This window comes from Lagopus muta, chromosome 7 (genome assembly GCF_023343835.1).
Source record: "Lagopus muta isolate bLagMut1 chromosome 7, bLagMut1 primary, whole genome shotgun sequence".
NCBI lineage: Eukaryota > Metazoa > Chordata > Aves > Galliformes > Phasianidae > Lagopus > Lagopus muta.
The window spans coordinates 5,944,990-6,089,168 of record NC_064439.1 but is presented as its reverse complement, the minus strand read 5'-3'; the positions used below and the strand labels follow the sequence as shown (position 1 = coordinate 6,089,168).

Genomic DNA, 144,179 nt, shown 5'->3' with positions numbered 1-144,179 from the left:
GAGCCAGTTTTTGACCAATCTTAATGTAAAAAAGACTTATGTGAGTTTAAGTGGAATTTCCTTATTTAAATTTATGCTCGTTGCCTCTTGCCCTTTCATTAGATATCAGTGAGTTGAATCTGGCTTCATCTTCTTTATATCCCAACAGGTATTTATACACATTTATACAAAGTCCCTGCTCTTCTCAAGACTGAGCAGTCCCAGCTCTTGCAGCCTATCCTCTCCAATTCCTTAATCACTTTTATAGCCCTTCAGTAGACTCACTCCAGTATGTTCTTTTCATACTGATGAGACCAGAAGTGGATCCAGCCCTGCAGATACGTCTCAGCAGTGCTGAGCAGAGGAGAAGGATCACCTCCTTCAACCTGCTGCTGTCACAGAAGGCTGTTGGCTTTCCTTGCTGCAATGGAGCATTGCTGACTTATGTTTGACTTAGAACCCCAGGCCATGATGCTTTCCAGCTGGTTGACTCCCAGCATGTAGTGGTGTATGAGTTTGTTCCTCTTCAGATGCAGGAGCTGAAATGTCTCTTTTTTAGAGTTCATGAGATTCCTACTGGTCATTTCTCTAGCCTGTTGATGTCTCTCTAAATACCAGCAGAGCCATCAGCCAATCCTCCCTGTTTCCCGTCATCTGCAACTTTGCTGATGGTCCACTCTGTCCTAACATTTGGGTAATTATTGAAGATGCTGAACAGTATTGTCTCCACTAGTGTCTGGCCTCCATTTTATGCTGCTGATCACAACTGCTTGGCTTTAGGTGCACAGCCAGGTCTCAGTCTACCTCACTATACACTTATCTAGCCTATACTTCATCAGTTTGTCAATATGGATATTATATGAGTCACCATCACAGGCCTTTATTAAAATGACAATAAACAACATCCACTGCTCTCTTCTCAGCCACCAAGCCAGTCACCTCATGATAAATGACTACTGGTTTGGTCAGACAGGATTTCCTCTTCACAGGTGCAAGCTACCTTTTCCCATTTCACATTTTCATCCTTCTTAGGGAAATGATTTGTGCCATCATCATCTTGAGGATCAAGGTGGACCCAAGTGGCCAATGGCTCCCCAGATCCTTCTCTCCTTCTTGGAGTCAGGAATGACATTTGTTTTCTTCCACTCCTCAGGAACCTCACTCAGTCACCAAGGATTTTTCAAAGATAATGGAGTAGGCTCTCAATGTCTTTGATCAGGTCCTTCAACACTCATGAGTGTGTTCTATGAAGTTTCATGGACTTCATTTTAAGTGTTCCCTAACCAGATCTTTCTGTATCGAGGATGGGTCTTGGTATCTCAATTCACACTTTCCTACTGGGTCCTGGGATTCCTGAAGATAAGACTTACCAGGTAAAAACCTATAAAGATCCTTCAGCACAACATCCAGCAAAGAACAAAAACATAGATTCTCTTCTTTTTTCCCTCATAAATAGTTAAAAAAGTGTGTAAACTGAGCTTAAACTAAGTAGCACATATAAGCCAATTTTAAGAAGACACTTATTCAGTTAGATCCTCTCTAGTGCTTGTGAGATTGCCAAATAAATTCTTTTCTTATTAGAATAGGAATCTCTTTGACTTATCAAGAATGTTTCAATGACACAGTCTAGTCTTCTGCATTTTCCTTCCATGCCTATAAATACTGTAGAGTCTCGTTTATAAATACTGTAAAGGCTTGCCTATAAATACTGTAATCTTACTTACGCAGAAGTCAGTTGGGGTCTTCAAATAGTTTCCCTTTATACATACCTCATGGTATTATTTGGGGTTCTTCTCAGCATGTGATAGCAAGCGAAGCAACCAGGAAGGCAAAGATGCAATCTGTATGTTGGATCTATTTCAGCAATTATTTTGGTGTGTGTTATATGTAAGAGATCATTTACATCTACACCATCTTCAGCTTTTCATTATTATTTTTTTTTAATATATAAATATATATATATATTTGAAGGGTGGGTGAGAGAGGAAAGAATTTGTTTGGGATCTTATCAAGAAATAAAGTAACACAAAATGCATCTTATGAAAGAGGCATACTGTGCCTTTTTTTTTGTCTTTTTTTCCACTGGCCTACTGCCTAAGGGAAACATTCACTGGCAAATCTAAAACTTGTTCAAAACCCTTTGGAGAAACAGACTATTATTAAATTATTTATTTTATCTTTGAAGTGCTTCCATTTCTACACTGTTAAGGATTTTTCTGTAAAAGCCAGGGTGCCTGAGAATATTTGGCCTGTAGTGATCTTTGAAACATAAGCCTCTTTTCTTTTTTTTCTTCCCTCTCTGTCTTTTCTTCTTCCCCAGTTTCTCAGTATGAATGATGATCTGTCTGATGTGGAGTGCCTGTACCCACTGGGGAAATTTTAGGAGATCTTTAGTAGCTGGAGACAACCAACGCCTGATTTGCTCTGTGTTTGCTTAATTTTTTTAAGAGAAACAAACCTGGCAGAATCAAAAGGGTGGGAGATGTATTCAAATGCTCTCAAGCGATTATTAAAATGTTAAGCAATTAACTGTTAAGATCATGCCTGTAGCAGCATCTTTTGAAATACCTGTGCTAGCAGCGCCTTCTGAAACCAGCACAGGAAAATAATCCATTTGCTAGGCTACCTGCCACTGAGGCGTACATCGGAGACCCTATTTAATGGGAGAGCTCCCACTGACTTGCACGGGCTTAGATGGAGCCTGAGGAGAACTCAGCTGTGGTTCCTCAACGTGATTCTTGCAGACTCAAAGAATGGAGAATCACGTTGCCATATGATGAGTGTAGGGCTTCATGCTGGGGTTACTTTGAGGGGACTGCAGCAGAGCTAATGGGGCTGAGCCCTCTGTGGGTGATGGGTATAGGGAGGGATGCTATGCTGGATGCTGGATACAGTTCTGCTGCCAACGGGAGGTGCATGGCTTGAATACACCAGGACCATCACTGGTTCTGCAGGGTTTCTTACCAGGCTGCAGAAAAAGAGGACACAATGTACAGGCTAGTGTGGGAGCCTGACAGAAAAATTTCTTTTATAGCAATATTATGGGATAAAGCTGTCCTCAGCACTGAGAAATTAGCACAGCGGTAATCACAGAACGGATTAGGTTGGAAGGGATCTCAAAGATCAGCCAGTTCCAGTCCCTCTGCCATGGGCTGGCTGCTCCCCACCAGCTCAGTCTGCCCAGGGCTCCATCCAGCCTGGCCTTGAGCATCTCCAGGGTTGGGGCACAGCTCTCTGGGCAGCAGTGCCAGTTCCTCACTACACTCTCAGTGAAAAATATCCCTCTGACATCTAATCTAAATCTCCCTTCTCTAAATTTAAAACCATTCCCCCTTGTCCTTTCACTATCTACCTGTGTAAAACGATTTCACTCCTGCTTATAAGCTCCCTTTATGCATTGGCAGGCCATAATGGGAGAGGTGGGACATCCCACAGCAAAGGGGTTGCTGAAGTGGTTGATGTTGCTCCCTGCAGTGTGTAACATACTTGCTAGTACCAGCCCATAATGCTCACTGGTCTTCACTGAGATGCGTTGTGGGGAATTTCTAGCTCCCAAGATTACTGGTAGTGAGATGCTTTCCCTTTTATCCAGCTTTCTGATTGAAGGGCACAGCTAAAATGCACTGAAAGCCTGTACATTTATATTGCTGAACTTCATTTCACAAGGGAGAGCTTCGGCGTTGTTCTGTTTTGTCTTGTGCAACCTCCTTCTTGCTGTCTTAACTGCATATGATGATTAGGTAAATGAGTCTCTTCTTTCCTGTAAGTAATGGGCGTTTTCTCTCTTCAGAGCAGACTGGGTTGCACTGGATCATCTCACGCTTTTTGCACTCAGCATATTGCCTGTCATTAGAAATCTGCTCATCTTCTCTTCATTTCTAAGGCCACTTAAGTGCACATGGCTGTAAATGCCTTCCAGGTGCTGTCTCTGCTCCCACAGCTCTACTTCTACAAAATATTCAGAAAGTAACGTGCTGGAAGCACAGCTCAGGATGGGTTGCCCTAAGTCCAAAGCCACGCTTTCAGGTCAGATCAGTCACCTCTGCAGATCTGAATTTGAGCAGTCACATATTTGCCTTCCTATGAACAGCCAGGATGGAAATTATCTTCGCAGTTATGGGAAGCCTAAATCCATGGTTTGGCAGAACAGTCTCTGATATGAGGTTAATCTGTGAATAGTTCTGAACAACTGTTGAACCCTCAGCAGACCAGTGCTGCATGTCCTGTGGTCTTAAATCCAGCACTTTGACCCCAAAGCCAGAAGGAGCCAATCATCCAACCAAGGCTTAAGGCTGCTATGGATTCTGTATTATCTGGGAGTTGGATTAGATGACCTTTAATGGTACCTTGCAACTCAAACGATTCTACAGTTCTATGATTATGATGAGAAAACATGAGTCTGCAGTGCCTGGTGTCCACATTTGTCATGTCATAATTTCAGTAAGGGGAAATAACAACTGTGGGACAGAAAAAGCAATATCAAAATGTTAATAATTAAGAGGTTTGTGTTACTGTGAGCAGCCAAGACAACAGGCCAGCCTGTGGTTTCTGAGAAAGCAGTGAGAATTGGCGAGGCCACATTTCAGCCCTTAAAAAGGATGAGTTTGGAAAAGTCCTGCTAAAATCAAAGAAATTGCATGTGCTTGCGGGTGTCCCCAAGGCAACTGCTTCTGATAGACTGAGAGGTTGACAGAGCAGGGTACAAGGAGAGCAAAGCCATTTTCCTCATGTACAACATAAAACCCAGAGCCAATAAACAGCATTATATTTATGTTCCCCAAATAACGATTTTTTTTTTCAGGTTTTTAGCATTTTCATCTGCTGCTTGCAGAGCCTTACACTTGAGCTCCCTCTTAGCAGATGGAAATGGAAAAGAAAAAAAAAAAAAAAAGACGGTATGTGCTGGCATATCCATATGGCATTCAAGTGAGAAATCACTTGGAACACAGGGCCCCGTGTGGGGTCACAGCCTCCATACGTTCTTTGATGGGTGCAAAGGGTCCAGAAACTTGTTGCTGCTGTAGCAGTGGGGGAAAGGGTTTGGTTCAGCATGGGCTGAAAATCACTGCTGGTGGAGGAGGAGAAGACATGAGCTATGAACAGCCCTCAAGGTATTTAGATCCCTACCTGCCCTTGAAATCTTGGGCACACTTGAGAATCTGGACCTGAGTGCTCTTGAATGATTTCCAGCCTCTTGCTGAAAAATGAAAATTACAACAGAGCTGATATATGCTGGCTTTAACATGTGTGATAAACCCGATCTGAGTGAGGCTCTCCAGCACAGAGAATCTGCAGAGGATGCTGCGTGCCATGTGAGGAGAGTTTGGGCGATGCAGGAGCCTCATGTGGGCTTTCTTTCTTATTAGAAGGACGTGTGAAGACTGCATGTGCTACAGCAAGAGAATGAGTGGATAAAAGACACCTTCACACATTGTTCTGAGCAGCTCGGCACTGTGTTCAAGTCTTCTGAGCAGCTACATGAATGCCAGACTGACTTTGAGCAGAGTCTTTTCTCTTGTTCCCCTCGTTATGTAAGCTTACTCTAGAATTGTCTGGTACATCCATCTTCTGATTTTCATTGACTCCAGCAGGTTTGGCATCAGTCCTGTGTATGTATAGATTTGTCTGTATAACTCTCCTAGCTGTTTACATATCTGTCTTATGTATTTATTTTCCCTAGTACCCACCACTGCAATGTCTAAGGCAGGAATCATCCTCCACAATGCCAATTTCTTTTGGCTTCTTTCCTGTACGTGTTTGGCTTTGCACTTTTCCTCTGAAATTGTGGCTGGGATTCTCAGTTATCCTGAGATGTTGCTCTAGTTCTACTCCAAGGCTCTGCAGCCAAGCTTCCATAGGAGTAAACACAATGCCAGGCTGAGCTTCTCTGGGTATCCTGCCCTACAGCAGAGTTTGGGGTTACAGTGCATCCTCTGATCAAATAACAGCAAAAATGAGTGGAATGTGATTTTTCCAGAAAATCAGAGAGGCTTCAGAGACTGCAGATGCTTTCCTACCTGGCCAGGCTTAGTATCAGTTGTTGCTTCTCTAATTAGGAGTTAAAATAGCTGTGAAGAATACATATTTTTTGAAAACAGAATAGAACAGAATTTACAGAAAGAAAACTGTATTCAAAACTTTGTTCAATATCAGAAACACAACCCTAACCTGCCAAGCATATAAACGGGTTGAGGGAAAAAATCCATTTGTTCACCTTCAGAGTGCTAAGGGGAGGTTGTGAAGTCCCAGGCTGTGGAGAGTCCAAGGCTCTTCAGGAGGCTCAGCCTCTCACCAGTAGGTTGCTATGATCCTTCCCAAGCTCCTGCACTGCCAAAACTCACCACCACCAATGCCCCAAACCCACTGATGCAATGGGAAGCCTGGGGCTGACCTCCGGCTCCAAGGAAGACTCTCAGGAATTCAGCACTGACCATTCAGCTCCAGAGCAGCTGACAGACATAGCTCCATGCCCCTCAGAACTCCCTCCCAAAAGTTGATGGTTTACATGCCATTATGTTAAAGACTAATCTTTGTTACGAGTGCTGACGCAGACTTTTCATTAGTAAGCACCTCTGAACTTGAGTGGCTCCAGGTCAAGTCAGTTGTTACTTCTAATTTTTCAAGAGGAAAGTGCTTCTTGAAATATTGCCCTTCTCTTTTTCTTTGCTTCTACCCTTTGTTCATGTCTAACCGGCCTTTAAAGAGCCTTATCAGAGGCGTGCACTTGTAAAGATGAGGTTTGTTGGGTTTTTTTGTGACAACGATGCAAAAGACAGCAAAATCCAAATGCAGCTAACGCTTGTTTGTGCATTGGAAGTCCAAAGAGCCAGTCATTATATATGGACAGATTTATACCAGACGTAAGTATTGCTTGGCATGGGTCCTTCTTTAATTGCATTATACAAACATAACAGAAAATTGACCCAAAGGGGGAAAACAATTTTATCCTTAGAACACTCTTCTGACTAAGTACAGAGCTTTTAATTAAATTCCCTATACAAAGTGACTGCCTGTCTCTCATGTTGAGCCTAATTGATATCAAAGCCATCCTTAAAATCGATATTTTTTCTGGAAAAAAGAGCAAATACCCTCTCCACCCCAACAGAATTCAATAAATAATTTGATAGTACTTGACTCCTAACTGTAATCTTTGTCTCATTTGAGCAGAATATAAAGTGAAAATTTGTCCCCACTGCCCCCCCAGCATTCCCACTGCATTGCAAATCAGTCACAGCAAAATGTCCGTATCCCAGACCTGCTGCTTCCATTTATTTGCATGAACCTTGCTGAGCAAGGAAGGAATTAAAAACCTTCAAGTGGCAACACATTTATGCCACTTTTGTTACCTATTTTATGTTTTTCACTTATTTATTATTACGGTTGCAATTGGATCCCATTAGAAGGCTCTGTTAGATCAAAGGCTTATTAGGGCGGGCGGTAGACAAACCCATGCTCTTTCAAGCCTACTAACAGAGAATTTGCAGTGCACCATACCCTGCTGCAAACCCATAAGCAGGCGCTTAACTCTGCTAGGAATAAAGGCATGTGGGACTCCAAAAGATGAGATCAGCTTTGATGAGGCAAACACACAAATCAAAGCAGCGGGCCTTGTTCGTTACCTTTGCTTTCTAAACAGCCTCTTTCATCTGTCCTTCTTTCCTATCAATCTGTCCCACCAGATCTGGAAAGAACGCTGGTCCCCTTCAACAGGAGTGGGTTAGAAAATGGATGGAGGAGAACAAAAATAAAAATTAAGGCAAGCATTCTTATTTCTCGGGCTTCTTTTCTACTTTTTTTTTTTTTTAAACCAGAGTAGTGCAGTGAAGTGGTGAGCTGAAAGTCTGGCTTTGGCTACTGCCCCACAAAAAAAATGATTGAAATGTAAGTCAAGGCAGAGTTAGTGTGTGCAGCCCTGTTGCATTGCCTACTCCTGATAAAAGCAGGAGAAATCTCAGCAGAGACCATTGCCGAGTGAGGGAGCACGTACTTGAAAGCTCAGCCCCGATTCTCTGTTTTCTGCTCTGTAATGTCTCTCTGTTGATACTGGCCCTTGGGGACTCTTGCTACAAGCACAATTTTCTTTCAAGAGCGTATGCTAATTGTGGCATTAGGGGTGTATTTATGATCCCTAGCTGGCTGTGGCAGGTAAGATGGAGAGGGAAGTGATACTGAGTCTGCAGACAGATCGTACTCATAAAGCATGATTTTGTGCTTCCCATGCTCTGCGACATCCTGAAGAGTGAGGGATTAGCATAAAGAGAAACCTGCCTCAGTGGAATAAAAATTCATCCACGATTTAGGCAGGTGCCAGCTCCTTGGACCTCACAGTGTGCTTGTGCGCTGGGATAATGACTTGAGAGATGGTTTTCATAGGCAGACAGCAAAGGCTGTCTGCTGTACTGGGCTTTGGGAAAGAGGGGAGACTGGGGGAAGGTTGAGGGGGTGAAATAATTTTGCTCTTTTGCTATCACGTCTGTGGTCTTTTATTACAAATATATGTATATATATCATTTGTTTTGCCCTGGAAATCATTTAGCTTCTTTTTAGAGTGGTCTTGTGCCCTCATACTACTCTGTGGTCTACCTCAGAAGCAAAACCCTGTGGCCAGAGGGATAGTAGCCAATCAGCCCTCCTTAATGGCTTTCAGGTGCATCAGGAGAGATTCAGGTCGGGCATTAGGAAAAAATTTTTCAGAAAGAGAGGTGATGTGTTGGCACATGCTGCCCAGAGATGTGATGGGGTCACCACCCCTGGAAGTGTTTCAGAACTGTGGAGATGTAGCACTGGTGAACGTGGTTACTGGGCATGGTGGGGATGTGTTGATGATTTCTAGATATTTTAATGGTCTTTTCCAACATTAATGATTCTGTGATTCTATGTCATGTCTCATTTGGGGTCTGCATCCCATGGACCTTTTAAAGATTGGTTGCTGGCTTTGCCAGACAGCTGGAGTCAGTACTTTTGTGCCCACTTAGTATGGCAGCCAACCCTAGAAAGCAAAACCAACACCAACATAATGCAAAGGTCCTTGTAGATGGTATGTATTCACACACCGTGCAATACAACTAAAATATCCAGCAGAGGTTGCCCGTACATCTGAATGCCATGGGAAAGGGAGAAAGGCTGGAATAAATATTGATGTGAAGGCTCAGAGTATGTCAGGTGTATGTGTCACTATTTTATATGCTCTGCTAAAGGTTCACATCCTGATTTTGCTCCCAGCCACACTGGTGGAAATCTGAAATAATGGGGCTGATGTAAGAATCTCACCACTCCAAACATGGTGCATATTTCTGTCCAGCAGGCCTAATACTTGAATGCTTTCAGGAAGATCTCTCTTCCTATTATTCCTGGATTTCTTAGGTGTCCTAGGAAAGATTGCCATAAAATTTCTGTCAGTGATCTGGGCCTTAAAATAACAATTTGCAGGCTATTGTTATTAGTAGACGTGGTATCTGAATTAGTAACTTAATTGTTATTACAACCAATAGATCTTGCCCTCCTTGGTCCTGTAAAATGCAGCCATGAGCTCAGTTTGGAGGCAACCCAAAAAAATTTTACGATATTTTCATTTAGAGAAGAATTAAAGTGACAATTCAAATTATCGAAATGTATATGGATATACAACGAATTTTGTTTTGTTAAATGTACAGCACAGAGGCCTCCAGCATAATTGGTTAATTTAACCATGGATAAGTTGCTTCGAGTTATGAGAAACATTTGCTTACTGGAAGAGTCTCTGTTGTCACAGCAGCACAGGTGGAAGGAAGAGTGCATCTTGGTCAGCCCTTAACATGAGCCCAAGAGATAAGTGTTTCCAGTGCTGCATGCCAGTGATGTAGGGAGATTTGTCTCCTGCCCAAGCTAATGACAGAGCCATGTCACCATATGTGTGGTTAGTTTCCAGCAGCTCTTCACTTCTTCGGCATGAAGGGAGGATGACAGATTGTGTATTAGACAAATTACACTTCTCTTGAAAGCAGCAGTCACGGTGATATCCAAGTGCCTTCTTCACTCTCTCTTCACTGAACAATTTCTGCACCATCATTCAAAGCTCTTTGCAATGAAGAGGTGGGTAGTAAACAACGATTATAGCGCAGCTCCTTTGCTCTCAGCCAGCGCAGCCCAAGGCAATGCCTGTATCAGTGAAGGCAGAAGGCTGCAGTCCATTCTGTGATTCTCAGGCCAGCTGGCATGGCACGATGGCCATGGACCAATCATTTTCTGAAAAGCAGGGTGGCCACATCCCAGCTGCCTGCTGAGAGCAGCCCCAGCCAAATACCTGCTAGGGAAGATGCTCACAGGGACAGTGACTGTGTAACCTTGTTGAGAGTTGAGCTTGTGTCCTCCTGACAGCAGTGACACTGGGGGTCTGCTTGGATAGCAGGAAGGAAAGCGGTCATTCCCTGTCTGCTGGGGGGACTCCTAGGAAAGCCTCCAGACAAGCCGATCCATCAGAATGATAGGCAGGAAGCAGGAACTGATGTCCTCAGGGGAAGCTGAGATGGTTGGATATCAGGCTGGATATTAAGAAAAATTTCTTCTCAGAAAGAGAGGTGATGCAGTGGCACAGGCTGCCCAGGGAGGTGGTGGCGTCACCACCTCTGGAGATGTTCAAGGAATGTGGAGATGTAGCACTGAGGGTCGTTGTCAGTGAGCATGGTGGGATGGGTTGACTGGACATTGGGATCTCAGTTTTTTTTCCATTCTTAATGATTCTGTGATTCTATAATCACTGGTGTGTCACAAATAACCCTCTTGAGCTATTCTCCTTTGAGGACAAACCTGCAGTTCCCATCAGCCACATATTGCCAGGCCTTCAGTGTAACACTCCTCTCGTGTTCGTTTGTTGCCTCGTATCATGCATCTTCCTGCATATTCTTTAGGCACCACCTCCATGACAGAACTGATTCTTGGATCACCTCTTCAGTTATCATTCCTGCCCTTCTCTTTGCCCCTTCCTCAAACTCCTGCTGCTACTCCATCTCCAAGATGTCACACAGAATCACACAGAATCACAGAATCACCCGGGTTGGAAGGGACCCCAAGGATCATGTAGTTCCAACCCCCCTGCCTAGCAGGGCCACCAAACATACACATTCAGATCAGGTTGCCCAGGACCCCGTCCAACCTGGCCTTAAACACGTCCAAGGACGGGGCATCCACAACCTCCCTGGGCAGCCCGTTCCAGGGCCTAACCACTCTCCTAGTAAAGAACTTCCCCCTAACATTCAACCTAAATCTTCCCTCCTTCAACTTAAAACCATTTCCCCTAGTTCTGCTGTTGTCAGCCCTTTTGAAGAGTTTACTCCCCTCCTGGGTGTAGGTTCCCTTCAGGTATTGATAGGCTGCAATGAGGTCACCCCGCAGCCTTCTCTTCTCCAGGCTGAACAAGCCCAACTCCCTCAGCCTGTCCTCATAGGGGAGGTGCTCCAGCCCCCTGATCATCTTAGTTGCCCTCCTCTGGACCCTTTCCAAAATCTCAATGTCACTGTGGATAGTGCATTGCCCTCTAATGGATGGATTTCAAACTGAGTTCCTCACCCGAGCCAAACTGTGGGCAGAGTCCTCTGACCCACGAATGAGACATGTTATCCATGTCTAAGCCACTTTCTATTCCCTGCTCCTCTTGAATCAAAATAATATTTATATATATATTAGTGCAGACACCGGTCTGAATGTTGCAGCTATTTTTAAGAATAGGCAGAGGGAATCTGTGCCATTATGAATCCTCATTCCTTCGTGTCCATGTATGCTTTAATTGGCTTCAGATGGGAAAGCATTAACAAAACTGATTTCTGTGATTCCGCAGATCTGGATTTCAGGGTTGTTTTTTCTTTATTCTATTTTAGCTTGCTTAATCCTGCTTAAAGTCTTAAGATTTATTTGTATGTTTACAAGATGCTGCTTTTCTCATTATATGTGCATTATAGTCACCATTAAAATAATACAAACAAAAGGAAAAATAGAATGGACTTCCAAGCAGCTAATAATTAATTACGGAGAACTTTTGAAAGGGTGGCTTAGCATCTTAAGCTATTCCTTCTGCTGCCAGATGCATGGACTTGTTTTATAAACTACAATCAATCTGCCACTGGGGAAAAAACTGCAAAATGAACTCAGTCATCTCTGCTCATTTTCAGTTTCAAAAACTGAAAGGCTTTGGAGTGTAAAGTATCCTCTTCTTTTAATGTCAGTAAATAAGTTGATCTGTTTATATGGTTTTCAATACAAGTAAACTGCTTGCCATTTAAACAAGCTCAATCAGCTGTGAAAATTGACATTTTTAACCATAAAATCAGACTTCATCCTACCATGATATTAAATATTAAGGAATCATTTAAAGGACAGTATACATTTCAGAGACCTGCCTGGAGAGATGAATACAAACACGCACAAAAGCCCAGCCCCTTGGCTTGGGCCCTGCTGCTCCATTAAAGCCACCTACCAAACTCATTCTGGCATGGTAAATCCATATTGCTTTGAGGAGGCACCCAACCTTCATGTTCAGCCCTTGGGTAGTAAAACCATGATCCTGCAACCTAAGTCCAGGAGGCATCTGCCTGCCCATGCAACAGGGCATGGGGTTTCCAGTTGGAAATGGGGCATTCCTGCTGTCATTTAGACTTCACGATGTCTGTGCACAGTCCTCTGAACCCTGCCTTTTTTTTTTTTTTCCTTCCTTTTCTTCCCCTCTTTCTATCCAATTTTAGGGTCAAAAAACTCGTGCTGCTTCTGAGCAGACTTACAGCTGGCACATCTCTTCACAGCTCAGCACCTCCAATGTTCTGCCTCTGCCAAAGGGGTCTCATTGTGTAAGGGGTTTCTTTCTGAATAGGGCACAGCAAAACAACAAAGCAGTGGGATTACTGGGCTGCTGAAGGCAGACAATGGGGAAACAAAGCTCAGAGCAGTTAAACATTTATTTTTCAGAGGGGCACGGATGCCTTTGCACAATCCCTCCTCAAGCGCTGTGAAGTTTCTCTAAAACAACCCAGTCCTGCAGCCAGATGCAAATCCAGTGCATCCAAAACCTTTCCATTTCGTCTTTAATTCAGAAAATGTGCACCTATTTAGTGCCACAAAGTTTAGAGGTATTGAGGTATAGGAGAATCTCACAACAGGCTTTGATGCTTCCCTGCTAGAGCACCTCTGGACATTTCAAACACGAAGTGATGCAGACAGTGAATCACAGAATCATAGAACCATAGATTGGCCTGGGTTGGAAGAGAACTTAAAGCTCATTGAGCTCCAATCCCCTGCCATGGGCTGGCTGCCACCCACCAAATCAGGCTGACCAGGGCCCCATCCAACCTGGACTTGGTTGTCTCCAGAGATGTGGATACTTTCAGTGCTGAGCAGCTGATGTGGAAATCCAAGTGAGTGCAGTTTGCAGTGATGTGATTCCATGCTGACCAAACACCTCTTCCCTTCACTGTCCCAGATTGACTTGCTTTTGGTTTCCTGAATTTTATCTCTATGCCTTCTCAAAGAGCCTGAGGCTCTTTTTCCTTGGGGCAAGGAAAAGGAATAGTCTGTTTACAGCTTTGGGAGTGATCCATATCCATGGTGGAGTGTGATTCAAAAGGAGGCATCATTTCTGGGAAGCTGGCAGTGCCTGAGTTTGCTTTCTGTCAGTGAGGTGGCTGTGACTGTGGTTGTTTCCCTTACAGAAATTTGCACACGAGTCCCCACGATGCTGAAAGTTGGCCTGACCATCACTCACTGATCAAAGAATCTTTAAGGTTGGAAAAGACCTTTAAGATCACAAAGTCAACCCATCATCAACCCATCGCCACCATGACCATGAAACCATGTCCCTCATTATCACATCTACCCTAATGTCTCACTTATCACAAGCATAGCCCCCCACATCAGGCCTTGGCTTCCTATTTGGCAAGCCGTGATGTTCTCCCTGCTCTGGGTGTAGGAGAAAGAGCACTAATGTGTCCCACAGGGCCATTTGTTATAGGGCTAGCTCTCGGTGCTCCCTTGTTCCACTACATAGCATGTGAGATGGGAGAAAGCCATTCCCATCATAAGCAAATAAATGTACTGAGTTAAATTTTTTTAATGGAGTCATAAATAAACAACTGTCACTGGGGAAGTCCCTAAAGACACTGTTTCTGCTATGTTTTTTATTTTTTTTAATGTTGCCAGCTTCCACAACTTCTACAGAGATGTTAGAGTAAATAGCCTGTGATCCTAAGGATCTTGTAATAGCCTTTAACAACACGAAGATTTTTATACTTTCATATCAGACGAGTTCCTAATAGACATTCTGTTCATGTCTCCTTATTTTATGTAGTGCAGAAAAAAAATAATCCCTGTCCACGGTATATCTTAAAATGTACATTTTTAGCAATTTCTGATTTAAGGAAGAAACAACTAGATGCCTTTGGGATAGAAAACAATCAGGGTTTCCTGGGATTTGGAGCATCCCATAACTTCTGTGCTATGCACGAGTGGGGAGGGAGGGAGAGAAATGTTTATTCTGTTTAATTTAACAAACAGAAATTTAAGCAAAACTTAATCACAGTGTGCAGGTAAATTTCCTGATATGCTATGAGAAGGTTCTTTCATCTTGCAGATTAAAGGCTACCTGGGGAAGTTGTTGCTCAGGAAGGTAAAGTAAGCATTAACAATCCTAGCTCGGTGTGGAATGGGCCATTTTCATTTTCAGAGTGGAGAAAATTTTCTCTCAAGAGAAGAGTTACAACAAGAAGCATTAGTACAGTGTGCTGTATGTTTACATCTTGCATTTGGGGCAGGGTGGATTACTCTTCATGCAGTGAGATCCAGTAGTGAAAGCTAAATCTCTCAAAATTCAATCCAGAAACAAGCATACACTCTTAATCATAAGGACTTTAAGCTCCTTGAACAACTTGCTTAAATTCCTCATCATCTGACATCTTTAAATCAAGTCCGGAAGTGTTAATAGAAAATATGCTCTAAATCAGCTCAGATTTAAGAGCCTGGTGCATGATACCCACTGTGAGGATCTCTAGCCTACCTTATATGGGAGGGAATACCAAATGAGCAGAACGACCCCTCTTGTCTTAGAGCTGCTGAAACCAATGAGCAGTACACCCCACACCATTCTTGACCATCGGCCTGTGGAGTACTTTTGATTAATTATGGTTTATTTATTTATTTATCAATCTCTCATTTCTTGTGTTTTCTTCAGATTCCATGCTTTCCAAAATCTACTTCCAAGGAGACAGAAAATATGAATTCTGCTCAAAGTACCTTTGGTGTTCTCTGCACTGTTGGTATTCCTCTGACCCAGTCACTATATATGATGGAAGGGAGAGAAATAAATCTTTGGAAATTGCGACCCTTCTGATGAACATTAGGATGATGTGAAGAATCCCCTGGACTCCACTGTCTCTACTACCTGGAAACTGGGAGTGTCAAGAAGTGCCCACTTCTTAGGATCACAGTTTCCTGCTATTGAGGAGATATACGGGCAACTCTACCCTTCCCCTAGCAACAGCTACCACCACTCCTCTCTGGAAATTGGCTTTCTCTTCTCCTTTCTGTGTATGTGAACCATCATCAGAACCTCAGTGTTTCATTTTATGCTGTAAATAGATAGCCTGCTATTTTCACGTCTGTGTTTAGCCTGTATACTTTTAAAACATCGCTTTTGTGGATCTCTGTTCGCTTTATTTCAGGCTATTATCAAATCAGTGCAAACTCACCATGGAGATGCACACAACACTTCACAATGAGGTAGGAACTATTCAGGCTCTAATTGCTTCTGTTTCTGCTGGAGTCCTATACAAAGACACAAAAGGAAAAAGAAAAAAGATGTGCTAAGATATGTTCTTTGTTCTGACTCTATACTGATAACCTTGGAGGTTATTAAAGCAGAGAGTAGAAGTTTAAAAAGATAAAGAGAGTCTGTAGCAAATTTGGAGAAGTGATTGCAACTCAGATGGAGGCCTGAGGAGCCTGGGCAGATCACCACATTCCTGGGGGAACTGTAAACTTAATTCAAGCTGATGCATCAATGTGTTTTGCCCAGTGCTGTATAGTGAAGCCAAATTGTGTGGAAGTACATTAGGCATCTCGCTTTACACAACATGCCCATAGCTTGGTGTTTATAAAACTATCAAACAAGAGCAAGCCTGGGCCAAAGGAATGGCAGTCAAGAAATCAGAACAATTTCTTGACAGGCAGATCTCTTATGCTAGAAAATGATTTCCAGTAGTGAGTTGCTTTTTTTTCGCTTGGGATATTTAAATCTTGATTTGAAAACAATAAAAACCAGCAGTAGAATATGGCCACCCAAAATATCATAGAATCACAGAATCTGCTGAGTTGGAAGGGACCCGATGAAGGCCATCTGGTCCAACTCTCCTGCAATGAACAGGGACGCTTACCACTCCTTAAGGTGCCCAGAGCCCCGGCCAGCCTGACCTTGGGTGTCTACAAGGATGGGGCATCCACTTCTCTGGGATGCTGTACATCTTCCATCTGTACTGCCATCAGAACCATAGGTGGAAAAATGGTTATGGATTTTACATCCCATTCTGAGGCCATTGCTTGCAGATGGCACTGGGTCTGATAGGCAAGGCTCTACCCAGCCACCGACTCCACTACAGGACAATGTTTTATGGCTGCTACCATAGGTAGAAGCATTTCTTGAACAAGGTGAACAAAGTTCTGATCTTCAACTAAGCCACAAGGATGTCACTGTGCCACCATCATTGCTTTAGATTATTCTGTGCCTGTCTTTGTTGACATCTGGAACTGTGACATCCAAGGGTAATTCAGTATCAGATATTTTAGGTAAATAACAGGGTAATAGGTTTTATTAGCTGCGTATAAAGTCTCTGTAGACAAATTTAATTCTTTTGTGCATAAAACTTCAAGAGGGATCTTGCTGGTTATAGTATCTTTGAAGCACAGAATAGCCTGAATACCAAACTCAAAAGGCAAGTACCAACTGGAAGCATATGGAATTAGAGCTGCTTCATTGCATGGAGATGTGAAGTGAGGCTGGGTTCAGACAAGGACCTTCTTGTTTATGCTGTTCTGTGTTATTTCTTTTTGAGCCAGCCAATCCATTGTAGTCAGGTCATGTGAGCGCCTGTTTATAACAGTAGTCAAAAGCAGAATTGAGAGACTTCAAACAGTAAACGAGGGCACCAGTATCTCTTGACCACTTCTAGAACAGTTATTTCTGAGGAATATGCGGATGGACCGTTGTAATGGGGTCCCATCTTACATTCCCAGTTCAAAGCAATTTTTGTTTATCTTACGCCAGGTCCTCGAAGTTACAGTCTGTAGATGATGGCAGCTGCAGTGGGTCTATAAAGTCACAGATCTTTTTAAAACAGAGGAGAGCCTTTGAAGAAGGCAGAAACAAAGAGGCTGAATATAGGTCGACTTCCTGATTTGTCTCCCTCCTGCTTATCAGGGCTCACACCCTGTCTCACTCCCTTTATGCTCTCTATGCTTCAAATGGCTGAATAGTTACAGTGAGTAAATCTGTCGTTATGGCTTTACTCAGCATTCATCCCAGCTTTCCTGTGGATACCACTTGTGGGATCCTAACACTGCAGACCCGAGACGACTTGCATAATTTGTGTTCATATGAACAGAAGCTTCTGAAATGTTACAGAATCAGAATGCATTTTGAAATGTTACAATCAAATAATCCCATCTGTAGTTGGGAGTTTGTAGCAGGCTGGCTTACAGTTGCCTTTTTGCAGCAATTACAGAACTTCCGTGGTAGGAAGCATTTTGGCTGAGCTACACCTCCTCTCAGCTTTCAGCATCCTTACAAGATGATATTTGTAAAGACAATGGAAAATTCTGCATTTTGCATTTTAATTATCTCCAGGAAGACTTAGTGACAGCATCTCCTACTGTCTTCAGAACTTCTCCAGTCTCCCATACTTCAAAATCCCTGTGAGCTTCCAAGCTGACAGGATAGGATTTTTATCTCTAGAATTTCCTTTACTTTTGGACAATTCAATTGCTTCATTAAATACAGTGAAGACTCAGAAAAAAAACCATCCTCCTCTTCCAATTCAAGCTTTGCTCATCCTGCTGATAATGAAATACGCTGTTGTCTGGTTCCTGCGATGAGTGGCATTTTTGACTGTAAGTGGGACACAGTGAAGCCTTCATCAGCGTGGCCAATTAAGATAAAAATTTCCTGCTGTGTATTTGGACTGTATTTTGAAAGTATAGGTAGCATTTTTTTTACAAAATAGGTTTCCGTGGATCTGGCTTTGAGATCTGAATATGGGTTAATAAGGGTTTCCTGAATGCTGGTCTCCTCCTCCTGACACTGGTGAGGGCTGCAAAGTATTTCTGAAAATCAGACCCATTGCTGAAATGTGCTGCCAGACAGAATTTGATAGCTATTGTAAAAGTTCATTAGACTGAAGCCAAAAAAATCCCTGTCTGGTTTGGTGCAAAGCTCCTGTTCCCCTGAGTGCCTTTGGCTACAAATTCTGCATATTCTAATTTTAAAGTACCATTCATTTTCTATTTGGTGATAAATGCTTTCCTGCATAAGAGCCTTTTGATTGCTCTGCTAATTAAAGTGGGTAGTTTCCTTTTATGCTAGGTGGCTGGGCTTCTGGGTAACTGCGGTGCGCAGGGAACAGAGAAGGTTATCTGGCAGCCTTTATTACCCTCCCTCTCATCACCAACAGGTACTTGTGCTGGAGCTCTGAGCATTCTCAGTAAGGAAACAAATTAGGGAAATGAGGAATTGTCAACCCATTCCCACTCTGCCCACTTCCTCAGTGCCACATCTCTGTGGCTCTGGAACACCTGCAGGGACGGTGACTCTACCTCCTCCCTGAGCAGCCTGTGCCGTTGCATCACCACTCCTTCAAGATTTTCCAAATATCCAACCTGAACCTCTCCCAGCATAACATAAAGCCATCACCTCTCATCCTATCAGTGTTACTTGGGAGCAGAGGCCAACCTTCACCTCACCACAGTCTCCACTCAGGCAGTTGTAGAGAGCCTGAGGTCTCCCCTGAGCCTCCTCTTCTCCAGACTGAACAGCCCACAGTACTGAACACAGCACGGAGCTGCAGCTTCACTAGTGCCCGTGCAGAGGGACAGTCACCTCCTGCTCCTGCTGGCTGCCCTGTCTCTGATACAAGTCAGGTTGCTGCTGGCCTTCTTGTCCCTCTTGACTAGTAAATGGCTTAAAAGCCATTTGATGGCTTAGCAGTCCTGGAGACAGAAGTAAGAATGCAACTTCCACATTGTTATTTTTCTTCCTTGAGTGCCTAGCATTTGTCAGCATTAATATTAGTAGTTTTGACATGCAAATCTGATAAGAAACTTACTCTCATTCTGAATGCTGCTTTAATTGCCAAACTATAACGTACCTTCACTTCTACCAAAAAAAGCCTCTCTCTTGATCTGAAATATTAAGGAAAATGTAAAGGAATACCCAGTACAGAAAGTAAGTAACCATGGCCAGCCAGGGCAAGCTCTTCAGAAGAAAGTCTCTGGGGATGGAGATGTAGCTACTGCACATTGTTCTTCTAGGACTTCTCCTCTCACAGATATCGGGGCAAACTCTCAAAGAAAGGCCTCAAAACATCTCAGATGGTTATCTGAAAAGGGCACTGCTGTAAGCAAACAGAACTACTACATGACCAAAACTTTCCAGTGAATGGGGCCTACAGAAGGCAGAACAAAAGGTCAAGGACAGTGCTTGAGTCTCTCTGCAAGGACATGGCTTACATCTTCAGGATGCTCTGCATGTGAAAGCATGCTCCTGCTGGTCTCTTACTGTATTCTGGTGTCCGTGTAGGGTGTTCATATGGCTCAGGAGCATTGTTATAAGGTAGCATTACCATCTCTATCCAATTTCACATTGTCCGGGTGGAGAGAGGCTTTGCTGATGGCATTCAAGAGGTTTTGGTGAGGGCAACAAGCTCACAGCAATCAGAAAAGGGTGCAGTTCTTAAAGGCCACATTCAGAGCCTGTGGCTAAAGGGGCCTTAGATTCAACAACAGCAAAACCTCATGGACTTGTCTTGCTTCACATGAAATTTGGAGATGTCTGGAGACTTGCAATGGAAATAAAAGCAAAAAGCTAAATATCACTCTCAGAACCTTGTTTCCCATCCTAGGTAGCAACAGAAAGCAGGAGCCTTGCAGGTAGTGAGGGAGAGCAACCATAGATGCAGTGTCTGTATAGGGTAACTTCTTTTGGTCAGACCCCTAAAGCTAAAGAGGCCATAAAGTGAAATTTTTATAACAGCACCATTTCAGGCTCCAGAGGAACAGCGAGAACCCAGACTGAAACTCTTTATGTCTTATATGCTCTTCCCAGGACTCTAGAAACCTGAACTGGGAACATTTAAATCTTCCTCCCCAATTGAAAAGATTCTTTGAGCCTGGACATCAGTGTGTGCTGATGCTCCATAACGACGTCTGCTTGGGATCATGTAGAAGAAGAAAAAAAGAAAAAATACTGCCCTGTTATTGGAGACATAGCTCCCTGCTTGATATGCAAGATGGGATCAGTCCTACACCCCATGCAACATACTTTAGAACTAATGCAGACTGCATGGTATGCTGCATTAGTTCTAAAGCCATACCACGTGCACTGCATTGACTTGCCCATAGTAATCAGGCTTTTCCTTTTATAGCCAGCAGATCACAGATTGTCTGTATTATTTCCCCAGAACTGTCTCTCCCGTTGGTTCTGAGGTAAAGCATCACCTAACCAAGAGTGGCTCAACCCTAAAGACTTTGATACTGTAGACATGGTGTATAGAGGGTTAAATACCAGGTTCTGAAATCTCCTGTAAAATGGAGAGGGAACGAGGGAAAAAGAAGAGAGTGTGAGTCTAGCAGTGTGAGTTTAACCCTTGGCCATCGTGGTCATGATGGCTGTAACAATTCATCATTACCAGACAGTCTTACATGGAAAATAAATATTGCTCACCTTCCACAGGCATGATGCTACTGCCCTGTGGAGGTGAATGAGCTATTTTAAAGCTTCACTTCAGGGTAACATGCTGCTAATAGGTAGCCAGCAGGTCCAGGAAAATAAATATTCTGCCCAATAACTCCAGAAAGCAGAATTTCTAGGATATTGTGGAATCATCGCAAATCCTCCTAATAATTGGTTGTAAGCTGGGCTGCATTTGTTCACTGTAACACTAATTTCAGAGCACCAGCAGAGCTGATGTGGATCTGGGGAGCTGTTTAACACATGGCTTCTGTCAAAAGCTGGGTGAGAAGAGCTGCCTGTTGGATACCGGACAAGCAGTCATGTAAGGACGTGTTGGGTGTTCAGGCAGCCTTCCAACTCAGCTCACTTCTGGATTGAGTTCCTGAGCCTGATCAACCGAAGGCGATGTTTAATATGGAAATATATAGATCAGGAAATGCTACAGTTTTAGTTAAGGCAGGTTTCTAATTATAGGAAGAGGAGTGGACAGAGGGCTTCTTTAAGTCTAGGACATCCAGACTGGGCATGAGAGATGAGGCCCAAACTCTGCCACCAAGATGTAAAGTAGAAGTAGTCGCGGGCTCTAGGGGCAGTGCTATTGTATGGATTAGAAGGAAGTTCACTTCTTTGATTACCTAATCTTATCACATGAGCGTTATTGTATATTTTAGGGAAAGCACAGTATCATTCCCTGTTACTTTTATAATATAGTCAATGTCTGCATCCCATTATGTTGATTCTGCATGACTGAATACTGAGGTCACCGGGGAAAGCTATTACAATCATCTGCAGCTCTGCTAAAGCCAGGAAAGTTGGACTTGCTTAAAATAGGTTCAAGATTTCTTAGTCTTGTAGTGACTGTAAAGATGTGGATCCCCATAGGACCTTGTTACTGAGATACTCAACAGAGACGATGTGAAGACTTTTGGTCTATTCCTCCCTCGTGAAGTCTCAGCCTGGTTCTTCACCTGCATACAGCTTAGCCCTTATAACATCTAGTTCTTTAAACTCATCTGTATGGGAGCTGCTGAGTCACAGCCTGAACCTCTGATTGATCATTTGGGGCGAGCCATGAGTCAGCCAGAGGAGCACAGGTGAAGGCAATTCACCTGTGCTGCCGGTGAGGCTCCACCCCTCCAGGACCTATTTAAGAGCTGGCTACCAGTGGGGAAGGATCTCTTCTGGAGATCTCTTCTTCTGGTGCTTTCTATAGGTGAGCCTAGCATACAGGTAAGCCTTCCATTTATTCTCTTTATTTTCTTAGTCTACTTTGCCTAACTCTCTTATTCTTTTGTGATTATAACATCTTAATATCCACTGATTATGTGTCTTAATATCCATTGATTATGCACTCATCTTATTGACAGTGAAACCCTTATGCCATAATGGCTTTTTGCCTTTTGTGTGTGAAGGTAAACTCATAGAAATACCTATAGCCATGTCTTCAAGATTAAGCAGAAAAAGTTCTCCTTGGCTTTGATGATAGCGGTTTGTGATTCATGTCATGCAGACCAAACAGGAGAGGCTAATTTTGGAAGAAATGGTGCTTTCTGTTCATGTCCCACTGGTCATTTCTCATAATGACAAGCACAAGTGAGTTGGGTGCCTTTCCTAGATGTGGATGCATTTCCTGTAGGATGCTTAGTGACTCCCTAGTCAGAAATCAGACAGACCCCTTGACTATTGCTAGGACTGTGAACAGGGAAATTTGCTGTACTAAGAATGTAATGGTAAAGAAATACAAATCAATATACATCTAATCTAAGTTAAACTGAGCTTTAGGGATTAATCAAATCTTAATTATAGTCCAAACCACACAGCTACAGTTATTTCTAAATTCACAGGCTGAGCATTCAAGAGGGTGCTGGAAACCAAATATCACCTTTTTGCATTTCTGTAATTAAGCATTACACATTCATAACCTTTTCAGATGTAAATTATTAATGCGTGTAGTTGTACTTTTAATTAGGACAAACTCTTAGGGACAGACTCTACAACTGTTATTTATCTTGTACCTTTTTCCACCAGGAGTTCTCTTAACTTCGGTGGGATGGTTCATCTGACAAGATGCTATTCATTTGTATTTATTTTTGGAAGAGTGCATCACATGTTAGGCCATGCATTCAATGAGGGAACAGAGAGGTCTGAAACAACTTGGAGCCTAAGATCAATGGACAAGAAGATGTAAAATAAAAGAGAAGAAATTATGGTACAGAAAAGAAAAAAAAAAATGGAGAAGCATAGTGGTAAAATTTATAGCTCACATCAGTCCTGTGTCCAGAATAGGTGACAAAGAATTTCTGAAGGTCGTAACTGAATTAGGTGACTGGACAGCGTGAAGGTACATGACAAGTTAGTGTTAGCAGTAGTATTATTTTGTGGGCTTAGCTGTGGATCAAGGTCTTACTTTGCTAGGCACCATATAAACCCAGCTCAAGGTGAGAGTCCTTGCACTGTTATCCTTCAGTTAAACCACTGGTGAATGTAAAACTATCCATATAAAAAGTGAAAAGAAATTTCAGTACATTTGTTAGTGCAGCACTAGCATAAGAGTTGCAATGGTAAGTGACAGGGGATCTAGGAATAATTCAAAGATTGACTTGAGGAGGTTTAAAAATCTTCTATTAATTAAAAAGCATTAATTAAGGCAAACCAAACTGAGCTATGTTGACATACATTGGCTCAATACAAGTCCTTTGTGAGGGCTAGTGAATGCTGATCCCTGCAGCCACTAATTACAGGTGCCGCATCCTCTCCCATCTGGAGAATCGGAGCTTCTGTCAGCAATGAAAAGAAGCTAGTAGCTCCCTGGTTGGAGTAATGCACAAGGAAAGATCTGTTAAAAAGGGGAATGCAGAAAGCTTGAGAAACAATGAAGAATCCTAGTCAAACACTGACCAGAAAAAATGTATATCTGAATCATTATTGCACTCTTCTCTCTCACCCTTCTGTCAAACAACCCAACGGAAGGTTAGGATGTGTTAGAAATAAGACGGAGTAAATTTCAGCATGGTATAAAACCAAGGCTCCTCTCTCATCTGGAATGCTATATGTCACTGCCAAGGGAATTAAAGGATGTTCAGATAAGGATGACAAGAATAATTTGAGACCTGAGGAAAAAAAAAGTCTTATACGGTGAGAGATTGAAAAGATAAGTGGTGTTTACAGTAGAAGGGAGCTAAATAAGAAGGGCTGTGATAAAAGCTCGTGCTGTCAGTGCTGTGGGAGGGGAATGGGGAAGAGGAATCCAGGAGATATGGGCAGTGGTGCCACTGAGCCTGTTTGGAAAGGAGTGAGAAAGGGAGTAAAGAGTAAAAGAAAGCACTATCGGAAGCAGTAAAAGGGTATTTAGTGGCCTTATTATTTTTTCAATAACTTCCAAATAAAGGCATGATATAAAAGAGAAGGTAAGAAATGAAAGGTTAATGAGAAATCATTGAATGGCTTGAGTCAGAAGGGACCTCTAAGATCATCTAGTTGCAGCTTCTCTGCCGTGGGTAACTGTGAGAAATACGATGAATTTGTGAAGTTCAGTTCAACTGAGTGTTGTAGATGCCTGACAAGATTGATAGAGGAATTGACCATTCTTGAAAGTTGGGTGACACACTACAAAGAAGTGCCCCAGAAGTGATAACTACCTGTATTCTTTTGTCACATAATGCATGGTGAGCTTCCCAGGAGGAGCTGGCCTCCAGCATGAGGCTCATGCTGCCTTTGGTGCCATCCTTGCTCTGGCCAGGAGCTCAGCATTTCCACTTCCCCACTTGATTCAAGAAAACACTTCAGCAAGAGGTTAAATTAAGTTTAGCTAAAAACATTTCATTCGGCTTCACTAAAGACAGTTATCCTATGTTGGATAAATACCCACTGGGTTTTAAGAGCATATTTATCTGAAGATTAAGTACAAGATGGAGCTGTTTATCCAATGGGGCAAGTGGATTAACAAGGTGAAAACTGAAGCATCTATCCTATTATACCACAGCTGATGATCTAATTTTGTTACTTTTCTGTCTGTATTTATTCCAAACCACCATTCACCTGCTTCTCCTGTCTAAGCAAAGCTGCTGACCTAAGTCTGCCCAGTTTAAGAAAGGGGAACCCTGTTAAAAACTGGTCAGTAGGGTCAATTATATAAAAAATTCCTTGGGGATGTGAGCTGGGGTCTCTCTCACCATTCCTTCTTTTTGCTCTGCCCCCAGAACCCTATCCTTCTCCCTGTATTACAGACTCTCCGCAGCCCTTAAATCTTTAGTCTTGCCCTCCTTCTGAAACTTCAATCTTAGGTATGTATCCATATGTCCAAAAACATTCCTTCAAAGTTCCACCTTTCCATTAGCCAGTAGAAGTGGTTCATGGTTGTGCAGTTGCCTGAAGAAAAGTGTCCAGTGCCATTTGAGATGGTCTAACATCTCCCACCTGCAGCTGAGGAGAATGAGTAGATTTTATGTTGTATCTATCAGCTCCATCCTGATGCTGAGGATGTCTTGGATATGGAGAAAAAGAAATGGGGATCTGGAAGCATTATGGATGCAAATTTAGACTTAAAAAGCAAAGGGGCTGCGTCAGTTCTTATCAACTTTCAGCTTACTTCTCTGAATTTCTTTGAAGATAACAGATTCTTCCAAGTCCCCACTTGATGTAACATCATTACACATACCATCAACAGCATGGCATCCCAAACTGGCCACAACAGTCTCACCTGAGCTGGTTTTGATTAGTTGCTTTAGTCACAAATCCAGCAAAAAAATCTCACCTCTGTGTATCACTGGGAAGGTAATCAACATCTCTAATCAGGAAAGAGCATTTTGTTGTTGTTGTTGTTGCTTTCATGGCAGACAACTGGTAGACTAGAATAAGGGTTAGTCCTGTGCATTAGTAAAATGCATCTAACCCTAAATTTGTTATTGAGTAGGGCTTTCATCAGAAGACATCCAGTGTTTCCCCATCAACCTAAGCTGCCCTCTCATTCTGCTTTTTGTGCAATGACATTGAAAATGATGAATTAGCTCAAGAAAACAAGAATGGGAAACAGATTCTAAGGCCAAGGAACTGTTCTGAGGAGGAATCATAGAATCATTAAGGTTGGAAAAGATTGCTAAAATCATCTATTCCAACTGTCCACTCCCACCAATATTGCCCACTAACCGCACCCCCTAAGTACCACAGCTCCACATTTCTTGAGCAACTAATGAATGACCATCAGCTCTGCTGATGGAGACCTCTTCCATGGGGCAGAAGATACAAAGGGTAGAAGGGAAAAAATAAAATATCCTAATGACCTAAAGTTGAGAAGCATTGTCGGTAACAAAGGGGCTCCAGATATCCATCAGGAAAGCCTGGATGATTTCACAGGCTGAAATTGTGTGGAAAGGGGATGGAACTGTAAAATCCTGGCTGTATGACTTTGCACGTTCCACTAATTCCTGCCATAATCAGAAATTCTACGGATTCACTGAGGATAAAAACTTGAATGTAGTGTTTAATCATGTCTGAGCTACCAACGTCATGTCACGTCATGTCAGACTAACGGGATGCTGACATGTATCAAGAGGCACATTGCTAGCAAAGATACAGCTGTGTTAATGCCATCGTACAGGCGGCTGATGAGCCTCTCCTGGAACAGCATGTACAATTCCCATTGCTGGTGTTCACAATTGATGAATTAAGATTGAAACAGGAAGGGCCACTGATCGGGGAAACGAACAAACTGCTCTACCAGAGGAGATTACAAATTCCACTCCTTCAGCCTGGGAAAGACAAGTGTATGTAATGACTGCTCATAAACATATCGGGGAGGTAAGCATCAAGGGAGATGGACCTATTAGCCTGCAGGACAGTGCTACCACAGGAATAAACAGGAATGCATTAGCCATTAATTTAAACTAGTGCATAGGAAGAAGCGTGCAAGTGGCAGGAGAAGTCCCTATAGCAGCTCTTGGAACTGTGGAGGGGAAAAATCTGATTAGATGGAAGCTGGAGCATGACCACTTCCGAAAGGGAATATGTGGAATCTGACACTGCAGCAACTTGTTTAAAAAATAAAATCCAAAAAAAAAACCAAACCCGCAGGTACCTTTTAACCTGTTGTAAGGCCGTTCCAGGTTGGTTGGAGATCTGGGCAGCCTGATTTAGTGTTTGGCAGCCCTGCCCACAGCAGGGGTTGGAACTCAATGATCTTTAAGGTCCCTTCCAACGTAAGCTGTTCTGTGATTCTGTTTATTTGTTTTTGTAGTTCCACTGCCCACGGTAGCATTGCATGGACATGAAAGGGGAAAAATCAGCTGTAGGGTGTCTTCTAGGCAGATCTCCAGCATCTAGGCTAAACAAAACAAAAAATTCCTCCCTGACATGTAGTACTACTTTTGCTTATCTATTTTTAATGTTCCAAACCCATATAGAGCCCAGTCCCTACCCCAAAAGTTACAAACTAAGGCAGGGCCTCTTTTTATGTTAGATGCATTTTATGATGTCTCAGGACACTTTGCAAGCAGGGCCAAGTCGCAGAATTAAATTCACAATATGCTTTTAGCATTTGGTTGATATATTAAACTGGATTATAGACTTGTACCATAGGAAATTATACTCGTGCTTTAGTTCCATTAGCCTACTTTAAACATTGGTATTAAAAGCGGATACTTACTTAAATACCAAACTGTGCCGGGTTATAATCTGTTTCTCTGATATCGTAGATCATTTGCAAACCACAAAGCCCCTTTGATCTTGTAGAATGCTCAACTGAACTTAAAAGGAAATTAAATGCAGAGCTCAATTTTTCATTAAATTGTCACCCACTGTTTTAGAGTTATGACTCTTCAGATCTCTTTCTTCTAACAGGTGGACAAACAGAATGTTAATACCACGGTATCTGTGGAGTTATAAAATCTGTACCGTGCAAGACATTTTCTAATTATTGCCACTTCTTTATTAGCGCCTTCAGCTCTCATTTTTTGCAAAAAGTCTCGGGACACAGAAACACCGCTGAAAAATCAGGTCTTCAAAAAACTGGGGACAATTCTGTAACCTCAGATGGCTCCAGGCAATAAGAGCTAAAAAGACTTTTATAAAAGTGGAGCTGCAAAAATCAGGGCTTATGTGCAATTAAAGAAGTTCATGATGGGAGCTGTGCCTTTGTAAAACCAGATATGCTCCTTAAGATCAGCAACAGAGATACAGGCTTTGATTTTGAATCTAAAACTGCCACATTAAATCTCAATGCCTGCATCCATCTCACTGAGTCTCACCAAGCAGGATCACATCAATCATCCAGAACCCCAGCTCCCCAAAACCTGTGCCATGCCTCCAAGAGCCTGTATCAGAAAGAAGAGTGGTAGGAGCCATAGGTGTGTGTTTCTTTACTCTCTTGCTATCTCATCCTCAGAGAGACGATCTATTGCTGCTCTAACCAGACAGCCTTTGGTGTCTTTAATCCCAGAATTGGCAACACACCATTTTAGGCTTTAAAGCCTCCAGCTTTGGCAAAGATTGTGGTCACAACGGATAGACTTATCAAGCTGCCTATTAAGAACGCAGCCTGATGCTGCAGATAGGGCAAAGAATGGCTGGAGGGGGAAGAAGGAGAGCAGGAAGAAGGGGAGAAGGAGATCAGGAAGCTGTTTGATGCTTTTGTTTTACTAACATCCATTTGCTTAGACCAGGATTAGAGCTGAGTTTTGCTAAGAGGTAGGCAGATTTAAAAGCTGACTTGTATTTGAGAACTACCCACACTCCAAACCCTTATTTATTCAAACCAGAAAGTTTCTGGTGGTGGGAAATGGCTGTGGTGAGCAAGGCTGGTCTGTATCTGTAGCACTGTGTCTGAATCAGGCTCATTTCTCTGCTTCCCATTTCTCTGCTGTGTTGCTGGATTTTGCTTGCAACTGCAATTTTTTAGTATCATTACTTTCCCTTTTCATTCACAGCACTTGATTAAATGGAGGAGTTTTGATGGGTTCTGCCAAGTCCAGTCGGTCCTGTCCTTGCAAATCTGTGCTTTTTTTTTTTTTTGGTCAGGATTTTGGATAAATCTCACTCTGGTTTCAGAAAACCTTCTCCTTTGAGAAGCTGGCTGAACTCTTATTTGCTTGCATGGTCCTTCCTCTCTCTCAGGAAATGCCTTCAGCTCTAACATCTTACTCTGTGAGCAGTCCGGTTGCCTCACTGGACTGCTTGGAACGGCATGCTGGCTGCATTTAGAACCATTAAGGTTAGAAAAGACCACTAAGATCCTCAAGTCCACCCATCAACCCATCAGCTTGCTTACTGTTCCTCTGCTAGAGCCCCAGTGCTCTGATAGGTTGAGAAATGGAGAGCAGGAGACATTTTTGAACTGTGAAAAGAAAGAAACAGGGTGTATGGACCTAGATGGGGAGTCACTCCTTTCATCTTCAATTTCAGTGAGACTAAGAAAGCACAGTTATTACTTCCCCAAAGATTTCTGAAATCCTGGGCAGATGCATTTAATACAGTAATGCAGTCAATGTTAGTACAATAACAATCACAACCAACACTTTCCTCTGAGCCTGGGAGTGAAAGAAGACACTTTGTGTGCCCTCCTTCCACAAACACTGGTGGAAGAAGTTAGTACTTCAAAAAGAGATGGATTGAGGCAAAAGTGTATCAATCTCTATGTCCAAGGCCTACTGATGAAAAGAATTACAAGAGACTGCAACTGATGATGTCAGCCTAGGCTTGTTTTAGCTGAGCTCTGAAGAAACTACAGGTTTTAGCTGTAGCCTAGTGGAAAAGGGCCAAAAGAGGTGCCTTCTCCAAGTCTGTGTCTTCAAGGTTGTAGCTGTTCTGAGAAACGTTCCAAACCAAATTGTTACAATCATTACAATTCTGTGGATCACAGAATCATGGAATCACTGAGGTTGGAAAAGATCACTAAGATCATCTAGTCCAACCATCCCATCCCTACCACATCCCTCAGTGCCACATCTCCATGGTTCTGGAACACCTGCAGGGATGGTGACTCCACCAACTCCCTGGGTAGCCTGGGCCACTGCATTGCCACTATTCTTCCTAATATCCAACCTAAGATCAATACTAACAAATGTCCTTTCCACGTTCTCCACACCTAAGTGAGAGCAATCCTACTGACATGGCTTTTGTTGATCCTGATCAATTTGTCTGTCTGATTAATTTGAAAAACTTTCATTAAAGGTGTATAAAGAAATAACGTTATCCTTCTTTTGAGGTTGTTATGCCTTGGCTCAGACTCCCACTGACACTCTTTCCTAGTGGAAGACGGAAAAAGATGAGGAATTTCTGTTGAGATCTTGCTCATTGAAGAGCCACTGAGCTTCAGCATGCCAAGAACATGCATTGTGTACAAAGACACCATCTTTGGCTATAGGGTACCTATAAGATGAGGCTGAAACCACTTGTGGGTGCAAACACAGAAGGGAAGCACAAGGCAACAGTATAATACTTGTAACTAGTTTGAAAATACCGTAAGTCTGTTGGCCACATCTTCCCCCACTGCGGTGTTTTACCTACTGTGTGCAAATAAAGAGCAGGGAATAGAAGCTTCTAAAATGAAACTGCGGTTAAAAAAGATTTTTTTTTTAATCTCTACACTTAGCCTCCATTAGTCTTTAGTGTTAATTAGGTCTCCTGGGAAGTAAAATGATTTTCCAGGGCAGACTTCTGCTGGGAGACAGAGTATGGATTGGAGAGAAGATGATGATTCTTTGGGAACAGAAGGCTCAGAAACCTCCTCAGATAATTGGCAGGTCTGGTTTACTTACAGGTTCCCTGCAATAATACCTGTCTGTCTAGGTGGGAGATCTGAAATCCAGAAAAAACAATACAGAGCGTTAACTTTTCCTTTGTGCCAACATTTTTTAACTTGGAAAACAAAGGCTCTGTACAAACTGACACTTAGCCTCTGTGGGTTAGTTCTTGAGGTCTCACTAGGACTCTGAATACCATAAATGATGTGTTTGACATGCTTCATGCTTAGATTCAGCTAATGGCCAACAGTTAGGCCTTAACCAGCACTACTGAGCCTTTGAAGAGAGATGAGACATCCAGTGCACAAAGGTGCAGCAAGTTTCCTGATATGTTTCTAGGTACTTCAAAACTTGTTATAGCAGGCAGGACTATTCAGAGGGATGACCATTTGCATCACGGTGCTTAAAGGGTCTTGATCCATTTAAGCAAAGGGAACAGTTTATTGACAAGTATAAAACTTTGCTCAGTCTTCCAGTCTTAGGAGAATGAGGCTACCAGTATATTATACAGCTACACCACATAACCTCCAGACAGAACATGTTATTAGGATTTATTAGGTTATAATCCTTTTTTGATTAAAAATTATAAATCAGCTCATGTTTGATGTTAACCCATAAATGCAGAGCATATGTTAAGCAAGGCACAGTGTGCACGGCCCCTGGGCACGCGCGGAGTAGCCCACCATGCCATTTCTATTGCTTTGCAGAGCATAATGGACTCCATCAGAGAGTGTGGCCCACTCTGTGCCAGGGACGTGGCTTTCAAGAGGTTAACTCTGAGAGATGGAGCACACTAAGCAGTTGTGTTTGATTTATTGTCCCTCCTTTCTTTTTGTTTCTCCTTGAAACATAAAAGCTTGCAGCCCACAGACTCTTGACATTTCTTTTAAATGCTCTTGTCATTCAGAAATTGCCACAGTCATCTCCCGTAACTTTGCACTTAGTGTTTCCAGCTTGCTTGGGGTTACTTGCAGAAATTGAAAAGGAAATAAGAATAGATTAAAGGGCTCAATCCTGCAAGGTAGAGAGTCTTCTAGCTCTGAACCACTACTGCACTTAACCATTTACTTAACTTCAAGGGTGCGAAAACTGCGGTACCACCAAGTGAATTATAATCTTGAGAATGGAATTGTGAAGATGTCTGCAAAATAAACAACCACTCTAGATGCTGAGGGCAGGTGACACTGTGGGATTTTTAAAGGATCTTGTTGATTTACAAGCACGGTTCTGACTTGCACTGGAACCTGCCACTTAAATGCTTTTCTAAAAATCTCCCTCCAGATGATTTGGGTTAGGTCCCTGGGCTCTTCTCTTTTGCAGAGCGAGACTGTTTTTCTGCTCATCCTGACCCATAGGCATGCTTATCTTTGATGCATATTAATGACAGATGGAGAGTCTTTCGGCGCGTGAGACAGCTGAAGAGGTTTGCAGCTTGTTATCCCAGGTCTGAACGTCTCAGCTGGTAACTCACACTCTGGTCTTTGTAGTCACTAAGGGTTAAGAATAAAAGTTGAGGGTTAAGAAAATCACAGGCTTTAGGGAAAGCATCTTTATTTACTTCAACACAGTACAGGAATGCCAGGTGAAGCTTTCATCCATTTATGAGCCATTGAAGTAACAAAACATCCTTTAGCTCAGTTAGGTATACATATGGACAGGGACAAAGGCCGTCAACTTGGAAATAACACTACATGTAATATGAAAGCAAGAATAACATCACCCACAATGTTGACTTCTGAAAGATTGCCAGAGGGAAGACACGTACTGATAAGACAAGAAGTGATGGCCTCAAGTTGTGCCAAGGGAGGTTCAGGATGGATATTAGGAAACATTTGTTCTCAGAAAGAGTGGTGCTGCAGTGGCACAGGCTGCCCAGCGAGGTGGTGGAGTCACCGTCCCTGGAACCATAGAGATGTGGCACTGAGGGATGTGGTCAGTTGGGCATGGTGAGGATGGGTTGCTGGTTAGAGTAGATGATTTTATTTTTTGGTCTTTTCCAACCTTCGTGACTCTATGATTCTATTGGACCTGCCCCATTTGCTGCCAGGAAGCATCCTATTGTTCTGACAAACTGCTGTTAGTGCTTCGGTTTGGCTTCTCACCTGTTTTCAATCTTATCTTCAACCCAATGATCATCTTCATGAAACATTCCCCAATTCTCCATGAAACAGTGCCTCAATATCCTTTTTGGTGGAATTTATTTTATGTGACTGCTGCTTCCAAAATCCCTTCTTTTCAGCCATGAACACTATGAAAATTGAATATTAGCCAGCTCTTCCAAGGACTCGTGGAACTCATATTTCCTAGCTCAATCCTGACAGTTCACTGGGAAAGATTTTTTTAAATTATTTTTTCTCAAACACGTCATAAATTGGAATCAACTCTTAACTTTTTAGAGTTTCTTGAGGCTGAAAGCAGCAGTTATTCCAATATAAAGGCCACGCAGGAAGAGCATGACAGAGTGGTGGCAGATAGGTGGAGGTTTCAGACCTCCTCATGCTGAGGGAAGGGACCCAAGTCTTCAGTTTCGTGGGTGTCTGAAGACAAGGTTACAATGGAAAATATGGTCCCTTCTCTTTTCACTGTACTCTTTCAAATGCAATGTTTATGGAGTCCAGAGGACTCTTGCCTTCTGTCTGTGACACTTTGGGCCAAGCATCAATGCTTGTGGAAGTCACATTTTATGACCCAAATTAACATAATGAAAATAAGATATGCCCAGACACAGGGAACAACAAGGCTTTAAGAAGTCTCCTAGGAAGCTCTACTATGGAGATCGAGACTCTTACAGCTTTACAGGCACCCAAGTAGGATGTCACCTTTTCTTTTCACAGATCGCTGGGTTCAACTGAGGCATCTCTATTCTGTGCAATTGCTGTTTTTAAATGCTGCCCTTAGTGATTTGCAAGATGAGGCCTCAGGTGGCTTCAGGAAGCTGTGCTGCACTGAGCAGGCACAGTTTTCTCTCAGAAATCCCAGGTAAGACAGCAATGACAAGTGACATGAAGGGTGCATTTTGCATGACGTACGTGGAAAAGCCAATTACATGTAATTAATGTTGGTTAAATGCTTTGAAGATGAGAAGCTTTTATATAAGTGTGATTAACATCAATTCTGTTGAAATGATTGTCTTTCTAATGTTTTAAGAAGCTTAATAGCATGCTTCAGTTCCTTGGTGTTTATCTCTGAGATATGATGACCCCATACATACAAAGCATTCACTGGAAAACTGTACAAGAAAGGCCTTCAGTGGGAGTTGATGTTGGCCACAAACCAAAAATCAAGACTGAGACACTGTGGTGCAGAGATGATTCGCTTGTCAATAGCTCAATCTCTTGCAAAAGTTCCTAATCAGCACTCCAGTTAAGTGATGCTTGAGAGTTGCATTCATACGAGGTCTTAAATTTTGAGTGCTCACTGCAGGATGGCTTATGAAGCCTACAGAAAGAGTCTGTACAGATTGGATTCAGCTTTAGAAGGTGCATGATGAGGACCACCAGCTTACTCTTAGCAGGTGCCCATGATCAGGCACAAGACCCAACGGGCATCTCCAAATGGGAATTTTGCCACCAATTTCAATGCAGCATGCACAGAAATAAACGGTTATTGACTGAAAGCTTACAGTCAATTGTCTAACTCTGATATACTTTGCTTTCCACAGTAAATAAAGTGGATTTCATTTAAACCACTTGCAAGGGATGAGAAACAATGTGGGTCGGACACCGAACAATAGATGTTCTCTGAGAAAATAGTGATTTCATACATTGGCAGGCGTTGTTATTTTCTGAAAATGAGTGCAGATGTTTTAGTATGCTGAAATCACTCAAGACTTTTATGGCAGAAAGAGGCCATGGAGTAAATAAACTGGTGACAGGTATAATGAAAGGCATTCAGTTTATTTGCTTGTTCAGAGCTGTTTTATTCGAGAGAGCTCTGCTATGCCTACCACAGGCAAATCCTCGAGACCTTCTTGAAAAGGTATTTCAGTGGAAAAAAAGAATCATGCAAGACCGTGTAGCAAGCCCAGGGCTTCTGGATGACAATCAAATAGGTTACTTAACAACTTCCTATAAAGCATCAGTTTTCCCATATATGAACGCTCCACTCCTTATTTGCTTGGGGGAAACACAACGGCTGTATTTTCAGAAGTGAGGGAAATGCCATTTAAACCATCCGTGGGGCTGTTGCCAAGAAAAACATCCAGATGTCACCAAACATCATGCTGCTATTAAATCAGCAAGCTAAATGTCGGTGAGGTCTGAAGGGTTACAGGTGCAGGAATAGATCGTGCTCCTTCTGCCCATCAGCCAGCTCCCCAGATGAGGTGATTGCCTGCTGGGTTGGGACCTTGAGGGAAGATGCCCTTAGTTGAGGAACTCAACTCAGTCTCTTGAGTTTTCCCTGTATGATGGAGGCTGCAGGACAGCTCAGATCATCTTGCAGGGATAGAGGTTACTGTTCAACCAGCCCTGGCACGACCCTTCCCTCCTGGCAGTGGTGGGGGCAGTGGGTGCTGAATTAATGTGTGCTCACCTCATCAGCCTACGCAGGACAAAGCAGGGGAGACAGTCCCAGCTTCACTTGGACTGGCACAGAGAAGATGGATGAGGTCCTCAGGGCTTGTCTCTGTCAGATCACATGTGTTAATACTATGGCTGCTTTGCCTTCACTGGGATTTTACCTCTGGCTAATTACTCTGTATTTGCTAATGCCGTGTAGGAACATGCAGTTTTCCCCCTGGTGAAGCTGGTTCCAGAAAATGCTCACCTTCCATGCAGCTCACGGAGCCAAGCTGCTTTGTCTTTCAAAGATAGCTTGGGTACAAATGTCAGCATCAGATTTTCACCCTTCACAAACACTAAATTCCCTGAAAAAAATTTTTAGAGGAAAGAGCTGCAGCATAGCCAACCTTTCCCTCCTAGAGAGACGTGTGATAACTTCAGCTTTTGTTCCTCTGACCTGCCCTTGCCGGACTGAAAAGAGCTTTGAGCACACACCCAGGAGAGCAGGAAATCTCCCCTATGGATCACTTGTAAAATGGCCCAGATTGAAAAACACGCTGCAGAAAGAATGAAGCCTGACTGCAAAGGAGAGTGTTGTGGGTTTTTTTCTTCCCCTCTCATGAATAGGATTTCAAACTAGCAGCCAAAGTGAATCATTATACATCCTTTCCATATGCCACTTTCAATCAATAAGGCCTTATGCTCTGCTAACAATCATCCTAAACTATACCTATTAACAAGAATGCACATTTTCATAGTAATATTCCACGCACGTCACTGCACACAGACTGCAAACAGTCAGGAGTGATCACAGCTGAAGGGAGATGGAGTTTCTGGAACAACGGGCTGTGTGTGGACGTACACCGCAATGTAGGGGCTGCCGCTCTTTCGTGTGTAGGCTGGTTTTTGTTTTCAGCAGTACGTGCGTCTACAGACGGACTTTTTTTCCTCCCTCTCAAGCTTAGGCTTACTTAGTGACCCAGCCAGTGTCTCTCTTGGTGACCCAAGGGTTCCTCAGAGGTGGTTGATGCACTGGGGATATGGTGCAGTGGCAGCCACAGGAGCATTACATCTGGCTTCAGCAGAATCATAAAGTGGCCTAGGTTGGAAGGGACCTTAAAGATAATCTAATTCCAATACTCTGCCATGGGAAGAAGGCATACCTCTCATCAGGTCAGGCCCAGGGACCCATCCAACCTGACCTTCAGTACCTCCAGGGATGAATATCCACAGTTTTGCTGGGCAGCCTTTGTCAGGGCCTCACCACCCTCTGAGCAAATAATTTTTTTCCTAACATCAAACCTAAATTTCTCCTCTTTTAGTTTAAAGCCATTCCCCCTCACCCTATAGCTATCTACCTGCCAGTCCCTCTCCTGTTTATAAACTCCCTTCAGGTACTGAAAGCCCTCAATGAGATCTCCCCATAGCCTTCTCTTCTCTAGGCTAAACAAGCCCAGCTCCCTCAACCTTTCTTCATAGGAGAGGTGCTCCAGCCCTTTGATCATCTTCACAGCCCTCCTTTGGACCCAGTGCCACAGCTCCACATCCCTCCTGTACTGGAGATCCCAGGTCTGGATGCCGTACTCCAAATGTAGCCTCACAGGGCCAGAGTAGAAGGGGACAATGACCTTCCTGCCCTGTTGGATATCCCTCCAGTTTGGATGGAGAGTACTGACTGCAAAATTCAGCACATATCTGAACTAGTCTCTCTGTGAATATATGGAAAACTGCCATAAAAGAGGTGCTTTAGTGGTATGGTACAGGAGGTGTACGTTGTGTTTCCTACTGTCTAACTGTGATCACAGGGCACCTCAGTTAGCTAACCACTATTTATTTTATCTGTTTACATTGCAAACTCTTCATGATTGGTGTCACTTTTCCAGAAATACTGTGCTTGCTGTGGAAGTTATTGACTGAAATGCCACAGCTCAAGCAGCTCAGGACAGCCAACTCTTACACCGTGGCATGAAGAACTGGGTAGATTCGCCCAACTAAAGCAGAAATCTGTGTTTAAGCTGGCCACCCATGGCTTCTCTGCTAGTCAATGGAGAGCCACTCAATACAGTCAATGGAGTCTACAGTGATTCATCTCACCCTGAATAAGATAGTTAAAACAGAGCGGCTGAATTGCACAATAAAAAGACTTATTTCTTCTTGCTTCCTGAAAGCCCAGTGACAGCCTGATAGAAATGTCTTCTCTGTGGATTCCTGAAATGGGACAAGTTTAATCCCACCACTGCCCTCATGATGTTCCCCCACTCTGATGCTCCACATCCATCTCAGGCATTTATATCTCTGTACCCTAAGGTGCACGTGGAGTTAGCTGAGGGATGCCATCAGTGGGTGATACTAGTGGTTTGTGGGCAGTTGCAGCAGACAATCTTAGTGGTCTTTTCCTATCTTCCTATCTTATGATTTTCCTATCTTTCCTATCTTATGATTCTATGGTCCCAATGCAGCAGCCAAGGCCTGTGGATACTGCTGCATTAAAGCAACAACAACTTTTATCTTTCTCTTAGATGTGAATTTAATCTTTGCTTATTTTTATGTTTCATAACTAGCGGCTGTTTCTGTAACCCCTGTGTTGATTTCTCACACATAGTCTATGTGATACCTACCCTTCATGAGTAATCCTTGTGTGTTTTGCACGATTTGACATAGAAGTTCTCTGCTAATCAAAAACTATTGCTGCTGTGATGTTTCTGTGCTGTGAAATGACCCCCAGTCAATGAAAGCCCCCTCCAAAACATCCCTGCCTACACCTACTGCTTTGTGACCTTGTTTCCTGCGGGTGAAGGTGGGAAAGAACATGCTTACCTTTGAGCAAAGAGTTGTGTGGCCGTGGGTGTCAATAATATCACCAGAACTTAGCTGTGGTGTTGCAGTGCCCTTTTGCTGGCTTTCTGTGCAAGCACATATCTGTAATAGCATCATTTGTTGCAAAGATCTCACTTAGTTTCTTCCTCTCAGGCATGATACGTGATCACTGAATCTTGAAGTCATTCCTCAGACAAGTCATCTTGCCTTTGATGAAGATTTGTAATCCTGGAAGGGCTGTTCAAAATCTTTGCCAGTATTTTTTCATGTTTGGAGGTATTAATGATGTACAAATTACTGGGTTCAGTACTGGCCAAGCTGCTACAGTCTATTTTATATGTGAAGTAAATACAAATGATCAAAGCAGAACTTCTGGCTTGAAAATGTGCAAATGCTACCATGATCAGCCGAAGTGATTACAAGGCATGTATTTGTTTAAATACTTAGTATAGCTGCTGACCCTCTGGCATCATCTCCCTCTTTTATGATATCCATGGACATTTTGACAGGTTTGCATTTGCCAATGGAGCTCCATCCCTACTGTGTCCCCAGGCATGATGTATTGCATGGTTTGGGACACGGGACTGATTTCTTACACGTGTCCTCTCTGACTCTTTAGGAAGGATGGCAGCTATTGAGGTTATTACGTTGTTACCCACACTCTACCCATGATTGCAGCACAATCTCAGGCTCTTGGATGCTGTTTCAGAAACAGCCAGTGAGGTTGGCTCTGCATGGATACATTGAGCTGAATTTGGAGCAAACACCAGTCCCTGTGCTGCATTTAATCAGAAGATGCTTCCAGTGGGTGAGATACTGGAGGAGTGCTTTGGCCATGGCAAACCACGGTATCTCTCCAGATTCAAATCCACACCCCCAGCAAGTGCAGAGGTATGTTTTCTATCCTGCAGCGGCCACATCTATTAGCATTTGTGTCTTCACTTTTTTCATCCTTCATTTTCCTTTTCGTAGTCTTATTTTTCCCAGTCAATAAAAATGATTTTACTCTTCTTAATTAATTTTTTTTTTTAGGTTTCCCATAGTAATTAATGCACTTTTCTTCAGCACTATAACCTATTACAGCAGTTAAAATATTAAATCATGACAGCTGCCAGATCTAAGGGACCAAGAAACATAGGTTCTTCGATAGTCACTTTGTCTTTATCTTTTAAATTAGTTCACAGACTGCTTTACATTTTGGGGTAAGTAATAACATTTGTTGATTTGAATGAAGAGCGATATAAAAATAAATTGCATTGTACTTTTAATTACACAGTCTTAATTTTTGTGGTGACACTCCAGGCTCTCATATAATGTTGTTTAATGTTTGCGTCTCTTTATTGATTTGATAATTTAAATACAAAAAGATTGTTTAATTTGCAAATTTCTGCATTCAGCCTTGGGGTGCTTTGTTGATTAAGGAATCAGAGGAGTGCTGTCTTTTCCCCCATCTCCATCATGCACACGGAGGCTTATATGTTCCACACTTGCTTTTTCTCAGGCCCCAAATCCCAGCTACCAAGATGATTTTCTCCAGTGCTCTGAGAATGCAATCCTCCCCGTGCTTAACGTTTCAGGCTAGGGTATGAAATAAACTGCTGCTCCAAGGGGGCCTGGTTTTTGGAATCCTTGGAGTGGCTGAAGATAGCAAGGGGTAGATCAAGAGTTCCCATGGGATGTGGTGGCCTTGGCAGGTTCTCTCTTCACTCGGGAATTCAAATGGCCTCGCAGGTTCAAAGTGGTTAGAGACCATCCATCCTCTATGGAGGACATGGTGCAAAGAAGACCTCAAAAAAATCCATGGAACCTGTAGGAAGAGTCCAGCTTGGTGGGCTCCTTCAGTTTCTGATTTTCTGCTCTGGAGGTATTTCAAACCTTCCTTTCTCCAACCAAAATGACATCTCTAAACTAACTCTTCCATCCACCTCAGCTCTCTTGGAGAGAAGCCACAGGAACTGTTCCATGTTAACCTTGGCTCTGTAAGCCACTGTGTCAAAACCCATCTATAGGGGCTGCTTTTGAGACGTTTGTCTTTCACTTTCTGCCGGTATGTTACAGACTTTCTAGAAGTTCAGCAAAATTAAACTTTTCTTTCAAAATCTATCACCATAACACTGTTTTCCAATCTCTCTTCATTAATGATTTACTTTCTGTGGAACAAACGCACCAACTGAGGACAGAATCATTATTAAAATCTCACTTAACAACACAGTATCATTTTTGTCCTTTCATTTCCTCCATTATTATAAAATTCAAGATTCATTTCATCTATTAATATTAGTAATCTATTTTTTTTTTTTAATTTTGACTAGACACAAATTAAAGGGGGGAATGATATTATGAAATTGACACTGGAACTTACTCCTTTTTCTGTAAAATTTGTTTTTTTCCCTTTCATCACTTCTCTCCTAGCATCTAACATTTGCTTCTTTTGCATCCCAGTGCCTTCATTTGGTACCTGGCACTACTCCCATGGATGTCAACTGGAAGAGGCCAATAGACTTCCCTGGAAGGTGATTAAAATCCAGCATCGGTGAAGACCTGAAGGCTGGAATATGGGTTTGGGAACAAGGGAGCTGGGTTCTGGTCTTAGCCCTGTCAAGAATTGCTCTGTGACCCTGAACATGTCATTTCATTTCTCCGTACTGCAGTTACCATGTGTTTAAAATAGGGACAAGAGTGTTTGCTATTTATTGTTCAAGTCTCCAAGCAAATAAAACGTGGTATTTAAGAGCTAACTAAGCAAGAAGGCACAGATCCTACTCACTGGAAATCTGTCCTAGAGTAGCAGCAGGCTGTGAGAATGGGGCAGAACAGAGATGCATTTTTCATAGAGCTTACAAATTGCTTCTGTTCCTTTTATAACAGATCATTGTCAGTGCGTTCTAATGAGATTTTCTTTGTGCCACTGTAACACTAAACATAACTGATTTTTATTTTTTTTTTCAGCATTTCACACAGAAAAGCTCTGCTCTTGTGCAGTGTTTGCTTATCAGAGATAGGTTGGATTTGTAATGCTGTAGAATAAACAATTTCTGTGGCTATGGCACACCTATTTGCTAGCCTGTGTCTGTACCACCAGCCCTAGGAGCTGCACATTAGCTAAATATGCACAGGACTGCTCTTGCAATCCCTTTCATTGCAGATGGGGGTTACTACTGTTGCAGGTCTTCACAAACACTCAAGCAGTGAATTCTAATGATTCCATTTGCAACTGGAAAAAACAAGACAAGACAGTCTGACAAAGCCCTCCAGGAGGCCCCTGATACCAGTGGTCACAAACCATCCTGCAAGGCCTTTGACTAAAGCTTTCTGCAGTGAAAACAGCGATGTGTCCCTATGCTAAACTATTCACAGCACTGGGAAGTTTCTCCTGATGTTGTCTGTTGAAGACAAAGCCCTTTCCTCACCCTACTTGCAGAAGGTCATGAATTGGAGTTGGAAGGGACCCTTAAAGGCCATCTGGTCCAACTCCCCTGCAGTGAACAGGGACACCCACAGCTCCACCAGGTACTCAGAGCCCCATCCAGCCTGAGCTTGGGTGTATCCAGGGACAGGGCAACCACCACCTCTCTAGGCAACCTGTGCCAGTGATTCACTACCCTTATACCCAGCTTTCCTCATATCCAATCTAAATCTCCCCTCTCAAGGGCACATTGTACCACTCACTCCTCTTTGGATTTGCCTCACATGTGTTTGGCAGCCTGCTTTGTCCCCCACTCAGACCACACACTTCTCTCCCTGTCAGCTTTTCCTCAAAGCCAGGTTTTCTACACCTCCAATCTTTCTCTTTGCACCTCTCTGGGCTTTTCCCAGCTGAACCATATCTTTTCTGAGGTGTGGAAATTGTTCTTGAGCCAAAGGCCCCACAATTGCCAAGCTGTATGGAGAGACTGTCCTGCCTCCTGCAGGGTTCCTCTCTGCACAGGCATCCCAGCACCACTGTGATATTTTGGCAGAGCTGGATTCCCACAGAACTCGTAAACATCACAGTGCTGGATCCTTTCTGCCTGGCAGCAGCTCAGCCAATTGCTCCTCATCTTGTATTGGAGAAATTGATTTTAACTCCTCTGCCAAGGAGTGCAACATTTTAATTACTTCTATGGATAAAGCCCATTGTTCCCATTCTGATCAGGACTTAAGAGATAAGTAAAGCAAAGCCTATAAGAGATCCTGGAGAAGCTTACGCAGGAACCCAGGCTACCAGAACACTCCCATCCTGTACTTCTGCCATACGTCCCTCATCCTCCTTGTCCCATTCCACCACTGGCATAATTTTTAAATCTTCCTCCTCTGCCCCTTATTATTGATTCATATTCAGATCTGGTGTAAGTAGTTGCAATCTATTTAGTCTCTGACAGGAGAATAATTATGTGTCTGTGTACTATCACACAGCACAGTTAGGATACAAACTGTGGTATCTGGGAAACATTGGTCACTTGCTGGATTAGTGGTAACTTCCTTGCTGCCAGTTCCTGTTTCTCAACACAAATGAGTGACATTTGGTGGCAAAAACAAGGAATGAGATTGCTGGCCTTTGGAAGCAAGAGAAGCTGGGGGGATAAGAGGCAAACAAAGCTCAGAAATGAAGTGCAACATTCTTTCCGAAGGACAAAATCCCAATTTATTGTACACCAAGACACCTACGAATGGATAAAACCTTTAGACTGACTGTAAAATAACTTCTTTTTGGTTCTTCTGAAATCCATGGAGAAAATCATGGAATCATGAAGGTTGGAAAGACTGCCAAGTTCACCAAATCCAGTGATTGATCCACCCCCACCACAGCCACTGACCACCTCCCTCAGTGCCACAGCTTCACAGTTTTTGAACCCCTTAAAGGACAGTGACTCCACCACCTCCCTGAGCAACTTGTTCCAACTCCTCACCATTCGTTTGGAGAAATTTTTCCTAATATCCAACCCAAACCTCCCCTGGCACAACTTAAAGCAATTACCTCTCGTCCCATTGAGAGAGAGGCACTATTAGTGACCACCATTTCCTGGCATTATGACCAGCAGGGCTGGTTGCTCTCACTTCTGAATGCATTTCTCCCTGATAACATGCCAAAATATCCAAGAGCTGAAGGCTGGGAAGCAAAGTGGTTTCTTTTTTTACAGGCAGCGGTACCTTACCTGCACCCATATCAGCAGTGTGTCTCTCCTGTCTCTCTAGAAGATTGATGGAATAGTGATGGAGAACTTAACTGAACAGCTTTTACACCTGGTACTCTTATGATATACAGAATGCTCTGTGCTTGGAAGCTAAGTAAACCACTGCAGATGGCATATTAGGACATCTGAGTGCAAAGCAGCTGATAGGAGGGTGAACCAATAAGACCAGTGTGGGTGCCTGTGAAACTTGGGACTTGCATGCATGAGCCCATCAGGGAGCCCTGCAGCATCCCAAGGTCAGGCAGTGTAACCAGGAGGGCTGAACAGAGAGAGAGGACAGACAAATTGGCCCACTTTGGCTGTGGGAGACTAACGAGAGGTCCAATACACACTGCCAAAGGGAGGAGGATGGACGGGGTGACACCTGAAGATCCCTTTCAATGCCACCTCTCCATTTGTACTTCACCAGCTGCCAGCGCATGGAGATGGGTCTCCTCCAGACAACTTAGCTCCCAGTAAGCAAAGACCATCACCCATGATGCAAAACAAAAACTTGGACCCGATACAAACATGAAAAATCACTGCACCAGAGATGCTCAGTTCATTACGCAGTAAAACATAACAGAGCAACGCTGCAATTTGAAGCTCAGTGCATTTGCCTGGCTCTATACATACTGTGGTCTTGAATGCTTATCACCTCCTGCTAATGGCAGTAGAGTATTTGCCACAAAACTTAATTACCTTGTCTGGGAGGAAATTTTTCCTGATTCAAACCTCCAGGAGTGCAGTGTAGGATGCATTTGGCCCCACTGGGCATTCTTATACTCTCACCACTGAAATCCGGGTGATAATCTGGGACAAACTCTAAAAATACAGCAGATGCTCTGGGACATGTTTTATTGGTCCTTCTACACGTGTGTCAGAAAGCACAAGGCCACAGGTAAGAGCTGAAAGCCAAAGCTCAGTGTGGTCCAGCTGGATGCAGAGAGGTTGGATGGCAGCAGGAGGGATAGGGATGCTCTCGGTTGAAATATCCCTGCTGGCATGGACGATTTCGGTGGCACGATGCTTCCATACGAACCTTCTCACTGTTAAATTGCAAATGGTTTAATAAAGCCAAGTCCAGCTTTTTAAATAAAACTTGGAATTTGAAGGATGATGCTCTTCTGCCAACCGAACACCTAGGGAGGGAGGAAGGCGAGGGAGCTGGAGAGATGAGTGTTTGGCTCTGTGTTGCTGTAGTCAACATACACACTGCAGAGTAGCTGTATTTTCAGGTCAAATATCAACAACTAAAGACAATGTGGGCAAATTAATGGTCTGACAGTGATAAGAAAAGGGGAACGTTCTTAAACTAAAAAGAGAGCAGATTTAGGTTAGATGTTAGAAGGAAATTCTTTACTCAGAGACTGGTGAGGTGCCCCATCCCTGGAGACGCTCAGGCCAGGTTGGATGGAGGTGCCCATGCCCACAGCAGGGGTGGAACTGGTTGGGCTTTGAGGTCCCTTCCAACACAAGCCATTCTATGATTCTATACTACACTCATTTACATAGGTTGGTAACTGAAGTGGGTGGTGGGACGTGTCTATGGGAAGCAACCAAGTGTGTTCTTCTGATTGAAGGAATGATGCACTTCTGGGCTTCAGACACTGCAAAACCCCATGGGATCTGCTGGCAGGCACCCAAGGGAGTGCAGCATTTAATACTGCCCTCACACGCTGTGCCCAGCGATGCTTCATGCCTTGCCCTCCAGCTCAGCTGTGTCAGCATCATCACAGAATCATTGAATGTATTGAGTTGGAAGGGACCCATCCAGTTTTAACCCTTCCATGGGTAGACACCTCCTAGCAGACCAGGTTATCCAAAGCCCCATCCAACCTGATACTGAGCACCTCCAGGGATGGGGCATCCACAGCTCTCTGGGTCAAGTACAGTGAAGAAAACACCTGAAAGGAACCATGTGCATGAGGCAGCCCGCTGGCCCTTTGTCCTGTGTTAAAGATAGAAAATGCAGCCCTTCACCAATTAAGCACACACCATCATTGCAGTCAGTCATATGATGCCCATAATCCTCCTTGTCTGAGCACAGAAGTCTCCATGCTGAGCATGGACGTGCTCTGGTTCCCGGCTGCTGGCAGGGTTGGGGTGTGGATTAAGGCCGGGACTCTGCTTTTTTTGGGAAGCTTTATCGTGTGGCTCTGATGCTGCCTGCTGCTATTTAAAATACCCCCCAAAAAAGGAGGGGAAAAAAAAAAAAAGGAAAATACCAAATTGTGGATGTTCACAAAACTGTCAGTCTAGGGGGTATCTCAGGAACAGACCCCTTTGCCTGCTGTATCCTCCCGAGCTGTCAGCACCTGATGCCTCACTCCATAGCCTGGAGCTAAGAAAAGCCCTGAAAGCAGCAGTGTCTGCCCCATCCCTCACTATTTTTACTGGCCTTGCTGAAGCCAGAGCACAAAGGGCAAATTTGTCAGCACAGGGGGGGCTTTTTTAGTGCAAAACCCACGAGCTTATTCAGACAGCGGCAGGGATGATGCACAGGAGCGTCTGGAGGTCCTGGCTCTCATTTACAGCTGCTGCAAATATAGAAATTCCAGTGAAGTTAATTGTAGATACCGACTGACAACTTAGGACACTGTTATACAAGGGCTGCTCTGAAAGTAATGCCTCCTATTTTGTAATGCAGGCCCACCATATCAGAGGTGGATGTTGGTGGGATGGCAAAAAAGGTTGAACCTTCCCAACCATATTCTACTACATTTTGTTGCTGTGTGACAGATGGCAGCAGAGGGGCAGTCTGACAGAATGGTGTCTGACATGGAAGTGCCTATGAAGCAAAGATGTGGAATTCAACTCCTCCATGCAGAAAAAAATGGCTCCCATTGACATCCATCAATGCTTGCTGAATGGTTATGGAGACCAAACAGTAGATGTGCGCACAGTGAAAGTCAGACTCCCAGCAATAACTCCATCATAGCAGCTGTGAAACAGTGGGTGCAGATTTGTATGAGCGTGGCATGCAGACTTGTTCATGACTGGTGAAAATGCATAGCTAATGGTGGTGCCTATGCTGAAAAAATAGTGTTTTGTAGCTGAGGATTTGCACTATCAAATAACATTATTGAGCTCTTTGTATCAGTTGTAGTTTCCATGGAAATAAATAAGAGGCATTACTTTTGGAGAGACCTACGTGCTATTAAGACCCCACTCCATAGAACACATTACTGGGAAGGACTTTGATGGCACAACAGGGAAAGCGAGAATTTATTAGCTGAAGGTTACTCACATAAAGTCATGCACATGTACCCATATACACATTTCTGTTTCTCTTATCCAAGCATTTTGAGAACAGTGCGTGCCTCCTATCCCACCCACAGCACTGCGTTAGGAACCAGTATGGGAAATGTAGCCAGAACACCATTTTGCTGCCTTGGGTCGCTCCTCACCTGTTGCAGGCAGGTTTTGCTTCACAGGGCTACAGAGCAATCAGAGAGCTGCATCACTGACCTGCACCCTGCAAAATAAATCCACATCAGCGCATACAGGAGGAGATAAAGGAAACGCCGGTCCCTTCCCTCTGTATTTTCCGTGTTTTATAACACCTCTGTCAGCATACATTGCCATTCACTGCAGAAATTACATCTCACGAGTGCTACAATAGGATTTGAAGATAAATGACACATGAGCAGCTCAGCTCTGTGCCGGCTTAAACGATCCCAGTACCTTCATCACGTGCAGGATATCGGGATGCACAGAGCCCGCTTGTTCCAACTATCATGAGACAAAGACTGAGTGTCATAAGGACTCCGAGCAGCACAAAATCATCCGGGACAGAATGTATTTCAGTGTCCAGGTCTCGAGCTCCCAGTACAAGAAAGACAGAGAGCTGTTGGAGAGGGTCCAGAGGAGAGCCGCAAAGATGATCAGGGGGCTGGAGCACCTCCCCTATGAGGACAGGCTGAGGGAGCTGGGCTTGTTCAGCATGGAGAAAAGAAGGCTGCAAAGTGACCTCATGGCAGCCTTTCAGTACCTAAAGGGAGCCTACAAACAGGAGGGGAATCAACTCTTGGAAAGGGCAGATAACAGCAGGACAAGGGGAAATGGTTTTAAGTTGAGGGAGGGAAGATTTAGGTTGGATATCAGGGGGAAGTTCTTTACAGAGAGAGTGGTGAGGTGCTGGAACAGCTGCCCAGAGAGGCTGTGGATGCCCCGTCTGTCCCTAGAGGTTCAAGGCCAGGTTGGATGGGGCCCTGGACAGCCTGGTCTAGCATTGAACATGGAGGTTGGTGGCCCTGCATGTGGCAGGGTGTTGGAAATTCATGATCCTTGAGGTCCCTTCCAACCCTGGCCATTCTGTGACTCTGAAGGAGGGCTTTCAGACCGCCAGGAGCAGTGATGGCACGTAACCCTAAGCCTAACCGCTACCTCCCTCCAGCCCCATTTCCAAAAACACTGAATGTTGGTGAAGTTCTCAAGTGTCCTCGTGCCTGAGCTGCAACATTCCCATGCGCCATACAGCTCCTGTGCTTTCAGGTTGCAAGAGGTGAAAACATTTTAGCTTTTCAGGCGGGTAAACACCTCCCTGTGAAACAATGTAAGCGTGGTGGGCTGCCGCCCAGGTGCTCAGCGAATAAAGGAGAATCCGGGGAATTGCTTACAGGGGGTCAAAACTCACCCTGGGGGATACAGGGCACAAATTGGGATGCTGGGAAAGGGGCTCCGTTACGGTGCTGTGATTGAAACCCTGGGCAGCCTGGTCTAGTATTAAATGCAGAGGTTGGTGGCCCCGCATGTGGCAGGGGGCTGGAGATTCATGATCCTTGAGGTCCCTTCCAACCTGGGCCATTCTGTGATTCTGTGATTGGGGAGCCTGACCAGAGGGTTGTGCTTCTCTTGGTCAGAGCTGAAAATGAAGGATGGACACTGATGGGTGTCAGCATGTTTACACTTTACTGTCCTATCCATTTCTCCATCCTTCAGCGGCTTCAAAACTTATCCTTCAACGAAACAAGCAGCCCTGTAGATGTCACCTCGGGTTTGGTCTTCTCTTGAAGCTGTTACATTCCCTGAGCTTCAGCCAGGAACTCCCCTCTCCCCATTGCCCCCATCTCCAGCCCCACTGCACCCATGTGCAGTCACAGAACGGTAGAACCATTAAGGACCAAAAGACCTCTAAGAACATCCGGTCCAACCATCAACCCATCCCACCATGCCACTGTCCCCCATTGCCGCATCTCCATGGCTCTCGATGATGTCTGATCACTGATCATGTCCTCCATGATCAGTGACCCACTGCCTTCATGGGCAGCCTGCGCCAATGCAGGGAGCAGGGCTCAGCCCCCAGCTCTGCCCTCTCACAAACACATCTCCATCTCATTTCCCACCCATGCTTTAACTTAGCCAGCTGCCACAATGTACCTTGCTTTCTCCTGACCCCCTGTGGGCTTTGGTTTCAGTGCTGTTTGCTCCCCGTCTGTATTATTTTGGACGCTTTCCTGCAGCTGTACCAGCTGCACAGTCCCTATCACCCCCCCATACCGCATGTGGAAGGTTCTGTGGCTGCCCTCCCCTTCCACAGCACACACACGAGGAAGCATGGCAGCATAAAGGATACCGGTCATCAGCTCCTCGCAGCTCCACTTGGGATCCCGCTCACAGTTCAGAACGTGTTCCACTGTTATACATACACAAAAACCACCTTTCCAGAGATTACAACCTCTCCTTAAGTTTCCCAAAGGTGAAAAAAAAAACAAACAACCACCAGAATTTCTCCGTGGAGCAAAGCGCTTCCCAAAGTTTGCAGAGAACGATTTCTATTTCCTCTTACCTCCCTGCAGGGCAAAATCCCCGAAGCTTAGCGCACCCAAGATGACCATCCCCTTTTTCCACCCTCCTTCCCTCTAACACCCCTCCGGGCTCCCCAATTCCGGACGATCGCATTATAATTGCAATAAATCGCGAGCGGAGCACATCGTCCGCAGCGACGGCGATGGAGAGAAGCCCGCTAACCCAGGGATTGCCCTAACAAGGGCAGCGCAGGGGCTCCTTCCGCACCTCCCGGCGCAGCGCGGCCGCAGGAGCCGCGGGCGGTGCGCTGCGCTCCGCGGTGTTGACGGGCAGCGCCGCGCCCCACTCAGAACCGCGGAGCCCCCGCGCCGCTCCGCCCCCCTCCAGCCCTCTTTGTATCAAACATCCGGGTTTCCCCCTCGCTGGCTCCGCTTTGGCTTCTCCTTTTTTTTTTTTTTTTTTTTTTTTTTTTTTTTTTTTTTTTTTTAGAAGCCATTTTGGACTCGGTTCAGGTTTTTTTTTTTTTTTTAAATAATTAAAAAAAAAAAAAATCTCCTTTCCTTCCCAATCCCCCCCCCTCCCCCGACCCGATATTTTTTTTTTCCCCAATTTATTATTATTATTTTTAATTTCCCCCCAATGAAACTCCCCACCTCAATCTCTCCTCCTTCGCGATGCCGCGCCCCGCGCCCCCTCCGCGGGCTCTTGCCTGGACGCGGATCCCCTCGCAAAGTTTCTCTTCCGAGGGAGGGATGGGGGGGGGGGGGGGGGAGGGAAAAAGCGAAAATAAAAACAAAAAGAAAAGGGGGGGGGGAGCCAACAACAAACATAGAGAGGAAAAAAAAATAATAAAGAAAAAGGGGTGGGGGAGCGTTGCGCGTGAATTGCGCGGAAAGCCGAGCGGAGGGGGGCGTGTGCGCTCGGCCTCACTGCTGGGGGAGCCGGAGGGGTTGGGTTGGGTTGGGAGGAGGAGGAGAGGAGGAGGAGGAGGAGGAGGAGTGGGGGGAGGCGGTGTGCGGTGCACGCCGCGCTCCCAGCACAAAAGCGCAGCGAAAGAAACTCTTGGAAAGCGCGGAGCGAGCGGCGGGGCCGGGCGGAGCGGGTCGGGCTCTTCCTCTCCACTGGATACATTTTGCAACTGCGAAGGAATTAAATCCGATTTTTCAGGATTTATTATTATTATTTTTTTCCTCCTCGTTTATTTTTCTTTTTTCTTTATTTTTTTTCTTTATATATATATTTTTTTTTTTTCTCGAGAAGGAGCACCGCGTCGCTTCCCTCCTCCTTTCCCCTCTGCTTCCAGCTCTTTATTTTGAATACGTTTTACGTTTCCCCTTGGGAAAGAGGGGCACGCGAGGAGAGAGAGAAACAAACAAACAAACAAACAAAAACCAAAACGCAAAACCACACCGTGTGAAGGAATATGAGCGCTTCGTGGCTGACTTTGGCCGTGCTCTGTGCAACTTTGGGCGCAGGTAAGCGCGTTCCGCCGTGTTTACCTCTATGCTCGGCTTCCCGACCTCACCATTGAATGGGCCGGTGCGGTTCTGTGCAGCCTTAAAAGCGGAGCGGAGCCCCCAGACCCGCCGGATGAACCCCATCCCTCCTCCCCCCCTCCAAGCTGTGAGATGTTTAATTGTTTTCTTGCCTCTTCCCCCCCCCCCACCCCCCCCGCGTTTCTCCCAAGCTCTGTACTGGCAGGACGGAGCCTTGCCGTGCTGCCGCCGCTTTTTTTGTTCCCTTCGCTGCCGGTGGGAATTAGCGGCGATGTAAACACGGCGAGAGATCGAGGAAACTTTGCGGCAATGGGCATTGACTCGTGGGGGAGGGCTGGAAGGGATGTGTGTGTTTGGGGGGGGGATAAGAGGGGGTACACAGACACAGAAGTTGGGGAGCCGGGGGTGGCTCCGCTCAGGTGTTGGGGCAGCGCGTGCTTGTGTGTGTGTGCCCCGTTCTTACCGGGGAGCTTAACCCTGGGGGCAGAGCCCCCCCCAAAAAAAAGAAGCCACATGGGGACTCTCCCCTCTAACCCTACAGGGCTTTGCTTGTTTGCACCAACCGAGCCCTATGGGGCTGTTCGGCGGTGCTGGGAGAAAGTTGGGCAAAAGGGGGTGTGTGTGTGTGGTGGTGAGGGGGGAGAGCATCCATCCAGGAGGGGTTTCTGTTGCACGGAAGGGGGGGGGGGGGGGGGGAGAAGGTGTTAAATTTTTGTCATTCATTTTAATTCATTGAATTAATTCCGCCTTAATCGAACAGCTTTGCCCCCAAAGTTCAGCCGGAGGGGGAGGGGGGCAAGGGGTGAAGTTCTCGAAGCCGCCGTGGGGGAAGCGGGGGGCAGCGCTGTTGGGCTGGGGGGGGGGGGGGGGGGGGGGGGTTATCCCGCAGCCCTTTGGGGCTGGGGCAGCACCCTGTGTGCCCCCCCCACAGCCCAGTAACGACTGCAAGCACCGTCACGCTTGAAACCCCGTACCCCCGTTCCCTCTCATTTTATTTATTGTTGTTTATGATTGCTGGATATTCTCCATGGGCAGCGGCTATTTTGTGTGCCCCCCCCCATCCACCTCCACCTTGATCCCCATTCAGGCCCCCTCCATTAACCTGGGTGCTGGGCAGTAACTTGTTACATTCCCTGCAGCCCCGAGGGGGGGGTGACATACGTGGGGATGGGGGACGCGTATATACGGGGAGGGGGGGCATATATAAGAGGGAGGGGCGGGGGGGGGGGACAACGTTGAGGCCGAGCGGGTGGGAGGCAGCGATGCTGTGGCCGTGCCCATCGCGGAGCGGGGAGTTCCCCTCCATCCTATAGCAAAGAAGGATTTGGGGGCAGGGAGGCAAGCGGGGGTGGGGGTTCCTTGTGCCTCTCACCCACCCCACGCCCCCCGGTTCGGCTTTGCCCGCGGGGGGAGCGGTGCCGGCCCCGGGGCGCTCCCGCTGCCGCTTCCTTTGTTCCGAGTGCCCATTAAATATGCGCTGCCACCGCCTGATTGTGGCACGGCGAGCGGTGCCACGCCGCTTAATTGCCATTATCAGCATCGTTATGGCTTTATTTCTTAAGGCGTGCCGAAACCTGGAAGCAGGGTGGAAAAGGCGAAAGGACGGGGGTTAAAAAATGAAGGGTCATGTTAATCTATTAGCGGGGAGCGAAGGCAGCTCGGGGTTGTATTGCATCGCTGGGACACTTGTGTGCAGCTTTGTTTCCATGTGCAGGGAATGGGGGTGAGGGTGTTTACATAGCAGGTATTGGGAAGGTGCTCTCCCGGCTGCAGAATTCTATTACGTGCAGCAAGGAGATGGATGGACGATGTGTTTTCTTTCTGTAGGTCTCGGAATCCTTTTATCTGGTGTGGTTCGATAGAAGGGATGGCTTTCGTGCTGGTTTGTTGTTGTTTGGGGTGGGTTGGGTTGGTTGGTTGGGTTGGGGTTGGTTTTCAGCACGCTCCTATGGCTGTGCAGAGATCGGAGTTGGAGGAGAAAAGTGGTTGATGGCAAAATAAAAGAAAAAAAAAAAGAATAATTAACCCCCAAAGCTTCTTAAATGGATCATGTTATAAAAAGGATAATCTGATGGGGGCATACCTACACTGACCACCTCCCTCCCTCCCCCGAAAATATGATAAAGAAAGCTCCGAAAACACTCGCTATTCAGTTTGTTTGGAAGGGTCCCCTAGCATCGCTCAATCAGTGCTCGAGCAATTCCCTAAACCCCTCCCTCTCTTTTCAAGCCCTTTCTGCATTTCTTGTGATATTGACGAGCATTTATCGATGCGCTCCTCGTTGTCCGGTTTTCCCTTTCCCAAAATAAGAAAGGCAGCGAGTCGCCGTGCCCCAGGTCTGGGCGCGTTGCTGGGTTGCACAGCCGTGCTTTGTGTGTTATGTGTGTATAAATACAGGGCTGTGCAAAAGTGGTGGGCTTTTCGAAATTTGCTTTGACCTCCATTGTTGGTGCTCCCTTGGCTGCCCGCGACAAAGCCGGCGCAGCCCGCTTTTCTTTTATCTAAAAGAAAAAAAAAAAAGTAGAAAAAAAAAATCTGTTATGCTTAATTTTTTGGAATACTGAGGATTCATTGAGGAAAACATTATGTTCATTTTTAGCCTTTTGTTTGCAAATTTTCTGCAGCCCAAATGTTCAGAAATCGTGTTTGAATCTCGGAGCTGTGGAAAATACAGAAGGTGTAAAAGGATTTGTCTTGCAGAATGCATTGCTAAGGCGCTTTTCCGAGCCATTACATTACTTTTATTTTGGTGCAAGTTTAAGTAATGCCATGCAGCAATGAACTGTGCTGCAAATGGATCTGCCCTGCTCTTTCGCTGTCTTGTACTTATCCTCTTGTGCTTGAGAAAGGGAATAAAACTGGCTTCATTAGCTTGCTAATTAAACACAATGAAGTGCGTGGCCCAAGGTTAATGGCGATGGCCTTTAAAAACACAAAACTCTTGAACAGGTGTTGGGATCTATATTTTTTTAATCTGTCATCAAATCCGGATAATTATACCACAGAGATAACCATTGTCACAGCTCCGTGGAGAAGAAAATGCCGCGTTAAAGATGCGAGCAGGCATTATTTTCAGGGGCGTTATTCATACAGCGCAGCCCCCCCCCCCCCCACCCCCCCGCCCCATTTCAGAGCATCTTCTGCTCTCTGCCCTCAGCGCTGATCACAGATTCCAGATCCATGGAGCGGAGGCAGAGTTCAATGGGAGCTGAAGTATTTACGCACTGAAATTTCTGCCATTTCTCGTGGCTCTGGGCAGCCCATCCTTGGCCAATTAAAGCAGCGAGCTCCTGCTCCCTGTGTTAAAGCTGTCACCAACCTCCTGTCCAGTCTGCTCTCCATCAGCTCAAACATGCTTGTCAGGTTTTTTGTGCTTGGTGTGACGCAACAGTTGTAGACCTCCCCTGCTGCCTCTGAATAGATGGTGGAGAAGAAAGAAAGAAACAGACCAGCCTGACTTGTGGGTTGTTTTTCTTTTTTTTAATACTTTTGTTTTTTCTTCTTTGTTCTTTTTCTCCTAATTTGTATTTATTTTTTCCTTTCTCTTCCTACCATCTTCCCCTCCCCCCCACACCCCGTGCCAACAGGGACCAGTGCAGTGCCATGGAACAGGTTGCCCAGAGAGGTTGTAGATGCCCCATCCTTGGAGGCATTCAAGGCCAGGCTGGATGTGGCTCTGGGCAGCCTGGTCTGGTGGTTGTCGACCCTGCACACAGCAGGGGGGTTGAAAATAGATGAGCACTGTGGTCCTTTTCAACCCAAGCCATTCTGTGATTCTGTGATTCGTTCTGTGGGTGGATGAGTGGCAGCTGGTGAGAGCTGGTTCCCCTGCAGAAGTGTTGCGGGTGAGAAGGAACCAATGTCCCTGTTTTACCTGATTGAGACCTAAGGGATAGCAGGGAGGTTTGAGGTTGGACAGCTGGTGAAAAGGTGGACGTGGCACTGAGAGACGTGGGACAGCAGGCTGAATGGGAACTATTGAGTCATGGCCTGAACCACTGATTGAGCACCTGGGAAAGGACCCGGTCAGCCCTGAGGGCACAAGTGAAGGCAGTTCAGCTGTGTAGGAAGGGATGGAGCCTGGCTACACCTCTCTTAGACCCCATTTAAGGGCTGACTGCCATTGGGGAAGGATCTCTTCCTGGAGATCCCTTCCTGGTGGAGCTTTCCCCTTTGAACCTGGAATCTTCTGATACGGGTAAGCAATCTTCTTTTCTAGCACTTTCCTATTGTGCTGATCCTTCCATTGTTACATCTCTGGTGAAACACCTTTTCCCATCATATTGACCTGTCCAATTGCTACACAGCCGTAGCGGTGATGAGTTGATGGTTGGACTGGGTGATCCCAGTGGTCTTTTTCCAACCTTTGTGATTCCATGAAGGTGGCCTTGTGTGCACTGTGCGTGTGGTGTTGCTCATGGAAAGCCTGGACATCAGGAAAATGAGACCTATAAATAAATGAAAGGAAGAAGTCAAAGTTGGCTGTGCTTTTGAGTGCTGGAGTGACAAGTGTTTTGGCTGTCACGTTTCGGGGCCTAGCTGTAGAAGTACGTGTAAAATATCCTGTTAATAGCAATCCTCACCTGGAGCCACACTAGAATAGAGTCATGTTTAGATGGGGCTTCAGCAGCACTGCTTCTCTCAGGCCTGCCAGAATCCAATACCTCCCTACCCAACGTAACCAGGGGCATTATTATTATCAGCATAATAACTGCATAGTAAAAGTTACAGAAGTTGATAAACTGAAGGGTCTGGAGCACAAGTCCGATGGGGAGTGGCTGAGAGAGATGGGGTAGTTCAGTCTGGAATAAAGGAGGCTCAGGGGAGACTTTAGTGCTCTCTACAGCTCTGCTCCCAGGTAACAGTGATGGGACGAGAGGTGATGGCCTGAAGTTGTGTCAGGGGAGGTTCAGATTGGATGTTAGGAAAAATGTATTCTCAGGAGGGGTGGTGATGCACTGGCACAGACTGATCAGGGAGATGCTGGAGTCACCGTCTCTTAGAAGTGGTCAGGAAAATTGGAGATGTGGCACTGAGGGACGTGGCCTAATGGACAGTATTTTTGGTGAGTGGGCAGTTGGGCTAGGTGATCTTAAAGGTCATTTCCAACCATAACGATAGTGTGAATTTATGATGCAGAGCAGTTTGCTGGAAATACTTCTACAGGGAGCAGCACCCTGCTGGGAGGGAGCCCGTCCCCGTGGGCTGGAGTAATGTGCTGTGATTTGGGAAGCGTGGAAGCCAGGAGGTGACAACCCATTGAGTTTAGGTGTAACCAAGACCTGAACGAAGGCCTTTCTGAGGCTTTGGCTTCAGCCTTTGAGGTGCAATTTCCATATAATAGCCTTACAGCTTCAGATCTGCTTTGGGTGAGCTTTCCCTTGCTTTTGGGGTGAGGAGTGATGCTGGGAGGAAGGCAGCACACTACAAAGGTTCCTGCAGCACTTGCTGTCCCAGAGCGCTCTGAGAAGTGGAAACTGCAGTGCAAAATCTCTGCTTTAAAGAGGTGTTGTCTTTCCCTTTTATCCCTCCTTGGCCTTTGATTTTAAAGCTAGCAGGGGGGTGTGATTTCCTTGTGTGGCCAATGGCGCTGCCTGGATCTGAATAATTCAGTGCAGCACTTGGCATTCTGCGCCCTGCTCCCACTTCAGCTCTTTTTCACCCTCTCCTTCATGTGGAGATTTTCACATTGGTGCAATTGGATGTGTTTAAGAGAGGTGTTGGCCACAGATTGCACCAATGCAAGCTCTTCCTTCCCCTGCCTTTCCCATCCGTTAACCATTGAGGATCAGCTGATGTGTAGTATCTTTATTATTCCTTCGCTCTGAAATGCTTCTGGTTCTCATTAGTCATTCGTTCCTTTTAAAGTATATTAAACAAAAAATCACTATCACTTGCTTCCCTGCTTTCCTAAATCTTCCTTGTAAGTCTTCTTGGAGCCGCTGTAGTCAAAGGGGCAGAGAAGTAAATTAAAGATGAAGCACTGCCCACATTCTGCAGACTCAGCACATTTTATGCTTAGATTTGAATACGTGTTGGTCTTTTTTCTTTTTTTTTTTTTTTTTTTACCAATTTCATGTTCTTTTCTCTCTGCCATCATCCTCCTTCAGTACAGCACGGTTTCAATTCAAACTAAAAGTTAAGAGCACCAATTGTCCGTGTACACTGTAAAATAATAATATACTTCCCTCCAGCACACAAGTGCCTCTTATTTCGCCAGTATTCGAGTCTTGCTGCTCTGATTATGTTACTGTGTGTGGCATCCATCCATCATGGTACTTAAAGAAAAATACACGTTCCTGATGCCTAGGTGCTCTGGAGAGATACAGCTCCTCTTTCAGGAAGTGATGCTTGTGTAGAGAGTGGGTCCTTGCCCCCAAAACACCGAGTTGAGGAGGAGGCAGAAGCACAGGGAGAGGTTGCTGGGCAGTCTGATCTGATGGGTGGCAACCCTGCCCATGGCAGAGGGTTGGAGCTGAGTGATCTTCAAGGTCCCTTCCAGCACAAGCCATGCTATGGTTCCATGAAAGGGTGAGCATGTGAGTGTGTGTGAGCTGCGTGTGCTTGTGAATAATTCCCAGCATGGTGATGTTTTGGGCAGGTTGAGTTTCTGCTGGGAGTGGGAGGTTTCTTGGATGGGGCTGTAGAGGCTCGACCCAGAGCCTTGATTTTGACTCACTGATGGGTTTAGGGAGCAGAGCCATAGAATCGTAGAATGGTTTGGGTTGGATGGAACCTCAAAACCCATCCAGTTCCAACCCCCTGTCATGGGCAGAGATGCCCTCCACCAAGTTAGGCTGCCCAGATCCCCATCCAGCCTGGCCTTAAGCACCTCCAGGGATGGGGCAACTACCTCCAGGAATGAGGCAGAGGGGACTGCACTGTTGGTGCAGGAGCTGCTAGAAATTGAACCTATGGTTGTTTGTATCATGTTGCTGTATCTCAGTTTATGACACATCCGGAGTTTACCAAATAGTCATGCATTTGTTGTTTTGATACCCAGTGAGGCAGGGACCTTGTACCACCACATTCATATACGTGGTCCTCTTTATTTAAAAATAACAAACTGCCTTCATGAAAAGATGCAGTACTTTGCAGTCTGAGCTATGTTAATCTCTTATCTAAATGGATGCTTGCTCAAATCAAGGCTTATATTTTGAACTCTGCTCCTCATGTCTGATTCTTTCCCTTGTGTTATAATGGAAGAAGGGGCTCACAGCAACAGAGGCAGTGAATGAATCCTCCTCCAGTAAAGCTGCAAGCAGAACGTATTGCTGTTGTCTTGTAGAGAAGGTAACAAAATTGGGAGAGAAGAGTGTGTCTGTGGCACTTGTCAGAGCAATCCGACATCCCAGGGCTGTGCTGAGTTATCCACCACCACAGCAGCAAAATCTCTCATTGTAACAAATGCACATAGCTGTCACTGCACAGTAGCATCCTAGGAGTTGTGACTGTCTTGACTTCTTTTTTAAATTTAAAGCTTTTCCCATCGTATAACCTGCTTCTGAGCTTTTATATGTGGAGCCTGCAGTGCTAATGCAATGCTTACTCCTAATTTATTGCTCCAAGGTGTGAGATTATAAGCCTCTTGAGTGGATGAGAGGGATAAAGTTAGCTCCAGTTGTTCCTGATTTATCAAATGGTCAATCTGGGCTGCTCACCCTTCCTCCCTCTAGCATTATCTATTTAAAATGCACTGTATAATGTGTGAAACTTTTTTCAGTTTGGCGTTTAGGAATAGCTTGCATGTATCTCATTTACCTCTGCAGACAAGTTTTAAATTCCTGGGAACGCGGACGTGGGTCAGAAGCAAGGATATGTTCAATCAAGCTCCATCTCCTTTTTAAAAAGCACTGCATAGAATGAGGGCATTTCATGCTTTTTGAGCCCAGTTAGTGCTCTGCTGGTGTTTTGCAATTTGCAGGTCACTCCTGCGGGCTTCTGCTCTCTGCAGTTCTGCTGAGCCACACAAACTGTCCTGCTCTCCAGTGGTTCTATTTGCCATTGCTATTTTTTTTTTCTTTTTTTAACCCAGGGAATTTAAGCTTTACAAAATTGATGTTGAGGCAGAAAGCTGAGCATCCCTGCAGTGAAGTTGTGAGGAGACTGGTACCAGTGTGTTGGGACAGCTGACAAGGTGAGCTTGAAGCAGTGGCAACAGTTATCAGTACAGAGGTGGAGGCTTTAAGGAATGGCCTGGTGTGGAATTTCTGTGTGTACAGCTTAACAAAGAGGAGAGCAGAAGGTGCAACTGATAGCTGGGGATGAAGCTCTGTGGGATGTGGTTGTATTGGAGCATCTCTGGCTGGACTGCTCTGCTGCATGTGCCTTTGGGTGAGGATGGATCTGGGGTGTTGGTTGAACATGAGCCATCAGTGTGCCTAGGTAGCCAAGAAGGCCAGGAGCATCCTGGTTTGTATCAGAGAGAGTGCAGCCAGCAGGAGGTGATTGTCTCTCAGTACTGGCACTGGTGAGGCTGCATATCAAGTGCGGTGTTCTGTGTCGGGTGCCTCAGTACAAGAAGACATTGAGGCCCTGGAGCGTGTCCAGAGAAGGGCAATAGAACTGTGAAGGGTCTGGAGCACAAGTGTGATGGATGCAGCTGAGGGAGCTGGGGTTCTTCAGTGTGGAGAAGAGGAGGCTCAGGGAAGACCTCATCGCTCTTTCCTGAGAGGAAGTTGTGGCATGGTGGGAGTTGGCTTCTTCTCTCAGGTAACAGTGGTAGGATGAGAGGTGATGGCCTTAATTTGTGCTGGGGGAAGTTCAGGTTGGATATTAGGAAAAATGTATTCTGAGAAAGAGTGGTGATGCAGTGGCACAGGCTGCCCAGGGAGGTGGTGGAGTTCCTGTTCCTGGAGGTGTTTGGGAACCATGCGGATGTGGCACTGAGGGAAGTGGTCAGTAGGCATGGTGGGTTGGGTGGACAGTTGGGCTTGGTGATCTTAGAGGTCTTTCCAACCTTAAAGATTCTGTGATTTTGCTGCTGTTCTCTTGCCTTGCTGTGATGATATTTGTGAATCCCTTCTTTAGGCTTCTGGTGCAGCTTTTTCAAGTGCAAGCACAAAACTGCAGAAAGGAAAGGTTCAGCATGTTTAGCTCTGTCACAGAATTCTCACATAGATTTAATCACCTTTCAGCATCTTGAAATTCAGTCTGAATTGCCAAGCTTTGTCCCATTGGTAATAAAAATGCTCAGGTTAGATGGGATCTTGGGCAGCGGGATCTAGATAACAACGCTGCCCATGGCAGGGAGGTTGGAACTTGTTCTTTATGGTCTCCTCCAACCTAGGCCATTCTATGATGAGAACAGCACAGGTCTGATGGATGCACTTGCTGTTGCCATGCAGTTCGGTTCCCTTCCTGGTCAAAGCAGGTGGTACAAAGATCCATCTGCTTTTGTGGGGAGGTGACAGGTGTCAAAAAAGAATTACAATAGAAATAAATGCTTCCACCAACTGCACCATTGGCTGCCTGGCACTGTGCCCTGTAGCATCAGTGGGGAGTTTATTCCCATGTGTCCCTTCCTCTGGGGCCTTTTAACATTTGCACTGTACCTGAAATTGTTGGGAAATTCCTTCATAGATAACTTTTATGGCAGTAGATAATTTTCCATAGATAGCTTCTGCTGTTGTCTAATGAGACAGAGGTTGTGCTGCTCGAAGCAAACATGAGAAACCTTTTTCGATTGGCAATAGTTTCCTTTCCCACGCAATCCTGTATGGATTGATTACTTATTCTGTAAGTAACAGCTACAAGAAGGCCTTCAAAGGTAACCATAAACCCTGGAGCTAAATGAGATCACTCCTACCCTGGTAGGTAAGCTGGATGCCAGTACATCTTGCCATCTGGCTGTAGGCTACATCTCGCCACGTGTAGGCTCCTCCAACATGGATGCTGATGAAAGAAGAAACTCTCAGGAGAATGGGCTGGTTATTGCCCGACCCTTTTTGTGCATGGAAATGATTTTGAAAGAGCCAACGTGCAAAACTTTGAAGTGTGGTGTGATGAGATAAAGTCAGCTAAAAATAGGCCTGGATCTGAAAGGCGGTTGAAAACTGGGAGGGAGGCGAGAGTCGTTTTACAGGCATTGTTGGTCGAGTTTCAGGGTCCTGGGATGGGAAGATGAATGTCTTTCTGTTATAGTAACAGCTGTTCTCTGTCCATCGGGATCCAATGTTTGCCCATCCAGCTCATAATAATTAAACAAAAGAGTTATTTCATAGCAGCCGTGGTGGAGGATTATGGTGGAATTTTATCTTTCTCCATTTAGACTTCTCTCCGTCGATTAAAGAAAAATACAAAGTTAACCTCTCACCTGGACTGGCTCTGGCTAATTACTACTGGGAGGAAGCCAGCACTTAACTGGGCAGCCAGAGTTATCTTTAAAAAAAATAATCATCATCATCTCCAAGTGTTGCTAATGCACTTGTCCTTAAAGAACACTTGAGATTTTTGTGTTCCAAGCTCTCAAGCCCCTGTGTAACTTTGGGTTCTTAGTGCCTTCCTAGTCTGCATATTTATTGTTTAGCATTTTGTGCAGATTGCTTTTGTTCTTTCCCCTTTATTTATGTTATCCCCTCATTGCTAGAGAGCTACCAGCTAGTGTGAGTAAGCCAGCAGCCTCCCCAAGAAATCCCATAGGTGAATATAGAGGACTGCTTCCCACATCTAGGACGGAGCAGAACCATTAAGGTTGGAAGAGACTCTAAGATAACCTAGTCCAACCATCCACCAGTACTGCCCACCCAATGGGTACATCCCTCAGCTCAGCTGCCTCATGAGCCCTGCCTGGTAATTCCGTGCCTCTTACCCTTCTCTGAAGGAGAAGAGGCCCAGTAGGACTGTGAGGTTTAAAGCTGAACGGCGCTATGTTTATATTAATAATTTCCATTGGTGAAATATGGATCTGAGATTTTCCTCATTCATTTAAACCTCATCGTTAATAGGCAAGAGTGGAAATGTACCATGTATGTGATTATTGCAGCGACCTGATTTCACATGTATTTCTGATCTGACTTCTGCTTAAAATAAAAAGGGGAAAAAGAAAAAAAAAAAAAAAGAATTATATATAAAATTGATTTTGGGAGCCCTCGGAAGGAGAAGGAAACCATTTATTTCAACCCCCAAATTCCTTTGAGCTGTAGAAACATTGTCAAAGTAATTGTAGCCTTTTCAATTTTTCTGTGTAGATTTCTTTCTGTGTAGTCTAAGAAAAACCGTGCTCTGTTGATGGATGTCACTGTTTTTTTCCTCTTGACAAATATCTCCCAAGGTATTGTTTGAGTGATGTAAAATTGGTTCATGTGTAAAATTCGAGCTTTTCATGAATACTTTATTGTGGATATGTGTATGGCAGTTTCCTCTGGATTAAGGTGTTATACCTTTAGTGGTTTGCTGTGGGATATCATCTTAATCATTTTTGCTGTAATTGAATCATCTTAATTAAAACTGCATTGAGTTGTGGAAAGTAATTTGGGTCTGGAGAGCAGTGGGTTTTGTATTTGGAGGTTTTTTTTTTTTTCCTTGTTAGGAAATGGTAATGGTCTTGGCAAGATTCTGCTAAAAATTAGCACAGTGTACAGAAACTCATGTTGCCAAGTTAGTACAGTATTTCTCTGGCTAATTGTGGCCTTGAAGGGTATAATATAAAAGGTCATCTTTGTTAGTGAACTGCAGGCTTCTCCTGCGAGATAGAAATCCATGTCCTTATCAGGGATGAAATCTTGGCTCCTTGGTTACACAATTGAGCTCCGCTGTAATTTGGACATCATTAGGCTTTTATTAAAGCAGCGGAACACTCTAATCAATCTTTGTGCCTAGCTTTCTTAAACGTATGACCGTACGTGAATTTCTGTCAGAGCTTTCCATTCTTCTCATCCATGAATTCTGCAGAGGGGAAGGTCTGAAGATGGCATTGGTTGCCGATGCCTCCCGTTTGCGATGCTCTTTGTGGAGAACGTTCCCATTTGTGCCTGTGGTTTTTAGAGCTGGGGCATTCAGAATAATAGAATGACTTGGATTGCAAGGGACCTCAGGGATCATCAAGCTCCCACCCCCCTGCCACATGCAGGGCCACCAACCTCCGTATCTAATGCTAGACCAGGCTGCCCAAGGCCCCATCCAACCTGGCCTGGAACATATCCAGGGATGGGGCATCCACAGCCTCCCTGACAGCCTGTTCCAGCACCTCACCACTCTCATAGTAAAGAACTTCCTCCTGATATCCAACCTAAATCTTCCCTCCCTCAACTTAAAACCACTTCCCCTTGTCCTGCTTCTATCTATCCTTGTAAAGAGTGGATTCAGTCACCTCTTCTGCTGAAAGGACCTCAGTGGTGGCTGTTCTGGTTGCGCTGTTGAGGGGGAAAAAAAAAAAACAAAAACAAACAAAAAAAAAACACAAATATGCAAAACTTAACGGAACTAAAATGTAATGTTAAAAAAAAAAAAGTTTGATTTGGGAGGGGGAAAAAAAAAAAACACAACCAAAACCAAATGGAACTGTGTTGTGGTAGCATGTAGTCATAGGGCAAAACTGTGAGGGAAAGGGGCTTGTGTGCTTTTGTCCCTTTCTTGTATTCTGGATGTTTTCGTTAGTGCACATGTTGGCACCCTCCTGGACATGTTGTGGCTCTGAGCTGCATTGTAAAACATAGCCAGAGCTTAAAACCTCTTAGTTTGGTGCTGTTTCTTTAACCGGCAGATATTTTTCTAGTTGGATAGATAAATTGATCTTCCTCACTTAATGGACAGTTTGATCTGATTTTGCACAGCTATAAAAGTTAAACTCGTGGTTTGGCAGAGCTTCATTTGCAGAGTTCTGGAGGCTAGGTCTTGGTTCCTTTTCCCCTCTATTTGGGTGTGTGATGCTGTGGAAGTAAATGTCCTTGAGATATTCATGTGGGGTTAGAAACTTGCAGAAGCAGAACCAGCACTGTTGGATCGTCCCTGAAATGAACTGCTTTTCTGCAGCGTGTGCCAATTTAGCTGTCAGACAACATGAGGGCAGTGATCCCAGAGTACCACATCAGTGGGGTACGTGGGATGTGCTGTTTTCTGCCTGCGTGGATGGGATCGCAGCAGAGGTGTGCTCTGTGAGAGTGATGCCCACCTGATGGTGCGTGGGTGAGCTGAAGTCTATGGTCTGATGGCCTAAAGCAGGGATTTGTTCCCTCTAGATCATCTCAATGTTCCCACTGTATGTTAGGACAGGAAAAGCATTTGGGAGGTAAATGCCCACACGTGTTATTGTTTTAATAATTCTCCATATAGGTAGCTTCACTTGCAGCTCAGGTTCGGTGGCAAGCTCCTGGTTTTGCAGCACGTTAGTTTGTGTGCCATTGCTTCAGTCAGTGTTTCATAGGATCATGGAATGATTTGGGTTGGAAGGGACCTTTAAGATCATCTAGTTTTTTTTAAAGGTAAAAATACCATCACCTGGAGAAGAGACTGTGTTGTCCTTGCGAATAAAGAAAGGTTGCCCAGGTGTGTGTGGCATCAGCACCTCCTTTTCAGGAATCCTCCTTTTTCCCAAACTGGCTTTCTGAGGGCTCTTGATCTCATGCTCATACCACCCTTAGCGGCTCCTTGCCATGTGGGTGCATCCCAAAGTGTTGAGTGGTGGTTGAAATATTTTGTGTCGCGCCTCATTTCCAGCCCCCTGCCTGGTGCTTCCCCACTTTGTGGAGCAGATCCTTGTGCTGCTCCGCAGGAGCTCTCCCCAGGCTTTGCTGGTGCATACAAAAATTTGCTCTTCCAGTATTTAGAAGCAAAAGTCTTTCGCTCAGAACAGGAGAGCTTTCTCAGGCTGCATGTTTTTAATGAAAGCTTTAGGTTACGAACGTGTCGTCGTCTCGTTACTGTCCTTTACCACTTGGTGTCCTATTGGTCTGAGCTAGTTTAACTTTCTTTAGCCTAAATTGAGTGCTGCTTTCAGTATTTATAAACTCTAAAACTGTTAAGACAAACGGAACCTCCAGTTTCAGGGATGGTAGCAGGGTTGAAGACAAGGAGTTGTCTCTGAGGAATAGAGTCTATTATATGTTGAGCATAAATCTACCTCTGACACATGGGTGTTGGGAGGAAAATTTCCTTGGGGACTTGTAATCCAGGAGCAGCCTCCTATAAATCTCCTTGGGTCTTCTTCTGAAGCATGTGGTGGTACTGGCGAGCTGATTATAGATTGAGACTGTGGGTCTGGGAGCATGAAATACTGCTGCTCCTTCCCATCCCACTGCTGTGTTGGACGTACGGGTCTGAGCAGAAGATTATTGTCAGTGTTAAAAACGATGAGTTTATTGTCCTGCTCTCTCCCTCCCTCTTGCTAAAACGTGCCGACATGGCTTTAGAGTTTGGCAACTGCGGCCAACATACGTGGCCTGTGTTTGCTTTCAGGGTTTCAGGTGTGAGAATGTGCACTGGTGGCATTTTTGTGCTTTTCATCTTTTCCTGTTGCTTGAAGGCTGGCAAGAATTGTTCTTGAGATGGAAGGAAGCATTTTACATCTTTTCTAAATATCCCTGAGAGATGGGTTTGTAGCAGACAAAACTCCCTGTGAAGGAAGAGGAGGGCAGGAGCTGGTGCCACCACATCTGAAGGTTGAGTCACAATCCCTGGATGTGTTTAAAAACTGTTTGGATGTGGTGCTCAGGGACATGATTTAGCAAAGGGTTTTTAGAGTTAGGGTAGTATGGCTAGGTTGTGGTTGGATTTGATGATCTTTAAGGTCTTTTCCAACCTGAGCAATTCTATGATTCTGTCTTGAGGGACAGGCTGGCTGCTGTCAGCTGGACACAGCAATACATCAAGCTTGTCCTTTCATGCTTTCTTCAAACAGATTTTGTTTGGTTTTGCCTTTTTTGGGGGGAACAAAGCCCAGTTGCTAGCAGCTTTTTATTGCTGTGGGTTAATATGCTGCTTGAAGGATGGGTGAACATGAACAGCTTTGGTCCCTTTGGGGCTCTCCATGAAGGGCATGGTTTGCATGAAGGAACATAGTTGATGTCCCAGAGCCAATGAGATATTGCCAGTCATCATCCCTATTTTCTGCCAGAAAAATACCTGCAAGTAGGGCAGTGCTGGGTGGAGTTCGTAGGTCTTCTGTTGGATCAGGCACCTCCTTCCACAACATGGGACTCTGTACCTCGTGTTGGTCCCCTCCATGAGTCCAGTTTGAGCACTGCTTATGGGGGACTTTGCAGCAGGTTTTTCCTAATGGGAACTGCAGCCACTAACAAGTGAAATGGGCTTGGATTGTGTTTATTTTTAACTTAACCTTTTTCTTTTAACATTTCTCATGCAATTTGTTTGGTGGTGGTGGTGGGTTTTTTTTGTTTTTTTTTCTTCTCTTTGGATTCCTTCTCTCCACCTTCCTCTGTCTTTGGAAGAAATTTTCTGTTCTGACTTCAGTAAACATTTTCTCACTTGTCAGAACAAAAGCAGGTGAGCCTGGTGGATTTTTTATTTGTGTGCGTGTCGGCAACGTGTCAGGCTGTTTTTATGGGCAGCGCTGCTGAGCTTGTCAGCAGAAGCAGAGCTGGGAGATCCAGGCTCCTTTACAGATTACATATCTCCGCAGATGTTTATCTCCATTTTGCAGTGTAGGATAGCCTGAAGTCAGTCCAGTAGAAATGACAGCTGTAACAACTGTTGCTCCAGGGCCTTTGACAATGGACCTGTCCTCCTGCTTGCTAGGGGAGGTGATGGGTGCTGCAGGTAGGGACCCTCTCACAGCTTCTCCTTTGCAAGAGTCAAGTTGTTGTGCAGTGGTGGTTATATCTGTCCCTCTGCTTTTCCAGTGAACTCAGCTCCTTCACCCTTCTCACCATGCATGCATATTTGTTGCTCCTCAGGGCTGGAGGAGCCCAACTGGAAATGGAGGAACTTCTCAAACAGGGGAGCCTCTCCTTCCTTGTCTCCATGGAGGGAATGTCCTCTCTGAGCCTGCTCCTCAGAATCTGAATGACAAATGTCTTACTGTTAGCTGGGAGTCCCTAAGAATATGCATGCTAAAGGCCTTTTATTTATCTTATTCCTGAATGGCTGTTTGGAGGTGGATGCTTGCAATTCTTTGTGCATATTTCTTTTGCTGCTCCTAATGTTCAAAGTGCCCTGGAAAGGACCTTTATGGGGCTGGAGCATCTGTGTCCCTGAGGCAGCTTCCCCAGCCACCTTGACAAATTTCTGCACAGTCTGGGTATTGCCTGCTGTGATCCCATGCATTTCATCTGCAATTTACAGATGTTGCAGGACCTGCTCACACATACAGACACAACAGTTTGCTGTTTTGGGGAAGGTGAGCTATCAGGAGTTAAACCACAAGCAGGCAGAAGGTAACAGTGCTGAATTAAGCTAGCAGTGCCCTACCAACGTTCTTTCTTACCTTCATGTCTTTGGAAGTGCCTTTTATCCAGGCTGCAAATTAAATTATTGTTGTTGATGTCGCTTCAGAGAAGTTGGAGGAGTGAGTTAATGGGAGCTTCTCAGCGAGGTCTCCCAAGGAAATCTCCTCTTAATGAAACGTTAAGGCATCTCTTTTCCTCTCTTCTGTTCTATCTTTGGAATATAAGGGAAATAATCACTCTGTCTTTTTCACTTGAACTTTTGTGTTATGTTTACAAAGCTCTATAAAAGTCTCAAGTATTTTCTTGCAGGTTTCATCTTAAAAAAAAATATATAGGTATTTACTGAGGCTTTGCGGGCTCAAAGCGTTGCAGTGTCACGAAAGTAATGTTTTTGGTTTTATTTTTAAATGATACTTAAAAAAAAAAATCATAGCCTGGAAATAGATGTTTGCCTGACTTGTTTGCATTTCTCTACCAGATAGGAATCTGAAAAGGGAAAAGAGCAGTTCCTTTCTGTTGCCAAAGTTGGCTGAGTGGCAGCAAGTGAATGTTTATAGTGAAACTGCAGTTTAGCAGCATACAAAGGTTCTTAAATAATAAATAAATAAATAACGTTCTTGTTTTGTTTTCGTTTTGCTTAATTGCCCTCTTTGTGGGTTCGCAGGGGGAGAGAGGAAGGGGGCCATTAGGAATTCCAAACATCGGCGTGATTTGCAGAGGAAAGAGTGGAGTAGTCGAAAGGTTTGCAGGAAGAGAGACAAGGCAGCCTGTTGATGTTTCCTTTCACCACTTCCCTTGCTTTTTTGTTTCTGCACCAATTCTGCCTCCGGATCTTGGTATCATCACGCAATTTACTGCTTTTGATAGCTGCATCTCCTCCGAGTTTGTTTGCCCATCTGTTAAATCTGTTAAAAGCACATTGCATTTTGGTTGGACAAGCAAGCCAACTGTTGGGTGTATGGAGAGGCAGGAAGGCCAGTGGAATCGTAGCCCTTCACTGAGCACCCAGGGATCACAGAACTTCTTGTGATTTTAATGTACAGGCTCTGCAGGGGATAGATTTGATGCAACAGGGTTGAAGCTGGGAGGAATTTAGGTGCTGTTATACTGTAATGGGGAAAAGTTCCAGGACATTGATGCCCCCTTTGATGTTTTCATGGATAAATTCATATCTTTGGTCAGACACATAATGGGAAACCTACACTGGCTGTGGGGTACTGACAGCCTGGTGGATTCCCAAGCACCGTATGAGAATCCCTGGGTCGGAAAAGCATGAGGGGAAGTTATCTTTAAAGGTGCTTAGATGTCTCGGGCTGGTATCTTAGCATGAGAAGCAGCTATCTTAATTATTTTTACTATTTCCATCTGCGGCCATAAAGACGTGGGGCTCACTACCATCATGAGCTCTGATGGCTTCAAGCCAGGACTGTAAGTTGGACTTACGCTGACCCTGAAAATGTCTGATGAGCTAATTCCCTCATTTGTCATTGGAAGTGCAAACTTTGGAAATCCTGCCTTCGAGTCGTCCAAGAAAAGACAAAAACCAGGTGTGGGGAAGGTCTCTGTAACGGAGATGTTGCTCCAAAACCCAGTAACAGCTACTTTCCTCCTGAGCACCCTGCGACTTTCCCTCCCTCCTTTTCAAGTAAAAAAATCATCTTTTTGCAGAACGCAAAGGTCAGGGTGTGTATGTACAGAGCTGCTGCCTGGGAAGGGAATGGTGTAGGCTTTGTCCTGTTAGGCCTCACCTCAGTTGATCTGTGCTGCGTGTCCTCTGAAGTAAGCCGGGTAAGTGGCTCGCAGTCAGAGCAGGGAAAGAGAAATCCCATTTGCGGCTGACCTGATGTTACCTGATGTTTTGCAGAGGCGGTTCCGTATGGAAAGGACTAGTTCTGGGTTGCCACATTCTTCTTGCGGCATCTTAATCTTGAGGGTGAATGACAGCTTTGTAAAACGAGGCTATCTTTGCTCTATGGGAAAGACTTCCACTGTTTCACCTATGTCTACTTCCATTGGCCTTGCACCAGGATGAGAGTTGCTCCTGCACACCTCAGAAACTGGCTTGGGAGGGCGGCTGCTGCCTTCTCCCTTCCACATCCTGTGGAGAACCTGTGCTGCTGGTGTGGCTTTTTTGAGTTTTCCTTCCTACATGGAGTTGCGTCGGGTTAAAATCCGTGTGCGAAAGCTACTGTTATCCTGACAGGGTCGTGTTGTAGAATGCCCTCTAATTTGAAGTCATAGCTGAACCAAAGTTGCTTTTATTCTGTGTATGTCTGCATTCTTAAAATTCATCCAGACTTCTCCTTTTTAGAAGCAGTGTTACCAACCTCTCCAACTGTCATTACAGAACAAATGAGCTGCTCTAGCTCCATTCAGTAGATTGGCTTGGAAGCACTTTTGGAGTTTTCCTTGCAATTGTCCTCCCTGCTTTGAGAGTTGATTCTGCTGTGCTCAATGGCTGGCCCAGCAGGAGAGTGAAAAAGGGGCAAATTTACAATAACTGAGCTAAATCAGATGGGGATGGAATTGGGGAGAAGAAGGTCTCCATTGGAGATAGGTAGACTTGTGCTGATATTCATCCAAGCTGGCAGGTCTTTGTCTCCTCTAGAGGTTTCTCCATGTCTGTCTCAGTCTGCTCCTGGGCCCTATATGGCTTCTTTAAACGTTCTGCCTTCCCAAGGGTGTATCTTGGGCACTCTTTAATCATTATACACAGATGATGATGAACTGTTTGGAGCCTTCCCTGCCCAAGTCGTGGGGATCAACTGTGTGGGTCAGGACCAAGTGTAGAGCAGATGGTGGTTTTAGAGTTGTTTTTCAGCCAAACTCTAATTTGTAAACTTCGTGTCCTTTTTGACTCCCTTCTTAAATGGTCTTCTTTCAAGTTTGGGTCACCTCTTAATCCCTACATTTTCTAATAAGGTAAACACAGATGGGAGTGTTGTTTTTCCTTTGTTCCTGCATTAGCTTTTTGTGCTGCACTAGCTTTTTGTCTGCAGTCATAGAATCACAGAATAGCTTGGGTTGGAAGGGACCTCAATGATCATCCAGTTCCAGCCCTCCTGCCATGGACAGTGTTGCCAACCACTAAAAAATTAGGTCGTCATATATCCTGCCTGAGATGTATTCATTTGTCTGCAATTTTGTGCAACCAAGTGACAGTGAGGTGAACAGAGCTGGTAGGATACTTCTGGTTGCATCTTGCCCACTGCCAAGATATGGAATAAGTTGCTCTCTAGGAACAACTTGAGTTAGTCTTTGCGTATTGAGACATTCCTGCTTTGCACTGAAGCCAGTATTGAAAACAAAACTAAACAAAACAAAATCCTGCCCTCCCCCAAAAGAAACAACAAAAACAAGAACAACAAAAAAACCACCCCAACAACAACCAAAAGAAAGCAAAGAGGAATTAAGATCGAGTTGTGTCACACCTTCCACGATCCGAAGCCAGCAGTTGCTCAGAGCCAGGGGCAGTGTTCCTGCGAGGAAGGCTTAAGCTCTATTATGAGATACTGGTTCTACCAGTAAGACCAATGTTTCATTCCTGAAGTTTAAACCACTATGTCCTCTAGCTGGGAGGAGGCATGTCTTCAACCCAGAGATCTCCCCATGTGTGGGGAACAGCAGATGGATCCTTGGTCGCTCTTGCTATGTGAAACCTTCATCATGCTCCAGGAGAAGCTGCTACTTCCAGCTCCTTGCAGCCTGCCAAAGGCATCCTTTGCCTTCAACACTTGATAATGAAAGCGTGATGCTTTGGGAGTGTTGGCCATTCATTTCTTGTTGCAGAGAGGTCACTGTGCAGTGTAACCTCCTGCAGCTAACACTGCAGCATCAAGATGAATTGTTGAGATGTTGCTTTTGGTCTGGCAATAGGTGGCTTTGGACAACAGCTTTAAACTAGGCCATGCTGGGATTCTGGAGAAGGCAAGTGGGGAACCATGGCTCTGCAGCTGAACAGACGTTGCAGTGAGACACATCCCACATCCTCCCCTTCTAGAAACGTTCCTGAAGATGAGACACCGGTGATGTTTGTGAGGATGTAGTTGGGTGCCTCCTGGGACTTCACGTAACTGTGGATGAGAGCTTCCCTTCTATGGTTTATGGCCATTGTGCAGTTGTTACCTTATGGAAAAAAATACATGTCCGGGGCAGATTTTACTTGCTAGCTGCTGTAACTTAGTTCCAGTTATAGGTTGAGAGAAAACACTTATTTCTTCCCACTGCATGCAAGGTCGGAGACCCTGCATACTTTGTCTGAAACCTGAAAGTACCTGTGGAACTACATAGCTGGTTCTACTAGGTGTGCTCCAGATTGTGTTATGCTGATACAGTGCTGAAAGTGCCATGCATACCCTTTGATTGTAGCTCTTGGTTGCATACTTTGTGTACCCAGAAAAGCACTGCTGTCCTGTAGGCTTAGAAAAGGAGGATTTAGGGGGGGCCTCAAGTGGCCTTGGGAATCCTCCCCCTGCCTTGCACTGTGCCTGGCTCCAGTGGGAGGAACCCTTTGGAAGCAGTTCATAAGCATGAAATTCTGCCCTGGCAGCATGAATTTCCCCCCTGCCCCTCCAGTGTCATTTCTGCTTGTGCAAAAATCATGCAACAACTTTCCCGTGCGTTTTTAAAATGTGCCTTGCAAGCACAAACCAAGCTCTCTTCTCTTAGCTGTAAAACATTCTGAATGGGCAGCCTGCTTTCAGAGGAGTTATTTAAGCGTGGAGAGCTTGGTGCTGTAGGTCATCAATGTATTGCACATACTATGGCCATGCCTTGGCATTTGTTTTTCGTTTGTAATCCAACACCCAGCTGCTCCAGCCTCCAACTACAAGCAGCTATTTAGCAGTTCAGCTAGTGTTGAGGAATGCATTGTGGTGCTGTTTACTTCATTACGTGGAAGGCTTGTGTGTAGTACAGAGAGGTTCAATTAAAAAAAACACAAAAGCTGAAGACTCCGGTCGGGAAATGAAAGCTTAAAATAGATGTTAGCCCAGGACAGGGGAGGGGGGACTTGATGGAGAAAAGCAGGTTTCTGTTCTGCAGTCATTGCAAGCATTCTTAATGATGAGAGCAGAGATTACTTACACTGTGATAGGGAACTGGACCAAAAGGGGAAGAAAAAATGTATCCAGCTCCTCTCTGCTGCAGCTGTTCTGTTGCTTCTCCATCTCTGGCTGGGGGAAAATCATGGACAAGCCACACCCCGAGCAGCAAATGGGGCTTTCAACCAGTGCCCTCTGCCAAGCAGCCTCAGGGTGGCCTGGCTTCTTGTTGGTCCTGATCCAGGTTAATGTTTCAGTTGTGCATGTGGCAGTGCAGATGCTCTCACTGAGCGTTTCTGCTCCTAGTGCCCCCAGCTCTGGTTTTCTTGCAGTGATGTGGAGCCAAGTGCCTTGGTTTCTATCCAGCATGTGAATCATAGAATCGTTAAGGTTGGTAAAGGCCTCTAAGCTCACCAAGTCCAACCCCAACCCATCCCACCATGCCTACTGACCACGTCCCTCCATGACACATCTCCACAGTTCTGGAACGCCTTCAGGGGCAGTGATTCCACCACCTCCTTGGGCAGCCTGTGCCAGTGCATGGCCACGAGGAGAATGCTATCATGGCGTCTTCTAGGTTGCAAAATGGCTTTTCAGAGCTTCACAAAGTGGTTATCAGGGCCTCTGGTTTCATCTGGTCCAACCCCTGTTCAGTTCAGTGGCATTTGAGTTAGGCTGCTTAGCTGGACTCCAGCTTGAGCTGACCACAGAGTGTACTCCACATGTACTGGGTGTTGCCAAAAAAAAAAAGAGGAAAAATTGGCTTCTTTCTTTAACTGAAAGTACAGCATATGGTTGTAGCCTCTTGGAAGAAGCACTGCACTGCAGTGATACCTGCAAAATCCTCCAGTAAATGGGTTCTGATGCTCAGCAATAGGGTTTTGCTGGGCTCAAGTGCTTGCACCTGCCTGGGCCATTTTGTGGTTCTGGTTGAACGAGTGCAGAGTGACAGCCTTCCCCCATAAACTGTGAGACCACAGAACTGTGATTTCATCGTAAAATAGTGGATGGCTCTGAAGGGAACAAAGGTGGGATTAGGATATAAGGCTGTGCCACCTGAGCACACTGTACAGCAGGGTTAAATTAAAATGTTGGGCTGGAGAGTAGTCATTCCAGGTCTATGCTTGTTTTTTCCATTTTGCTCACTTGTCACTGGGCTTTCTAGAGATGCTGTTGTCCTGGTTAGCTTCTCACTGCTTGTGTCTGGAGCAAACAAGGGACCTTTTGCATAGCAGGACACTGCTTCCAGGTAGGCAGTGATGAGGACTGAAGTGCCAGGTGGGCACAACTATCCAATGGGACAGTTTTAAAACATGTTTGGTTTTATTTGAGCAAAATATCCCTCAGCATATGCTGCCACATCTGATGTGGCATTTACTGTTTTAGGTTCAGTGATGGACTTAAAAGCCTATCTTTAACTGCTGCTTTAACTGACGTGGTTTTGGGAATGCTGCTATATCCACCAAGCAAACTATGCTGGGCTGTAGGAAGGGCTTAATGGGGAAAAGGTTGGAGGGCTGACCTTTTCCACGTCTGTTGTTCTTGATGTGATCCTGCCATCTGACTGCCCTGTGCTGGCGGCTGGAGTCAGGGTTTTATCAGCCTAACTCAGCACTGCTTATCAAATCCCTGGACGGGAGTTCAGTTTCAGCGCCAAAAGGAGAAACTCCTTTTTGCAGAGGAATGGATTTGAGAGAAATTAGAGAGATGGTAGTTGGTTCCTAATCATTCCCAGGGCAAGGAGTTGATGGAGGCTGGGCAGCGAGCGTGGTGCCTCCTAAAAATCAGCATCCTTTAGAAATGTACCACACTGCTGTGCTGGAAAGAAAGAAAGAAAATTTGAAGCCTATTTGTAACAGAGCAAATAGGAAGAAGGAGTGTTTTATTGGGAAGGGACTGAGACATCCCTTAATTCCAGTAAGTTCTTTGTGCCTTACAGCAGCAGTGGAGAAAGATCTTCCTGCCTCAAAGCTGGTGCTTCCAGAAGGGCTTCTCCCCACACTACAACAGTCTTTACACTCAGAGAGGTGTCAGATCCTTCAGACATATTCAGCTGTGAAATGGTTATTATCCAGCTATTTTTATAGCTGAGGATACGTAAAAGTGGCTGTGTGGATTTCATTTCCCTGTTTCCTCTGTCAGCACAGGTTAGGTATCTTGTCATATTCTGCAGCGACTTTCATTAAAGTGGTTTCCAGGCAATAGCACTTCAGTGTTTTTGTTTTGTTTCATCCTCTCCTTGCTTTTCTGGCAGCACATTTCAGGCAGTCGAAGAAAGCTGGGCATGTTTTCGGCACTTTCTCTAAGCATGCAAATCCTTCTGGGTACGCTGGGACCAGCTTCTGCTTGCACCTCATTGTTACAGGCTCTCCAAGCTTACCAGTATCAGCGGATGCCTTCTTATATCTTTATAGGATGGTCTAAAAATAAAGCACTGCCCTTTTTAACAGAAGCATATATTATTTAAAGGAAGAAGGAATAGGTGACAGAAATGGAATAAAATCATGGGATCGTTTGAGTCGGAAGGAACCCTTAAAGATCATTTGGTCCAACTCCCCTGCAGTGAACAGGGGCACCTACGGCTCCATCAGGTGCTCATAGCCCTGTCCAACCTGACCTTGAGTCTCCAGGGATGGGGCACCCACCACATCTCTAGACAACCTGTTCCAGTGCCTCACTGCCCTTACTGTAAAAACCTTCTTCCTTTTATCCAATCTAAATCTCCCCTCTTTTAGTTTGAAACTCTTTCGCCTTATTCTTTCAATGCCCGTTCTTCTTTTTGGAGATGAACATTAAAAGCCTTAAGCCAAAATATTCAGTCTTTTTGAAAATGAGTGTTCCTCTCCTGAAACTGCAGCATAAACTGGGAATTTCTCAGTAGGGGACAAGGCTGTTGTCTGCCTCTGTGAAGTTAGTTACCGGGTTAGTTCTCCAAGAGGAGCAGCGAGGTTGGAGCCAGCATTTCCATCCCCGCTATGTGCTCTTGCCAGGGACTCATGGGTGATTTATATGTAGTGATAACAGGGCCAATTGCATTTGCCTTGGAGCAGTATAAAATGTTCCTAAATGGGGCTGGTAGCAGCTAACGCTGCACAGTCATTCACACGATGCTGTAAAATAATACTGAGCTGCTGCAGTAGCATCTTGTAGTGTCTGCTGGTGGAAATGAACATGATGCTCTGTGCCTTTTCTTGTCTGAATGACCGGTCACAACGCGTTATTGAAGGGTGTTTGTAAGCTGTAGGCTCTTCTCCTTGGCTCGGTTTTCTGTGTGTTGCTGGTTGAATAACAGTGTGTATGAGAAGCAATTAATGCCTATACATTTAATTTTAAAGGACACTGTAAATAACAGGTTTTACTTCCCTCCCTCCCCCAACTGTTGCATTGAATTTCCTTCCCTTTAATTATACTAACAAATGTGGAAAAAATTATAAATATTTATAGTGGACTTAGTGGCTTTATTCCATCAGCGAGCGAACGTCCCAAGGTTGATTATAATCTTTCATTCAATTACGAATCAAAAGTATCTATTATACAACTTCAAGAAGGAAACTCCAAACTTCTGCCAAAGGCAGAATGAAACATAATCGGATGTCAGGAATGCTGCAAGCTCGAGCCGTGGTGTGGCTGACAAACACATGCTTGTTGTACTTGATCTGAGCAGCTAAAAGTGAATTCCGTGATTGTAATTCTTGTTAGAGTTATTAGCTGGGGGGGCACAGTGCATTTTAGATGCTACCAATAGCTAATTTTTGGAAAACAAATGCCAAGCATTGTGCTTCGACATTGACCTTGATTTGGCGTCTCTTTCAAAGTTTTAGATTAACAGAGGATATTTGGGCAGGTATACAAAATGGTTGGGGTCCACAAGTATTTCTTGTCCATCTTTTATTGCAAAGCTTCCAGTTTTAGTACTACATTTATGTCCTGTATTTCTTCCCAGCAACCTGAGTCTCTTTCTGTATCCTTTCCACATACGCTGCTCATAGCAATCCTGGCAGAGCAGGTGGGGGACCCACCCACTGTGCACCCATTTGTCTTGAAGAATATCATCAGCAAAACCCTTTGCATTTTCTCAAGCAGCATTTTTAGTGGTTTTCTGCCTTTTTTCCTCACTTAAGAAGTGCCCTGCTGTTTCAGAGTGCCTTCTGCTTGCTGCAGTGAGAGCATGCAGTACCAAGTGAAGCTGTGGAAGGATTTGAGCATTGATCCCATGGAGCTAAAAGCTTGATACTGAGGGGCTTGCTTAAAAGTAGTTTTAAACAAGTTGGTTTGCATTAGCATATTGCCCATCTTTGCTTTACAACTGTGTCCATCTGCAAAATTAATCTCTGCTAAACTGCTAGGACTGCTTCTGTGAGCTCTGGTTGCATACCTACAACACACTGCTCCACACAGACCTGCTGAGCTTTCTGTAGATGAGAAAAGAGAGAAAATCTAGTTTAATGTGGCACACTCAGCCTACGTGTGCATTTTTTAGCATTGCAGATATAGCCACTGAGTAATGGCCTGTTTGATTAACATTTTCTTTAAAAGAAAATAGAAGACTTTCAAACCTTCTTTCAGTTCTTTATTAACTATTCCTCTTTGTGTCAATCAGCTGCTGTAATGCAGCAGGTAGACTTTTAATGCTACAGATTGTATTTTATAAAGAGTCCAGTATAATAGAGTCCTAACTGGAGCCTATAATGAAGACAGTAGTCATTACTGGCAATAAAAACTAGCAAAATCACTGGAAATATCTTGTGATTTTTATAACTTCAGATGCCTTTCTTCAAGTAGGTTTAAATAAATGGGTCTCAAATTAGTAATCGAAGGCTTAAATTTGACTAATGTTCCCACAGGTTTCATGATGTTTGTTTTGACTCTGAAGAGCTGAAATAAAACTGCTTCAGCCTATCACTCTTCCCTCTCGCCTTTTTATTAGTGAAGAGGACTGTAACGACAGCTTCGAAATGTTTTAAATGTGTTGGGATGAAATGTTGGTACTGTTGGCTTTCTAATACGTGCTTTCAACAGCAAATAGCAGCTTTCAGTTGAGGCTTGAGTGAAAGGCACATCAAACATAGATTTACAGCCTTTTTCATTATTTTATTTTATTGCTGCTTTTTTTTATAAAGGCAAATTGCAGTGATGCTGCATGCCTCCCTATGTTGCAGCTCTTGGCATTTACCCCTTTGGCCTCTCCGCAGCCTTTTGCATCCCTGCTGCAGCCCCTGTTTCTTCCACCCCTAACACTACACCATCTTTCTTTAATCTCCTTTTCCTTGTCATTAAAGATTTTCTGTGGCTCCATGCCCGGCTGCTGAGGTCACAGGGTGCTTTGCCTCGTTGCTTGTGTGATGCTGGCCTTCACCATCTCTTTGTCTGGCTCTTCTGTTCACCTTCTAGGCTGCTCTCTCAATGTGCTTCTTAAATGAATCTGTGAAACTGCTTTCTCTTCCTCCACATTGTTCTTTAAGACTCCCCTGTTCCCCAAGAGAGCTGGTATTCATGCATGCTAAGAGAAAAGCCTTTTGGATTTGCTGAAATAGATCATATGGGGAATTGTGGAGAAATTGTTCCAACATGAGGCTGGGGGCACTGACTGGCTGAGCCCCATGAATTTTAGATGGTGCCTATAGTGCTGTCCTTTTCTGTTATTTTTCTCAAATGAAATTGCAAATTACAGGTTGGCAGTGCAAAAAGCAGTAGGGAGGGCAAGAAACTTTTCTTGCATGCTTTAATGATTCCCACCATGGGAAGGGCTAGATCCTGTCTATACCTTTTTGGTAGGACAAGGAGGAATGGTTTTAAACTGAGGGGAAGTTTAGGTTAGATATTAGAAGGAAGATTTTCAGACAGAGGGTGGTGAGGCACTGGAACAGGTTGCCCAAGGAGGCTGTGGATGCCCCATCCCTGAAGGCATTCAAGGCCAGGCTGGATGTGGCTCTGGGCAGCCTGGGCTGCTGGTTGGTGATCCTGCACACAGCAGGGGGACTGGAACTAGATGAGCATTATGCTCCCTTTCAACCCAGGCCATTCTATGATTCTTTGGACACAACCTTAACACAACCCTTCCCATTGGGTGCCATGTGTGATTCCCCAACAGCACCAGCCATTGGCCACCTCCTGGAGCTTTCATCTGGCCTTCACTGAGACCAACGATGACCTTGTGGTACTGAACAACAGCTCATGTTATGTTCTTGAAAGGCCTTCCTAAAGCTGGAGCAAATTACTTAGCACCGATGCCGGCAAGGGCCATGCTGGTAGAGCCTGTTGTTGCCCAACTCCATGGATCAAACCAAATTAGTTCAACAACACTCCTTCATACTGCAACCCTCCAAAATCACATTGTGCAGGATCTCAGCGTTTGTACTGATGCTATCTGCTGTGTACGTTCACCATGGAGCTTTTGTTGTCTGCTCTAAAAGCCGTATTTCCACCTAGGTCAGCCCAGGTCCAGAAGCCACCCAAGCATGGGTCCTGTGAGAGTGGCCGGGTCCAACGAGGAGCCAAGTGCGAGGAGGAGGAGGGCAGAGAAAGCAAGGTTCTAATTTTTCCAAAGGGAAACATGGCTGAACACCTGCTGTTCCCCAACAGAATAATATGAATTTGCATCAAAAAGAGGTCCCGATCAGTTGTGCTGGCCGCTTTTGAGGAGAGCGGTTGTGTCTGGAGGCATTCTGTTGGGGGAGATGTCTTCCAGTGAAAGCATTTTCCACACAAGGGCTGTGGGGCCCACCCTGCGGCTGGCATTTAGAGAGGGGTGGAAATGCTATTTAAATTTCAAATGGCCTCAAGTTTTCACAGTTGCCATGTCAATAGATCAAGTTCCTTGAAATACATTTTAAGCAGAGTTTACACAGAGCTGCAGGAGCTCGCATTGACTCCCAGGCCTGCCTTTATTGTGCCTCCAGCCGCGGTAAGTCAATATGGCACATTGAAAGCTGCTCTGCTCCGCTGTCGAGTGAAAGTTAGCAAATTCCCCCATCTCTTTCCATCTCTTTTCCTGAGCAGCAGCATGTTTAACTAAAGCTGTTCTGCTCAGGCTAGACTGAGATGGTCTTTTAAAAAAAAAAAAAAAATAAATAAATTTTTTTCCTTCTTTTTGATTCGTTTTCAGGAGGGAGTGATTAGATCAGGCTATGGAACTCATCACACCTTCCAAAATTCCCATCTAGGCAAAGCTGAAAAAAATCAGTGTGCACAGGGAGAGGTGACAGGAAAGCACAAGGGCCCAGGGCAGCAGCGATAAGGGCTGAGAGTTGCTTAGTGCAGGGCAATAGAAAATAATACCACAAAAACAAGAGGGGTTAGAAGAGTGGTTGTATTTCATTGTGGGAGCTGGTAAAGGTTGCGAACCATAACTGCGTGGGTTCCAGGAACAACATCCTCTGGGAGTGACCTGATCTGACCCTCCCTACGATGTCACTCTTTTCTAATTGTAGATCTTGTTCATTTATCTTTGCTCTGAACCCCAAATACCTTCAAGCTATAACATCTAGGACTTGCACTTGAAGAGCACTGCGGTGGGAGCTCCAAGTGTGGCTGGAGGTGGCTGCTCTGGACTATGTCACTGAATTCCCTCGTCAATGTCAGAGTACGAATGAATCTGACATAAATGTCATGGGTCAAAACTGCCTGATGTTTATCTCCTTTCTTTTTCCTGGGGAAACGATGTATGGAGTGTTGTGGTTGTGTGAGCTATTCCTTATGGCTGATGCTGGAATATATGAAGTGATTCTGTTGTGTCTCTAAATGTACTTCATTTTCCATCATCTGTGCGTTTGTGGAAGATAGCCTTCTCTCCTTGGTACAACATCTGCCTTATGTGCCAACACAGGTAGAGGTGCTCAACAATCACTTCTTGATGTGCTTTCATGGTGGGTACGTGAATCTGAACATCCCCATCTAGGGTGAGAAAATGCCACCAGTTACTTCTGATTTGGAGTTTGACCTGCTTTGTTATTTGGCGATGTGACATGTTGCTGACTGGCTGCAGTCCTAGTCTTTCTGCTGTTGTGACTTGAGGAAGCTGGTGCAGTACACAAGCTGGCACCTAGACTTTGAATTTTAAGTGCACTGGGATGAGTTGTTTTGTTTCTGCTTGGATTGTGCCTGCCACTCTTAAACACTGGTATTACTCTGCCAGGATAAATTACTCTTGAGGTGACCATGCATTTCCTAAGAAATACAGTCAACTTAAGCAAGCAAACAAATGACCTGGCAAATCACTGTGTGTTATTGGACACTACTGATGGACCTTTTTGTTCTGCAGCCCAGTATATCCTTCCCCTGTCCCAGAGCTGTGTAAAACTCTGCGATGCCCCAAAAAAGGTACTAAAGATGGCTAGATTTGCATTCTACTAGAAACAGAGGGTGACATAGGAGAAACATATGGCTTCATTCCTAAATGGGAAAAAAGAAAATATCTAGGAAGGAAAAACAGTTCTGTGACTAATTATTTTTAATTGTTTTCTTTATATATAAAAAAAAAAAAGATCAAGATTATTAAGAGTGTTTCTTCCCCTCCAAAACATCTACAAGTGATCAGGCTACCAAGTAGACTAATTAGATGTCAAATAGACTTCAGCTCTTAAATTGGTTTAGTTACACAATGCAAAACATCGCATTTGGAAGCAGATGGCATGTCATATTTAATATGTCTAGTAACTTGCCTGAAACCACTTCAAAGTTTTCTTAAAGAAAATGTTGCTACTACTGACCAAGAGAGATGCCTCTGAGTATCCCTTATAACAGCAAGATGTAGGGCTACTGTCTGGCAAATGTTGTGGGTGACTTCAGGGCCTTGAAGGTTTCTTTTAATGAGGGTTTTCACAGAATCACAGAATTGTAGGGGTTGGAAGGAACCTCCAGAGATCATCGATTCCAACCCCCCTGCTTTCTATTCAGAAGGTAAAGAGGGAGCACTGTTAGATCCTTTAAAGGTCGGACAAATTGGACACCTGGAAAAATCAAGGCTGTAAATATAAGTAGTTTTGAAATGTCATGATCTGTTCCCTGACTATACAGGGAGCTGAATTCCACTGTAAGGCCTGCTGGGCCATTCCTCTGTTGTACTGGAATCTAGAAGTTATTTGGAATGGCACTATGGAAAACAAAAACCCAGCGGCAGCATAGGGAACCGTTAACTTAGTTTGCAGAAGCATGAAAATGACTCAATATCTTGTAACTTGAGTCATTACAGCATTAATAAAAACACCATTAAAGGCTGCCCGGCCATTCCATTGCAACTTTAATTACTGAAAAAGTAGTAAATGAGTGCTTGGGTGACAAACAGGTTTAGGATTGTGGTAGAGATTAATACGGGAGTGGAGGGAGAGCTGTGCTTGAGTAATCAAAACTAGGAGATAACCTCAATGGTATTTTGAATCCGTGCCCAAAGCTGTGCTTCAGTGGCCTTGGAGGGTCTATTTGTTGCATAGGTGGAAAAGTCTATGACATGTTGACAGTGGCAATGAAAACAAAGTTAGTAACAAGTGAAGAGATGAGATTTTGTGATGGGCTGTAGGATATATAAAAGGTCAGAGTATCCTCAGAAGATTTAACGCTTGAAGAAACACAGCTCCCGATTGTGGGTTTCATTCAATGTTATTAGAAGAACATCACTTTGAGTTGGGGTGAAAAATAGAAAATAAATCAGTGTAGACAAAATCAGGTGGATGGTTTAATTTTTCCTAATCTTTATTCATGTGCAGAATTAGTTTTGTTATTTAAAATCTGCATTTCTGAAGAAAGGCATAAGTGAAAAGGATTATTTCCAATTTAATATTTTGACCTGCTGTGCAAACTTTAGATGTATGTTCTTCTCTGATCAAAACCTAATCCAAAATACTAGTATTTCCTCCTTCCCTTCTTTTCTGTCCTTTTTGAGCTCACATACAGCAGGAGGATGGTAAGCTTTGCCGCAGGGCATCCTCTTGTCAGAGATGCTAAATTGCCTCCAAGTCTACTAATCTAATATATGTACAAATACCAAAACAATTAATTGTGTGGATTGAAAACCTATTTCCCCTCTTTTCCTCCCATCTTCCCCTCCCCAAATCTCCAGTCACGCTCATCCCGTTGGCGACAGATTATCTGTCGTTAAATTGGGCAGCAAATTGACTTTTTTTTTTGTACCTGGAGGAGGTGCTTTGCAGGGTGGCAGCTGGCTCAGGAGGGAGCAGGAAATAGAGGAGTTGGTTTGTCTATGCGGGTGGAATGAGGTTTTATCCAAAGCCACTGCTGGATGTGGGACCTTTGGTCATCACCACGGGGTAGGAGGAAAACCAAGTCCAGTTACACTTTCCTTGGGGAGGGAAAAGGGAAGCAGGCCCTTTTGAGTTGTTTTCTCACTCTTTGGTCCCCCTGCTGGTAATGGAGTTTATAATTAGCCTCATTAACACGGTACAGGGGGCCTCAATCAATCTCTGGGCGATCTCTCCCAAGGATATCCTGCTAAAGGAGTATATGATGAGTGAGTTTGGCACCAGGACGTGCTGAAGATTTTTGTCCATGCCGCCAATTGCTTGTGTCAGCCTTTCTCTGCTGCCAGCGGCACACCGAGCTGGAGATTTTCCTGAGCAGCACTATGTTTCCTTGAAATACATACAGTTCTTGCCTATACTTTAGATCATTTTATACAGCAATGGTCATTTTGTTGGTGCTGCTGGGGGAGATGTGAGGCAGTGGTATGGGAGAGCCAGGAGGTTAAAGCTGTTTCTCACTAGGAGTGCTTTAGCAAAATCTTTTTCTAAAAGCAGAGCAAAACCAAAAGTGTAAAACAACAACAGCCACAACAACAACAACAACAAAAAAACAAAACAAGGAGTGGCATCACTATCCCTTATTTTCTTTACTGGCTGCTCCAAAATGGGAGTGTACAACAGCATGATGGTGCACAGAGTTCACGATTCACAGAGTAGCACCCAGGTGGAGGAGGAGATGTAAGTGCATGCAGAAAGAGTGGGATTATTTTGAGCTTTTCAAAGAAAGAGGCCATCTGGGTTGATGGTGTGATTGGTTCTTTCTGCCATGTGCATATGAAGTCATTTTGTTTGGCACTTGGTGTGACTTTTCCTTTGGCACCCAATGGGGTTTGTCCTTTGTGGCTCTGTGGACCTTTCCAGACTTTTGCTGCAGATTTACAGATCTCATGGAACATCTTTAATTATGTTGACATAAATGCAGAGGAAAACTGGAAACTTTATTTTGTTACAGAGGAGTCGTGGCAACTTTCAGCGTTACTTATCTCACAGTGGGAGCAAAGATGCTGGACCATTTAAGAGAAGTCTGAGGGCAAAGTGGGTTCTCAGGTGCCTCGGCTGGATAAAGGTCCTGGTTGTTTGCTTGCTGTTGGCTCTTCTGCCTATCTTCTCTGCGTATTAAGAAAAACTATTAGGAGGTGGTTCAAGACTTTGCAATAACCACACTGTTTAGAGAAAGTGAGAAAATTAGACAGTAAGCAAGAAGGTGAAAGACAGTGTAAGGAAGCATTGGGCACAGCATGGCCTGATGGAAGACTCTGAATCCTTCCTTGCTCATTGCTTTAATTACAAATATCTTGCCAATTCTCTTGTTTACATGGGGGCAGGTCTCTATCAGGAGCCTTTTGACCATATGTTGGAATGAACAAGGGCAACCCAAGAAATGTGACCTACCATCACCTTTTGTTCTCAAAGATATTTTCAGCGAGTGTAGGTTTTGATTGCACCATGTCTCAAAAACCCCTGCAGCAGTCTCAACTGGTGGGCTCCTGGAGGATGGGAAGGCCTTGTAACCATTTCCCCTATTTTATTTTCTATAAAACTGCGAGCATTTTAAAGAGAAAACCTGACAAGTCGTTTCCTATCATGCATTGTAATTATCTATTATAATAGGGAATAAAGGATTAATTAGTTTTCAAGCTGCAGATATGATTTAATTAGTTTTCAAGCTGTATCTGAAACACCTGTCTTGGCAAAATCAAAGTGATTTCAGTTAGGGGAATAAAAAAATAAGGGGAAAAGGAGAGAAAGAGAGGGGAAGTCCAAGTCTGGCAGCACTCACCCACTGCAGTGCTGACCACAGCTCCATCGTGGGCAGTACTTTTCCACTAGGATTAAATATGACTTGGGAGAAGAATGGGTATAAAAGGGAGGTAGGTTTTACCATGGCATCACCGTGAGCATCTGACCCTTGGGGGGAAAATTACTGCCCTGCTGCAGCTTTGCTCTGCACTGAGTGCAGTTGCATCTTTCTTCCAGAATAATAATAATGCAATTATCCTGCAAGAAAATAAGCTACTTATAGAATTATAGAATCATTAAGATTGGAAAGACCTCTAAGACTATCTTAGTCCAACCGTCAGCCCATCCCCAACATGCCCACTAACCGTGTCACTCAGTGCCATGTCTCCACTTTTCTTGAGCACTTGATGGTGACTCCACTGCCTCCTTGCGCAGCCTGTGCCACTGCGTTACCAACTCTATCTGCGAAGGATTTTTTCCTATTATCCAACCTACTTCTTCCCATTCTCCCCCCAAAAAATCAAATTTCTGGAAGAGATTTCCAAAGGAACGAGACTTGCATCCTTGGGATGAGAAGAAATGGACCGATCTTATTTAGGGGGCAATATCAAAAGACTTTTCATGCACGTTTTTTTTTGTTTTCTCCTGTTTCTCCCCTATGCATTTATTCTGGATCCTACCTCGCTGAGCTGCGGGCTGTGCTGCAGCACGCTCCCTTCCTGTAGTAGTAGTAAAGGTCGCTCTTCCCCACGGTGATTTTTATTTTTTGGCCAGGTTATTTTTATCTGGGAGCAGCCCAGCCGTGCTTCTCCCCTCCCTGCAGTCGCACCCGCACGCCACGCGGCCGATGAGAGCCGAACCACAGCCCAGCTCCGTTTATTTTGCTCTTGTTGTTGTTGTTGTTGTTGTTATTATTATTATTTTATTTATTCCTCTGGAACCGCTGGGGCTCTGCGGTGGAGTTGTGCCTGGTTGCTCGCCAGCAGCTATAAATAGCGTTGTGTACAAGCAAGAAGCGCCTGAATGAGGTTGAGCGGCAGGAAAGGAAAAGCCCCTTTTGGCTTCCAGCTGGCTGCCGGCCAAGCAGAGCATTGCTTCAGCAGCAGAGCGCTCCGAGGTAGCGTGGGAAGGAGAGAGATGGTCGTTCTCCGGTTCGAGGTGCTGGGCTCCATTTAGGAATGGCACAGCATTGGGAGGAGGGGGGAAGGGGGGGGGGAGGGGGTCCCGTTTTCCACCCGGCTGGAAGTCCTGAAGGTTTTGGGAATGGTGGGGAGGGTTTCTGACGTTGTGGCGGTGCTGGGAGGATGCTGGTGTGAGTGGGACTGTGCAAATGCACAAACCCTAAGTATTTGTATATATTTGCTTTAAAGCATAGATAATTCTTACTTTAAAAATCTTCTATATGTGCATATATTTAAAAGAAAAAGGTACCTTTAAGTGCATAGCTTAAATGACACACTGTAACTGAGAGAGCTGGGCTTTTTCAGCTGGAGAAGAGATGGCTCTGGGGATACCTCATTGCAGCCTTCTGATACTTAAAGGGAGCTTATCAACAGGAGGCACATCAACTTTTTACGTGGGTAGATAGTGATAGGACAAGGGGGAATGGCTTTAAACTGGAAGAGGGGAAATTTAGGTTGTGTGTTAGAATGTCTTTTTAGGTTCTCTTTACTCCGAGGGCAATAAGGCAGTGGCACAGGCTGCCTAGAGAGCCTGTGGATGCCCCAGGAGGAGCTCAAGACCAGGTTGGATGGGGCCTTGGGCAGCCTAAACTGGCTCCTGATGTAGTAATTGGCAACCCTGCCTGCAGCAGGGGGGGTGGAACTTGATGATATTTGAGGTCCCTTCCAACCTGAGCTATTCTATAATTCTGTGATTATAAGGTGAGTGTGTACCAGAATGCTCACATACACTTTTTCAGTGGAAAATGACCTGGTCTGGGTAAATCCTGACTTTCTCGTGTGCCATTCTTAAAGACATCCCAATGGGCTTTCTAGGAATGATTGCCATCAGTAATGGGTAGATTCATGGGAGGGAGCAGCTGAGAGAAGAGGTTGCTGACTTCTAAGCTATTACAAATAGTGATGAGAAGTAGAAATACCTAGGGAATTTATTCATTCTTCCTTCTCCCTATTATCTCCTTATTATCAGCAAACATAATGAGGAATGTTGAGAAAAAAAAATACATCCTTCAAGAAGTATGGCCAATGGTTCATTTGACTGGGTAAGATTTCTTAAAACTTCAAAAATAATGAATTAGCACTGCAAGGAAGCTATCAGGACACGAGGGGATCAGCTGCTATGCTGATGAAGGCAGCGTTAGCTTTTAATAGCACTGGTAATGCATTAATAACTGCTTCTATGGTGGCCCAGTCCATTGCAATGTTTGTGGTCTTCTTTGCTGTGCGATGACAGAGCTGACACTGGAACTATCCCTGCTCCAAATACTCCCAGGTCCTCCAGAGTCTGCTTCAGAAGAGCCATGTGCTGCGTGTTGCTCTGTCGTGGGGACTTTTTCCTTTTGAGTGCTTCATGCTATTACATCGATGATCCCACAGTACAGATAGCGCAGCGGTAATTTAGTTAATAAATAAATCTCCTTCTTTCTGGTTTCATACCTATTCACTTGCTGTCGCTGCATTATAGTGCTGGATAATTTTTTCTTCTATAATTGAATAGTCTCAAAACGCAGAAATGGCATGCTATTTATTTGAAATGTTTAGAGGGAAATTAATCGGCCTGTTTTTATGACTGGCCCTTTGTGTCACAGTCATATTTTTAATGGGCTGATTTATGAAGCTAGAGTAAGTGGACCAAAAAAACATCTCCCTCGCATGGATTGCTGAGGCTTCTTTTATGGAGTTCTAGGTTTGAGTTTTGTAGTTTCTGCTTTTGTATCAGGAGGCAGAAAGCTCTAGAAGCGCTGCAGCCATGTCTGCATGTTCTGGTGGGCAGAATGCAAAATATCCTTGTTTTCCCTTGTGCTGCTGTAACCTGCTTTGTCCTCCTATGGTGAAACATGAGATGCTGCAAGAGGAAGGGATACTTGGGAGACAAAGAGGCTTCTCCAGCCCCTTGCATTCCTTGGGATGACCAGTTCAGAGGGGACCTTCTGGAGGTAGGGGCTGGGTTTGGAGCTGCAGCTGGAAATGCCATTAGGGGCATGGGAGTGATGGAGAGCAGCGGAGCTGCAGGAGCCTTCCAGGATGACACTGAGAAGTGTGGACAGGGACTTTTCCCTTGTTCAAAGTAGGTAATTTGTTATGCTTGGTGGGATTTGCTCTTTGAGGTTAGAGACCAAATGCGAAGGGGCTCTGAAAGCGATAGTTCAGGGTGCCTGCAAAGAAGTGAAGGTGGAAGCACTGCTTGCTGTCCGAAGGCAGCTTCAAAGACTTGTGAGCTGTGGTTTCTGGCACCGTGTGTGGCTATGGGAGTTTTCCACCCATGCTGTGGAGGAGCTTCTCCACGCCAAGACCTTGCTACCCAGGGAAATGCTCTTATCTCTGTGATAAAATTCTGCTTCTGTTGTTTTTGGCAAGCAGCCCTCTCTCCCCTGACCGTCACCATGACTGCACCAGTTAAACTGTTTGGAGCAGGACAGATGTTTTAAGGATCCTGAGCAAAGCAAGGTGATTGGAGTGCTGCTGCTCTACTCCCTGGGCTCTCCCTCCTTGGGGCATCTGCATGTTCGTGGCAGCACGGGCTGTTGATGGGGGAGGTGTTGTCCTCTAATAACTGAGAGATAACGGATAAGGACGTTTAAGTGGTGGAAGGTGCTGCATGAGAAACCAGCACCGAAAGCACTCTGGCTTCATGCAGAGCTCAGGGCACTCCTGGGCTGTGCAGTTCATGGGAAATGTGGGTTAGTAGGAGTTAGTGCTAGCTCTGAGGCTGGAATTTGGCTTATTATGTTGCAACACCTCTACATTTTACACTTTTTTTTTCTGACTGTATGGAGAGCTCCCAGTTTGTATGCATAGAAAGCGCTGCACTGGGAAGCTGAAAATAATACAGTGTTTGTAAGATATTCAGACTATAACATGGAGATTATGTATGCATCCAGCAGGTGCTACCTGAAATTAGCTCCTGGTTATGTGAACAAGAAATTGCCATTGTGCTACAAACACATGTATATAAGGTGCTCATTTCCCTAAGTGATCAGATTGCATCACTTTGGGCAGGGCTGAAGGACTGCCAGGTCATGACAAGCATGTTCAGTATGCAAAGAACAAGATTCATCATCCCTGATCAGCAAGTCTTCATCAGTACTGTTCTTCTACCATACTACTGTACTTCTTGTGTATATTTATATGTACGTGCATTGCAATCCTGGAAAGGGTGCTAGAGGAAGTTCTTCACACAGTTTTTGAGGGTTATTTCAGGAACAGAATACTGTAAGTTCACATAAGAATTCCTATAGTCACCAGAGAGAGTGGGCTGCAAGCATTCCTACAGCATGTTTGCTTTCACTATTTGAAATTCATACCGTAGTGTGAGATGTACTGAGTTGTCTTTCTGAGAGATGCACAGCAGTGTATTTAGGTGTGCAGCGTAATTAGCAGTGTAATTACCCTCCTAATTAATGGTTTTGACATCAGAAATAGTGGTTGGAAAGAGTATGTGTCAGTGTGCTGGGTTCACAGTGTCCCTGCTGCCTGCTCTGAGCCCCGATGGCTTTGGGGACTGGGGCTGAGCTGATGTGAATCCCCGATGAGATGTGTGGGGCAGGGCCAGCAGCCATTAGGAGGGTGGAAGTGGAGGTGAAAGCACGGTGGCCTCATGCAGATTGACACTAAACCTTGCCAGATTAAATGTTCAACCTCTCCTCTGTCAGGGGTTGCATTAACCAGTGGTGTAATTAAGAAAAAAACCAGTAATTTTGCTTTGAGAGACAGTTGAGAGGGGTCTTGTGCCTTGAGTTGCAAAAGCGAGTCACAGTGATGCCAGTCGGATTCAAGAGCTCATACTACCAGAAATGAGGCAGTAGGGAGTTAATTCCATTGCTAAGCAGAATTCAAGTTCCTGCTGCAAAAAAAGAAATACATATAAAATAAAAAAGAAGTGGAGAAGATGGAGTATGGTTAAAAGGAAAAGGAAAGACACTTTCCATTAGTGGAATGGCAATAAAAATCAGTTGCTCGCTGCTGGTCAGAGCTTTGGCTGTATTAAATGGGCACAGGTTCAGACTGTGCCTTCTTGTTATTTGTTTTTATAAATTATAACAAAAAGCCCCCGCACAAATTAGCACAGCACACATTTTGATAAACAGAATCACAGAATGGCTTTAGCTTGGAATGGACCTTAAAGATCGTCCAGTTCCAACCTGCCTGGTGCAAGCGGGCCTTCCTTTAGTTAGGAAAAACAGATATTGATGCCTTGCAGGGTGGTCTCCTGCGTGGGCTTCCCATGGGCTGCAGCTCTTGAGGAATTGCTCTAACATGGGCTTGTACCATGGGGCCCATCCTTCAGGAGCTGCTCCATAGGCAGCAGCTGCTCCAGCCCTCCTGCCCCACTGTGGGCTCCTCCCCAAGGGCTGCAGCTCTGGCCTGGGGCTGCTGCATGAGGGACACTCCATGGGCTGTGCCTCCTCCAGGCCACTTCCATTGCTGCACCATGGGCTCCTCCATAGCTGCAAGCGGAGATCTGCTCTGTGTAGTGCCCATGGGCTGCATGGGGACTACCTGCTCCTCTATGGGACTCTCCTAGGCTGCAGCCTCTTTCTTCAGTCTGCTCTCCCAGAGGTGTGTCACTCATGGCTCAGCTCTGTCCAGCAGTGGATCCTTTTTGGGATATCTGGAGCTGGCTCTGATCTGACCTGGAGCAGTAACCCAGTAGGGTTTTGTTCACAGAGACCACCCTGCAACACCTCACTACTGAAACCTTGTATTGTAAGCTTGATTCACGCAGTCACAAGTCTCCAGATATTTCAGTCTCCTAGTTTAGCATCTCAAGTGCTGTGTTCAGTGCCACTACAAGAAGACATTGAGGCCCTGGAGTGTGTCCAGAGAAGGGCAATGGAACTGTGAGGGGTCTGGAACACAAATGTGATGGGGAATGGCTGAGGGAGCTGGGGTTGTTCAGTCTGGAGAAGAGGAGGCTCAAAGAGACCCCATTGCTCTCTACCTCTCCTGAGAGAAGGTTGTGGTGAGGTGGGGGTCAGCCTCTGCTCCCGGGTTACAGCAATAGAATGAGAGGTGATGGCCTTAAGTTGTGTTGGGGGAGGTTTAGATTGGATGTTAGGAAAATCTTTGAAAGAGTGGTGATGCAGTGGCACAGACTGCCCAGGGAGGTGGTGGTGTCACTGTCCCTGGTAGTATTCTCAAGGGTGAAGATGCTGCACAGGGTTAGTGGGCATGTTGGGACGGGTTGATGGTTGGCATTGGTGATCTCAGTGGTCTTCTCCAGTCTTACTGTTTCTGTGGTTCTATGATAAGGCCACAGCACTCAGCAGAGCCTTTCCATGAGCAGCCCAGCAGTGCTGAGCCACTTGCAAGGAGCCAAAGTCACTCCCTGCAGCGCTGCTGCATCACGATTCACTTGCAGCAAGCAGAAAGTGTCAGCAGTTCTGTTCACGAGCCTCTGTCCTTCCTCTGTAAGTCATTCCTGACAAAAGGAAGTTTAAACGCTCGCATTGATTCCTGGCTGGGAGTGCAAAACATCCGCACACAGCAGCGGCGCTGAGATTTTTCAAAGCAGTTTGAAGGATTTAAAGTGTTTTTAACATCTCCAGCACAGTGCTCCCAGGCCTTGGACCTTTGCTTTTAAGCATCTGTAAGTCACAAGTAGATTTAGGAGATAAAATGCTGGAGGCTGTTAGTCATCGCAGTGCGTATTTTTGTTGTTATTTCTTATAAGGAGAGCAGGTGTACTAAATTTATCCTTCTTAATGTTTGGAGATTGATAGTTACAGATTTGGCCTTTCTAAAAGCATGTTGAGTTTTGTCAACAATGCGATGACTTAGAAGCGAGATTTCTGGAGACTTTTTCATGAGTCTCCTTGTTGGCACTGAATAAACTAACCAAGATGTAGTCCTTCTGGTTTAACACATGCAAGACACCGAGATGCTTTTAACAATTTCTACTGAACCTGTTTTATATGTCAGATATTTTGGCATTACTTACCTTCTGTTAGCATGTTCATCTGCAGAACACCTACTCAGATAATGATTGCTGCTCTGCCAGGTTGTTACCTGGCTCCATGCAATGCCCCCATGTCATGCTGCTGTGAAAGAGCTCATGGGAGATTTCTCGTGGGTCAGCTCTGTTGCGTGTTACCAGATTGTCAAGGATTTGCTTGACAAATTGAAAATTAGCCGAGTGCTTTTCCAAGCCAAAAGTAGCCTGAGATGATGTGTATGCTTCATACCAAAGAGCTGGTTTTAGTTCTTTAGGTGATTGACTCCAATACACATCAGATTATTAATTGGGCCCTAATAAACCTGGACAACGATCCTATAAATTTCTACATGTTAGGGGTCAAGGAGCGAAGTCAATATTAATTAATAGTCAAATGCAGTGTTTTATTTCGTGTAATCAGCCTCCTGACAGCCTGAGCATCCTCAGAGGTTCGTTATGCTTGAAGAATGGGAGCGGTGCCAGAGCATCCCATTCTCCATTGTTATAAAACAGTAGATGATCTCAAACTGTTCGATGTAATTGCTGCAGATTTAATATATCACCTCTGTGGTGTGTGCCTCTAGGCCCCTTCATAAGGGGAGATGTTCTGGCAGACCTCATGGAGGCTTTTCCTTGCCCTCTCACCAGCTCACACCTCACCTACTCAAAGCCACAGACCAGCACAATGGAGCAAAGTGACATAAGGCATCACTGAAAGCTCATACAGTGACTGCAGAATGTTGCTGTAGAGGTTGCATCCTCACGTTGGGCAGTTGAGGAAGCAATAGGGTCATACTGGAGAGACTAAGAGGGAGAAGCAGGCTTGTGTTCTTGGGCATAAGGATGGACTGGAGAGGATGGTGGGCTAGCAGGTATAAGCTAAGAATGTTTTTTATACCTTTTTTTTCCCCTGATTTCTTGCCTCATTTTCTCATGGAAGAAACCAAAATTTCTGAGGAGAAAGCAGTAGGGGCAGGAGGAAAGAGAAAGGCAAGGAGTGGCTAGGATCAAGTGGGACAGAGCAACCGCAAAATGTTGGCTTTACCAGGACAGGAAAGGAGTGCAAAGATCTGGGTGTCAGGTTGGGTGGTTGGTGGCATCAGTGACTTTGTGGTGGCAACTCAAAGGCAGAAGGTTGCAGTAAGAAATAAAGGGCGTATGGAGAAGCACTGGAGGAAGAGGAGAGGGTCTCCAGAGAGAGCAAAGGGAATGCCCCTTATGGAAACACACCAGTTCCAGAACAAACTAAATGGCTTCAAAATTGTTGAACATCCACTGTAGAAGATAAGTAGAGGATTTAAGGTCTTTTTAAGGAGGAGTGGTGCTGCTTTTGTACCAGCATTATCAGACCACTGAGCTCAAAAGTAAATCTCTTTATTTGGAGGAGCAATATATAGATTTTTCTGCCTTTCAGTAGTTTATCTGCAGCTCCTGGACATTCCCTATAAACTTTCTTCCTGTAAAAATACCCGTAGTGTACCTCAAATGCACACTTTCATCCCCTCCCCCCTCCTCATCCCCATCAAAAGAAAGGGTGAGGGGAAAGAAAAAGGAATAGAAAAGGCAGAATAGTTTCCAGGCAGATGTGCAGATGCCTCTCAGCAAAAGATGTTTGACAGCGCCAAGATTAAGGTTTCATGCAGGTATTTGTGTTTTCTCTCTAATCCGTTATTACAGTGAATTAGGATACCTTTTGGCTGCCATCTCTTCTCTAAGTGGCAGGCTTCTTATAAGTTATTTATGTGGGAGATGTCACCTTACTAATTGTGTTCCTATGTAACCTTATGGTGCTGATGCAAAGCATTCCTCCAGTGAAAAAGATGCATGTGTGATGGAGCCAGGCTGGATCCACAGCCCTTGTCTCTGAACGTGCACCATACTTCATTCATGCTAAAGAAAAGTAAAAATTTGAAGAGATTTGTGGCCAGTTACCCAGAGCAATGCTTCATTTTAGTTGAAGAAGAAAGAGATTTGTGGCTGCCTAAAGGTATACTATTGGATTTTAAAAAGATTGCGTATATACACATGTACACATAAATACAATATGTGAATATAAAATAAACACATTCTCACTGCCAGCGCTACTTATGGTACATTAGCGTTTTAATTCAGCTGAAATATGTTGTGTCTGTCATGCTGCTGCAGTCAGAGTTGCATTTTTGGGATCACAGCATCCTCAGTGAGGGATGGATGATCCTTCCCTGCAGGGCTGCCTGGTGCTACATCCTCCAAGGAGCCAAGCATTTTGCTTCTTCCAAGACAAAATTTCTTTCTTTACCTTTATTTTTTTCCTCCCCACCATTGAAGCCAATTGTTTCATTCAAAGAAGATGAGATTTTGATTGAAAACTTCCAGTGTCCCAGTTTTGGGCCCAGTTCAGCGGAGCACATCTTGTGATTCTAGTTTAGACCCATCGTATACTTATATATATTGTCCAAATGTCATGTTTAAAGCCTTTACCTGGAAGATATGGGCTAACACACATCTGAATGTTCTTCTGAATCTGAGTATTTAATAACATCAGCCAGATGTTCAGCAGGCTGTTTTTGAGGTGCATGTGCAGATGGAGTGTAGGAGGGAAAGCTCTTCCTATCGTTCTCTGCTTTTCTAATGCTTACAGACATGGTTTTTCATCTTCCACATTTGTGTATCCAGATGCAGATGACAAAAAAGGTTCTGAAAAATCACTGGTTTTTTTTTTGACAAAGTTGTTGAAATAATTTTGATAGTTTGAGGTTTCGCTCCATGAGTGTTTCTTATCCCAAGAGGTTTCCTAGCGGCATGTTGGATGGTAGTGCTGAGTGTCCACCTGCTCTGGTCCCGGCGGATGAATTTTATGAAGGCACCATGTCTTTCTACATTAACCCTGAGGAAGCAAAAAAAAAAAAACCCCAAAAATTGCTGAGTTGAATGAGTTGTGCTCTTGCCATAATTTGGTCAAACAGTTTCTCCCATCTGGATGTTTTGAATTGTAAACCCTACTGTATGTGGACAGCAGGAGACCTCTGGCTGATGGGATGCCAGCACTGTTGCAATGCCACTGGCCTTTACACGATGCCTTTTTCAGTGTGTTTGGTTTGCTTTTTTTTATTATATCCTGTTGTGACTCCATCTCTGGGCATACTGGGTTTTGTGTGTTTTAGGAGACAAATGGATGAGGTTCACTTGAAGGTGCCCACTATGGGCTTTTCCCCATGCCAGCGGTGCTTTCTGCCTCTGAGCTGGGTGATGTTTAGCTGCAGCATACAGCTTATGAGTGTATTTTGTTGAGCATGTTGAAAATGTTTCTGGCTGGCAAAACGTGTGTGCCTGCAGTATGAATTCCCCAGCACTGCAGTGGATTTTCTTTTTTAGCCAACTGCATCAAAAAGAGCTTGGCTGCGACTCTTCTTGCTGCATTAATGTAAAAGCAGGAGAAAATATCCTTAGATTGTTTGGGAGACTGGTTTGTGCATTGGTCTGTGTTTTTTTGTTTGGTTTGTTGTTTTTTTTTTTAAGTTGCTCGATGGTTTTCTTTTAGTCCATGAGGCCAAAAATTGCACTCGTATTCAGAAAGATGTGTTCCTGCAGCATGGCTTTAGCTTCAGCTGCAATCTGGTATGTCTTTCCCTAATAGGAAAGCTGTCTGCCTCCTCTCCCCCATAGCATTTCTTGCTCTGTTTCTTGTTGGTTTTGCTCTCTTTAAGTGTGCTCCTTCTACTAAGCCCAGCAGCTGAGCGTCTCTGAGTCTGAGTTAAGCATGTGCTTATGTTGCCTTGGAGGGGAGGATTTTGCTCCTTCTGAACTGTCATGTCACTTCCCACACTACGCTGATGTTCCTGGAATTTCACTTGTAGCAGACATGTAAACCTTTCTGCTCCATCTGTGCTTACGTGGCCAAGGAGTTGTACTGTGTCGTTAGCAAGCTGCACAAATTCAGTTGATTAAGTAGCTGCTTTATGAACTTATTCCTTTATTGTGCAGTATGTCTGAACGGATGGAAGTGAACTGATGCCTGTTCTTCTGTTTGGGTGTTTGTGCCTACTCGTTTTTATGAAAGAACTGTCTTAACTGGTGATGTGTTGGGGTTGGGTGACAGCAAGAAGCAGAGTGACTGGGGCCCAGGGTTCTCCCTTCAGTTGCGCCCTGTCCTCCACAATGGGAAAGATGCTGTGGACCTCCATCCCCAAATAATCATGTGAATGTTGTGTTGTCTTGGCAGATGTGAGCCTTCCAGCTGGCTTTTCAAAGGGTGTTGCTGAGCATTGGTTTTGATGATATCTGCCAAGGTATATCCACATTTGAGCTTGGTCCTCCATCTGGCTGTAGATGTCCCTGTTCTTTGCAGGGCAGTTGGACTAGATAACCTTTAAAGGTTCCTTCCAACTCGAATGATCCTATGATTCTTTGATGGTCATGCTTGCTTTTTACTGAGTGCTAAGAGGCTTGGGATGTGACATGTCTCCATGTGGGTTTGTATTGTATCTGCAGAAGGGAGCTCTGCAGTCATACAGCAGAGACCGGATTCAAGTAACCTGTCCTAAATACAAATGGGGCTCACTGGACTGCTCAGCTTTCTATTTTTTATGGCAGAGCAATGGAGATGTCTTGCCCTACTTTGAAGTGAGAGAAAGGGAATGTGTGAGGGGAAGCAGGAGCTGAAGTTGCTAAGGAAACACGAGCAGGAATGCTTCCAGGGCTCTCACCTGATCCCTGCTGCAGTCGCTCCTCGGTGCAGGTTGCTTTTTATGCAAGTGTCATGTAGCCTCCTGGGTGAATTCACGGTCACACAGCCTGCTGCAGGTGTCCTCCCTAGGGCTGTCGGGGCAGCCCAGCACCCAGCAGGATCCCAGGAAGATGTGGTCAGCACCTGGGGTATCATGAGGATGCAATGCCTTCATGCAGCATTCTGGTACCCACTGGGCTTCTCCCCAAGGGCTGCCTGGGGAATGAGACAAGGGGGGATTTTTTCCTCCTGGGATGGCTTCAGGGGAATCGTTAGCTTTTCTTCCATAGGAAAAAGTGCAACAGGTTGGATGGTTTCCATTGTTGTTCCTATAGCATGGGACAGGGGACACTGCTAGACCCATCCCAGTTGTCCCTGCTTCCATTGCTCTCACAGTTGTAGTTCCCACGTCTCTCTCCAGACTACAAATCCCAAGGTATTCTGCTATTTGAATAATCTCTGCCTGGTGGCCTGCCTGATGCTTAGCACCATCCATAACAAGAAAGATGACTTTCATCGAATTTATCATTATGCAGGTATTTTCCTTCCTGCAAGTGTTTTATTTATTGCAGTGATTATTGATAGCTGCACTTAGCAATTCTGGTGAGGCAAAACAACCTTCTGCAGCTTGGTTTTTTGTTTTTTGTTTGTGCAGAATAAAAATCAATCCTGGCTAAATTTGAATATCTGGATTCCTCTCAGATTGTTTTATTTTTTCCTTCCCTGTAAAATTTAACAATGCTGTGTAAACGTGTTCATCAGCTTCTCCCGTGTTCTTTAATTGAGCTCAGATGAATCTCGAATGACTGGGTTCTGTGCGGCTGTGGTGCTCGCGTTTCAGCAGCAATCCATTCAGTTTGAGCACGGAGCACTTTTGGATGGTGGATGTGGGACTGTTTGCAGTGTGATCATTTTCTTACATTTAGAATTAAGCAGTTGAGGAGTGCAGCAATTGAAACTTTCTCATAGCGTCTGGCTGCTCGGGAAGCAGTTTGCTCCATGTAGGAATTGGAAGCAGCTGGCTTTGCTTTATAATTAATCAAGGGAGTGATTATCTTGTGATAATCGTGCCCCCTTCATCTCCTGTTGCATAAGTAAACAGAACTTCAGCTTGTATAAATTGAGTTTTGGCCTTCCACCTTTTGCTACTAGGGGCAAAAATTGAGGCATGCTGAGCAGCCCTGCCCAGCAGCCCTCCAGCAGCCCTGCCCAGCTGTGCCCATCTCGCTATCCACACTGTGCTGGGACAGAGCAGGGCTCTGCCAGGAGCATGCAGTTAAGCAGGGACCACGTGTCACAGCCTAGGAGGCACATGGGATAGGTGTGCATGGTTACTGTGAGAGCTGGGCTTTCCAAAGCATCCAGGGTGCTCTTTTTTTTTTTTTTTTTGGTAGAGGCTTTGAGATGCATCTGCTCTGCATGGGACAGAGCCCTGGTACAAGCTGCCCAGAGATGGTATGGGGTCTCCTCCTTGGAGATCTCCAGAAGCCACATGGATGTGGGCCTGGGCACTCTGCTCTGGGGTGAGGTGGGACCACAAGGAGCCATAGGTCCTGCCAGCCTCAGCCAGTCATTGTGATGCTGTGCCCTGTGCTTGGATGCTTCAGCATCTCATTCAGCTTGCCCGTAGGTTGAGTTCATTAGGGTGGCTCTGGGTGAGATGAGCCCGGATTAGCTGAACTCGTGTCCTTAAGAGCCTTGGCTACAGCTGAATTCCAAGCACAGCTGGCACGCAAGTGGCTGTCAGGCTCTGCCTGGAGCAGCCCTTTGGCTGGCTGGCCCTGATGCTGCAGGGGACATGTGATACCAGGCGTGGCATTGACACCTCTTATGATTACCAGCATTCCCATTCCCATGCTATGGCCCTTCCAGATTGCTTTCATAGAATCACAGAATTATTAAAGTTGAAAAGATCATTAAGACCATCTAGTCCAACTGTCAGCCCATGCTGACCTTGCCCACTAGCTGTGTGCCTAAGTGCCATATCTACCCTTTTCTCATAAACCTTTAGGGATGGTGGTTCTGCAACCTGCCTAAGCAGGCTGTTCCAGCCTGTTCAGGTCCTGTTTGAAGGGAGAGAAAAAGGCATATCTAAATAACAAACAGAAAGCTCATTTCTGCTTTTACTCCTTGCCTTTCTCTGCTGTATCATCCCGGGGATAAGTGAAACCATGAGCTGGAAGGAAGCAGCTCCATGCTGGTTACTCAGCAGCACTGGCACAGCCTGTGTGCTGGCCCGGAGATGCTCACAGCTCACTCCTGTTCAAACACACTTGGTTTCTAAATTAAGAGAGGGATTCTGCAGAAATACTTGGCATAAGTGAGTTGGAAAAAGGTTTTAAGGGTAAGCAGGTTATTTATACTCTGCCTTGCGTGCCCAGCCTGCATTTGCACTGCTAAGTCATTTGCGTGTATTTTATGGAGGAAAATCTCTGCCATAAATACTCCTTAACCATCATCGGCTGCAGGGCATGGTGGGCAGCTGAGACACTGGAGAGGCTGGGGAAGAAGCTGACAGGGGATGCAGCCCGTTCCCAAGGGACTGCATAGAAACATACAAACATTAAAGTTGGAAAAGATCACTAAAACAATCCAGTCCAACCATCAGCCCATCCCCACCATGCCCACTAACCCTGTCCCTCCATGCCATACCTGCATGTTTTTGGAATACATCCGAGGACAGTGACTCCACCACTCCCTGGGCAGCCTGTGCCAATGCATTACCACTCTTTTGAGAAGAAATTTTTTCCAACCTAAGCAGTGCAACCTCCACTGTTCCCATCCCTGCAAGAGGTAGGAGAGCTGGGCCGAGTTGGTTTATGGATGGGAAACCTGGAGCAGGGTTAGACGTTAGGGCATCTTTGTGTTGCCCCCAGCCTTCTCTGACCCATTCTAACTTAAGTTTGAAGAGTGCTGTTTAGTACAGATTTACCTCCTAGGGGCACAGGGATGAATGGCCAATTGGGCACTGAAACAAGTGAAAGGGGTTTGGAGGTACTTGCCATTAAGGATGGAGGAAAAGGGATTACAAGAGCTGAACCTTGTGAGGCGTTAAAGGAAATCCCTATCTTCCCATTAAATGTCTGCAGTGATATTTATCCTCACATTTGTTTCATGAAAAGTGTTAAATACCAGCTTAAATATCCGCTGCTGCAAAACTCCATTGTGAAAGGCAAGCAGAGGAATCTCTTCAAGGCTTCTTACGCCTGCAGGTAATTTCAGCTTAGTGTTTCCTTTATTCTCCTTAAATCTATAGTGGAGGCTTATTGCTGTCATGACAGAGAGAAAATTCATCCCTCATTTGTCTCACTGAGGCAGTGCAAAGTTGTATGCGAGGATGGGGATGCCGTGTGCTAGCTGCTCTCAGTCCCAGACAGATATTTTAAACAGTGCTTTACTTTGCATTGTGAAAGTAACCCTCCTCTCCTCTCTTTTCTTTCTTTTTTCCATTTTCTTTCATTTTCTTCCTTCTTTTTTTTTTTTTTTTCCTTTTTGCATTGCTGGCTGGTCATTCGCCCACCTCCCCATTCCCAATTGAGACCTGGTGCAGAGGGGCAGATGAGGCAGTGAATGCATTGAGCCCGATGATTTCCACATGAGAAGGGCTCTGTGCTGGTGAAAGACGTGAACTCATTGCAGAAACCTCCCAAGGACAAAGCTTTGGAGAAAGGATCAACCTTATTAGCACATTTCAGGAGAAAGGGGGTTTGTCACTGTATCAGTTTATGCTTCAGCACATTAGAGCTGTAAATCTCTTTGTGGAAGGATTGATTAAAAAAAACAAAACAAAACAAAAAAAAACCCGTATTTGCTTTGCTCCCTAAAAACCCAGGAAGGAAAAAAAAAATGAAATCCTCATCACCTTAGTTGCTGTAAATCTTTTAAACAAAGTTTATGGGATTTGATGGTTTGAAGCTTCCTGCAGTTAAAGTGATTTTTATTTTTTTTTTTTTCCAAGGGATCTTTTGGTTTCCCAAGTATTCTTCTGGCCTTTTCACTTGAAAAGGAAAGGCAAACTTTCATGAATTGAGCAGGGGCACTCTTTGAATGAAGCCTGGGTCAGTGCTTCTCCGGGCTTTTCTTTCCATTGTTTGAAGAATACACTGAGGATGGTAGGAGCAGATGTGCTGCTTCTATCCAGGCTTATTCTACTGCTGTTATGGGTACGAGCTGCCTTTGCATTAATTCCTCCAATACTTGCTGCAGTTTAATCTACCTTACCCGATGCGTTGAGGCTGTTTGTAAGCAAGGGCTGGAGCTCTTCAGGTGGGAGTCAGTGCTTCCCTTTGACACCATCCCGTTTTTAAACAGTGACAAAAAATAGGATGACAAGTATTTATAGAAGCAAAAAAGGAGCAGACAAACCTCTCGGTTCGTCACTGTATGCTGCTGGGTGTATACCCTGCACGTGTGACCTGTCCTGGTGAGGTGTGTCTGCATATTGTCCTGGCACAGCTGGAATGGGAAAACAGCCAGCTGTGTTAGTGCTGAGAGCTGAGCTAATGCAGCATGCAGTCATTGACTACTGGACCCGAAACACGCATAGTACCTGCCACTGGCATTTAGTTACAGCAAAAAAAAACCAAAAAAAACAAAAAAAAAAATACCCAAAAAACCAAAAATCCAACGTGGAAGGTGAAGGAGGTTGCTTTTAAAATAAGTCTACGGGAATGATTTCTCTGTATTTTATGATATATAGAAAGATTAGCTCTGCTAGCGCTTTGAACGCTGGACTGTTAATGGCTTTTGTTTGGCCAGTGTCTCTAAGTGTGCTCTAAATGAAATGGAGAATGTATGCTTGTGATCACAAACGTTTGATTGTTAGTGAAAAAAAAGATGTTGTTTTTTTATTTGGGTGGAGGTAAAGCAGAGTCTGGCTTTGGAGCATCCAATGCAGGCTGCCAGCAACCTGGAAGGTTTTTTGCTTTTGCCTTGAAATCTCCCATTAGGGTGAGAGCCTATGAGCATAACGCCCCTTGTAGTGAATAAAAAAGCCTCCTGAAGTAGACCCCAACCACCAGATGCCCTTGATTGGGTCCTGAATTTTAACCCTCACTCTCTCAACTGGTCATGGTTGTTTTTCATAGGCAGATCTTTGCAGTCTATGCATTTCTTAACATAGAGGGCAGCTCCCCCACTCCTCTGGTCTTGCCCACTCATTATAAAAAGCTTGTAACACTGTCATAGTATTCCAGCTGTGTGATTCATCCCCACCATGTTTCTGTGATAACAATTAAATCATAGTTTTCTAACTGCAGCACATTTTCAGTCTCCTCCTGCTTTTTTCCCATGCACTCATTGGAGTAGACTCTTAACTTCTCCTGGTCAACTGCATCCCATTCAACATCAACATGCCCAGTCTCTCGAGATTTCATCTTTGATCATATAACCTAAAGCCTTGAGCATGACACCATCAATGCTTCTGTTCATTCAGCTGGTCTATAGTATTCCTTCTGCCTGATTCCCATTCCACGATCAGGTGGATCAAGGAGAACACTACCTGTGCTCCTGATCCCTTCGACATTTTCCCTAGGGATGTAAAATCTTTTAAAGTCTTTTATAATTCCCTAGTCGTAACCTTGTGTGACTCAGCTTAAAAGAGATGGAGCAGGCAGTAGTCCTCTGGTTTTATCATACCTGTAGCCTCCTCTGATGTTCCAAATGCAGTCCCCAGGCAGGCAGCAAACTTCTAGAGAGGTCATTGGGTGGCGGATGGGTACCTTGATACTCCTCAGCATAGAGCCCTCAATTGGACCATCTTAGCACAGTTGTCCTTTTGTCAGTGCATGGCGGTGTCTGGATTTCTGCTGTTACAATATCCCTCAAGGTAGGTTTTGTCTCACAGACACACATCATTGCAGCCATCGTTTCAAGGACAGTATCTCTTTCACAAGGACTGTATCTCTTTCACCCTCTGCATCTCTCATCCTCTTGAAATTGAGCAGTTGTTCGGGTGAGAATGTAGAGTACATGCTCATCCTTCCCTGCCAATAGTGATGGAGGTGGATTATTCTGGTTGGAAAAAAAGGACAGAAAGAATAAAGATTACTCATCTACTCCCTTTCTGCTCCTTTCTCTTTCTTTGTTCATGCTCACAGTGGGATGTGCCCTCACTTGGGAGAGAAGGATGTGTATTTCTCACTTACTTTGTGGTAAGTACATTTTAAAAACAGAGCTAAAATGCAAGCAATCAAGCTTACTCCATTCTCTGGCCAAACTCAGTAACAAAGATCTTAAGATCTGTGTGCTTAGAAGACTCCATGGCCATCCTAAGCCATAGGTCGACCATTTGGGGAAGCATTCAGATGACAAAAGGAGGAGCTTAGTACAGCGGACTTGAGATTTTGTAGACTTAAGGTTGTTGAGGAGGGCTGTGATGTATTAATTGAACCTTCTTCATAGCATGAAGGATTTTATCATTGGATACCTTCAGCCAGCCTGTTTTCTGCACGGTATTCTTCAGGTTTTAAAATCTGTTCCAAGATAGCAATCTTCTTAAGCCTCTAAGATTGCTTAGCATTCTGTAGAGCTACAAACAGCACAGTTGGCTGAGGAGCAAAATGATACTTGGTGTATCAGTTCCAAATCCCGTGGGGATACCCATGGTGTGGCAGAGGCAGTTGTTGCTGAGGCGAAGCTGTGCTGAAGGAGTGGGACCAAGAAATCTGACTGCAGTGAAATCTAATATCCGCGCTGGCGTTTGAGTTAAAAACAGTCTGGTTGAGCTCTCCTGCTATTCCAGCAAGATAAACCTGTGTGCTTCCAAGAGGAACCGTGCAGGAGTTGTGTCGTGCATCTATAAATGGAGAATGGAAACAAGGATCAGGAGGTAGCAGTTTTAGGGTAATGGGGGAAAGATGAGTGTTGCTGCTGGAGGAGATGCCTGAAAGGCACATCTGGCTGCTGCATATGACTTCTTTAGGATGAAAAGAAAAGGCAATTCCTAATCTCCTACTGAGGATGCACTGAGTTTGGGATTCCTGCGGTGCTGTAGAAATCACACTGTGCCTTCATCGAGCTTTACTGAGCATTGAAATGCATGAGGAAGAGTCCCTTGCTTTCAAGCACTGCTGTGCAGTGCTCGGTTCTCGCTGTCCCTTAGGCTGATGACTTGCAAGGCGGGATTTCCTTAAAGCGCTCGGGATTGAGTCAGCCCTGCTTCCAGCAGCCAGGGGAGAAAGCTGCTGAGGGCCATGGGAAACCCCTCCCAGAACTGCTCAGGTCTGCAGGGATGTGCATGCACGCTTTGATCAAGCTGCACGCTGCTCTTTGAAACCACAATTTTGTGTGTAGCAGCAGAGAGGCGGGATTCCTGGGGGCTTTGTGCTTCAGTTCTGCAGCAGCCTGTTTGTTATCCTGCTGCAGTGATGATGGCTAGAAATGAAAGACCTTGACTCAGTGCAACTTGGACACCTTCTTGTTTGGCTGTATGGTGGAAAGATGCAGTCAGCATCCCTGGAGCTGGGGTTGGGGTTTCCTATACAGATAAGCTCTGGGGAGCAGTGGGTGTTTGTATGCTCAAAGCTGGTGACCTGACATGCTCTGTGTAATTTGTTGTGATGCCTGGAAAGGCAGTAGGGTGAGTCACAAAGAGTGCCTTAACCCAGGGAAACAGCACTGGTAGAAGTGTTTGGAAGACTCGGGGAAAATAAAAGCCCAAGAGCTGTGTGCTTTGTTCTTAATTGGCTCTGGCCTTGATTTAGCTCAGCCTAGCTATGGCAGATAGCCTCGAGTGATGTGCTCTATGGTGTCTCTGTGGGAGCACCACTGCTGCAGTGGAACCAGGCTGCTGCAGCCTCATTGTGAGCTGCCCCCAGATTTCACCAATGAACTGATACTGCTTCCCTTCTCCCCATCCCACCTTGTCTTTGCTCCTGGAAGGAAAAACTTGAGCATGTTACGTGTGTCACATAACGTGTTGCTGCCAGAAATGCTTTGGATGCTGCTCTAGGAAGAGCTCTTTGGACTGCTGTTGTAATGTCTCATTCATGTTTGTCTACCTGGTTTAAAATGTTACTAGTTCCTGAATGCAGAAACTATTAGCAGGAACTTGTTTCCTTCCCTGCTCTTGAGCACGGAAGCCAATGATTCGATCAGATGTGCTATTGAAAATAAAATGCAATATGAAATAAATGGGTAAGCTACTCCTAAATGACTATGCAAATGTGGGCTTCCTATTTTTAACCTGCATTATTTCATTGCAATCTATCCAGGGGGGTAAACTGCAACAAAACAGTGTTGTTCTAAAATAAGCATGTTTGCTAGTGGATATTCTGCTCCTGCTGCAGCCCCACGTGCACAGAAGCTGCCGAGTGATTGCAACCAGCAATTGTGGGCTGCAATTTGGAGAGGGAGTCCGTGATATGGAAAATCCCTTGCAGCTGATGTGTCAGTCATATCTGAGGACTTGGAGGGAGGGATAATAGCACCTTTGCTTTCCAGCTGAGGGCAAGCAGCTTGCAAAACACCAGTGATTTCTACATCCAGCTGGGAGTTACCCAAGCTCAGAGCTGCAGTATTTTTCTCGTGGCTATGTAAGGAGGCACATAGGCTGGGTGCTAAGGAGTATCCATCCCAGAGCACACAGCAGAGGTCACACCTGGAACCAGCTGAGAATGAGGTGGCACTTCTTTTGTTTTCTTGGGATTTTGTATAAATTGCTTTTACAAATTGGAAGAACCCCAAGAGCTTGTTCTTCAAAGCCACAACCTCACTGCAGAAGGGTGCAGTTACCCAGGCTTTGCTGCCCTGGAGAGGAAAGATTTCAGATGTCCATCCATCACAGTGTGAGTAGTGGGGAATGAGCAGAACTGGAGGAGGTGGAAATAGAATCCAAGAATAATAAGAGTCATCACAAACCCCTGTGACATGTCCCTGCCGTAGGGGAATGGCTAATTTTGGCTTAATAAAACCTGCTGGGTGCTTTCGCTGAGAGCTGCCTGGCTGGGCAGAGTGGCACCACGGTGGTGGGATGATGCTGGTGGCCCACCAGGTGTATTCTTTATTTCAGTACTGAGCTGCTTCATGTCCTATAGAAATCCTTGCTTTTCATCTGGCCCCAACACGATGTGCACTAAAACAACTGCTGATCAATGTGACTTTCCCCTGAATTCAGGGAAATCTCAGCAGAAGGCTGAAGCCCAGCAGGAAGCAGCAGCAAATGCCATCTCTCCTGCTAGAGAAAGAGCCTCCTCCTTCCTCGTTAAAAAAAAAAAAAAATTAATAGTCCTGAAATAACTCCTTTGTACTCATAGCTGGTCAGAAATAACTCAAGCATCTCAGGAGTCCCCTCATGCATTGCTGAAAGCTTTGCTCAGGATGCAGAGCTCACTCTGTTCTGCAGTAAGGAAAGTGTTCTTTGTTGGGAATGATGCTGTAATGACCTATTGCTCTGAGTGGGAAAGAGGTCCAGGTGTAGTGGCTTTGTCTGACCCTGGAGGAATTTAGGAGATGTGTGAACATAGTGGTAAGAGATACAGTTTGGGATCAGGTAGCACAGGCTGATGGTTGGTCATCTTGAAGGTCTTTTCCATCGTAGGTGATTCTGTGCTTCTATGATCCCATGTCAAACTCTGCAGCAGGTTTACCTGCTTGGTTTAATGTGCACTGTGCCTCGACCAAGTGGCTGAGGCATCTTCCCTCTGCTAGCAGCTTATCCCACATGAGGTGGAAAGAAAAAATTCCATGTGAGAATGGAACAAATTCCGTCTGCACCTGGGAGAGCTATGGGGCCACGCTTCCCCATAACCCTTGTGAGCTCCCAGGTCCATGCTTTGGCAGCAGGTATCTGCTTCCTTGCTAAAGCCACGGTGGGCATGTGTGCATACAGCATTACAGAAAGCTTGGGGCTGTGTTTCTGTAAAGCTGCAGCTGCTCAGTTTGGGAGGATCTGAAATGAGAGTGAAGAGATTTGGGTGTAGGCAGCGTGCTGGTCCAAGGGTGATGGGAACCAGCATTGAAATGTTATGGAGGGTGATTGACGATCTCAGGCGAATGAGAAGTGAAGGTAAAAGTTCCTCAAAGGTGTGTGCTTAAACAAATAAGTAAAAGCTCACAGAAGTGTAGTGCATACCTGAAAGGTCTGAGGATTTAAAGGAAGAAAATATGCTTAAAAAAACCCCTCGAATTATTTGAAAGGCAGGAGATTTAGAAGAGCCATTGGCATGTGTGGTATGTTCTGAAATTGCTTAGGAGAGAACACTGAATTATGGGGGGAGGGGAGAGGAGAAGGAATGGAAAGAGAGACTAATTATATATAATCTTAAAATGAATTAGGTGATATAAATGTAATGAAAGCAAATCCTGTTCCTGGAGAGAGTTTTCAGTTTGCATTTTGCTATCCTAGGGCAATGGCATGTTGCTCTCTGACAGACAACCATTTGATTTGGAAATATGTGAATAATTGGGAAGTGGAACCTCTTTGAATTTGTTACTTTCCCCTCTAGCATCTGAAGGACTAATTATAGGAAGAGCTGCAGAATGCCCTATGCAGGCATGCATGCAGCCAATTTTATACTTTGCCGGTTGCATGAGTCATTGCACTGCATCCTGTGCTCTTTGATATGTGTCCTTGCTTAGAATATTATATATTTATTTTAAAGATGGAGAGATGACGGCATTACATCCTATGTTGCTGAGCCCCTGCAAAACTCCTTACAAACACATGAAGTTCTCTCCCAGCAGAGATGATGCTCACCACATTCATGGGGCGACGCAAGGGCAATTATAACGAGGGATGGATATAAAGCCAGAAATCTGTGGGTGACAGCTGTACTTCCCAAGCCATGTTAAAGTGTCTTAAGTTAAGCTTTTGTTGACTGGATAGCATGGAAAGTTTGGGATCTTCTGACACTGACAGGTCAAATGTTCCTACTGGCTCATTCCTGATCCGATGCGTAACGTTGGGCTTGGAGCTGCGCCGCCTCCTCCCATTCTCCGCACCCGTGACAGCAGCGTAAGGACACACGCTGCCCTTTGTAAAGCAGTGCTGGGACAGAGAGCTGCAAGGGGAGCACGGAGGTTCAGATGGGGATGCAGCAGGCTGTGCTCGATAGTGCTCCAGGCTGCGAGATATGCGGAGCATCCTTTGTCTCACCCTGTTCCAGCTATAGCCTCTTTGGAAGAGACTAACACAGTGAGGACCAGATGTACGTTAAGCCCTTGGGGCCATATTGAAATGCAAATGGAACTGGAATAGTGTATTACATCCAAAAGCAGCCGTGATGGTGCAAAGAGGAGAACCCTGTGTTGTCAAAAGGGGAAAGCTGGGGATTAGCCCTGACAATGCTTTGTGCTGTTGGGAAACCTGCATATAATGCAATGTTGTATTTGGGGTTCTGAGGTCATTGTTACACAGATTATTTAAGCCTGGATGCATTTTTAGCTGGACTTTGTCTAAAGAATAAACATAGCCAGGGCTGTTTTCCAGTCATCAGCTAAACAGCTAGATTGAGGGCTTGAGTCAGCTATCCTTGCAAAACGTTTCTGGCTGTCTTCAAAAACATTTCCTAACACTTTTTTTTTCTTTTGAAATTATAATTGTACAGTGTAAACGGATGCACGTGTTATTCTGCTGCCTGGGCTTTGTATGCATCTTGCTTCTGCTTCTCACACATATGCATGGGGCTCTGCTTCATACCTGCATCCAGGCGTGTCTGAGGATATAGCTTAAAGATGGGACTAGTCCTCTTCTAAGAAGAGAGATCTTACTTATCTCCTTCCTGAAAAACAGTGGCACCGTAAATTTACACTAAATGTGTGGTGCATATCAGCACAACTAACATGTAGTCCTCATCCTACTGGAAAGAAAGTCAGATGGACACTATCCAGTTCGAGACATTCTGAGCTTTTTTAATCCCCCTCAAGAATCAGACACCTTTTTGAGACAGCTGAGGCTGGCTACCCTGCACAAGCATCTTTACTCCCTTTCAAACTCTTGGCCAGCAACCTGACCAACTCTTGGCCAACATCTTCTTCCAGGATGCACTCAAGTGGGCACAGGTAGCTTCCTCAGCTTCAAGGTAAAGGTCATTTATGATGTGATGTTAATGTATATTGCACTGTTGTTGATCACTCTTGCACGCTTTCCTCTTTAAAGGAAGAAGGACCATCCTGCTGCATAGAACATTAAAAAATAGTTAAGAAGAAAAATGCCAGTGAGCAGTTGAAAATCCCATGCAAAAGCTCTGCCCACTGAGAAGCTGCCCCAAGCCTTGATCTGAAGGGGAGCGGGACAAACTCTGTAAGGCACCTCGTGTCCTTACTTCAGCAACTAGTGTTTTTCAGTTTGAGGACTTTGAGTAAGGCCAAATATATGTTGGCCAGAATGGACTGGAACAAAAAACCCACCCAGTCCAGTGGCCTGTCCCCATCTTATTGCCATAAAGTTTGTCCAGTGTTCCCCTGAGTTCATGTAAACCTGCAGCAGTGCATCCTCTAGGAAGGGGTTCACCACATCACCTGCCCTTTTCCTGAAGAACCACTTCCTGAATCACTTTTCCTGAAGAATCACTTCCTTTCAGGTTCCTGAAGAACCTGATCTGTTTTGAACCTGAATCCCACCAACTTTTACTGCAGCTTTGTTGGCTGCTTCAGCCTTACCAAATAAGAGCCAACTCTGAGATGGAGGAGATCAGTAAGAAATGTTATTCTCCAGTCTTTATTCCTCATTAAGAAAAGAGCATATCTTTGAACTCACATGGAGCCCTAGGATAGCTGTAAGAATTACATTATGTTTTGCTGTGGCTGTAGTATTAAATAGTGTAAATCATGTGCTACAGTCTTTACATTGAAATATTTGAAGTGTGATGGATACCCATGGGAAATGATCAATGGGCTGAAACTCTCCCATGGTACTGTCTTTCCTCTGACCTTAGAAAGAAAGATATGGAAAGATGCAGAGCTTTCCATATGCTGCAGTGCCCGGAGCTGCTTGCTTGGGTCAGGTATATTCACCTGCACCATGTGAAACAGATGCACAGTGCTGCTCTCTCTGGAAAGTTATCTGATGCTTTGTTTGCTTTTCTTGGGTAGCTGTAGCGCATTACCAAAGTTCACAAAAATTGGCTGAAAAACCATATGTTCAAACCTAGTAACTGTCTGCTTTTATTGCTCAACTGGCCGTTGTTGCAGGTCAACTTTTGACGTTTCCTTGGAATTTTATTTTATTTTTTTGTAATTTAGAGAAAATTGAATTTATTGGTGCTGTGTCTTCCATTTCTTTTCCCTCTGAGTGCACAGCAATGTCTCGTACTGTATCTTTGCATTAGAGAAGTGGGAACATTATGCATGTGTGTGTCCCTGGGTGTGTGTGAGCTTGGGGAGGCAGTGAGGTGTTTGGGGTTGGAGTTCTCTCATCTACACGTGGCTGCCAGACCTGTGTGTACATACTCCTGCAGGCGCCTTTCCCATTCATGAGAAATCAATGAGTGATGATTGCATTTTGCTGATGATGCTGTTAAGGAGAAAGGAAAGGATTGAGCTGCACCCTAATATGAACATCTTGCATGTTCTGGAGGGAGTAATGATTTTTGTGGTATAGTTTAAACAGGAAGGAATTGGCCCTTGGTTCCCCTCATATTGAATTCTGGAGAATTGAGAGGGAAGGAAATGTCAAATATCTTCAAGTTTGGAAATAGTTTGCCTTGTTAAGGTGTGACCTGCTCTCTGATAGCAGGAAAGGTCTTTCCACTGACTATTCAGTTTAGAGGGAAGATTTGTGTGCAAAACAGTAGTTTGGAAATCGAGCCACATCTTATGTAGTGCTTCACAGATTAATGCTAGTTGATGTATATACAGGTAAACCAAGGCATGGCAGGAAGATGGCTTAGGGCAGCTGATGCTTTGGTGGAACTTGGCAGCAGAGCAGTGCCAGTAAAGCTGAATGTAAGGTGAATCACAAGAGATGAAACCTTGTCATTTCATAACTACAGCAGTTGTGCAGTCAAGACTGCCAACTTTATTTTGTTATTTTCCTCTCAGAGACCCAGCTATCTGTACCACCTGGGTTCTCATTGCATTTTCAGTGCTGAACCCTTCCAAATACTCATGGTATTCCTTTAAGTACCCAGACAAGACCACCTCCATTTCCTTTTTCTCATATGTCATCATCTGAATATGTAGGAGCAGCTTCAGAGATCGTGGAGGCTCCCAAATCTACCTGTGGTTTGAAAGTCATCTGGGACTGCAGTGTTGCATTGTCTTTTATTGTAATTTTGGGGCTTAGTCACCTTGGGAAGGGGCAACCTGGAGGAAGACATCTCCAGTTTCCAGGGTGGAGCTGTAGAGCTCACATCATCCAGAAAGATTGGCCGCAGATGGAAGGTAAATGTTCCTTCTTCCATGCCATGCCATCACGTGCACTGTGATCCAAAGTGTTTCAATCTTTCCTATGACTTGAAAACACCGTAAAACAAGTGGGAAAGAAAGTAACTGTTCAAGAGTACAGTTATTTTATTGCTTTCTGTCTCTGGAACAGGCAGAGTTTCAGCTCTCTAGGACAACTCTGCTCAGAAATGTATTTATTTCAGAGTGCAATCCAGATGCTGGTGAGTGTGTAATCAAGATAAAAGCTAATAAGGTGATTTAATTTTTTTTCTCTTCACATAATAACTCTTCAGCATTTCTTGTATAACTTGTCTTCAGAGAATCTGAAGTTATCCAGCCGTTTCTACTGTGCCTTTTCATTATTGTAACAGAAACAATCAGTGGAAATTGCATGATGCTATTGGATTGTGCTGCATTCCTTCCTCAGGTCATTTGATGGTTGCTTTTTTTTTGTTTTTTAATAGACACAAAGGAGAAAGGTACATTTCTGTAAACACGAGACACGTCCTAGATGTGCTGTAGTCACTCGGGAGATACTGCATTGTAAAAGAGGCTTTTGAAACTGCTCATGTGGGATTTGCCATTAGGAGTATAAAGACTGGAGAAACCGACTTCTAATTCAGCTGACAACTGGCTTCTCATCCTGTGAAGAATTTTAGGAATGTCTTTACTTCCTTTTGGAGGGCTTAAGGCTAGTGTGTGATTGCTAAGGCTAGAGAGTCACTTTTCTTCCTGCCTCCCTTTTTTTCCTCACTAGGCTCAGCCTTCTCCTTCTTCACTTGAAGCCTGTTAACTCTTCAAATACCAGTGCACTCTGGAAAAGAGGCTTTCAAAAGACAGTGCGTTTGTGTTCTGTTTGTTTCTTTGTTTTGCTTCTGGTTTATTAATTTTATTTATTTTATTTAATTTTGCAAAACCTGAACGATGTGAGCATCTAGGAAGTAATGTAGAAGATATCGTTTGCTTCAAGGAGCTGTCAAGTGCTTTCATACATACTGTTGTGGGCTGAACTGAGGAAATTCTGATTGGGATGTGGTAATGAATTGTTTTTCTTTCTTCCTTGTAACACCAGTTATAAATCGAGCTATTGCTTTGTGTCATGTTTTTACCCTTTGAGCTAAAGTGTAGGAGGTCATTGGAGCATCGGTGATTGCTCACTCACTGGTGGTTGCAGGTTGACCAGCACCTAAAACTCTAAAACATAAGTATGAATGCAGGAATTTAGTTGTCCTATATGTCTTATGAGAATGCTCTTTGCCCCAGAGAGCTTAATTACCCGTCAAAGCACTGACCATGCAGATCCAAGCAGGCTGAGGGAGATGTGGGCTTAGCTGCGACCAATGGCTCTACATAAAGATCCTCTGCGTGATCCTGCAGCATTTCTTCTTTCTGAATCCCTTTGTGTCTCTGAAAGAGAAGTCAGGGTTCATCTTAGCAATAAAGTGGAGACTCCAGGTGAGATCAGCCTACCAGTGTTCATCATCAGAGTAGAATAGAGGCTGGACCTTATGCACTGGAAAGGTAGAGACCTAGTAAGACTTTTACTCTTGCCATTCCCTGCCCTTCACCCGGCTGGTAAGGAGAAGCTAAATACCAGTAAGTAAAGCCAAGGAGCAGCAGGAAGGCAACCTTAGAAACCAGATTTCTAGATAAATCATAGAATGGCTTAGGTGGAAGGGACCTTAAGGATCATTCATTTCCAACCCTCCTGCAGTGGGCAGCCAGCTGAGGCTGCCCAGGACCCCATCAAGCCTGACCTTGAATGCCTCCAGGGATGGGGCATCCACAACCAATGCGGACAGTAGTCCCAGTGCCTCACCATCCTAAAAGGAATCTAGTGACAAAGAATTATGAAACTGATTATTTCATGAATTCAACACTCACTCATGTCATCTGCTGACAAAGTGAGTCATCTCTACAGTGCATTTGGATTTTGGTTGGTGATGGAGCTTAAAACTGATTTTGAACTCTGTCCTGGCAGATTGTACTATTTCATTTTCTTTCTTCTTCCATCCTGCTGAGAAAACTGCCCAGCTCCAAGCTTTTGATTATTCAAGTGGAAGAGGGTGACAAGAAGACAAACAAACATCATTTAGTTCTTGGGGGCATGCTTTCCTGATGTCTGACCTTTTGGACTTCCCACATCATCTTGTCCATTTACATGCATTACAGTTTTTCCAATTACCAGTGAATTAAATTTGGAATTGTGGTATTTGGAAATGTCAAGCAGAATCAATAGAAAAGCACTTGGGGCCCAATCTTAGTAGACTCAGCACATTTTAAAGCATATTTGAAATGTCCCTGCTGCTAAATCTTAGAGGGCCACATGTAGATGATGAATCGAGGTTGATGACCAAAATTCTTAGCAGGTATGATGTTCCACCATTATATTAGGTGTATGTGGCATGTTAGACACATCAGCCCCTGTCTGGATGAGACCTTAGAAATAAGGAGCTCTGAAAGGGCATTTCCACAGATGACAGCACTCTCAGATGTTTGGTCTGATTTTGGGTAGTCCTGTGTGGAGCCAGGAGTTGAACTCGATGATCCTTATGGGTCCATTCCAACTCAGCATATTCTGTGATTTTATTAATCTTAAGGAGGATGAAGATGGTGGGATGGAGGAGGCACATGTGAAATGGCTTGGAAAGAAATGGTTGTGGTTATTGCTGCTCCTGATGTGTCTGTGCTCCACAAGGAGATGCTCCCATATCCTCATCCCTTTGCCTTGAAGGAGATGGCTTGAGCAGGGCTTGCTTTGAAAGCTTTTCAAAACTTCAGTGTGTTGGGAGAAAATATTTATGAACATACATGATTTCACTTCCTTCTCCCATGCTCTTTCGAGACCTCATGATGTCTCCCCAGGAACATGGAAGAGAACAAATGATTGTGTTTTAAATGTCATTTCAGAATTTACTGCATATTTTACTTAGTGATTTGTGCATCTGGCCAAAATCTTTTCAGGGGTATAGTTGGAAATATCTTCATCTTGTCACTGAAAGTCTAATATTTTCTCACTTAGGCTGGAAAGTTTGAGGGCTGAGACAATGTTCTCACTAGGTTATTTGCACAATGCATACCCCATGAGCTTCCTTTTTCATGCCAGAGAGTAGTTGTCACTACCCGAAGCCAAATAAACGGGCTGCTTAATGCACAAATTAATGCATTAATGCTTAATGTACAAATCTATGGGGAAAAAAATACCCAAAAAACAATGTGCTTGTTCAAAATGTCACGGTCTGGAGGGAAAAACGGGACTAACCCTTATGGAAATCCTATAGGGAGCAAAGGATTTCCTTGGTGTGGTTGTATGGAGGTAGCAAGGAGGTGTCTCCTAATGAGAAGAGTCAGTGTAGGAACAGTCAGCATTCACCAGGTAGGATTTGTGATGAGGATCTTGCACATATATTTGTTTTGAGGTGGTGACATGCTGGGGACAAGTGGCTTCATACCCAGCAGGGACTTGAGGCCAATTTTGGTGCAAAGCTTTGTGTCGATGATGATGATGATGTTGATTGAGGCTGGCTTCATTTGCATCAGTGATGGAGCTGTAGGTGTCCCTGTTCATTGCAAGGGAGTTGACTTACATGGCCTTTAAGGGTCCCTTCCAACTCAAGTGATCCTGTGATTTTATCTTCCTGGGCATAGCACAGCAATGCGTGCATGTCCCTCTCTCTCTCTCTCTCTGTCTCTCTCTCTCTATATATTTTTTTTAAAGGGCCTTTTTTATATATTGTTACTAATCTGATTTGAGCATTGCTGCCCAAATTACCTCATTTGTGACCCAGAGTGCATTTAAACATGAAATACAGAAACACCATGGCATTAAATGCTTCTGATTGATCTCCCTGATGGCTTTATTAAAGAACTAAAACATTTTTGGGGAGACAAACGCAGTTAGCAATGCAAAGGGAGAAATCTAATTACATTTTGGCTTTGTCCTTAACTGAGATGATACAAAATAGGATTTTCCTAATGGCTAACTAAAATATCTATTCTTTAGATAAAATATAAGAATGACCAGCTAAGTTCAAGTAAAAAAACAAAACAAAACACTACTTCCAAAAATTGATTAACTGCTGGCAATGTTTCTGTCCTGCTGCATGCCAACCCCGCCTCTGGCCTGGCCAAACCTCCTCGGATCCCTCTTGGCCAGAGAAATGATTTACAAAACCTTTTCCTGAGCAATCCTCCCCTTTTGGGCCAAGAGATTCATCTCATCATCTGCACACGTGTGTGTGCATGCTCTGTATCTCAGAGAACTGAGTAACACTCATCTCACTCAGTTCCACCCCTGCACGAGAACCTGTCTGGTGTTGTGGGCTTGTGCAGAGCTGGGCTTTGTGTGTCCTTCTCCAGATCCTTTTTCTATCCATTCCATTCAATCTAAAGTACCAGGGAAACTATTCAGAAGAATTAAATATGTACTGCATTCTTTCCCCAAGTTGGTGGCAATGACTCGTAAAGCACGCTTCTATCATAGAATCTCCAAGGTTGGAAAAGACACACAAGACCATCCAAGTCCAACCGTCCTCCCATCACCAATGGCTCTTCCTAAATCATGTCCCTCGACACATCCTCTATGCATTCCTTGAACATTTCCAGGGTTGGTGACTCCACCACCTCCTTATGTTTCACAGTGCTAGCAGTCTGGGGGAAAATTGCAATAAAGACCTAATTCTTTGAAATAATTTCCTTGTTATCTTTTAACCGACTTAAGCCCAAGTTAAAAAAGAGATAGATGGGAAGGGGATTGCTACACAGATGTCCGTGGAAGCTGTGAAGCGTGAGTCATGGTGTGAATATAGAAGCCCTGAGCTGTCATCCCTGGTGAGCAGGAGGATGTATTTCTTAATATTAAAGTTCCTTTTTTAATTTTAAAAGAAAATGACTTAAATCCTCCTGTCCTTTTGAGACTGGTTGTCAATGGCATCATTGCAGGTTACCATGGCAATAGATGCTGAGATAATAGATTAACAACCATTGATTGACTAGAAAACTCCAAGCTCTTTTATCGTGGGATATGCCAAATCTATTGACAGAAAACAGAATTCAAAGTAATATCCTCCCTTGGCGTGATGTTCTCAGTGCTTCATGGACTGGTTTTACCTGATCGGGCTTAAAAGCCAAAAAGATTTTGGAAAAAGTTGTGGGTTTTTTTTTTTCTTACCAGGATATTTAATTAGGGGCTGCCCTTTCCTGCCCTAGAGGATCTCCCACACCTGTGTGGCCAGGAGAGGTGAGCCTGAGGTTTGTGCCTGAGTGTCCACGGTGATGTGGATGGGCTGCCAGCCCAAAGGTACAGTGAAGTTTTGGCCGGAGCAGCTCATTTCTGGTACATGGGGCTGTGCTGCTTCAAAGCTTTGTGAAAGAGCCAGGGATATAAGCAGTGAGTTTTTAAATCCTCATGCACAGTTATGTACTTAACCACAGATGTCATCGCTGGTTTGATGCCTTGCCTAAAAACGTATTTAGGCTTATTGTTTAAGTACAGCAGGAATGAAATCATTGTGCTCAGGGAATAAGTGCTGGAGCAACACGTACTAATTGTGGATTCATTATAGGCTCTGCAGAGATAGAACTGGGTGGTCTCTCTGGAGCAACATTTCCCAAACTTTCCCAGTTGTGAGCCTTCCTCTGGCTTGATTTTGTGATCTGAAATGTTATCAGCAACAACTTGAATCTCTTTAAGCTGCAGTCTTGCATGTAACTTTTGGGTCAGTGAGGTTGGGACGAGCTGAGCATCCCTGCAGGCGTGTGGCTGGTGGGTGCTGCTTGGCCAGGTGAGCACCAGCTGCCTTTCCTTCCCCAGCCTATCCAAACGCTGCTGTGGTTTGAGGGATAGTTCTTGAAAACAAAACCAAACCTCAAACAAAGGGCCCGACTTTCATAATCACACATGCAAGAATGCATCTGCAGTTGCTTAATTGCTACATGCAATTACCCTCCAAATTAGAGGGCAATTACCCCAATTCAGTGTACAATCTCTGTCATTTTATATTATAAAATTACATGTACAAATAGCTATATAGGGACATAACCAAGTGTTTGCAAATAACTTCAGTTGCATACACAGTTTTGTGTATAAAGCCCGGTGGTTTTGACAGTTAGGCAAACAGGCTGTCTGGGAAATCACTCTGTGTTTGTGCAGACTATTTTGACACATCCCATCTTCTCGTATATACTTTCATTTTAGTTTTTAAAAAGGGGACAGGCAGAGATAAAGAGCTGAGATTTATAGCAGCCTTCAGCCTTGGGGAAGATATTCCCTGCGTGTCTAATTATGAGCTAGGAGCTCAGCAACTGCTAACACCTAGACCCAGAGCTGCTACCTTGGATCCTGGCTATAATTTAGCAGATGTTGGATAATGACACAGCCCCGCTGATCTGTTGGCAGCTCCACGTTCAGAGAGCAGAGTTTGAGTCTCGGATCAACAGCGAGGTCCCAAGGCTGGAGTCCTGGGGTTCAAGAGGACCCTTTTTAATGAGCTCCCTCTGTGCTTGCAGCTCCCATGTGCAGGAATGGTTGCACAGTGCTTCAGTCCTCTTCCCATCATTACCTGCCTTGATGGGTGCTGGTCTTACTCGGAAAAACCCTTGTGATGCTGCACTCTTTTGAAGCAGACTTGGACCCAAGGGAACCAACCTCACAACAGCTTCTCAGGGCTGCGTTCAAGAAGTTGGTGGTGGGTGACTTCCCTCTGTCATCACAATGTTGGGATGCTGAGTGTTGTTTTGGTTTGGTGGTACATCATCATCCCACTCCGCAGCATCCCTAAAGCTCCTCCTTCATGCAATGGGATGTCAGAAGCACAGCTGCTATAGTGAAGCCTTAATTCTTCCTTGATTTCAGGAAGGATTTAGAATCATAGAATATCCTGAATTGGAAGGGACCCATAAAGATCAAGTCCACCTCCTGACTCCACACAGGATCACAAAGAAATCAGACTACTTCAGACTTTATTCCAGAAATGAGTGAGTCATGGGATTAGAACCATTTGTTGCTGCTGTGCATGGAGGGACGCCCAGCCTGCTCCAAGCCAACCCTTGTTGCATTTATTCATTAGATGTGTGTGAGTGGAAGGTCAAAAATGCTTCCCGTGCCCGTTTTGAGGCAATCCCATCCAGTTCTTCTTGTAGACCTCTTGGGGCTCTGCTGTAATGGGCACAGATGACCCCATGACCCAGTGAGGGAAGAGGAGGCAAGCAGAGCCCTGCTCTTTCCTGCTGAGACCATTTGAGCAGAAGCAGAAGAGTTTCCTGCAGCTCTGGGCACCCAGCAGACTGGGGATGCTCACCCAAAGATGCGCTAAAAATATCGGAAAACGGGTAGGAAACACACAGGCTCTTCAAGTGTCTCCTGAAGGCAAGCATCCTTGGGAGTGGTGTTAAGGAAAACAGACATGTACTAATCATCCAAAACTTTGTGCTTGCTTTTGTTCAACTTTGATGGTGGGGAAAAAACTGTGAAAGGCCGTTTTCTTGGCGCAGTTGCTGTTTGCAGAGTTGGGTTTTTGTGTGTTTGCAAGCAGATCTTACTCTTAATCTGAAACTTGTTCCAGAAAAGACAACTGTCTTGGGGGAGGGGAGCCTGGGCTGAGCTCAGGATTTAGCAGGCTGGAATTTCTTTTTTCAAAGCACAGTGGAAACCTCAATTCTCCCCGCAGCTTTGTGCATTGCATCAGCCCTCATCTCAGGTGAAGAAAGCAGAGACTGCCTGATATTGCTTGAGGTTACAGACGGAGGTAGCTGAGCCGGGATTAGATCTTGGGGCTGCTTCCCAGGCAAACGGTTCATTAAATCCCCTCCTTTCTGGGAGATTTGGTTGGGAGAGGGGAGAGGAAATTTCCATCTAGTGCTGAAGCAGGATTTGGTTTGCGCTGATGGAAATGATATTAGAAAATGTGATTCGAGGAATGAACCAGAAGGTGATAGTGAGTGTTAGCTATCAGCTGGAAGCCATGTTAAGTATTACATTGAAGCTAAGATATTTGCTTATTCCTTTATAAATAAAAAGATACCACCTCCTCACGCACACAAGACAATGCTCCCTTGCTTTCCTGCTGATTTGACTCTTATTTAGCAAAAACCCCTAATCTGCCCTAACAAAGCATGGTGTAAGTATCAGCAGAACAAATATCAAGGCTTTAACAAGGAGTGTCAATATTGACACTGTTCCGTGTTGAGGGATATTGGTAGGTTGTTTTTATTATAGTAAGCAACTTGTCAGAGGAAAACTCAGATGGAGCTTTGCGAGCGCCGATAAAACCTGCAGGTGCTATTGAAATTGAGCTCTTGTTCGTGTGTGCTTTGAATATAATTTCCAGTTTCTGAAACCAGCTTTATGACTTGCTCCTTACCCCTCCTCCCTTCCAGTCTCTCCCACGATGCAGATGAAACATTCTTCCTGAAAAAGAGTTATTGAGGAATCAAACACCTCTTCAAAAGGCAAAGAGATCTTTCTAGTCTGATGTCTTTGCTCCATACCATAAGCTACCCATCGCTGAGGCCCAGTGTTGGCAGCTGGAGCAGGTTGGGCACATCACCCCCAGCCCGTGCAGTAACTGCGGTGGCAGTTCTTGTGATGCTCCTGCTCTGTGCTGGGTCATCTTTCCTCAAGTGACAGGACATGAGGAAAGGGTTCCAAGTTGCACCAAGGGAGGTTTAGATTGGATATCAGGAAGAATTTTGACATGGAGAGGGTGAGCAGGCATTGGAATGGGCGGCCCAGGGAAGAGGTGGAGTCTCCATCCCTGGAGGTATTTAAGAGGCGTGTGGACTTGGTGCTAAGGGACATAATTAAGTGGTGGGACTCAGTAACTTAGGTTGATGGTTGGACTTGATGGTCTTGAAGGTGTTTTCAACTTAAAGGATCCTGTGATGATGCACACTCTTTACTAGCTGCCTCTTGAGAGCTAAAAACTGGTGCAGTAGATGGGACTGCATGCAGTAGCTTGAGTGCATTCTCCAGCTCAAATGGCATCTCCTTGGTGCTTTACACACTTCTGATCCCTGCAAAATTGAAAGCTGATTCTGGGAACAGTTTGGAGATGTAGCAGCTTCAGAAGGTGCAGACAGGTCAGGCTTCCTCCCTGTTCACTTAGAACAAATCCTTCAGTCCTCATGCTTCAGCTCTTGGGATTAAAGTAGTTCTTTCTTCTCTGGCTGGGTGTTGTGAGTACACTTAAATTGGTGGTAGATGAGTGTTCAGATAGGGCAGCTGATGTTCCAGGGAGCCAGGATCTGGTGCCCAGAGCTAGGCAGAGTGTTCTCTCTGCTGGCTGTAAGCCACTCATTGCTTAGTGTTTCCTGAAGGCCAAACTGAATCACCTTTTAGAGACCTTTCAGAAGTGCCTTATTTGCTGTGTTGAGCAGTAATCACAGACAAGTTTGCATTTAGATTGTCCAGACATGGCCCTGACTGCTTTAATCTCAACATTAAACCTTGCATACCTTTGGAGAAAGCAGAGTCAAGAAAGCACTACAAAATTATCCTGCCAGTGAAGTACTGTGTTTTGCAGAGGTCTGGCTTTTCTGAGGGCTCAGCACTTTCATTTTGCCATCCTGATGGAGCCATTCAAGCTTTTTACCCACTCAACACATTCCATTGAGATACTTATGTTTTCTGTGACTGCAATCCATCAATATAATGGCCAGGTCTGACCTCGCCTTGGGTTGGGCAATCCCAAGGAGAGATGGCTGCAGGGCATCTCAGGATTCACAAAGTCATGAACTTCCTGGTGATGTTTCAGGGTATCCTATTCCAACTCATGTGTTTGGTTCCCTTCCTTTCATTTTAAACAAATCATCAAAATGTCACAGAGCAGAGTATTTCCAAATGAAGAGAGAATTTCTAAGACTTAAGACAAAATATTTCACATGGAGATACCAGTGTTCCCTTGCTTGATTCCTTTTTCAAGCTGATAATATCTATAGTTGTGTTTGTGCTGTGCGGTCTGGTGGCCATGAAGGAATTCCTTCACCTGGGGGACCTGAAGAACTTCTTGTAAACTGTTAGTATGAGGAAAAGGTTATGGAGAGTCCCCGGTTTGTGGTGGCCAAAGGTCCATTTGATGTGGCTGCAGTTGTTCAGCGAATAGAGTTGCTTTTGCTTAAGATGTTTCTTGGGTAGAAAGGGGCACGAGACACGGCAACCACAACATAAAATGTGGCATTTAGCAGCACCTTACCAAAATAAGCTTGAAACGGGATCTAAGTGAGATGAGGCTGGTCTGGCTCTCATCTGCAGGTTGAATATTATCTATTCCCTGTTACGTCCTATCTGCATAATAAACTGTTTATTTTTAGACAGTGCTTCCTGAAATAGTGATGGAGAGGGAGTGTGTAACTGCATTGTGTGACAGCCCAGCAAGCAGCACGCTGGGAGATTGTTGTTCCTAAACAGGATTTCTGTGGTTGAAAAACACCAGGAATGGGTTATCTTGTACCCTCCTGTGCTATAGTTGTGTGTGTTGCTTGGGCCAGAGGAGACCTGTGGGTCTCTGTTGGGCTCTTGGCTTTTCCACGAGCTCCTGGTGTGAACTAACGCAAACCTAATCTCTGTTCTTCACATCCACTGGCAAAGGAAAACACCCTGTGCTGAAGCTTACATCTGTGATATGCTTATTTTATCCATGGTAGAGAGCGATACTAACGCCTGCGTCACTCAAAGCCAAGCCCCATGGAGCTGTGCCTCCTGAGATCTGTTAATGATGTTGCTTGAACGTACTTAGGCTTTGAATTTTGCTTCAGGACCAGGTCACGGGGAGGCAGAGACGAGGGAATGCATTTACTACAACGCCAACTGGGAGCTGGAGAAGACCAACCAGAGCGGCGTGGAGCGCTGCGAGGGGGAGAAGGACAAGCGGCTCCACTGCTACGCCTCCTGGAGAAACAACTCGGGATCCATCGAGCTGGTGAAGAAAGGCTGCTGGTTAGATGACTTCAACTGTTACGACAGGTAATAGCCTAACTGGTTTATCTGAATGCAGGTTTAATCGTTCCTCTAAGTGCAAAGGCTCATGGTTTTTGCATGGAGGAAAAGAAAGCGAGTCCAAGTCAATTGGCCCATTCATCCCCAGTAATTACCTCTGTTGCTAATGCAGCTCTCAAAATTGTCACATTACTTTCTAAATAAAAGCTGCAAAATGCAGTTTTAGTTTTGTTGTGTTTTTTTCCTTTTTTTTTTTTTTCCTTTAGCAAGGCTTTGATAATTCTGGCATGCTTTGAAAAACGTGTCCTGTACCATCAAATGAAGAGCAATATGTTCTTCCAAGAGCATTTGGCGATACAAAGGAAAACTTGGAATCATTTGGAGCTCTCTAGAAAAAAAAAGAAGAAAAAAACACGGATATCTGGGGGCATTTAGAGGTTGAGATATTCTGGCATTTGTGATGTTGCAAAAAGTTTTGCTGTTTTTCAGCTGAGTTGAGACGAGCTGGGAGAAAGAGTGAGGCAGTGAAAGCAAAGCGCGTGTTTGTGTGTTGTTGCCTGTAGTGAGCTGAGAAGTAAAGAAGCTTTGTAGTGCGAGGGCTCCAGCCTCATTAAATAGCTGGGAGAATAAACCAGTCTTTTCTCGCTCCCCTTGATGCAGTTCTACAGAGGGGAAATAACTGCACTATAGAAAATGGCCCTCTGAAGTTTTGCGGTTCAAAAGGACAATGCTTGGTGGTTCTGGGCTCAGGCAGGGGTTTCTGCTAAAAGAAAAACAAAACAACAAACACCAACCAACCAAAACCCAGCCCCATCAGTAAGGATTAATAGAACGTAACATTCAAAGGTTTACCTTTGTGTCACACCAATATAAGACGCTGTCACCTTTGTCCAGTCACAGCATCCTTCCCAATCAATCAGTCACCGCTGCACATTCTGATTCCAGAAGTTTTTAGGACATCAAGTCTTAAGCCACGGGGCTTAAGCTGAAACCAGCTTTGTCCAAAGGCTGGAAGCTTCCCTTAGTCATTGTGCACCAGCCCTGGTTCTGTGTCTGTTGGCTTGTCCTGGCTGTGAGTAGTTCCTCCTCTTCCTTCTCTTATTAGCGCTGAGGTTACTTTCCCACCACACCTATTCCCTTGCCAGTTGTATGCGCTCTATATATAGTGAAATTCTTATTCTTTCCTGATAAATCAATCCTTCTTGGCCTATTAGTCATCTTAACACCGATCCTTCTGAGAACAGAAGGTCACTCCAGTTCCCTACTTACAAGCAGAAGTGTTTACTGTAAACAGATTTCTCCTTTCATTGCCTGCTCTCATACACAGTGACACTTGTATTGTCACTGAGTGTCTCTGCACGGGGATGTAGTGCTTCTTAATCTTTGTCATAACGTGTTGCTCTGTTACAATGGTGCAAAGTTTCCAGGGCTCCTCACCAGCCTTTTCACAACTGCAAGGTTGAGCATCCATTATCCCACAGCCTGATTCTTCAAGTCGCAGTTCAGGGCAGAGCAAAAAGATCTGAGAATTAGGAAACGGTGCGAGTGTTGAAAGCAGCATTTGAATTAAAGGTTAGCTTTAATTAAATAAAGGCAGTTTAAAATTAGTCTCTTCTTTCCTTTCTCTTTTTTTTTTTTTTTTTTTTATTCCCTTGAGTGCCCTCTTCAGTCTTTCATGCAGGTAGCATATCTTGAGAAGGTAAAAATGATTTAAAAGTTGATTTTTGCAGTCAGCAGTGTTGTGTTGATGCCTTTTATCCAGAGTACCACTGTGTGGGATGCTGAGCTCCTTGGGTGATGCTCCTGGAGCTGTCAGGACACGGCCCTGCCCTGTCTTCCCATAGCTCTGCTGGGTTGAGTGCATCGGCAGCACTCAGTGTGATGTGCCAACTGCTCCATCTTTGTCACAGAAAGGTGACACATGCAGGAATGCAACAGTTGGGATGCTGAGGGTAATGACTCCTTCCTCTGCTGTCTATCTTAAGGTAACAAGAACGTGGCGTGTGAGCGTTGAAGGCTACAGGGAGAAAGGACTGTTTAAAAATCAACCACGCGCTGTTCGTTTATTTACACAGCAGAGGTTGTGCTCACGTTCCCTTCAAGACCACATGAACTGCTCCAAAACCTGCACTCTGCTACCCTGGAATAATGTGTCTTTCTCTCCCACCGCATCATTTTTAATATTTGCTAAGTATAACATGTCATACGTACCTGGATGGCTGCCCTGAGCACACCCCAACTGGGATAATGAACTGCAGATGCAGAGCAGGCTGTTTTCATTCATTAGCTTGATTTCTGAACCGACAGATTTAGCAAAGGATGTCTTTGCTATTGAAGATTCTGATACTGATGTGGTGAAATGTGAAGGGCTTGTTATCTGATTTCAGGGAAAAGCATCTGGAAGCGTTGCTTAACTTGTTGAAATATCTTTGTCCATTTGAATGACTCAAATAGCTGCTTTCTTCTTTGAAATTGAAGCAGAAAAAGCCCTCCAAGCCCACCAAGTGCTTCCATGAGCCATTTTATCTAAAGCTGCTTTTTTTTCCCCCCCCAAAAAAGGTCCTGACAGAGACCCTGTGCGATGATTGGAGAGAGAGCCCTTTCCATTCTTCTCGTGGCATTATGTCAGTGATAGCACAGAAAGGGAGGCTTGGCGTGGGTTCATAAATGAGTAATAATGTCAAACACATATGATTGTTTTGCTGCTTCCTCCGAGTGGTTGAAGGAAGGAAGTCATGCATATAATTTAGCCGGTCTTCAGGAAATAGTTTGATACAGCTCTCTGCGGAGGGAACAAAATAACTAAAAGCAGAGGGCAACCTGGCAAAAAGTGGCAGGGAAGGGAAGCAGGTATTTAAGAAGTAGAAAGAAATTTCTGCCACGGCGCTGAAGATATCACTGCATCGATCTGTGGGAGAGGGAGGACGTGTGGAAGTACAGAGGGAAACCTCAGTGCTAAGAGGGCTACCTGCAGAACGGGCAAATGAGAAACAGGAGAGCTGCAGCCTGAATTCCTTTCAGGCTTTTGTGCGGGTATGGGATTCTTTTAAAGGAGAAGGAGGTGGCACTGCAGATTAAACTCAGAAGGAAAAATAAAAACCAAAACAAAAAGCCCTGCAGCTTCCCACCTGCTTTCGGCAGTCAGAGGCGCTGCTGGTGACTGGTACCCTTGTAATATGTAGAGTTAGGGAGCTGGGGATGCTTCTGCCTGTGAGAGCAGCCTTCATGCAGCCCTCTTTGTATGTGCTTTATAGCATCAGCTTTACAGCATGCCTAAATTCCCTTCACCCTCGGCAGCATACGTGCAGGCTGCAGGAACAACACAGCTCAGGGAACGAGGCATCTCTTCATTGCTTTTCTGTTTCTCATTCACTTAGCGGAGCCTGCTGTTATTTATTACTTGCCATCTAATGCCTTCAGTACATATGGAAGCATTTGTTTCCTTTATGGCCTTTTTGAGGGTCCTTGCTATTCACTAGGGTATTTGAGTGCCAAGTTTCCTGCAAGCAGAGCCTGTGGAGCTGTGCTGGTGGAAGGGGACACGAGAAGACAATTTGGGGGAAGCTCTGCATTTGCTCCCAAACATGAGTTGACTGACGTTGTTTTTTCTCTCCCCTTCACTGCTGCGTGTGATGCAGGCAAGAGTGCGTAGCTACAGAAGAAAACCCTCAAGTGTTTTTCTGCTGCTGCGAGGGCAACTACTGCAATGAGAAATTTACCCACTTGCCTGAAGTAACCGGCCCAGAAGGTGAGGTGTGCTGTGGATGATGTGTTGATGGGGGTTTCTTCATCTTGACCTGATTCGGATTGCTGGATGTTGATCACAAACACATATCTGAGAGCACACGTGGTCAGTTGGTTACAAGCCCAAATACTGGGGTTCCTTAAGAACAGTTTTTTAATGTCGTTTCGCTTTGGTTGAAGTGTATTGTACCACCATCTCATGTGTCAGCAGAGAGGATTCGGTTCCCTTGGTTTGCAGTAGGCTCTTAGCAAAAGCAAGCATGCAAGGTAGAGAGCAGTGCGACTCACACAAGGCAGATCAAGACACAAATTCATAAAGGCATTCTGACACCTTCAATAATTTTCATTTCACAAACACCCGAAACCTTGTTTTATTGGCTAAGATGCAGCATTTTTTTGGTCTGGGAATTAAAAGGAAATGGGTATTTTTGGATATATTTCAAGAAATAAATAGTCACAGCAGGTTCTTCTTTTGAGGCTAATAGAAAAATGATTATTCCTTTTGCTGTAGGCTCACAAAGGTATCTTTCAATGAAAATTACTAAAGCAGGTGTATCTTTTCTTAGCATGGTTTCTTTTACTATCAACTACCTGCATATACTGAGATATCCCCATAGACCATTATCAGATTTTCCTAGGCTTTCCTGTTAGGTTTTTAATTGTTTACATGATTTTTATTATCTCCTGTTATTAACGTACCCGTAGCAACCTAGTAGCAAATATTCTTTCTCTCACAGTTTTTTGTTTTATTTGGCAAGTCTTGCTATTTTTTCCTTCCCTGTCTCCAACATAGCAACATGGCTCCATTTAGTATTCCCATTGTTTGTATCTCAACTGCACTGATGTAATTTGGAACAAGAGCTACTGTGGGAATAGTGCATTTGATTGTGGCTCTTGCAGCATTTTGCTAAAAACTGACATCTTGTCAATCACTGTACTGTGAGGGGTTTCGTGTTTGCTTAATATCTTCAGAAGGGTTAAGAGAAGGAAATTTTATGTCTTTACGTATCTCAGAAAAAATGCCCATCTTAAATAAAGATCAGAGGGGAGCTCAATCCAAAGAGTATGATTTGGACCACTGGATCATTCATAACAGCAACGTGGAAAGGAGTAAATGATGGAGTCTTACAAATTCTGCTGGATGCAGTGAGACATACCACTGTGCCTTATAGACTCCGGAGTAGAAGAAAGGAGGGGTGTTTAATTATATTTGGACAAGTAGCTGATGGTGTGTTTGCACGTCTAAGAAGTCCTTCCCCTCATTTACCCTTTTCTTTCCTTACAGTCATATATGAGCCACCACCACCAACGCCCTCCCTGCTTAACATCCTGGTGTACTCTCTGCTGCCCATTGCTGTCCTGTCAGTGGCCATCCTCTTGGCCTTCTGGATGTATCGGCACCGCAAGCCTCCCTACGGGCACGTTGACATCAATGAGGTGAGGAAGAAAGCTCTGTGTTCTCCAAGTTGATCCCCTCTGTTTGGACTTTATGGAGAAGTTTATCACAGAATTATGAGGCAGTATGGTTTGGAAATGATGCTAAAGATCATCTACTTGCCATAGACAGAGACTTCCACTAGACTGTGTTGCCTAAAGCCTCATCCAACCTGACCTTGAGAAGATCCATAGCCTCTCTGGGCAGCCTGTCCCACTGCCTCACCAACCCCCTAAGGATAAATTCCTTTACATTTAATGTTTTCCAAGTGGCCTAACTGTTCTTCTCCATCTTTTTCAAGTCAGCACTACAGTAGGCCCCATGGCAGTGCTGTGAGGCTGTTGGGTTTTGACCAGGTTATCATGATTTCCAAAATTCCAAAGGGATGAGTTACACAACCCTGCTTGGTGATTATTCTTTCCTCAAAACTGTCAAACCCATTGCCTAATTTCAGCTAACTTTGCAGAGGAGTAGAAATTGTAGAGATAAGTAAGTTCCTACCAGTTTTATGGGGTGAGAGGAGATGTTTTCCCTGTTGAAGCTCAGCTTTTATGAGCCATCAGAGAATGCATGCAGAAGGTCATCCTCACAGCCCAGAGCTATCGAGAACTGGTCTTTGCTGGCTCTGCTGTGCCCTGAACTTTCTGATCTCTTAAAAGGAGACCAGCAGCTACCTCTGCTTTCCTCCTCCACCCTGTAGGGAACATACTGTGAGCCTTGTAAATTGCAAGCAGATAGGAGAGAGCTCCAGAATCAGGTGTAGGTGGGACTTAAGTTGTTCTCCCATTCAAATGTGGTGTTTAAACAGATGCTATCTTTATTACCCTGATAGACCTGTTTACTGCCCATTGCTAGGGCTATGGGAAGCATCCTAGATGAAGTGCAAAGCAGCTGGAGGTTTTAGGTGTATTTTGCTGTTGAATCACAAAGATGAAAAAGTTCCTACTTTTGGCAGGAGGCAGCCTTGAGGTCATCAATGTTTTACAGCCTAAAATAGCTCTTGCTTTGAAAACAGTAGAAAGTTCAGGTTTTGCCAGAGGATGACAGGCAGAAGTTTGACACACAAAGTGACACTTGAAGGCATAGGCTGTTATATATGTTCCATACAAATACCTCACAAAGCAAAATAGGGAATTTTGTGCTGCTCTGGCTGTGAACAGCACATCAGTAATTTGTAATAAACAGTATGGTGACCTTGTTCCCTTCCTTGAGGGACATGCAGAGCACACTCAGATGAAGGGTTTGGATTTTGGTTTGTCCGGCATGGAGCCAGGAGCTGGACTCGGTGATCTTGTTGGTCTCACCCAACTTGGGATATTCTATAATCCTTCGCACCTTTTGCCACACACCACCTCTCCATTCCCCTACAAAGACAGGCTGAGGGCTTGTTCAGCCTGGAGAAGAGAAGGCTGCGAAGTGACTTCATTGCAGCCTTCCAGTACCTAAAGGGAGCCTATAAAGAGGAGGGGAGTCATTATCTACAAGTGTAGATAATGGCAGGACAAGGGAAAATGGTTTTAAGTTGAAGGGGGGAAGATTAAGGCTGGATATCAGGGGGAAGTTCTTTACAGAGAGAGTGGTGAGGTGCTGGAACAGCTGCCCAGAGAGGCTGTGGATGCCCAGTCCCTGGAGGTGTTCAAGACCAGGTTGGATGGGGCCCTGGGCAGCCTGGTCTAGCATTAAATATGGAGGTTGGCAGGGGGGTTGGAACTTGATGATCCTTGAGGTCCCTTTCAACCCAACTCATTCTGGGATTCTGTGATTCCCCTGCTTTGTTTTACGGCCCTGCTACAGCTTGTGACTGTCGTTTTCCTGTGCAGGACCCCGGCCCACCACCTCCTTCTCCCCTGGTTGGCCTAAAACCTCTACAGCTCTTGGAGATCAAAGCCAGGGGACGCTTCGGCTGCGTGTGGAAGGCTCAGCTGATGAATGACTACGTAGCAGTGAAAATCTTCCCAATTCAGGTGAGAAGGGCATCACCCTCGAGCTCACCCACAGGTCTGCCGTGCCAGTGTTGAGATGCTCTGAGTACCCGTGGAGGTGTTGTTGCTACCATTACAAAGGCTGGAGGAAATAGTTCAAGGACCTCGCCTATACTTTCCCCTGTGATATCTCATTACCAAACGCTTCCTGAAGTAGTTATTGCAAGAAGGGCAAACAAGCACATTTTGAATCTTCAGGTTCTTAACACTACTGCAAAAGTCCATGTTGTCAGAAGTTGAACTGCAGTGCTTGAAGTGCACATGAAGGACCAAATGCTTAGCTTTGTGTGTCCTATCCAGGAAGGCTGTAAACCCAGACCCCAAGCTAGCAAACAGTTTGTAGCTTACAGAGACACAACCCCAGTGCTGTGCAAGTTCACTGCACTGCAGTGTGTCTGTCAGCTCACTTCTTCCACTCCAGGAAACCTTTGAATGCTCCTGGCTTGACTATTAGGGATTGCAAATAGAATGAGTAGAGCAATCAAAAGTCAAATGAAAGAGGAATGACTGAAACGTCTTTGTGCTCTTTCGCTGTCTCCTTATTCATTAATTTTTTTCTCCCTGTATTTGTTGTCATAGCATTGCTGAAGGAGATTTGCACATCTTCTGTCCATGCCAGCTGTGACCTACTAGTAAATATTCAATACAGTCTAGATTGGATTTGCAGTCGTAACAATTACAGCTACAATGCAGAGCTGGGTGCTGTGTGCACAGGCTTTATTCCTTACTGCTTTCTTAGAAAATCTTGAGAAGTCTTATTTCTCAGTGAGGTTGGGTTTAGATCCCACCCCCCTGCCCAAACATGAGAATTTTGGAGAAGAGTGATTGGGAACAATGATTTCCATTCTTCTTCCAGCATCTACCCTGTAGGAAAATAGCCTCATTTCAAAGGGGTGCATCACATCCTAATGCTGAAGGATGTATTGATAGGGACATGAGCAGCTCTGACTGGGCTGAAGAAGCTGTTTGCTTTAAAGGGAAGTGTGATCTTCGATGGTATGTTTCTCTCTGCTTTAGGATAAGCAATCTTGGCAGAGTGAGAGGGAGATTTTCAATACTCCTGGCATGAAGCATGAAAACCTTTTGCAATTTATCGCAGCAGAGAAAAGAGGGACAAACCTAGAGACAGAGCTCTGGCTGATCACAGCGTTCCACGACAAGGTAACGTATTGTTGTGCATTCATTTGGGGATAGCACAGGGGTGGCTGGCCTTGAAGTACAGTGTTTGGTGGCTGATATTCTCCCAGAAGCTCCCCCAGTTGGTTTCCCCTTCTGCAAAGGCCCTTCCTTTAGCCTTCAAGACTTTCCTGCACAAACATCAGATTAAGAAAGGTGGGACCTGAGGAGAGGGAGGTGGCACAATAGGCTGCACACAGCTCACGTATGCAGTGTCTGCCATCTCATAACATGTGGAGATGAGCCAGGGAGAGCTGGGGGTTGGGGCCATTGCATTCCCAACCCAGCAATTGCAGACAGGCTCTGTGTTTGCTTTTGAAGCTGAGGGCATACCTCCTCTTTCTTGAATTGCTTTAGTTATCAAACATGACTAACACTTAAAATAAAACAAACACACACAAACCAAGGGTTGAGCCAGCAGCATTATCCCTCTGTTTAATCCAAGGTCTTCTGAGTCAATCATTTCCACCACCAGTTGATACGATGCAACATCTTCTATTGCATGCAGATGTTTTCTCTTTCCTAGCCTGTATGACTTGTTCTTTTTGCAATTACTTCGTCCCTTCCTTCATCAACCTCCCAAGCAGATGAATAGATTTGGGACACATTTTAGATATCCATATACTTTTCATGCTTTCATGAGCCAGGGACTCGTGAATGCTTCTGGATTTTATTTCTTCTTCTTCTTCTCTTTTTTTTAACATGTGCTAGTTTTATTTTTTGCCTGTTAAATGAAGGTTCACATTTCTCAGGCACTCATTAAAACTAAATGAAACCGATGAGTCTGCACATCTGTCACATAGCAATGGCTGTGATTAAGAACGTACGATGTCCTGTTTCTCAGGGCTCTCTCACGGATTATCTGAAGGGCAATATCATCAGCTGGAACGAGCTCTGCCATGTTGCAGAAACCATGGCCCGTGGCTTGTCTTATCTCCATGAGGACGTCCCGTGGTGCAAGGGTGAAGGACACAAACCTGCTATAGCACACAGGTACAGCCTCTTTCGTTAATGCTTTTCAGGTGCTGTGTTCAAATGTTTGTGACCTTGTTGAAATGATGCTGTTGAATAGAGGAGGAGATTGTGGTTTGGGGAAGTAAATGCCTTTTATCCCAACAAATCCTGTGCTAAGACAGGAGGTTTTTTTACCCACATCTCAAATGGGAAAGAGCTAGTAATCAGCGTTTTGTCTGCAAAATAGTCGGTGTGGCTGGTGGTGGTTTGTGGCACATGTCTGAAGGGTGGGGGCTTCTCTGTGCCCTCACCTTGTCTTGATATATGGTGAAAAGGAGCCTGGTTGCTGCAGAACCTCCCTTGGAAGGGGCTATGCTTCATAAATCACATCATAGAATCATAGAACGACTTCGGTTGGAAAGAACCTTAAAGATCATCCAGTTCCATCCCCACCGCCATGGACAGGGTTGCCACCCACCAGATCAGGGCCCAGGGCCCCATCCAACCTGGCCTTGAGCACCACCAGGGAGGGGGCATCCACAGCTTCTTTGGGCGACCTGACAACTTCTCTGGGCAACCAACACTTGTATTTATGGAGTGTATTCTTTCCTATGTATGTACGACTGATAACTCCTCTTCATGTCTTCCCACAGTTTCTGAACATGGGTTCCAATAGAGAAAATGCAGAAAATAGCTGTTGTTTGTTTTTGTGGTAGTTCTGTGGTGCCAGGATGCTGATGGGAGAAAGCAGGGGAAGGGGCTGTGCATCTGAGACCTCCTGGCTCACATGTGGGGACAACAGAATCCTAGACGGAGCAACGAAACCATCTTCACTGCAACAGTGCTTGTTGTAGCCCTCTGTAACCCTGCATCCTTCTCCTGCCTTGGCTGAAGCATTGCTGTTTGCTGGTGGCACGGCAGGAGGGGAGTTTTCCAGAAGGGATTTGCGGGGGTTGTGTGGCATCGTGCGTAATCCGCTGCTCTTCATTGAGGAGGGACTTAAACCCCGTGCCCAGCTGCAGCAATTTGCATCTGATCAAGTGGGGCCATCTTCCTATAAGGCGAGATAATCTCTGTTTTTGCAAGGGTGGCCCTGCGCACGCTCCCCCCCAAGATCTTGAGGTTGGTGGGAGCTGCGGGCTGGTGAAAGCCTGCAGCTGCCTCTGTGCTGCTCCTGAGGCTGACCCTGTGCCCCTGACATTTGTTCCCCACGAAATAAAGGCAGCGGTGTATGCAGGAAAATTCCTGAGGGTGGGGAGTGGTGAAAAGCTGCAGGAAGGCTTTAAAGCAACAGATCGTGCTCGTTAGTGTCCCCATCCATTTAGCAAATGACAAAAGATAGAGAATGCGCTGCTAGGGTGAGCTGAGTCCATACCTACAGAAGGGGGATTTCAGGACATAGCGGATTTCCCTTGGATTACCCCACTCTTTTGCATTAAAAAAAAAACACAAAAACAAAGCCAAAAGCACAACTTACTTTTTATAGCCAGAGGTAACATTGAATGGGTTAATAAAATATGTGCAAAGCTGCTGGAAGGCCAGGTGGGACTCCCTGAGTCGCAGCTCTGCAGACTTTGAGCAAACTTGTAGGACTGTGGTCCCGGCACAGGAGGTTATGGGATCGCTCCTCGGTGCTAAAGTGCCCCCACGTGGAAGCTAGAAATAAGATCTCTAGTGTCAAAATGGGGTTAATGCACAAACTACTTGTTGTTTGCTCGCCCCTTGATTGAAGCATGACGCTGAAAAGGATATTTTCTCATTTTCAGGGCACTTTCCTTTATCAGTGGCTGTTTTAGGAACCTTTCTAACGAGTGATGGTGTTAGTAGGAACTGTTGTGGGTGTGGGTTGGATCAAGGCTTTCTCCCATTGCTTGAGACATTTGCGCTGAGATCACGCTTGCCAGCTTCAGGTGGTTGTGGAAGGAAGGAAAACAGGGAAAAATGGGGAAATTTGTAGATATGAAGTTCGAAATTTGGAAAAAATGTCTTCTCAGAAAGAGTGGTGATGCACTGGCACAGCCTGCCCAAGGAGGTGATGGAGTGGAACACCAGGAAGGCCTTCCAGACACATGTAGATGTGGCACATGTAGATGAGGGTCAACGGGCATGGTGGGGTTGGGCTGATGGTTGGACTTGGTGATCATAGTGGTCTTTTCCAGACTTACTGATTCTGTGTTGCTATGATGGGAAAAACAGAAGCACAAAGGGAAATCGCCACGTTCTGTGTCAATATGTAAATAACTGCAGTGCAGGTAGACAGGAGCAGCAAGCGCTCATGCAATGATTCTGGCTTGCATTTCACTTCACCTGGGAAAGGTGTGGTTCAGGCAGTGCCGTGTCATTTCTGTGAGGTCCAGGCTGAGCCACAGCTTTGCAGGAATCTCATGTGCAATCTGTACCATCCTGGAGGGTGTAATCCCCTAATGCCGATCGAGCAAAGTCGTTTATCCGTGTCATTAGGTGATGGCTGCTTTCTGAGCTTGTGGGGAAACAGCTATAGCATGGAAGCTGTCAGTCTCTAAGATAGCATGTATTAGGTCATACATATGTAGTGGTGTTTTTATGTGCAACAGAGATCTGCAAATGTTTTACAGGCTCTAAAAGGCCAGCTGTTTCCCTAGAAACCCCATGTCCCTAGGAGGCAGTTTGCTAGGGTTCCCTTCACAGCTGTGAGGGGAATAACCCATTTCCCCTACGCTAAGCCCCAAGGCACAACTGCCCATCGTGCCACGTTTAGCTCACTGTGAGCAAATCCTTTCTTCTGATGTTGTAAGCTAAGAATGAGGCTTGGGTGACATGAGATGACTTTAGCACATGGTGCTTTGCACTGGTGTGCTGGTATCCAAGGCCACAGCCAGCAGTCCTTCTCTCTGGTCCAGCAGTTTCTCTCTTCCCAAGGAATTTTGACAGGTCGCTCTGGTGCAGAACAATTGTATCTGCCCTCGTTAATTATTTTATGCAGGCCTGCAATGTCCTGCAATCAGCAGGGTCACTGAGTGAATTGATGATAGGGAAATTATAATGCTGAGCATACAGGACAATTGCCATCTGCTGTCTAAGGTCTGTAATTTAATTATATTACCAAACATTCCTTTTCAGATGAAAATGCAGGAAGCCTCAGGAACAAGGCTGGCCTGGTCAGGCAACTCAGTGGGATCCTATCCCCCCTCACGGGCTCCTGCAGGCTCACCTGAGCTGCCCTGAAACGGCAGTGCTGTAGCACAGGGCTGACACGAATGTCCCTTTATAGTCATCTTCAAGCTCAGAACCACCATCTCCACTTGCAGAGGAATAATTCTGAAAAATTCTGATCTTGGCAGCTCATCTCAGTGTGGGTTCACCCCCTCCCCTGCTTGCTTTCCAGCTCAGGGGAGATCGATCCAGCAATTAAAACATAAGTATAATAGATGACAATGGCAAAAGTCTGCAGAAGCAGTGACCAGAGTCCCACTGGCACCTGCTGATTTCTAGGAAGATGTCATAGAATCATAGAATGGCTTGGGTTGGAAGGGACCTCAAGGATCATGAATCTCCAACCCCCTGCCACATGCAGGGCTACCAACGTCCCCATTTAATACCAGACCAGGCTGCCCAGGGCCCCATCCAACCTGGCCTTGAACACCTCCAGGGACGGGACATCCACAGCCTCTCTGGGCAGCTGTTCTAGCACCTCACCACTCTCTCTGTAAAGAATTTCCCCCTGATATCCAACTTAAATCTTCCCTCCTTCAACTTCAAACCATTTTCCCTTGTCCTGCCATTATCTACCCTTGTAAAGAGTTGACTTCCCTCACAGAATCACAAAATGGCCAGGGTTGGAAGGGACCTCAAGGACCATGAATCTCCAACCCCTCTGCCACAGGCAGGGCCACTGACCTCCCCTCCTGTTTGTAGGCTCTTTTTAGGTACTGGAAGGCTGCAATGAGGTCACTTCACAGCCTTTTCTTCTCCAGGCTGAAGAAGTCCAACTCCCTCAGCCTGTATTTGTAGGAAAGATGCTCCAGCCCAGTCTGTGCTTAGTAGAGGCATTTGGATCATGCTTTTAGTCATGTTTTAACTTTGGGTGAGCCCCAAGCAGTCTGACAGTTGGACTTGGTAATCTTTGTAGGTCCCTTCCAATGGGCTGTATATTCATCTCCTTTGGAATGGAATGGGATGTATATATAGGCCTTTTTGTTTGTTTGTTTGTTTGTTTTTTTAGCATGCGCTTCTTTCAAGACCTTTTGGTGGGGATGGGAGGGATACAGAGTTATCCAGTAGTGTGAAATCTTACTCAGAGTGCAGGTGACAAAGTCACTGATGATCCATCTTATCATCTGTATTTTGTTTTGAGAGTAATTTACCCAGGACTTCTGCTGTCTCTTTGTCCCTCCTGAGGCTCTGCTTTCTCTCCCTCCTTTGCCCTTTTGCCATCCCTGTGTGCTGTTTTCTGAGAGAGGGGCAGCTGGACAGGATTGGAATGCATTCCACTGGTGGGCAGGGCTTGAGGATGCTTGGGGTTATGTGCCTGAAGTGCAGTGTGAGCTCCTGCAGAGAGCAGGAGCACAGACCTTCACATCACACATGGCTCCTAACCCAGCAGCACAGGGCTGTCCACTTGCATCTTACAGACACCAACAGCAGGAAGCAGCTGGAGAAGGAAAGAAGAAAAGAGCAGATCCACCCAGAGCTGTTAGACCTAGAGATTACAGCGTGGTGCGTTGCACTCTGATTCAGCCCCACGCCATAATAAACGCTCCCAAACCTGCCTCTTATCTCTCTGTAGGGACTTCAAGAGTAAAAACGTCTTGCTGAAGAACGACTTAACGGCAGTGCTAGCTGATTTTGGTCTTGCTGTACGGTTTGAACCTGGAAAACCTCCAGGGGACACTCATGGACAGGTAATCATTATCTTTCAAAATCAGATTGTAAAAAGTCAGGCCAGCCACAGCTCCACCTGTCTGGGAGTGGTTTGTACAGGTGCAGACTGGAGGCTGAGAGAACACCTTCATTGCAGGTTAGCTCCGTATAGCTTTCCTCAGTTTTGCTCCCTTTCTTTAGATTTTTCTAGCATTTTCCATGCTTTTTCACATCTAGGCTTCTCCTTATCCCCACTTCACCAGGTAATAGCAAAATCACGATGAGAAATCCCTAAAGAAAAGCTTTAAAAGACATTTCAGTTCCCATGTTTAAAAAAGTGTTTTCTGCCACATTCTGCTCTTCCTTCTCTACATCACAGCCTACAGTTCTGCCATCTACATCACCATGGGTATCCAAGGAGTTCTGTATGGCTTTTCAGCTAGAATGAATGCACCTAGATGTGCACGATGGTGAGGAGAGGGCATCCTTTCCAAACCGGGGCTGAGTGGACTTCACAGGGTCTGTGCTTTACCATTCCTGTGGATGTAGGAGGCTGGTATTATCCAGGGCACTCATGCCTATACTTTTTCCTACCACTTCAGAATACATCGATTTTTACTCTTCTTTTATATATTTTTAGTGAAAGGGGCTTGAACTTGCCATGACTTCAATAACCGCGTCTGCCTTGACCTCAAGGTGTCGTGCCTGTCTCCAAGGGCAGTGCTTTCTCATGCAGCGTGTGCTGCTGGAGCGAGATGCAGTGGGATGCAGAGGATTTCATCTGCACTCACCATGCCTCGCTGCATCTGAATCAGACCTATAGCACACACTGAATGTATATCACACACGTGGTCATCGTGCACTTTGGCTTTTTCCTTCAGGTAGCTTATGTAGACTGAAGTGAACCTAACACAAATCAGTGTTAGAAGGCACAGCCCACTTTTGGTTGTTTTCCAAGCGAGGTGCAAAGTTAGCAGAAGTAGCCTACAGGCTAATGAAGGCAGCTGTCATTCATCTCTGACCAACAGAGGCTGACGGGTCCAACTGGAATTTAACTCGAGCTGTTTCTTTCTCTGCAGGTGGGAACAAGGAGGTATATGGCTCCTGAAGTGTTAGAGGGAGCAATCAACTTCCAACGGGACGCTTTCCTGAGAATAGACATGTACGCAATGGGACTGGTATTATGGGAGTTAGTCTCCAGATGTAGAGCAGTTGATGGTAAGAATAAAGATCTCCTCTGCCCCGGGGAATGGCTTTGTTTCAGCACGGTTTGCTGGCCCACAGAATGGCCTGGCTCTGTTCAAAATAAATTAAAAATCAATGCCATGTTTTCATTAGACAGCTAAGTTGTTTTTCATCTGCTTGTTTCTTAATGTAAGCTGTTATTCTCTGTGGTTAAGAATCTTTTGTGATGTTCAAGTCTCAAAGTGCTTCTTTTAATACCATGCTGTTCCCTTTCTCAGGGTTTTTATCCTAAAATGATGCTGCAAAATGGGATTTATTTTCTGTCTGAGTAGCGCATCGATTCTCTGGTGCATCCTTGCCATTTGCAGGACCTTGTTCTTGGTCAGGGAAGCTGCAACTCCTTGTGACAATATGGGTGCTCCACGCTGAATATCAAGCTCATGAATTAATAGTACCTTATCTAGACTGTAAACATGAATGTTAATATTGTAATAGCACTAAAGTCCTTGTTTATAATCAGGATGTGTACCTAGGTATGTGTTTTTTCAAAAAGTTCTTGTGGATCATATAAAATACTGGAGGAGCAGGGATGAAGGGGAGTTAAGCTTAACCTCACAAACTCTTTTAATTCAGAAGTGATACTGTGCAAATTGCATCACTTCACTGTGCAGATCTGTTGCATCGTTATGGTCAGAATTGTGTCTGCTGGCTTCAGTGACAAATAGTCCCTGTCTTGCAGTGAGTGTGATTTCTGAAACAGTGTTGTCAATTCCTTTTGTTAGGATAGGTTGTGAGTGTGACTAACAGCAGGTTTGTCTTGGTGATCACTAGCACAACTTGTTATAGCTTTGATTCCTCTTTGAAGATGAGGAATGGAAGGTCACAAGCATTATTGTGTTGTCTGTTGGAACAAGCATTTCAGTTTGTTTCGCTGATGGGCATCTCGTCAACAGGAACTATGATAAGATATTTTAGTGATTGGCGTTTTTGTTGTTGACTTGTCTGTTTGTTTGCTTGTTTTAAGTACCTAAACATAATTTTCTAGGTGTCCCAGTTCATGACCAGCTAAAGTGGTTGGCTCTTTGATTTTAGTCTGGGAAAGCCCTCTTGAATTATCTTTGCTATTGAAAGAGATCACTCTTTGCTTCTGGGAAACCATAAGTAATGCAACCAAGCATCCTGAGAAAGTTCATCAGTTAAGCTGGGCTATGCTTTTTGAGAGGGCATCTACACATTGCCAAAGGCCAAATGATGTTTAGATGAGCAGAAGTTATTGCTGCAGTCTGGAGTCTGCTCTGATACTTCATAACCGTTCTTTCATTCTCTTGGCCCAGAGCATTTCAGAGCCATAACTGGTAGAACTAAAGCATTCCGAAATCATTTTGCACTTTGGAGCTAGCACCTGGGACAAGTGCATCTGGCTCTACCTGGTAAGAGCTGACTTAAATCTAAGAACAAGCCAGGTCAAAAAAGGGATTGCAAGTGCTGTGTACGCTTGACCTTGCTACTCAGTGCCTAAAGTGAAATTATGCTCATGCTGAAACCTTTCTCTAGGTTGTTTTGCTGCGATGGGTTGAGGAGCCATGTCTTGTGCATGGGGAGGATGCAGCTCTGCAGAGGCTGTGGCTCCACACAGGCCATTTCTGTACTAACCCAATTCTCCACATGCACTGTAGGTCCAGTGGATGAATACATGCTGCCTTTTGAAGAAGAAATAGGTCAGCACCCATCCCTCGAGGACCTGCAAGAAGTGGTCGTTCACAAGAAGATGCGCCCCATCTTCAAGGATCATTGGCTGAAACACCCTGTATGTCCCCCTTGGTCGATGGGCAAATGTTTTTTCCTGCATGATGGGAATGAGTGATGTGGTTATGTGTTAGCTTCAAAGGGAAAAAATGCAGGAAAATGGTGTTCTGGGAATCTGGTAGCCTCGAGGCACAAACTAAACTGCAGGTGACCTTCATGTCCTCACCACTGCCCGGTACTGTCCTAGCACAACCTTTGGCAGAGAACGCTTCCCCTTTCCCTTTGTTCCTTTTTGTGTTTAGAGGATAAACCAGCTGATTAAAATCAGCAAATGAACATGGAACGTATCGTGGAGTGTTTGTTTAGCAGGACTCATTTAATATGGTGAAATAATGGAAGGGAAAGTTCCCATTCATTGAGAAAGAGAGAATGGTGCATACCAGCAGAGACGTATTCCTCGCAAGCTAGATAGCATGCAAGACTTGAAGCATTTTTACAGGAAAAATTAATTAGATGTGAAGGCAAACAGACAATGAAATAAAGTGCAGTGTGGGTTTCCCAGAGGTAGATCATTTCAGATGAGCGTTTTTAATAAGCGCGCTGATGTTTTCAGACTGGGAAAGGAGGGAGCAGGTTATGAAATCTCACAGGGCTTCAGTAAGAAGCTAAATGCCTCCATTTGGACCAAACTGCTGCTGTTTTGGCTGGGCTCAGGTGTACTAATGCATTGCCTGGGAGTCAGGGAGAGCTGCTGAGTGTTAAGTAAAGACAAGTGTGGTGGTTTCTGGGTGAGTGTGATTCAAACAGAGCTGTACTCTTCCAGCAACATTCATTGAATCATAGAATCACAGAATGGTTTGGGCTGGAAGGGACCTTTAAGATCATCCAGTTCCAACCCTCTGCTATAAGCAGGGACACCTCCCTCTAGACCAGGTTGCTCACAGCCCCATCCAGCTTGGCCTTGAGTGCTTCCAGAGGGGGGATGTCCAGAGTCTCACTGGGCAACCAGTTCAGTGTCTCACCACCCTTACAGCAAAGAATTTCTTCCTAACATGTACTCTAAGTGTTGTATTCAGTTATTTTGACGATTGTACAGAAGCGATTGCAAACAAAGCTATCATTTCGTAGTAACTGATACAGTGCTGCCAGCACTGGTGGTTTTATCATGGGAATTGTAGCACTTCATATCTTGTCTTCTGGAGCTTTAAATGCTCAATTTCATGATGTAGTTTGATGTGGGAAAAAAAGTACTTTCAGGTCTATGAAAAAAGGCAGATGTGAGCAAAGCCCTCAGTCCTAGAAACTGAAAGTTCAAAAAAACCTGATAACACACGTGTTGAGAGAGCTTATAGAATCATAGAATCATAGAATCATAGAATCACTAAGGTTGGAAAAGACCTAAAAGATCACCCAGTCCAACCGTTCACCTATTCCCAATAGCTCCTACTAAACCATGTCCCTCAACGCAACATCCAGTCTTTCCTTGAACACCCCCAGGGTCGGTGATTCCACCACCTCCCTGGGCAGTCCATTCCAGTGCCTGACCACCCTTTCTGAAAAGTAATACTTCCTCATGTCCAGCCTGAATCTCCCCTGGCATAGCTTGAAACCATTCCCCCTGGTCCTATCACTAATGACACGAGAGAAGAGGCCGACCCCCAGCTCACTACAACCTCCCTTCAGGAAGTTACAGAGAGCAATAAGGTCTCCCCTGAGCCTCCTCTTCTCCAGGATGAACATTCCCAGCTCCTTCAGCCTCTCCTCATATGGCCTGTGTTCCAGACCCCTCACCAGCTTCGTTGCCCTTCTTTGAACACGTTCCAGGGCCTCAATATCTTTCTTGCAGTGAGGGGCCCAAAACTGGACACAGTACTCGAGGTGCGGCCCTCACGAGTGCTGAATATAGGGGAACAATCACCTCTCTGCTCCTGCTTGCAACACTGTTTCTGATGCAAGCCAGGATGCCATTGGCCTTCTTGGCCACCTGGGCACACTGTCGGCTCATGTTCAGCCGAGCATCAATCAATACCCCCAGGTCCATTTCCTCTACGCAGTCCTCCAGCCACACCGCCCCAAGCCTGTAGCGTCGCCTGGGGTTGTTGTGGCCGAAGTGCAGGACCCGGCATTTGGCCTTGTTGAAACTCATCCCATTTGTAAAACAAAGCTTTGTAAAACGAATCTCATGACAGAATCACAGAATCATTTGAGTTGGATCTTTAAGGTCCGTCCGGTCCCAACTCGCCCGCCACCAACAGGGAGACCCGCAGCTCCGTGCTCAGAGCGCTGTGTGGGGAGACGAGGCGTTTATCTTTCCTTTCTCTCTCCTCAGGGCTTGGCGCAGCTCTGCGTGACCATCGAAGAGTGCTGGGACCACGACGCAGAGGCTCGGCTCTCGGCAGGCTGCGTCGAGGAGCGCATTGCTCAGATCCGCAAATCCGTCAACGGCACTACCTCGGACTGCCTCGTCTCCATCGTGACGTCCGTCACCAACGTGGACTTGCCGCCCAAAGAGTCCAGTATCTAAGTCCTGGTTTCGCTTTTGTCTTTCCAGACTCAGTGGATTTGAAAAAAGTTTAAAAAAAAAAAAAAGAAAAAAAAAGAAAAGAAAACACACGAAGAAAGAAAAAAAAAAAAATACCATAAAAATCCAACAAACACGTGAATGCAGCTGCTATTTTATCTTGACTTTTTATTATTATTGTTATTATTATTATTATTATTTTTTTTGGATTGGATCAATTTTACCAGCACATTGCTCTACTGTATTAACAAATGGACATTTCAGCAAGCATTCAGGTGCCGACTAATGAATGCAGAAAAGGTGCAGGTACCTCAGAACCTCAACAAACTCACTTCAGTTGTTTTGTTGTTGTTGTTGTTGTTGTTTTTTAAATTGAGTTTTCTGGGTTTCTCTTTATCAGTCTGTCTTCTGAGCAGAACATCTGTGACATAAAGGAAAACCACCTATCATCTTAGAAAACGCAATGCTGCAAACTTTGGAGGAAACTTAAGACTGTTACATAAGATTACACCTTCCTCAAAAGGATTTTTTCCCCATTTTGTTTCGTTCCTGGGTTCTGTTCCGTGTTGGGTTATTTTATTTGGAAGTGAGCTTCAAAAAAAAAACAAAAACAAAAAAAAAAAAAAACAAACACAGCAGATGTGTCTTTTACGGATCTAACGGGTGTCATTGTAACATGGAAAAAAGTAACTGGGCGCAGAATGTTAATTCTTGGTGGTAGAATTGAAGGGGGGAGCATAGAATGGGGGTGGGGAGAGCGACGTTGGACTTGGCAGCATTTGGGGAAACATCATTTGCTATGGAGCTACTTCTCAGGTAACCATTAGAGGAGGGGAAGGACATTTCTGGGCAGAGTATTAACAGCTGCAGTGTGTGGAGAAAGCAGAATTAAAGGGCCAGTGGTTTCAAGCAAGGCACTGGTTAGTTCTTCCTCCAGTATCTGGCTCTTGGGTGGTAAGAGAACAAAGCAGAACTGTAATTACCTTCTATTTTTCAAATCTGGATAGTAACAGGAAGAATGCTTTTTAAGAAGTGTAATTGGAAGAGGTGGGAAAATGTGTTCTTAGAAGAAAATACTGGAAGATAAGAAGATGTTTGCATCTCTCTTAAAGTGTGAGTCAGTGCAAGAAATGTTGCCCTCGGGTTTGATTATCTGCCAGCCCAACCACTGGCACAGATGGTGGAGGGCGGAGAAGTGTGAACGCTGGCTCTGTAATTTTTCTTTGTTCTTTAATTTGGGGTTGTAGGGAGGTGGAAATTACCTGAACCAGTGGCAGATGGCTCCTGTAGCACCCGAGAAGCCCATGAGCTGTACAGTTATAGACTGCAGAGGTAGCTGAGCAGCAGCAGTGATCCTCAGCATCCCTCAGCCTGGTTTCTTTGACGCTGCTTTCTCCGTACTCTGCGACTAAACTCTTTTCGTCTTAAAGTGGTGCATATTCTGAAATACCATTACTCTTATTATGCCATAAACTTGCTCTAGTCAGTGAATGTTCCTAATGCTGCTGATTCAACATTGAGATATTTTTTTAATTTGCAAAAACATGCAATGTTTAAAAAAAGGAAAAAGAAAAAAAAAATAATAATAAGAACACAAAACACACACATACACACGTTACGTGGCTTCCGAGGCTTAAACTGAAAAAAAAAAAAGAATTAAAAACTTCATGACCACAGACCACCTCAAACCAGAAATACCTCAGAATTTTCTACTTGTATGAGTTTTATTATATATTTTGTTAGTTGTGTTGTCTTGTAGTAAGTATATTTTAATGTAAGTTGGCTTTTATGACAAGGGAGTTTTAAAAAAAGAAAAAAAAGAAAAAAAGTTCCAAAATCTTTTAGGAAGTGCTACCGTTGTTTTTATTTTGTTGTCGTCGTTGTTGTTTGTTTTATAAAGCACCATTGTAAATAACTATACAGTTGTAGAATAACTGCCTATATAAGGTACCTGGGCATTATTCACACTTATTTGTGAAGGCTGTTTCCATTCTGTGTTTTGTTTTTATTCTTGTCTGTTTTAGCGAAAGGACAGTACATCTTTTTCTTTTTTCTTTTTTTAGTGTTATTTTGTTTTATTTTTTGATCTTTGAATCTAACATGAATTCTATGTCTTGCTAGACTGACAAAGTTATATCCATTGGATGGCCAGAACTTTCAGATTTCTCCTTCTATTAAGCCAAAATGCAGTCCTGAGCTAATCATCCTTTGAGAAGGAAAAAAGCAAACAGAAAAATCAAAAGTCTGTACATGAATTGGACTTCTTGTCGCTGCCAAGCTGTCAGCGTGGACCCTTGCACAAATGGAATTTATTAAGCAAACAAAAATCACTAATTGGAGAAAATGTGGAGACAATATAGAGTAAATTGAAATATATCTCTTAAAAAATATATATATAGCTTTAAAACCTAGAGATCACAAATGAGGACGCGGTCCTTTCTCTCGAAGAGACATTAAGATAGTTGCCTTAATTTGTCTATCTGAATAAAGTCTTAACCTATTCTTTCAAGTTATTGAATGTATATTGCATATTAGTGTGTACACACATGTAACTGTATTTCTGTGTGTAGGTTTGGAAGTTTCTGTTTCTTAATGTGATTCTGTTCAGAACACGGTGACAAAAGCAGACAGGATGGTACCGGTTGGGCTCAGATGATGGTGCTGGAGGGGCTGATGTCTTCGAGCTGATGCTGCAGCCTTGCCCATGCTGAACATGAAGTGTGTAGGGAGCTCTTCTGGTGTCGTGACATAAGTCCCCCACTTCATGTTAAGCACGGTCATAAACGTTTGCAAGGATCAGCATTTTTCACATTCTAATACATTTCTGCACTGAGATTTATATAAAAATGTGACTATGTTTTAGAAGTGAAGTGATGTAAGGGTGGGGTGGAGGCTAGAACGGAATTAATGCTGAGCGAATGCTTGTTTCGAGGTGGGCATGCTCTGTGTTCCCCAGGAATGGGAGCTGGCTCACATTGCTGCAGAAAGAAAAAAGCTGTACTGTCTTTTAACTATCAGTATCTGTTTGCTGTTCTGGATGTTTTTTTTCCTTCGGCATTCTGTATAATGGCTAAAACAGGCTTATTACAGCAGTTGCTTTTTTATCGTGATTTCTTTAAGAAGCTTTAAAGTATTTATTGAAAGTGCCATATGATTTTAATAGCCTATTAGACAGTCTCATAAACCTCTTTTGAGAAAGCATACACAGAAAGTCTCGCGTGTAGCGTATCTGATTGTGGGAAGCTGTGCCAACGTACAAAGCTTGACCGAATGTTGATTGTAAGTGTTCCCAACTTCCCTGGTCTACTGCTTCCTTATAGATCATCTTGTCAACAGGATTCAGCAACTGACTTTTAAGAGAATTTCCAAAACGCACGTGTGCTCAGATAGAAATTTTAAATGCTTGTTGAGTTTTGTGTCTTGCTGCCACAGCAGAGAGGGGTATTCTGAATTTTTGCCTATGTACCAAATCCTGTCAGTTTATCTGAAGTGGTCCTTTCAGTTGGTATTTATTTTATTAATGAAGGACAGCTCTGATGAACTTACTGGTCTTTCAGTACTTGAGCTGTCAAGCAAGTAGTTTCCTCACTGCTAACGTAGCATTTGAACTCACAATGACAATACGATCTTGGTTTTGTTCGGTATCACGGAGGCTTTTTCCTAGCCAGCATTGGGCACATCCATTGGTGTAGCTGTAATAAGCAGTCGTGACTCTTTCCCCTTTAACACTCCCATGAACGTGATGGGTACAACGT

General features: G+C 44.7%; 1 protein-coding gene across 1 annotated transcript; it reads left to right on the top strand.

The window, feature by feature from the left end:
* The first annotated feature begins 49,663 nt into the window (after positions 1-49,663).
* Positions 49,664-142,096, top strand: ACVR2B (activin A receptor type 2B). The gene is made up of 11 exons (XM_048951478.1): positions 49,664-50,364; positions 120,662-120,869; positions 124,481-124,590; positions 125,872-126,023; positions 127,842-127,985; positions 129,021-129,164; positions 130,024-130,172; positions 134,899-135,013; positions 136,052-136,190; positions 137,834-137,964; positions 140,233-142,096. The coding sequence occupies exons 1-11, from the start codon at positions 50,313-50,315 to the stop codon at positions 140,425-140,427; spliced, it is 1,539 nt and encodes a 512-aa protein (XP_048807435.1). The 5' UTR covers positions 49,664-50,312; the 3' UTR covers positions 140,428-142,096.
* Positions 142,097-144,179: the final 2,083 nt, after the last annotated feature.

Coding starts and splice junctions, on each gene's coding strand:
- ACVR2B (XM_048951478.1), top strand. CDS start 50,313: ATGAGCGCTTCGTGGCTGACTTTGGCCGTGCTCTGTGCAACTTTGGGC. Junction 127,986..129,020: donor TGAAAATCTTCCCAATTCAG/GTGAGAAGGGCA, acceptor TCTCTGCTTTAG/GATAAGCAATCTTGGCAGAG. Junction 135,014..136,051: donor CAGGGGACACTCATGGACAG/GTAATCATTATC, acceptor CTTTCTCTGCAG/GTGGGAACAAGGAGGTATAT.